The following is a 144,179-nucleotide window of genomic DNA, read 5'->3' as shown; positions in this document are numbered from 1 at the left end:
TGCTTAGATAATAAACAATGAATTCAGGCTCCATTTGAACTATTAAATTTATGAATGGCATCATTGTTATTGAGTAGGTGGGCGTTTAGTGAAAGAGCCGGCCATCAATTGACTCTGAGCGTATTGTTGCCCTATTTCCGCTACGTTTGTCCGCTATTTTGTACTGTGTTGGATCGTTGCAGTCCAACTCTGATGTGTAGTAATTTGTGAAATGACTGTGTAATTTTAATCATATTCGGTAATTTACTTTATGACTGTTTCGTTATAATTAGGGTTATACCCTATTTACAAATTGAAAAAAAAAGCTTTGAGTCCTTTACCTTTCCACATTTATTTGAGATCAATATGAAGAAAATACTTTTAAAAACACTTCGCATAAATTATGTTTAAAGATTACTAATTGAAAAAATAAATTAAAACACGTTGAATTTATTTAACCATTAAACTTGGAATCGAAATAAATTACAAATGTTTTAAATATACAATCATTCTTCAAGGGTTATTATCAGATAAATTATTCTTTACACTACTAGCTTCTTCTACAAATGTGATAGCAAAAACAACAGATTTTTTTTTATTACAACCATTATAAAACACAAATTATCAACTAGTCTTTACAAAAAATGTGTGACTCAACACGCGGTCTGTGACATGGCAAAAAATAGGAAATAGTATTTTTTTTTCCTGCGAATATTGTAAAAGATCCTCCATTGTAGTGGAGTTATTGACTTTTATTGGGTGCTTTGGCACAGGCTCCTTCAATATACGGTATTGTGTGTATTATAGGATTAATTATTGACTTGCAGCTTGCTTTAGGCTGTTTGATTTTTAATTCCTTCGGTTTGACTGTAGAATAAAGTACATGAGCCATAAAGTAATATTTTTTTAGCTGATTAGGTGAGTTGGACTATTTCACGGTTCGCTCGTTGGCAATGTACCAATAGATTACCGACCACATTGAGATATGTTTTAAGAAAAATATTTCCTCTTAATTGTCTCTGTTATAAAATACTACATGGAATTTAAAATGGGTGCCTACAGTAGACTTTTTATATGCAGAATTCATGTACTATTTTGTGAACTCAGCTGCCCATCTTGAGAAGTCATGAGATCAAGACTAAAATTGTATCTCAACTGGTGTCTTTAAAAATCCTTTACAATTAAATTACCTTACAGAAATTAACTAAAAAGTAACAAAAACAAATTTATATTTATTATTTTTTATTTTTCTGAACTAGATCATTAGGGAAGCGAAAATCGTTTAAGTAATTAAACTGATGACATCCATCTCGCAGTCGTTGGAATAAAAAAAAAACGAAAAAGCATTCCCGTCAGACTGCATGGCACCAAACCCAAGGCTCATAGAAAAAAATAAATTCCGAACAAAGTTACATTTTACTAAACGAATACCAACCTTAATATATGTGAATAAAGATCTTCACATTTTAAAAACGTGTTTAAATAATTTTGTCAACAAATAAATCTTTCGATTTAATTTGCTGCTGAAATTATTTCTGTTAAGCAAATTCCAACCTCTTCGTTCCGTCATAAGGTCTATGAATTACAGATAAAGGGAAATAAAAGTTGTATACATTGATTTTTGAAATTCGAAATATATCCGATATCTAAAAATCATTCTTAGATGAAAGACTACAAAGTATTTATCGGCATAAAATGTTCTGTTTTTGAAATAGCATTTGAAGAAAATGTTTATAGAAAATTCGACCTTGTCGCTTAGAATATTAAGATCCTTGTAGTTTTGTAATAATGTTTCCATTTAAATGTCAACTGTCAGGTTCGGAATGTCACTGTAATAGATCGTTGTAGGAAGGAAGTTGCAGGTAATTTTAGAAAAAAAAAGCATTTGAAAGGGCGCTCTTTTATTGAGGTCGGCTCTGTGGTCAATAGTTTTTTTTACGAACTGGCTATCTTATTAACTGACTTATTACTTTATGATGTGCCGTCTCAAGAAAATTGTACAATTTGCGTTATAATAATATTTTTTTTAATAGGAATATATCTGCTTGTGTAATCATATAATCAAATATAATGAGTAGACATTTTAAATAACTTTTCAAATTCTTGTCTTATTTTTTTTAAGTTAAGAATCTTCGGCCATTTTATAGTTTAAGATTATTAATTTTTATACAAACAAAACACGAGTAAAGAGCATGCACGTCATTTCGGATCCTCTCGATCCACTAACGTTGCTTTTAAGTACCACAAGCACCGGTCACCGTTCTCGTCGAACCCGTCGTTTGCGACGAAGGGCTCGGCGAGTAAATTAACCCACAGGCACAGCCCACTGAGTTTCTCGCCGGATCTTCTCAGTGGGTCCCGTTTCCGATCCGGTGGTAGATTCTAGGGTTAGGGTTAGAGTAACGTTGTTAGGTTTGAGTTCCGTGAGCTCACCTACTTGTTAGGTTACGCTGATATAGGCTATATCAAGGCTATCGGCTAAGGTAGAAAAAAAAAGAAGATCTCCGATCGAGATTGAAATTTAAAATAATAATTCAAACAGAACACAAATTTAATTCCATTTTTTGTTACGGATTACCAAATATAGCTCGTATTTTGTTTGAGCAATATTCATTTGCAGTTTTTCATAAGTTATACCTACCAATAAGTAAGATTTTACTAAATTGAATAGGATGAAACTAGCAGAGTCCTGCTGTGTACCATCTTTAAGCCTTATAGAAGCTTAGCTGTTTAGTGCATTATTAATACAGTCTTTAGTTATTACTAATCTCAAACGATGATTCTGCGAAGCACTGCTCTTGCTAGGGCCAGCGTTTGGAACACCCCCGGTTTGAGCCCCGTGAGCTCAGCTACACGTCAAGGAGAAGCTAAAATAGCTTCTCAAGGCTATCAGCATAGGTAGGAAAAAAAGTGCTAAGAATTTATGTGCTTATTAAGCAGGGTAGAAGGCAGTCCTGTTTGTACTCTTCTCTGCTCTACACTTACGGATGCCGTGGCAGCCAGCTTGTATTAAATCACAAAAACATTGCGCCCATACATTTCTCACGTTACAATAACACGTCGATGACAAGTGATGTGGAAGAGCGAGATGGGCATATATCTATAACGTTTTTGCTTAAAGTGTGAGTGAGATAAAAATGCATTGCTGTGATGCCCACTCTTTGACTCACTAATGACGTCTGAGTCATTTATAATTAATGTAATAACGCTAGTGATGGGATGCTATCGATTTTTAATATTATCGATATATTTTTCTGCATTTTAATGATTATCATATGGTTGTGAAAACAGACACAGCCTACTTGGAAATAGGGAAAATGCAGTTTGTCGAAATTGAAAAAGCTAGATGCCTTATTATTGCTATAAAATTATGTCTTCCTTTCTTCTCTTTTGCTTCCGAATCCAAGTCATCAAGTGAGTCCGCACGGGTGAGTACCACCCTGCCTATTTCTGCCGTGAAGCAGTAATGTGTTTCGGTTTGAAAGGTGGAGCAGCCGTTGTAGCTATAGTGAGACTTTAGAACTCTTGTCTCAGGCCGGCATTTACGTTGTAGATGTCTATGGGCTCCGGTAACCACTTAACACCATTTGGGCCGCGAGCACGTCCACTCATCTATGCAATAAAAAAAATCGTAGCCATAACATTTTTAATAATATCATTGCTTCCCCTAGTACTTTTGTTAATTTCAGGTGGTGTTCAACCTCATTGCCGTTTTGAGGAGAGCTACGGATACTGATTTCATCCGGAATGTATCGACAGTAAGCAGAAGCGTCCTCCAAGATGAGCCAGGACCACAAAGCATCCACGGACTCCTCAACTGAACACCGATACAAAATAGTTATTAAAATGAAATATATTAATTTTCTCAAATTTTTGCAATTCGCAGACACGATTCCAAAGTTCATGTTTCGTTTTTATAATTGATATTTTATAATTTCTGACGTTTTCAATACTTTATTGAATTGTTGAAGTGTACAACACGAGATAAAGCAGTAAAATGTAATTAATTTATCGATACAGCAATAGATCAACACATCCCTAACACAAACCGTCAGCATCTCTTTGATACAAAACCCCGTAGGTAATCCTTTTCGGCTACCGTTTTATCACTCTTTTCATTTCATTGATAATATTATACGAAAATATACTTTAAAGTTTACCCATTAGATATATTTTAGTATGATATAATAATTGGCCACATCATTTGTACGGATGGAGTCATTTAATTCAGGATTTATTAGGCTTTTCAATTCGGCTGAGTTATTATGGATTTGAGTTTTTGTTTAATTCGTCTCGTCACACCGTATTTGTTACGACAAAATTACGATTAAATAAAGCAGTTGCAAACTTTTATGTAATTTACGTACTCACAAAGTCCTAGCGCTTAGGAGACACTGAAATTTTTAAAGTTTTACTGTAAAACTGTTTACTGTGATCTTTGAATATGTCTTATTTACGTTGTAGATGTATATGGGCTTCGGTAACCACTTAACACCATGTGGGTGGGTGGGTAGTAAGATCGTCCAATGATTAAAAGCAATTAAAAAAAAATCGAGGGGATGTTCATTCCAGGAGTTCATTCATTCCATTGACAGCACATGAGGAGTTCGTTCCAGAAGTTCAATCACTCCAATATCGAAACGTGACATAAATGATATCTAGAAATAGACTGTAGGTACCTTTAAAAAGGTGATTCTGCTAAGGCTCTACACCGGTGGCGGATGATGCGACATCTAATGGAGATTAAGGAGGATTGTCTCAAACATTTCCTCAGAGTCTTCCCATAAAGTATTACTTATTTGTCGGAGAAACCACATTTATTAACACCATCGTCAGACATCATAGGGTGATCGAGCCTAGCAAACGAAAACGAATGATAGTTCTTAGCACGGAGACATCCAGTCACCGTCCTCGTCGAACCCGTCGCTTGCGACGAAGGGCTCGACGAGCGAACTAACCCATAGACACAGCCCACTGAGTTTCTCGCCGGATCTTCTCAGTGGGTCGCGTTTCCGATCCGGTGGTAGATTCTGCGAAGCACTGCTCTTGCTAGGGTCAGTGTTAGCAACTCTCCGGTTGAGCCCCGCAAGCTCACCTACTAACGTTAGGGCGAAGCTGAAATAGCCTCTCAAGGCTATCAGCATAGGTAGGAAAAAAAAAAAACACGGAGACACCGCTCTTCGAGAAGGCTGGTTGGTAAGTGTGATGGCGTCTACGCGCCTCCGTCGCCGCGTCGGCTAGGCTCTGTCGTAGCACGAAGTTAGCCGAGTTCCAACGATGCCGCAATCGTGCTGCCATCTCTCGGGAATCGTGCTGCGTTCGTTTAGCCACGATACAAATAACCGTCTCCGACATATTTATATTATTACTAACTGACCCGGCCGACTTCGTAGTGCCTCAATCGATAAATAAAATACCTAAACTTTTGTATAAAGTAAACTTAAAACAAAAAGAATCCGTCCGACGGGGGACATATCAAAGGAAAAACAAAATTGGTATTTTTATTTAATTCCAAGCATTTTCTTAATTATTTACCTTTTAAACCCTCTCTGAACTTCCAAAAATAATTCAAGACCAAAATTAGCCAAATCGGTCCAGCCGTTCTCGAGTTTTAGCGAGACTAACGAACAGTAATTAATTTTTATTTATATAGATAAATTATATAGATTTTTTTCTTTTTTTTTATTGCCCTTGTAGGCCGTCGAGCATACGGCCCACCTGATGGTGAGTGGTTACCGTCGCTCATGGACTTCAGTAATGCCAGGGGCAGAGCCAAGCCGCTGCCTAAAGATTAAGATTGATGATTAAGATAAATGATTATGATTATTATTTAATTTGTATTTACATATTATGTGTTATGTGTTGGTACGGTGTGAGCGAGTGAGTCCGGGTCGAGTGTGACCGGATGCGAAAGAATATCTTTAGTTAATGAGCCTTCCCCGGCTTTACCTCGTATTAATAGTTTATTATGGGTCAGGAACGGATTTTTAACGTCGATTTTTACAGCGCCCATTTTTATTGTAGGTGTAATATAAAAATTATGGAGACTCGCTCTCCTAATACCTTCGTGCATACGGTTTAATATGACGATACTAAATATTTACTGATTAAATTTTTATTATGGGTTTTTAGTTTTTTTTTTTTTTTGTTATTTAAGCTGGCAATACTGCTTTAGGTTTGACGAGTGTAATTTCATTTTGATGTTAGTATTTTCGGTTAGATATATTGAAGCTTAAGAGCATTGCGACATGTCCATGGTCGCGCCGCGGTCGCAGTCCAGAGCGAGCATCTTTTTTTTTTCAATAAATCAATCAAAATCAAGGCGAAGGCGAAAGGCGATTGCATGCAGCAGAGATGCGAATGTTGCGATGGATGTGTGGAGTAACGAGAATGGATAGAATACAGAATGAATATGTTAGAGGAAGTCTGAAAGTGGCACCTGTGACAGAGAAGCTGAGGAGTGCGCGTTTGGGATGGTATGGACATGTGATGAGACGAAATGAAAATAAGGTTGGTAAGAGAGTGTTAACTATGAATGTGGAAGGATATAGAGGAAGAGGTAGACCAAAGAAGAAATGGATAGATTGTGTGAGAGACGATATGGGTAAGAGGGGAGTGAGCGAAGAAATGGTATATGATAGAAGAGTATGGAAGGAGAAAAGATGTAGCGCCGACCCCAGGTGACTGGGAGAAGGGCAGGATAATGATGAAATGATTAGAGGCAAAAGCTTCAAGCCTCTATGTTATTGGAAAACAACTCTCTTACCTTTCAAACCAGTATGCACGATTGCTTCGCGCTGAATAAACTTCTCCTAAACAATGTGGAAGGTTGATGTTAACGTCTCTCAGATATTTGAAGCGTCTGTAGCTTAATGGGTAAGACTCGTATTTAATGTAATGCTTTCGTATAGAGTCATCCGATACTATAAGTTTTTTTTTATTGCTTAGATGGGTGGACGAGCTCACAGCCCACCTGGTATTAAGTGGTTACTAGAGCCCATAGACATCTGCAACGTAAATGCGCCACCCACCATGAGATACAAGATATAAGGACTCAGTATAGTTACAACGGCTGTCCCACCCTTCAAACCGAAACGCATAACTGCTTCACGGCAGGAATAGGCAGGGTGGTGGTACCTACCCGTGTGGACTCAAAAGGACCTACCACCAGTAAATAGTACGTAATAATTGGTTACCAGCGCCCATACATATCACCAAGCGAATGTCGATTGACACTGACATTAACACGTTACATACAAAATATATTTAGAAGAGATTCTAATTCGGATCAGGAATCGAATCTAGCTGGAACTTTACAGTAGTTGGATCACTCGCGATTAAAACAACAGGGCGATAGAAAAAGAAGTACTTCGTTACTAAATGTATCTCTGTCTACCGAAATTCAAATGTATAAAGCTTGAACATAGCCCACAGGTGGTTTCAATTCGGTAACCAAATCTTTTGTTTTGAAAACAAACACGCGCCCACAGAGATACTTCCGATACAATAGTGACACCGTACAACTGTCAACAGAATCGGTATTTGGATTAGTATTTTTAGGATGCTACACGTCAATGAATAAGTTTAGAAACTCTATAAGAAAACTCGTAAATCAGGTCGCAGTTAAGACGGTGCAACATTTTGTCTGTTTTCTGCGTCATTTTTTTTACGTATTGGGGATAAAACCTCTTACCACAGGGAAAGACAGGGAGGGGTCTCTTACCGCTTGTCTCGTGACGCTCCGGGATGCTGTGTTCGATATTTAAGTTAAAACAGTTGTGGTGACACTCATATAATGATGATGAACGGTCTATCTGCTGTCGCAAAGAAATTGAGAGCTTATCGTAGACATTAACAATGCTATCCACATTGGGACATGAGTTCAAAGTCACAGTTCCATAGTACATCGCCTGCTCTACTCTTCAAAGTGGAACGCATTACTGGTTTGCGTCAAACATAGCCTGGGTGCTGTTATTGTTACCTATGCGGGCTCGCGAGTAGCCTACCCTCAGTTCTAGTCCTTACAAGTTCTGATAACCATTTCAGACTGGCATCGTGACCTCAACTGCCCATCTCAGCGAATCAACATAAGTGTGTCACAAGTGTCTACTCTCCAGCATCAGTGGAAGTACGCACGGTGAGTATGCGAACCCACGACCTATTGACTTCCCACTTGTTCCCTGATCTTGTTTTTTCTTGACCCATACCCGTGGAATCATCTGTATTTTCACTATATGAAAGACGTGAAAAACTAATGAAGCTACACCATGGCTCTATGCCAATAATTTTTTTTTTATTGCCCTTGTAGACAGACGAGCATACGGCCCACCTGATGGTGAGTGGTTACCGTCGCCCATGGACTTCAGCAATACCAGGGGCAGAGCCAAGCCGCTGCCTACCTAATTGTGTTGTTATTAGTGCCTAAGGCCCAAAAACCACTGAGTTTCTCGTCGGATCTTCTCAGAGAATCGCGTTTCCGATGTAAATGCAATATTTTATATTAATTCCGTTCGAAATACTGCTACTTGGATACACATTCGAAATCACAAACCTCCTTTGCCTTTTCCACAGTTGAGTAAAAACACTGTTGACATAAAATGAGTTTGAAACCGTATGTCTGTCACGATCAAACCTTTGAACCACTGTTAAGGGTAAGCTCTTGATTTATAGTATCCGACGCTCGTGACTTTCACAATTTAATATACAGCTTTCAGCGTAATACGGCATAGTAAAGGGCTTGCATAATTTTACATTGAACATTTTTAATTTCGTTCCAGAAGTTGTACCTTCGAATAGGGGTTACTTTTTCTTAACTGTTTGTCAGTCTCTTCAATATCAAATCCTACTAATCTATACATATAAATAAAATTGGAGTGTCTGTTTGTAATATTGTAATATTGATGAGACTTTCACTAATAGATAGCTGATAATATAAGGAGTAACTTAGGCTACTTTTTTAAGACTAGCTTCGCCCCGCGGCATCACCTGCAGTTATTGTCGTACCGCGCGCAAAATGGCGGGCTTCGCCTATCAATAATAAAATTTAATGTTTCCAAAGCGAAGCGAGGGCGGGTCGCTAGTATTAAGTAAAACTGTATGAAGTGTCCCATGTTACTCACAGCAGAAAACGTATTGTTAATGTAGAGAACCTATTTATCTAAGGAAGCAAAGCAGTACTTTTCAGAGTCTGACGTAGCGATATTTTGACAGACTTGTCCGTCACGAGAACGACTTTGTATGTTTGTTTAGTTTACAAAGCAAGAGAATCTCCAATGGCTTGAAATAACTATGACAACTGTCAAAAATGCACAACAGGAATGCAAACTTTAAAATAATATGTATCTTACTCAACACTGACAGAAATTGCTAAAGCTATTGGAAAATAATGATCATCAAAGGAGGTTATCAAATGATATGATTCTCCTAAAAACCCAATAATAATTTATTTTTTTATTTTTTTATTGCCCTTGTAGGCAGACGAGCATACGGCCTACCTGATGGTGAGTGGTTACCGTCACCCATGGACTTCAGCAATGCCAGGGGCAGAGCCAAGCCGCTGCCTACCGCTTAATACTCTCCACAAGCCTCGTTTGAAGAAGGACATGTCATAGCGCTCACTTTACTTGATAGAAATATCTGGAAATATGGTTAAATGTAATATCTTAATACCATAAATGTAATACCTTCGCTGCCCACGTCCTTACGGATCCATCAGGTCCAATAACCTTTGCATTAGACGCCTTCAGCTCTAACACTAGGAGCAGGCTTAAGGAATCTGGTAGCCGTGCAACCTAACCCATGCATCAGCTCGCTGAGTTTCTCGCCGGATCTTTTCAGCGGTTCGCGATTCCGGTCCGGTAGTAGTTTCATTCGCGAAGCAACTGCTCTTGAGTTGTTAGGTCTCCTTCGGAGGCGCTCGGGCAGCTGTTAGCTAAATCCCACCCCTCCTGGCTGAGCCCTTGCTCGCCCACCTGTCCTGGTGAAACTGGAAAGGCATCAGGGCCACCAATAATTCTTCAATCATAAAAAAAACTTCGCTGCAAACTCTATCAGCCAACTATTTTTGTTTGTCGTCAACCTTTTGTTCTTCTCGCATTACGATATCGTATCGTTTTCTGTAAATCCCTGTGTCCAGAGAAATCAGTACGTACCTCCGTCATTTACATGTAATAAAAAGTCGTATTAAATCGTCAGTGATTAATGTACGATCGTATGAAGATCGTTAAACGTGTTATTTATTGCATTTTAAAATGTTTTAATGTCTGTACGTTATCGTGCCTGTGTTTTATATTGTCTCGAGATTTTTGAAGTTCTGTGATCGATATCGTCTAGATTGAGACGTGAAAAACAAAAAAGCGATTCTCCAGGACTAATTCTTACTTAAATGTCATCTTTGCGTATCAATGTATTGTGAGTCTGATACACCCTCCCCCCCCCCCCCCACAGAAGTGTTTGTATGCTCTGCTTTGAAAGTTGGATGTTCCAAAGCAATTGAAGCAAGTCTTGTTAAGTCACCACGTCTTGACTTGAGACGAAAGGTATTTTTTTTTCCTACCTAAGCTGAGAGCCTTGAGAGGCTATATCAGCGTAGCCTTAACTCACGGGGCTCAAACCTGATGACGTTACTAACACGAACCCTAGCAAGAGCCGTGCTTCGCAGAATCTACCACCGGATCGGAAACGCGACCCGCTGAGAACATACGTCGAGAAACTCAATGGGCTGTGTCTGAGGGTAAAGGTAATGAATGAAATTTCTACTCCTCAAATCAAACACGTCATAGGGTCCTAGGAGTCGAAGAGTGGTTCCGCCATCCACGTCCTAACTAGTAAGTTGTTTCTTGATCGCTAACTGCGAAAAGTTACGTTTAGTTAGTTTCTAGTTTTTGGTTCAGTTAATTGTTATTTTACTGGTGGTAGGACCTCTTGTGAGGCCGCGCGGATGGATACCACCACCCTGCCTATTTTTGCCGTGAAGCAGTAATGCGTTTCGGTTTGAAGGTTGGGACGGCCGTTGTAACTATACTGAGACCTTAGAACTTATATCTCAAGGTGGGTGGCGCATTCACGTTGTGGATGTCTATGGGCTCCAGTAACCACTTAGCTATAATAATAAAAAATCCTTTACTCCTTGCCAAAAAGCTTAGGCAAGTATGTAATTAACAAAAAATTGCAGTACTTCGCAGTATTCAAATTTCACTACTACTCTGTTGAACTTTTCAGCTTCTTTGTTCCCAAATGTAAACAAGAATGTCCATATAGAGAGAGTATGGAGAATATATCAGTTTGTGTGTTCGGATAGCCATCACTGATAAGATAAACACACTTAATTAATTTGGGTATAAAATTAATCGTTTTTTTTTACTATTAATCCATTTTTATTTTCACCATTTATGTGCGTTGATGGAAAAACACTATTTAATGAGGTTAAGTAATCTCCGTCTTTACTTTATTAATTTTACAATCACCGACGTTTCTTAGACTTACAATTGTCGTGGCGTGACGGCAAGTCGCAGGTCGTAATTGTCGAGCTTTTAGAAATGAAAACATTTAGCTCAAAGCTTTTGGAATTTTCTGAATATCATAAACTAGCGGCCCGCCCCGGCTTCGCTTGGGTAGTAGCGCACGCGATGTAAAGAATTTTAGGCAATATCTTAACATTGAAGTTTTAGTAATCATGCTTAATTTTTTAATATAATAAATATAGTCTATGTCGCCCGGAGATAGTGTAGCTTGCCAAAGGTGAAATTTTTTTGAAATCGGTGCAGTAGTTTCGGAGCCAATTGAATATAAACAAACAATCAAATCTTTCTGCTTTATAATATTAGTATAAATGAACGTTTCCTTTTTTTTTGTTTGTGTGTTGTTTCATTACATGATTATCTGTGATTATGATGATATATAGTGATTACAGCACTAAGATATTACATCCGACCTTATGCGTGTGTCGTTCGCGGCGGGTATTTTATTGTATTTTCATATCTCGTAGGAATGAAAAAATATAATTATAAAATTTAAATTAAGTGCTTTGTTTATTTATTTCGTAACTCGATAAAAAAATTGCCATTTAGGCGGTGACTTTTCGGGTATTATATTCCTTTTCATCGAGTTACAAATCGTCCCGAGGCTGAGATATTTTAGGGATTAGGAAAGCGAACAGATTTAGAGATTGACTGAGCAACTTTTTACTTCAGAAAAGCGAAGTGTTTCACTCTTTCTGACTTGAAAATGTAACGCAGGTGAAGCCGAGGGGCACGGTGACAACAAAGATAGTTGACATGATCTTAAAAGAAAATCAAACACAGAAGAGGATCCTTTGTCTTTCAATTTTCAAGAACTAGCACCTTTACTTATCTCGCACGAGATCATTATACTTACGAGCTTCATATAAATCCTTCTGTGTAATATAATCAAAAATAAATTCTAACCTCATATTAATCAAGGATGAGATATAAAAATACAAGAAGAATATGATTGCCAATTCGATGCTTAACAACCGCCCGATGGCGCTGTAAATGTAATCAACTGAAATCGCTACATAAAAATGGGAAGGTTCATTTGTTTGTTGTTTTTAAATACAAACTGACATCACGAGCATGACTTTTTATTTATTTATTGCTTAGATGTCCACGCTCACAGCCCACTTGGTGTTCAGTGCTTACTAGAGCCAACAGATATCTACAACGTAAATGCGACACCCACCTTGAGATATAAGTTCTAAGGTCTTATAGTATAGTTACAACGGCTGCCCCATCCTTCAAACCCAAACGCATTACTGTTTCACGGTAGAAATAGGCAGGGTGGTGGTACCTACCCGTGCTGACTCACAAGAAGTCCTACCACTGGAGACAGAACTACTTACAGAGACAGAATGTTTTCTAAGAGTCAAACTGCTAAGCATGGTTAGTGCCGTGGTGTCGTCTCGTGGTCTCACGGCATGAGACACCAGTACAACTGCGGGTTCTAAATAATTAATTTGAAATTACAACGAGAGAAGCAAGTTTTACAGCTTGTGCAGACCGCGTCATAAAGTGAGGCGTCAGTATTGAATGATCGCAATAAGGGTATAATAATAATAATTCGCGATAGGTAGCGAACATTATTTTGTGCCCCTCGTAATTACAAGCCCTTCAGAAAACGTGTTTAAGTTATTTTAATTGGACGCGAGGGCTTTGTTGTTATTCTTTAGGACTACCTGTTAAATTCTCGAAATCTTAACTCAGACGTTAGATGAATTTTAAGCCTTTTTAGGAATTGAAATCTGTAACTACATAAACAATTATCATCCCTCTCCCCCCGATATTCGTTCGACTATTCGGCGATAGATGGCGTTACTCTTAACGGCGTAACAATAGTTTCCATCATGAGGAAATAACATCATGTACATAGATCGGAATTACCTGTGTTGTAGCTCCTAGTGGTGGGGCGACACCATATTACCCACATATATCGGCCTTGAAGCAGTCACGCGTTCGTATTTGAAGGAGGAGACAGTCGTAAAATTGCATCACAATAAGTAATGACATAATTATCGCACCGAAATTTAATTAGAGTTTAGTTAACGCCATACACACAAAGCAACTAAAATGGAGAATTTAAAAGTCTGTATCGTCACCCCGTTTGACAGCTGTCACATTGACGTTACTTGTCACCGCTATTTTTCATATTTTCACAGTGAATGGCAGCGTACCCGTTATGGTGGCTATTGGTTTTGCTGTTTAACTCTAGCGGGATCGTGGGCTCTTAAACATCTCTCTAACCAATGTGGCCACTATTATTATAATTAAATGAAAATTTATTACAATTGTATTATAATTAAATGCTCTAGACTCTTTGAGCAGCCCTGTACAGATTTTTCCTTTTTCTGATTTTAAAGAAATCGTTTCTAATCTCAATAACTTGTTAGAGCTATGGCTCGTCAGGGGTTTTATTATCCTCTCCCAATTAGCTTGCGTTAGCGAACTACTTAATTTTAAAGTCTATCCTCATTTAATAACAACGGCGATTGCTCTACTAAATTTGATTTGAACCCACTTCGACTATTAATACATATATACCTAAAGGTATGTTTACATTACTGTCCGGTCACTGAAAGAAGGCGTTCCTGGCAGGCCTGGCAGGACACATGGCGTCCATGGCTAGGCTTTTACTGGTGGTAGGGCCTCTTGTGAGTCCGCACGGGTAGGTACCACCACCCTGCCTAACCACTCCAGTAACCACTTAACACCAGGTGAGCTGTGAGCTCGTCCACCCATCTAAGCAATAAAAAAAAAAGTTCGAACAAAAGAAGCGGCCTCGAGGTGGTGCAAGTTTGCGGTTTCAAAGATGTTAATTGTTTGCCCTGCTAACAAATGACTTTTGGCAGCGGCTTGGCTCAGCCCTTGGCATTGCTGATGTCCATGAGCGATGGTAAGCATCAGACGGGCCCTATGCTCGTCTGCTTACGAGGGCAATGAAAAAAAAGATTGTAATTATGAAATAAATCACTATATCAACTGAGTTGAATGCTACATTTGCTAAATTTGGTGTTAGATCGATTGCGTTCCCTCGGCACCCGGACAGTACCTAATCCATAAGTAGTATATTATATTATTAGTATAAACTGGTGGTAGGACCTCTTGGGAGTCCGCACGGGTAGGTACCACCGCCCTGCCTATTTCTGCCGTGAAGCAGTAAGTAATGCGTTTCGGTCTGAAGGGTAGGGCAGCCGTTGTAACTATACTGAGATCTTAGAACTTATATCTCAAGGTGGGTGTCGCATTTACGTTGTAGATGTCTATGGGCTCCAGTAACCACTTGACACCAGGTGGGCTGTGAGCTCGTCCATCCATCTAAGCAATAAAAATAAAAAATAAACTCAAGAACGATATTACCAAATAATGGTCTATCTGGCTTCACTTGGTATTGCAGCTGCTAATTCTTTATATCCTCTTATCTCAGCTACTTTTCCCACTAATTCGTGGCTTGAGTAAGTAATGGTAGCAGGGCGGCGCTCTTGCTATGGTTAGTGTTAGCGACGTCCTTAGGTTTGAGCCCCGTGACCTTTACTTGTTAAGTTACGCCGACATAGCATCTCAAGGCTATCAGCCAAGGTAGGAAGAAAAGGATAACGCGCTTACACGACTAGGGCATCCTCCTCTGTATTTCTGCCAAGATTCAATTTTGAGGTGCGGTTTATGGCGTGGAGAACCGCTTCGATAATACAGGCTTTGACCTCATTGTCTCAAAATAGGTGGAAGCGTTCACTCATGTTCATAAATAAAAGAAGATGATCTGTTTACAAATATTTTGTGATATTTAAAATTTGTATGCTACATATGTAAATTTGATAACATTTTGTTTTGTCTATAATCTACATCATTAAATCGATCTATCAAACGCCCACCTTCGAAACCTTAAAACAATATAACCACAACAACAATAAGGCATGTTTGTTACGAAAGAATATAAAACAAAAAACATTTGATTGGATATAAAAGCGTAACAATAAAGACATCAAATAAAACGCGATTGATTAGGGACTGGCGTTTGAAACAAAGGGCGATAAACGTTAATCAACCGGTGACAGGTTACGTCAATCTGACAGCTGTCAAACGAGGTGGACAATACCGAACCTTGGATTCTACGTTTTAGTTGGGTTTTTGTGTGGCATTACGATATAAACTATTCATTAAAAATATCGATATTTATATAATTAGGGTCTATTATATTGTGATACTGTTAAGAGTTCAGATTGGTACTCTTATTAATAAATACGGTGCTACCTAGGAAAACCTAAGATTGAAATCAATCTTTTTAAAAGATTTATAGATAGGCAGATAGGTTTTCAGTCCACCTGCTGTAAGTGGCTGACTCCATAGGCTCCACAAGGGTACCACTCACCACGAAGCATAAGTAGGAGGGCTTGATTTGATATACAAAGCTTTCCCACATTAAAACCTTTTTTCCTTTTTTTCTGGCTTTTGTTACTTAGATTAAAGTACAATTTTGCCAACTTCGGGTAGTGGAGGTATCAACATAATTATGCTAGGACATTTACATAACATTTACAGGCATGAACTGAAAATAGAGTTACCTATTTAGTCATTAAAACCTTAAACGCTAAGCAACTTCACGAATATCCAGATTTCATTTTTATTATACAACTAGCGACCCGCCCTCGCTTCGCTTCGGAAACATTAAAACACACATGAAACAAAAAAAATAAAATTTTTTTTTTTTTTAAAAAGTAGCCTATGTTCATCAGGGACAATGTCGGCTTCTAATGGAAAAAGAATTTGTCAAATCGGTCCAGTAGTTTCGGAGCCTATTCGAAACAAACAAACAAACAAATCTTTCCTCTTTATAATATTAGTATAGATGTTGTTTATTCGTTATACAAGTCATGGGTAGTAAAAACGTATTAGATATCTTTTTAAATCTTAGGTGACTGAACTAGCTTTCAGACCATCTGGTGCTAAGTGGTTAACGAGGTTCATAAATTTTAATGTCACAACGTGAATGTTTGCACCTTAAGACATTAGGTCGGTTCACGTCATTTCGGATCCTCCCGATCCACTAACGGTGCTTTCAGGTACCCCAAGCACCGGTCATTGTTTTCGTCGAACCCGTCGCTTGTGATGAAAGGCTCGGCGAGTAAATTAACCCATAGACACAGCCCACTGAGTTTCTCGCCGGATCTTCTCAGTGGATCGCGTTTCCGATCCGGTGGTAGAATCTGGGAAGCACGGCTTTTGCTAGGGCTCGTGTTAGCAACATCGTCAGGTTTGAGCCCCGTGAGCTCACCTACTGGTTAAGGTTACGCTGATACGGTCTCTCTAGAGTCTAGACCATCAGCTTAGGTAGGAAAAAAGGTGGTAGTCTCAATGGTATTGCATAGCAGTTACTTCACCCTTACAAACCAAAATCGCGGTAAGGTGGACAATCGTACCTACTCGTGCGAATCTATATTTTTTCTCTCTCTCTCTTTCTCTCTTTGAGTGAATAATCCTCAATGTTAAGGGTCGTGGCCTCCTTTATTAACTTTCTCCTGGATTAACCTACTATTTATACACACACGATGCTATTCTTTATGTTTTGTTTGAAGTTGACTGCTATTGCCATTGACAGGATTATCAAATCAAATCAAATCAAATCAAAAAAGTTTTATTCAACATAAATGAAAGTACATACTTGTTGAACGTCAAAAGAACTACCGCCAATTATTATTTCTTGACGTAGTTTAACAAATTTTCTCATCATCTTCATGTCCTTCGATGGTTTCGCAGCAGCCTGTCAATGATGTCTCGATCTTCGACGGTGTGCATTGAGGACATCGTCTAAAGCCAGTGGATTATTTTTTCACAGTGGCGATAAAATATTTTTTATTAATTATTGGTCAGCGCCGATGTGGGTGAATGTGTAAATCAAACGCTCGGACGGACGGACACGCGGTAAATCAAGCCGGACGTGAATCACTCAGGCATCGGTGTAAATGCTGTTGAATTATTTCGTGTCGTTCACGGCCGTATTCTGTATAAAGGTTTTATTTCTTGAATCGATTCATAAGATTACGAAACAACAGATGAATCGATTTTTTTTAATGTCCGCCGCGTAAGTCCGCGAAATTACCGTTTTGTAAGTGTATTTAAAATCTATACTAATCTATAATTTTACAGTGGTTTTTACGGATGCTCCGTTATAACTACTGAATCATGCATCCGATTGACTTGAAACTTGGTATCCATGTAGAAAATACATGGAGTTTATGGATAGGTAATCTTGGTATGAGTGTTGGACTCTGCCTACGCCAGTTGCGGGGGCGTTAATGATGAGAATGATTGTGGGGGTGAAAAATAATAATGTTAATTTTAAATGCCCAGCGAAGCGGACGGGTATAGCTAGTATACGTATAAACTTAGTCATTTTTTATAAATATTTTTGATTCTATCAATCAACATATTCTCCATCTTGGAGACGTCAGGTGTACGGGAGCCAATAAGCTCTTCAAAATGATCACTTCATTGGTAAATAAATGCCTATTATTTCGTGAACACTTTTTCGGCTTGGTAGAGAGGTCACAGCTCTATCATCAGTGCAGTTACCTCGATGCTTTTGTCTTTCTTTTTTTTTTTCAATATGGCAATTGGCTTCTTGCGATGCCATTGTTGCCAGTGTTGAATAAATAAAAATCTGAAATTTTTATATCTATAAATGCGTTCTATGAAAACGGAGTGGAATGAAATGAAGTGAATTAAATAGAGAGATGAGATGAGACGAAATGAAATAACATCCCAGTAAAATGATGGGAGTTTCATTAGACTTCAGTGGGTTTTTTGGAAGAATCTTTTGGAGAAACACATGCTAACAGGTTAATAAGACATCATAAATATATGTTTACACTTGAACAAACACTAAATGCCTATGGCATTAAGTCCGCCTTTATACTTTCTAGTATAAGAAGTTATAAATAAAATAAAATAAATAAAATAAAATAACAAAATAAAACAATTCACACAACTTCGATAAATATATTATCGCCAAAAATCTACTTTTTTCTTTCTTTTCTTTTCATTCTTTAAAATACAATATATTACTATAGAGCTTATTATTGAAAAACAAAATCGGAAAAATCGAATTATTTACTATCGATTTTAAAATCGATTCATATAGGATATGGCGCTGTCACAGTGTGTGGCCACAGCATTGCCGTGGTAAATAAAGCGAGCCTATTTCTTATATCGTAAATCGGCGTAGGCTAGTTTTATTCTTTATTTTTTATATTCGTATTTATTGACATCGCCCGCGCACACGGCTCCAATTAGTTCGACGCATTTCATAATTATTCATAAGTATCGATGATTTCATTTTATTATATTTTTCGCTGAATTATTTGAAAGAAATACAAAACGTGTTTTTGTTATTAGTTGAGGTTGCTTTTCAGATCTAGTTTACATAATGGCTAGTTATATGCTTTGAGATATAACTAAACACATGAATAAGGTTACGTCTCGAGTCAAACGGCTGATGCAGGAGCCACTCGATGAGTGTAGTGTGGCGGTAGCCATCACAGAACACAAGATATTTGACAGATGCCTGAATCTCGCTTACGACATTTTCAAGATGAGCTCGCATATATGTATACAAGTTCCGAACAACAACATTTGGACCGTCGGTCTACCGAGCAAATATCACTCGCTCGGTGGAAGATCTTCCCTAGATGTAGAGTTCTCTTACCGGTCAAATATGTGGCGGAACAGAGGAAGATGGGGAAACGTCATCCAGAGAAGGATAATGGGAGGAGATGGTCACGACCCTTAGACACGAGGAATGCGACTCAGGGGCGAAGATGTGGCGAAATAGATTGACGATTTCACGAGCTGTTACCCGATGGTACTCATATCTAGGGTTAATTATAAATTATAATCCCAACATTATTTAAACAAAAACTCATATGCTCGAGGTATACAATGATTGAGCATATAAGTTTCTGAGCAGTAAGGTCCTACTTTAGTTATTGGTGGGGATTGTGGGGCGATTTTTTGTCTCGTTCCTGCAACGCAAGTACAGTAGAGTTATAGAGTCTCTTTAAGAAACAATTCTAATGATGTTCCCTGCATGGTGTTAAGTTATATTGTTATTTCTATATTTTTTAATTAAATTAAGTATTGTACTCGACGGCAATCGTCTGCAGTTAGAGCAGTTTTTTAAAAAAAAACAAGTTTATGTATTTTTTGAATATTGCACTAGTATTTGGCTTCCACATAATCTTCATGCTTCACCGCTTCACTATCTAAGCAGGATCCAAGCATGGCACTGTCAGGAGACACTGGAACTCTCTTTAATATTAAAACGGCTTACACTACTAGTGCGAATTACGAAGTACATCCACGTGTTGAACTGAATCACGAAACGCGATATGAGGTATGAACGGATTAGAGCATACCATAAAAGCAAACCACAGAGCTACAGTAACCAAGACTAGCATCAACCCATCTCTTCTTGTGGGTGACGTCTATGTTACTAAAAAAATCACTAGAGCTTAGACAACAGCGTTCTTTAATTAAATTAGTGGTGGTAGGACGTCTTGTGAGTCCGCATGGATAGGTACCACCACCCTACGTATTTGTGCCGTAAAGCAGTAATGCGTTTTGGTTTTGAGGGCGGGGCAGCCGTTGTAATGTTAAAAGTGATTCCCTAGCAGCGGGCGGCGGTATTTACGTTGTAGATATCTGTAACCACTTAACACTAGATGGGCCGTGAGCTAGTCCAACCATCTAAGCAATAAAATTCTACAAGCGCATTGCGATCAACTTGAGCAGTGGGATAGTCGGTGCAAAATAAAGTTGTTTATTTTTATTTTTTATCGCTTAGATGGATGGACTAGCTCACAGCCCACCTGGTGTTAAGTGGTTACTGGAGTCTATTGACATCTACAACGTAAATGCGCCACCCACCTCGAGATATAAGTTCTAAGGTCTCAGTATAATTACAACAGCTACCCCATCCTTCGAACCGAAACGCATTACTGCTTCACGGCGGAAAATAGGCAGGGCGGTGGTACCTACCCGCGCGGACTCACAAGAGGTCCTACCACCAGTGATTACGCAAATTACAATTTTGCGGGTTTGATTTTCATTACACGACGTTATTCCTTCACCGTGGAAGTCAATCGTGAACATTTATTGAGTACGTATTTCATTAGAAAAATTGGTACCCGTCTGCGGGATTCGAACACCGGTGCATCGCTACATACGAATGCACCGGACGTCTTATCTTTTAGGCCACGACGACTTTATTACTATTATGGCCTTATATCACAAGGTAGGTATGTCATTTGAGTTGTCACATCTATAGGCTCCGATCACCACTTAATAACAGGCGAACCGTGAGCTCGTTGACCCATCTATAGAATAAATAAATATAAAACGAAATATAAATTTATGAATGCCACAAGCAATTAGTTCGAACCTCATCAGTAATTGAATGTAGGTTTCCGTTTATTCTAAGCTAGTAGTTAATTCTGCACATTTATTATGATATATATTATTATTGTATATTATGTAACTAGACTCCAAAATCACTGAAAAAATGACCCGTAACTAAACCGACAAGTCAACAGATGAATTGAACACGAAAAATCCGACCAAATTGTGTACGAAGTTATAAATCAGGTAGTCTTTCTTCGTTCCCTCTAAATCCACGGGAGCGCGTCCGCATCACACCCTCAGCGGACGGCGTTACACACTCAGCCTCGTTTTAAAACGGAGACATAAATAAAAGGTAGACACCGGCACCTTATCGCCGCTGCAAATGAAAGAACCCCCCCCTAGACAACCCGCCAAACCGATGCTTTACACTCATACCGTATATAAATACAACTTCCACTCTCATTAAACTGAAAAGTGCACCTTATGTGCTCACTTTAGAGTTTCGTTTTGTTCGCCGTTGATATCGGTTACCATGGTGACGGGAGTCGCGATTCTTGCACGCCTCCTCCGGTGCCCTCTTGTTTTTGTGATAGTTTTCAATGTATGTAGTTACGGGTCGCCAGTTACATTCGCAATGGGCGCAGTTATAATGTTTTTAGTGCATCGATTGTTTTGATGAAGTTTATCGATTTCGATGCTACAGCTTGGTTGGGACACTATTTTGCGTTCATTCGTTGCTTAACATGTTGTTTATGAGATTTACAGTAATCATGAGTAGGCGAAATGAAAATTTCCCGACCGCAACACGGGACATCTCCGTCGCAGCTTCATATAAATAGTTTATGGTCTTTTTCAGTGACTGTGCACGCGTCATAAAGTAAACAATTAGTTTTACTTAGACCACTTCTATTAATAACTTAGAGTTCATTGGTAAAATATTTAACTGAAAAACACAGATTACTTTCAGGGCATATCCCTTACCCACGCAGGATAACGTGAATGACTCCATTTTCTTTGAGACTTAATTGCGTGAGTCGTTAGAGCACCGTGGTATATAAGGAACGCATATCTTCACTACGACTTAAATATAGCAGCGATACGTAAGTATCTAAAGGAAGCGTCAGAACGTTACTATGAAAAAGCGGCGCGACACGATACCCTCTTATCGTGGCCGCCGCTATTTATATATCCGACACAGAAAGACATATGTCTTGTCGGATCCGCCAGATACACTCTCGGTGCTTTTAAGCACCGGTCACCGTCCTCATTGAACTTGTCGAACACGACGAAGACTCCGACGAGCGAATTAGCCCATAGACACTACCGACTGTGGTTCTCGTCGGATCTTCTCAGTGGGTCGCAATTCCGATCCGGTGATAGATTCTGTGAAGCATTTCTCTTGCTAGGGCCAGTGTTAGGAAATTCTCTCAGGTTGAGCCCGTAAGCTCATCTATCACCCTAGACCACCAGCGAATAGGTAGGGAAAAAACTCAATATTCAGCTGTTTTGTATAAGTTTTTTTAAGTATAAGTATTTAAATATTTTTAAACAATTAATTCCCTATAATAATAAAATCTTAAGGGATACAATTCTCAATCTAGGAGACATGGAGTCACTATTCCTGTTTCTAATGCACTGCGTAGAATAGATTTCTAAGCTTAAAATCAATACAATTTCCGGTCTACGAAAAGTTCTAGTCTTTGTGTTTTGTATCTGATTTTCAATAATTTTCTTTATTTACTTACTTTCTTTACTTAGAGTTTATCTCTACTACCCGGGATTGTTCCATTTATCTACATGGAATTTCCCGAGATTATTTTTGCCACGTTACTTTCGGATTTCCTCACCCTTATGTATTAAGCGCTTTTGTATGTCCTTCTTCTAACGGCGTATTCCGCTAGGCTTTGCTAGCGTCTTTAGGGGAAGGTTACTACTTACCATCAGGCGAACCGTAGGATGGTTTGCCTTTAATCTCATTAACAAAAGCCATTATTATGTTGCCAATCTATATATTAATACGTGAAGCAAAAACTTTGTATCCCTTTTTACGAAAATTGCGCGCACGGAGGAGTATGAAATTTTCCACACTTATAGAGAATATAGAGAAGAAGTGCACAATGCTAATTTTTTTTTTAAATAATGCATAAAAGGTACATTAAATCAATAAAGAAAACATTACACGCACTACATACCATGTATTTGACGCACACACGCATGCATACTATTTATTGTCAAACTTTTGTTCTTGACGTCTGTTGTCAAATTGAGATTAAGTATTGTTTGTCTTTGTTAATATTTTTTATAGTGTAGTCTTGGCGAAATTTGTGATTATAGAAGTATAAAATACAATCATAGTAGTGTACAAACTTACAGTTCCAATTAATTATAGTCGAATTTCGACTACTGCGGGACCTCTAGTTGGTTATTGATTTGCCAATTAAAAATAACGTTAGGCTGGTCTTAGCTGTGAGCCTAGTGGAAAATAGAACGGGGATCCATTTCGATAATGTCTCGAACAAAATTAAAGGCAGTTTGTTTTTTTTAAATATTTATTTACATTATCTCATTATCATTACACAATGTACATATTGCGCGGCAACGACTATCGACTAACAATAAAATGCGGTTTTGCTTATAAATATATTTACAATGCCAAAAACGTTATATGTATAATATATACAAAGCTATGATTTAATATTTTTCTGATGCATATTACATAATTACAAAACATAAGTGCGGGGGTCCGGCGCCACGTAGCAGCCCGTAACTACGTCGGCCAAATACTAGTACATCATACAGATATTATCTACTATCAGTTGTTCATAGATTTACGGTACATTTTTTTTTATTTTTTTTTATTGATTAGATGGGTGGACGAGCTCACAGCCCACCTGATGTTAAGTGGTTACTGGAGCTCATAGACATCACGCAAATGCGCCATCCACCTTGAGATATAAGTTCTAGGGTCTCAAGTATAGTTACAACGGCTGCCCCACCCTTCAAACCGAAACGCATTACTGCTTCACGGCAGAAATAGGCAGGGTGGAGGTACCCCCCCGCGCGGACTCACAAGAGGTCCTACCACCAGTTTGTCTTGTCCAGTCCGTGCCAGTTCTACGTGTCGAAAAACCTTTGTTCAGCAAAGATAATTATAAACTAAAAGATTGTCTGTGTTCTAACCGTTCGCTTAGATATTGGATTTATTAAAGCTTACACTTTTATTACTCTGTTTCTGACATGTGATTATAGCAAGGACATATTGAAGTAAAGCATGTTGGTTATTAAAACCAAAAAAACTTCTAATGTAATTTTACTTTTTCTGCATTGTTACTCCGTCTGAGTTCAGTGTGATTAGTGCGAATTTTCAATACCCCAATATGAATGCCACCTTTGGTCATGAAGTCGGAGCTCCAAAAGTGTTGTGCAAGGGCTGACCCACACATTATTAAAACCCTTGACTGCTTCGTAAAACCAGTCAGAGTGGTGGTAACTGCGCCTGCAGGCTTATAACGCGCCCTGTGGTGAGTAAATGACGTTTGGTAAACTGGTCAAATATATGATGACTCTCTCTCTTTTTAGCTCTTACATTTCCTGTTCATTTCTATTTGATAATTAGATACCACTGGTATACATAAACTTGAATGGAGTAAAAGAGGACAGTTCCTGAACTACGTCAGTTAATTTATTTATTTTTTATTTCATAAATTGTTACCGGAGCCCATAGACATCTTCAACGTAAATGCCGCCACCCACCTTGAGATATGAGTTCTAAGGTCTCAGTATAGCTAGAACGGCTGCCCCACTCTTCCAACCGAAACGCATTACTGCTTCACGGCAGAAATAAGCAGGGCGGTGGTACTTACCCGTGCGGACAAGAGGTCCTGTAACCAGTAAAAGTCTAACTTAAAACAATAATTAGGAAGTTCAATTCAATATCCAGTATAAAAAGTGCAGTCAATAAGGTGGCCACCACGGAGGGGCGTGGTTGTGGGTTATATTGCGTGTAGTGTTTATTTGTGTCAGTTTCAGGGGTTACCAACACAGTCTATATTTGTTACCAGGATCGGTTTCAATACAGGGCGCATAAACACGGTTGCGACTATCTGTACCCGCGCCCTCATGTTTCTAAATCTAACCTCTTATCGCTTAATAAAATACTGTTTGTTTGTTTGTTTGTTACTTTTGTTTCGTATTGCAAACTTCATCTATGTGCCTCAATTAACAGCTTGGAATTCCTCTATTGTGCTTCGATAGCAAAATTTAAATCAAAGATCTTTTTTTTTTTTTTTTTTATTGCTTAGCTGGGTGGACGATTTCACAGCCCACCTGGTGTTAAGTGGTTACTTAAGCCCATAGACATCTACGACATAAATGCGCCACCCACCTTGAGATATAAGTTCTAAGATCTCAGTATAGTTACAACGGCTGCCCCACCCTTCAAACCGAAACGCATTATTGCTTCACGACAGAAACAGACAGGGTGGTGGTGCCTACCCGCGCGGACTCACAAGAGGTCCTACCACCAGTAGTATCTTTAGTCAAAAACGTCGACACGTTATAACTAATATGTGTAAAAATCTAAATACAAATAATTTACTTAACTATCACATGACTATTTAATTATATTTACATTTACGAACTAATTTAGGTTCATGTCTCATCGATACATTATTTCGTTCTTTTAAATATATATTACACTTAGACGAAATGTTTTGTAAAAATTACACTTATATTGTTAAATTTTCTAGATACTATAGGTAATGTCATTGCGTAGTATTTTCTAGATACTATGTCATATTAGTAGGCCATAAATAATTTGAAATACAATGTCATGTATTGTAAAGTATAAACATATTACTATTAAAATTTGCATAGGTATTCGTTGTGTCTTTTGAATCTTTTTTTTACCAAAAGCATTAAGGTTGTAGTTTTGCAGCCAAACCTTAAAGTTAATAATGAAAGCGGAGTACCTTTAGAAAAATAAGTAATTTCAGATGTCAATGCATTTTTGTGTTCAATTCCATAAGCTAGCTTGCTTCATTCAGAGAATAATGAGAACCAGCCTGATGATATTTCACATGCGATCTTATGGCTCTGAATGTTTATATCGTACACTAAAAGTGATAATATGCGAAGTTGATAGGCTGCTGGCTATTGTCATCAACTGTAGAGTTGTCGCTGTTCCTACGGTCGCTGTCACCCTCACTGGCCGGCCTGACTCCATCACTGCTCCTCACCGCCCAGTTGGACAGGTCACACGGAGCCTCATCAGTTTCGGCACAGAATTGTCGCGGCACTAAGTACTCAGGATACGCGGTATTAAAGTAACAACTGTTATCGGCTTGTTCACTTGTGTTAAATTTCATTTGTCGATAATTACGCTCACTTTCGGCCTCGATATCGATAAGACCATTGTCTTTCACTTCACTATTGTCACAGGCGTCGTGCTTGGCGCCCGCAGCGAGTGATCACTGCCGGTGGTGAGGCAGTGGGTGGTGGCTGATGTGCTGGTGATGGAGATCGAGCCTCGGCCTCTTGGGTTCCTCCTCGTCGCTGCAGGGGTCGTTGTCGTGCGGCTCCTGGTCCTCGCACTCCTCGCCGAGTTCTTCTTGTTTGCGTTTAGCTGTCGCCATTTCGGCTGCGTGCTTTTTCCTCCATTTCGTCCTTCTGTTTTGGAACCAGACCTGCAGAAGAGGGTTTGAGGGTTAAATTGTGTGTTTCAACATTAACCTAATCTTACGTTACAGTACTTTACTTTACTTTTTTTACTGGTGGTAGGACCTCTTGTGAGTCCGCGCGGGTGGGTACTACCACCTTGCCTATTTCTGCCGTGAAGCAGTAATGCGTTTCGGTTTGAAGGGTGGGGCAGCCGTTGTAACTATACTTGAGACCTTAGAACTTGTATCTCAAGGTGGATGGCGCATTTACGTTGTGGATGTCTATGGGCTCCAGTAACCACTTAACACCAGGTGGGCTGTGAGCTCGTCCACACAACTGAACAATAAAAAAAAAAAAAAAACTTGTCGAAATTTCCGGAAGATGAACATCTTAAAAATACATATTTATTATTTGAATTTTTTTGTACATTGAATATTAAATTTTAAAAAATTGTGTAGGTATTTAGATGATAGATAATAGCAATTTTGTTAAAGTAACTCGTATTGATTTAAACAAGAATTAAAGTTACGTTCTATTGAGACTAGGCCATTTATTAAACATAATTTTTATACAGAAATCAACTATTTCTAACCGAATTCGGAAAAGGTGGTTATCAATTCGACTGTCTGTAGGTATATTTAAGAATTTTCTTTCTACGTGTAGCAATTTTGACGATTTTCATTTGACAGCTTCTCAAATGATCCCGTTTAAATCTTATGGAATACTGTTTTTGAGTTATCCTTAATATTCATGTTTAACTGACTGACTACATTGATGATATTTCTCTTCTTTTTTTAAGACGGTTTATTTTAGTAAAATTTTTCTAATATAATGAGATAAATATGACGCATTAAAAACCCTCACCGCATTATACATATAAGGCGTTTTGTTGTGAAAGTTCGGGTAAGTTCATTCGACGAGGCGCTTACAAACAAGAAGCTTTATAAAAGTGTATGATTAGAAGCAAAGCGCTGGTGTTTGTCCGGAGCGTGCCAAATATAAAGAGCAAGACAAACACGACGCCGCGCCGTACCGACCTAATCTGTTCGGGCGACATAATAATGCCTCATTAAATAGCACCTTTAAAGTCGCAACGAAATCATCGTGCCGCTCCTTTCTAACGCACAAGAACTTCAAAGGAGGGTAAGGGACGGGAACAGTAGCCGTAATTAAGCCCCGTTTTGCAAATTACACGGTACTTAACCAGCCATATAACGCTCGTTAATCACTCGGTCAGAGTTTCTTTCGTCTCTCTCGTTCTCAGGGTGCCCGTGTATGCGCGTCCCGCTCTGGTTGCAGGACGGGAAGCAGACAAGAGTTTAATTAGGTCATAAATACATTCCCACGATTAGGCCAGCAGTTTCGCTTGAATTTCGGTTATTTTGCGAGCAGCTGCTGTTGTGAGGACCCGGGATTAGCCTCCAATCATTGATTGTTGAGATAGCATTTAGATTTTATAGAGCACTTCGGTATTATGTAAATGATGGAATCATTTTAGATTTCATTTTTTTAGTGAATTTACTGTTTTATTGATTAAGTTATGCTTGTCTTGGTGAAACTGGAAAGGCCTCTGGGCCATCAGTAATCCTTCAATCCTAAAAAAAAATGATTAAGTTCTGTCTATTCCCATCTGTTTTATTCCGTCATATTGAAAAAATGCGGTTTCTGTGGTAAATGATTTTGCGCTCTGACTTTCAATGAACCGAATCGAATACAGTTATTGACCTTTCGGTAGGCGCTCTATAGTAATATTCATAGCTTCTTAGTCTAGTTGAGTTTTAGGACATAATCTTGAATTATATCTTCCAATTATGTTAAATATTTAATCTATTTGCGATATAACGTTTTATTGGTGTAACGAAACAGTCGGATCCGCAATACATCTGACACTAAACAGGTACTCAACACTAATTTACAAGGAAGATATTTACACGTACCAGCGAGTGCTTGGTTTGGTTTCGTAACGCCCGTCCAAGTCTCGCCATTGCCTCCTAACGAGCTGTTGTAAACACTGCTTTATTATGTCTAAGACGGTTTCGTGTCACGAGAGGTAGCGATAAATAATATTCCTAACTAAATCGATAGAATCGATATTTATGATGTCTTCTTTACTGCAGCGGCGTGACGATAACTTATTTACTCAAACGGTCCAAATGATGCTCATTTTCTTAATCACTTTCTCTCACTCAAATCTTCTCTGTCCCCGCCATTAAGTTCACTCGAACATACCTGTTTCTGATGCAGAGCGTTTGTGTTTCCAGTCTGAATGGTGACATAATCATATCAAATTTATAATGAGACTTCCGACTCGTGTCCCAGGGATAGGGATAGGATTGACGTTCACAGCACTATCTGTAGTCTAGGCATAATTTGAACCTGAAGCTTATGGAGATGAGCTAGGATCATAGTTCTGCACTTAAAAATGAATTAAACAGGTAGCCTTTCTATAGCGCGGTTGATATGTTCCTAAAAGATTCCGTGCTGTGCAAAACCGTGTTAGGTATATGAGGCTAGAAGCCAGCACAAAAAGCAGAGTACTTTCTCTAAATGAAACGTCTCAACTATGCCTTATAAATTTTTGCGTCCCAGTATACATAAAAAATAAGCAGTAAAATCTCGGCAGCAAAATATAATTTTCTAAATAATTTTAAACAAAAATCTCGTTATTGTGTGCCGCCACCCACCTTGAGATATGAGTTCTAAGGTCTGAATATGCTATGCGGCTGCCCCACCTTTCAAACCGAAACGCATTACTGTTTCACGGCAGAAATAAGCAAGGTGGTGGTACCTATCCGTGCGGACTCACAAGAGATCCTACCACTAGTAATCACGCAAATTATAATTTTGCGGGTTTGGTTTTTATTGAACGTGGAAGTCAATCGTGACTATTTGTTAAGTACGTATTTCATCCCATGGTACCCGCCTGCGGGATTCGAACACCGGTGCATCGCTACATACGAATGCACCGCACGTCTTATTCTTTAGGCCACGACGAATATTTTTTTCACATGTATAGTGCTTAATGTAATGTAATGTGTGTGTAATCGCTACCCGCTTCTCCCGTGCACCACGCGACAGCCGCTGCTAGGGATTAGTGCTGTAGCAAGCGTTGTAACGATATTTTGATGGTTTCAAACTTGGCGTGTTTATTAATTAGAGGCTGCACGACCGCCGCGGGCTCCGTTACTTGTAAATATTACAGTAGCCGATATATTTTGACGTGAATACTCGTTTATTGCGCGATAAACATGATTTGTGATGTATTTAATGATATTAATGACTTCCGCGGTAATTACGTATTGTAATTAGTTTCGAATGTGTACTAAAATTTATGGATGTGGATCATGTAGGTAGTCGATGTTAGGTTAAGATTAAGCTAGAGTCTTCATGTTTCCTAAGCGGTTACAAAAATGAACAACTAGGGGTTATATCTCGCTTGCATCCCCCTCCCTTCCAAGACATAACGTGAAGATCATTAATAAAAAAAAAAGAATGAACTGGCCCCAAAAAACAATCAGCATTAAACTTTCGCAATTCGCGATCGTTACGAAACAGAAAGTACAATAACAGAATTAATTACCTATAAAAATAAAAATGGCCGCTGTATTCATACGTCTTTATTCTCCGCCACTGAAACTCTATTATCTATTACGACGTTCTCTTGGAAAAATAATAGTTATATACATAATTATGCCGTCCCCGCTCTAGCGCGAGACGGAGCTCGTTTTATACGTGTGCAGAAATGAGATGGTTATATCTGTGTCGCTGCGTTTTGAAGCACTTAAGTAATTGGATGTAGGGAGTCGGGGTGCCTAAGAAAGAATTGAAAATAATATTATAAGTGTGTACTCGTAAAGGGGTCGCTTCTTGTTCTTCCAGTAAATGTAATGATGAGCATACGTCAATCTGTTTGTATTTTGGTCTTCGGTGTGAGGGTCGCGCGGGGTGCAGGGGGCGACTTCAGATAATGGCGGAGCGCGTTTAAGTCAACAACCTTTTATTACAAGTTCCTCACTACACTCGACCAGTTAGTTATACGATGAGGGATAAATCGATAAACATTTCAATTGACCTCAAATCATAAATAGTATGGTTATTAAGAAATTAGTTTTTTTTATCCCTAAATTTTCCGTTGAAACTGAGGGGATAATGTTTTGGAGTCTCAGACGACTTGTAAGTCAGCGCGACTACGCATGTAATACACGAAGTCTACGCAATAAAAACAAATGTACCATACTTAATACGTACGTATTATTGTTTTTGTTTTGAGCGTTTGAAATTGTTCTATTTGGTCGTGTTGTTTGATTTCCGCCTCATTCATTTTTATTTTGTTTGATTGGTTCAGTTTTTATTACAAAGCAACAATGTTGTATTTTTGTAGCGGAGATTAGAGGATTTTTATAAAGTACTAGCTGACCCGGCAGACTTCGTAGTGCCTCAATCGATAAATATAAGACCTAAGCTTTTCATCACATGGACACATCAAAGGAAAAACAAAATTGATATTTTTATTTAATTCCGAGCATTTTCATATTTATCTACATTTCAAATATTCTCTGGATTTCCACAAATAATTCAAGACCAATATTAGCCAAATCGGTCCGGCCGTTCCCGAGTTTTAGCGAGACTAACGAACAGCAATTCATTTATATATATACAGATAGATAGATTATTTAGATGGCCATACCGGCTCACGGTTCATCTGGTATTAAGCGGTTATCGGACCTTGAAACATTCGTGAATTGCGCCAATTGTACACAAGAGTTTATCTTGTTTCAATTTTTAAGTCCTATTAAGCATGAGTAACAACACGCACTTACAGGGTATGTATTTACAGAGTAAGTATGGGGAAACGCGTCTGAAACAAAAGATATAAATAAATTACCAGTCGGAGCAAAGTTAGGAGTCACGTACAAAACTTCAGATCGGAGTGATGCGGGAACTTGATTTATTTGTATTATTGGCAGGTAATAAACTTTATGGTGTTGGGATCTGTTATACCATGTGGCTACGGGTTGTGTAGTAGACAGATACTTTCTTGGACTACAATATATATTTTTATTTCATATGTACTATTTATTTTATTATATGTGGATGGAAGAGCTCAAAGGCCCCTTGGCGTTAAGTGGTTACAGGCGCCGATAGACGTCTACAAAGTAAATGCCGCCACCCACCTTGAGATATGAGCTCTTAGGTCTCAGTATAGGTATGCTAGAAGAATTTCCGAATTCATTACCGTTTCTCACGAGAAAACATTGAGAAGATTGATACGGGTAGCTGTCATACAAAACTACATATTTGACAGGTGCCTGAATCCTGCTTACGACATTTTCATGATAATCTTGCATATATACAAGTTCCGAACAACAGTATTCGGACTAGAGTTTAGCCATGTAGTCTAGCAATTGTTTTGTCATATAAAAAAAAAATCGTCAGACATGATTTTCGCACGCAAGATAGGGGCAATATTATATTAGTAAGAATTGACTTAGTTGTCCTTCGAGGCAGCTTCAAGCTCTATTAGTTTTATTCTCGTTCTAAATAAATTAAGGCTATCTTCAATCCCTGTAATCGTTAATGGTTCGGTAGAGACGTTATCTAGAGCTGACGACAAACGACTGCGCATTATCCCGCGGAAGGGTTTAGATCGAGCTGACAAATGATCAAGGATCACGGCGGACACTCTGATGATGTGGCCCCTATTCATCTGTTCGGGGACCGTGTTTTTAGATGACTGTCGACTGGCCAGGTTTTCAGTGTAACGCTTCTTAAGATCTAAGTAATCATGTCAGAGACTGTACTGAGACCTTAGAACTTATCTCAAAGTTACAGGCGCATTTACGTTGTAGATATCCATGGACTCTAGTAACCACTTAACACCAGTTGGGCTGTGAGCTCGTCCACTCATCTAAGCAATAAATAAATAAAAAATAAATAAAAAATTTCACGGTCTATTGACAGTAGGGCATGTTGCTGAGGAGTGTCACAGTGGCCTAAAAGATAAGACGCGTGGTGCTCGTATCGAGTGACAAGACGGTGCCGGGGTTCGAATCCCGCAAGCGAGTACAAAATTCTCTAATGAAAAACATGCTTTACATAGGTTCACTAATTATTTCTACGATGAAGAAACCCCGTACAGTCCAACAAGCAGGATTTATAATTATAGATGAGATAAGCAGGGCGTATCGTAAGCCTGCAATTTCTAAGCTCCGAATATTCTTACTATTTGGTTGAAACAATATTAAGTCAGTTGGTGTGAGTGGCTACAGAACAGAAACCAACACGGCCACCGAAAACTATTCATTTATATGAAGACCACAGCTTAGTGCCTTTATCTTCTCTGTTGTCAATTGTTTTTATTTGATTTGCAGCTACGACATTTAGAGCTATGTATTAAAAAACTATCATTACAAAAATTATTTAATAACTAGCTGACCCGGCAGACTCGGTAAATTGATAAATAAAAGACCTAAACTTTTGTATAAAATAAACTTAAAACAAATAAAAGGAATCCGTTCGACACATCAAAGGAAAAACAAAATTCTTATTTTTATTTATTTCCGAGCATTTTCATATTTATCTACCTTTTGAACCTTCTATGGACTTCCACAAATAATTCAAGACCAAAATTAGCCAAATTGGTCCAGTCGTTCTCGAGTTTCAGCGAGACTAACGAACAGCAATTCATTTTTATATATATGTCGTGGATAACGACTTTTAGTAATATTAAGACGGTGGTTTTGATTATTATTTTAAATGATGAAATGTTATTTTGATAAATATCACAAAATGAAGGGTAGACTCCGTAACGCCACAGTATAAAATGGCGGTACGTGGACAGAGTCGTGGCATTTCCGTGTCAGACAGTAATTCCGTCCGTCTCAGCAGTGAGTCTCTGACGGTCAGTCAGTCAGTCAGTCAGTCGGTCTGTGGGTATGTGCAACGAAACTGTCGGTTTATCCTGTCATTGTGAAAGTTGTGTGTGTTGAGTTTCAATAATTGTTATTCAAAAAGTTTTATTAACTAAACTGAGTTCAATCGAATACGAGTGATGACGGAACCTACCGCTCAACCATCCCTGACGTGAGCCTACATATATATATATAGATAGATAGAATGAATATGAATCTTGAGGTATCAGTGATAACGGTCTAATTTCTACAACCGGGCGAATACTTGTTTATATACAGAGATAAATAGAGTGCAGCCATTATAAGTTCATGATTCATATCACTGTTCTCTTCTCTCAATATCATATTTTCTCGGTCCAACGAACTACGAATACTTACGATGAACTCGGCAGTAATTCCTTTATGTTCAATAGACTTTCATCAACCATCATTCCTCAATCCGGGTCAGTCTGTGTCCAACGAATATTTAATAATAGACGAATAATAAGAATCAAATAACGATAGTGTTGTCATTATTAATAATGCTACAATTCGGCGTCGGATCGTTTGTCGGTATTGAGGACTTCGTGATAAGCGGCAGCGTTGAGCGGGTAACGTAATCACTTTTATGTAAAATGATGTCTCGTGCACCTTTTGTAGTAACAGTCTAATCTCAATCAGAGAGTTTTCTTGTAGCACTCAAAGTCCCGACTACTTTGTGTGTTTTCTTTTCTGTGTTGTCATAAATGTAATTTTTGTTATAAAAAAATATGTTTTAGTCCTCCTTTTGTACTCTTCATTTTCAATGATTTTATTAGCACATTTAATCGACATTTAAAAAAATGCAATCCAATGGCTAATTATAATTTAAAAAAAACTTGCTACGGGACTGCGAATTTGATATGAGATGAGATACGATTGATTGCTCACCGCCGTTGAAGATATTCGCAATGGGCATGTTTATTTTTGTTTCGTATGTGTCGTATAGAGGTTCACGCTAATCTAAAATATAAATCTATTCTATTTTAACTAATTTAATCTAAAAAAAAATAAAAAAAATTAAGTGTGTTTCCGGTATCCCGGACGCAGGATATGCAAGCTTGGTGGCGTTCTATATGAGCATTCTTTTATCACTGACAGGAATTCCACTCAGAAATAGTCGGCGCTGCCCTTGCAAAAACACTTCTTTATTCTTCGACCTATTAACAGCATTACGTTCATCTGGTTTTAGTGTGACACCTGAAGGACCTTCAGTAAAAGCATGCTACTTCCAAATTGAGGTATAATCGTTATCAGATAATCTTTAAGAAATGCTTTAGCATGATGCGTATTCACATGGGCATATCCACCGTTTGGACCAACTCGAGGATAAGGGTATATTGAGAGTCGATAGGGGTCTTTATAGGACTTTGTAATCACTTAATATCAGATAGGCCGCGAGTATGTCTGCTGATTAAAGCTCGGTCTCTTAGTGCAAGATGCACAGAGCGGTGACCATTTCAACTCAGATGGTGAACGCAGCGTATGACCAAAAAAAATCAAATCAATATCAATATCAATACCTATGTATTTTGGATGATATAGTTCAATTTCCGTGACCATTGGCAAATTTCCGAAAATAAATCAAACAGTCACGAGACAGTCACATACAAAATAATGTTGACTATTACTAAAACTCGCGATATACATTTGTTTTCAATTCAAAATATTTTAGTGAAATATGGAGTACTCTAAATAACAAACGGACGAAATATACGAAATTGGTCAACACGATAACATGGACCTGTGTCCAGAGCAAACAATAAATAGACACGTCACGAATGTAACATAGAGCTGATACAAAACAGGGACTAAAGCGCCATCTACACACAACTGCATTTTTTTATCTTCCCAAACAATCGGGCAGTTTTGAAGAATTGTGGCGGATGCACAAATTGGTATTGTGTCTTTTTTGATCGATGACCCGCTCACTAATGGATAACGGAAAATAAAATGCTTTTGATTTGGAAGAATTGTGGTTTCGGAACAGCACGTAGTTAAATATGTGTTCGTTACTTTGATTGAGCACGAATAAGTCACCCGATGCCGAATAATAGAATAGAAATGAATATTTTTTATTAATATTTAATTATGTTAATCTAGGACATTAGCTAACGTTCTAATTCGTAAATAATATTTTAAGTCAAGATGTATGGTCGTTATAAAAATTAAGTAACATTTAATATCTATTGTAATACAAATCTCAATCCCGATTTTGCAGGATAGCCGTCGGAGCACCACGGTTCCTCAGGAATGTGGATCTCCATGATGACCTGGAACTTGACTCGGTCAGTAAGTATCATTGCGCCACTTTGAGAAGGCGGCACGACATAAGAACCCTCTTGTCGTGGCCACTGGAAATTACATACCCGATCCTGTAGACCGAATGGTAAACAGTCGACGTCGCCCAAAACACGTTATTACGGATCCTCCCGATCCATTAACGGTGCTTTTAGGTACCACAAGCACCGGTCACCGTCCTCATCGAACCCGTCGCTTGCGACGAAGGGCTCGACGAGCGAATTAACCCATTGACATAGCCCATTGAGTTCCTCGCCGGTTCTCTCAGTGGGTCGTGTTTCCGATGGTACATTCTGCGAAGCACTGCTCTTGCTAGGGCGTGTTAGCAACACCTCCGGTTTGAGCCCCGTGAGCTCACCTACACGATAGAGCAGGGTAACGCTGATATAGCCTCTCAAGGCTATCAACACAGGTAGGGAAAAAGTAGTCCTTACACTAATTAACAAAAATTGTACCAACAAAATGACTACGAAACTTTCAAACGATAAAAGCTTGAATCTAATAAACAAGGTTAACGTAAAAAAAGTAACAAAACTTCATTACGGGGGCATCTTTTCGCGTGACGGCCGTAAATCACACGAGGATTACGTTCGGGAGGATCATTATAACAAAAAAAAAATTCATTTGCAAATTCGAAAGACAAAGGGATAAAGCGAATCATCCACAGTTACGGCCCCCGGTGGATCGTAAACTAAACAACCCTTCTTGAGTTATAATTTAAAACGTAAAAATTACGTATCTTTTTAAGTTTTAGGTCTTGTATTTTTATATAGGGGACCGGTAGTGGCAGACGAAATGACAATAATAAAAACCTATTCATAAAACGAAAGCAAATTATAATTAGTCGTACTAAGCGTGTCATTTATGATTTTATTGCTTAGATGGGTGGACGAGCTCACAGCCCACCTGTTGTTAAGTGGTTACTGGAGCCCATAGACATCTACAACGTAAATGCGCCACCCACCTTGAGATATAAGTTCTAAGGTCTCAAGTATAGTTACAACGGCTGCCCCACCCTTCAAATCGAAACGCATTACTGCTTCACCTACCTGCGCGGACTCACAAGAGGTCCTACCACCAGTTTGATTGTGGTTGCGAACCAGTAATGTAAAATCTACGTTCGTTTGGTTTTTGAATAGGTGATACATTGATCCTCCAACCAGGTGGACTGACGACTTAGTGCGCACGGCGGGAAGTCGTTGGATGCGGAAGGCGGAGGACCGCATTATGTGGAAGGCATTGGGGAAGGCCTATGTCCAGCAGTGGGCAGATAAAGGCTGATGATGATGATGATGATGATGATACATTGCGTGCACGATATTATATTTTGGTGATAAGTAAGGATTTTTTAGTTTTACCGTCGCAGATTCGACGAATGGTGATTGCCAGGACTTCAATCACAATTTTAAAAAGCTAGAATTCTTTTTAAAATTGTGATTGGAGTGTGTTGTGTGTATTGGATTGTAGCCAATCTAGATTTTAATATTAAAATGTAGCATTTTAAATGATAAAATAATCATAACGAAACCTTAATTCAGTCACAGACTTAGAAATTAACGCGGCGAAAAAACTCTAAGAACTTTGCAAATTAAGAAAACGTAATTAGTGCCTCCCTCCAGCACGCGGACATAATTAAGGCGAATCTTGTTGTAATTTCGACATTTAATTTTTTCAGAACGTCGCGTCGTCCTTAATTAATTTTAGGAGAAGTGCTCTTAAAATTTAATCAGCGCCCTGGGCTCGGCGACAACACGCGGAGGTGATTCCGTGACCCTCGGAAATCTTAGTGGTTTGTTTTTTAATTATTTCCTTTTTTTTGTGCGGCTCGTAATGAGTTTAGGACTTTTTGTTGTCTCGGGCTCAGAGAGATTTCTCCGCGATTATTTTTGACATTTAATTTTGTACATTATTTTACGTACATACTCTGCGGGGGTAAAAATTATTAGTATTGTTTTTTGGAACTGAAAAAGTTTAATCTGTTAACTTTTAACGGTTTCATGATTTAGCTCAGTGCACGACCAGACCCGACCGAGGATTTTTTTTTATTGTTTAGATGGGTGGACGAGCTCACAGCCCACCTGGTGTCAAGTGGTTCCTAGAGCCCATAGACAACCACAACGTAAATGCGCCATCCACCTTGAGATATGAGGTCTAAGTTCTCAGTATAGATACAACGGTTGCCCCACCCTTCAAACCGGAACGCATTACTGCTTCACGGCAGAAATAGGCAGGGTAGTGGTACCTACCCGCACGGACTCACAAAAGGTCCTACAACCAGTAATTACGCAAATTATAATTTTGCGGGTTTGATTTTTATTACACGATGTTATTCCTTCACCGTGGAAGTCAATCGTGAATATTTGTTAAGTATGTATTTCATTAGAAAAATTGGTACCCGGCTGCGGGATTCGAACATCGTTGCATCGCTAGATACGAATGCACCGGACGTCTTATCCTTTAGGCCACGACGACTTCAAAAGGATGGAACCAACACGACAAAAAGCTGTTAAGTAGAACTAGATGATGAAAAGAAAACCCGGCTAGAAATCCGAGCCTGACCTGTCCTCAAAGCAAATCGTGTTGAAAGTCTTCAAGTAAAATGAGTGTCACACAGCATACACAGTGAAAGTAATATTAGAACGAGATTAAATTGTAAATTATCCACGTCATAAAAGCTTTAACAGCAATTTTCCATACATCTGCCTACCCCGATTCTTAAAAACGTCCCCTTTACGCATTACGTTATCGCGGCTATCGGTGACATCAGATTTTAAAATAAGGCTTCGCGCACACTGTCGGTAATATCGCTGTTATCGGCGTGTAAGCCTCTCATCAAGGCCGCATTAGCCGGCCGCGGCGTTCTGCTCCATTTTGAGATTAACATCTTATATTTTGATAGAACACTGTAGGATCACTCTGTTGGTCTTTATTAGGTGCCTGATCGAGGATTTTCTTAAGAATTTAGTATTATGTATTTTAAAGTAAGGATACCCAAGTTTTGAAGCAGCAATGCGTTTCGGTTTGAAGGGTGGGGCAGCGGTTGTACTATACTGAGACCTTAGAACTCATATCTCAAGGTGGGTGGCGGCATTTGCTTTGTAGATGTTTATGGGCTTCAGTAACCACTTAACACCAGGTGGACCGTGACTTCTTCCCCACACCTAAGCTATAAAAAAATATTTAAATACATGTAGCATTCGATAAAAGAACAATGTTTGAGTTCTAATAAATGCTCATATGGTGTCGCTTTGTGCACTTATTGTGGTATTCCTAGATTGTGGACTGAATTTTAACTCTGGGTGGGTAAGGCTAGGTTAAATACGAGAAAAGAAATATACTCGAAGTATTAGCGAGCAGATCGTCATAAAATTAAAGTACTATAGAGTTTGAAATTAGTTTAATATAAAAAAAGACTACGCTACTAACGATTAGTTCTACAGTAATATTATAAATTAGTTACAAATTAAATAATAAGAACAACCGTTAAAACACAAATCCCACAGCGCATTAGACGAGCAAACCGCCGCGTAATGATGTGTGCGATTTTATCGTCGTCGCCGCCCCGCCGAGCTTAGATGTTATTTAAATTTAAATTAAGGTATTAGAGCGTCACGCCGCGCCACGCCGCGCCGGCCGCGCGTCCCGCCAGCCGACTCCTTATCGGCACAGTTTAGGGTGCATTTTTAAGTGTGTAACTACCCTTAAAATTGTGATTCGATTTGGATAAGTCACAGTTGTGTGTCGTGAGCATTTAACAGCATTGACGGTTCTGTTTAAAATACATTTTGATTATTTTGTAATTAGTTTTATTTACTTATTTATTTATTTATTTATTTAGTTGACATAAAAAACATTGACAAATTGTAAAGAAATACATGACGGATGTCACCTCAATTGCAAAAATGCAATCGACAGTGCAATAGTAATTAGATCTTGAAATGCGTCTTGAAATTAGAAAATTCAGATTAATTGAATGAAAATACAATGAATAATCTTAAGAAATATGAAATCCATGATATTTTTTTAACAATCTCGAGCGAACTCGATTGGCTTTTATAATAAATAGGTCACTAGGCAGTGAATTGACAATAAATAATGTAACGTAATAAGTGTTAACGCTTTTATTCTAATAGCCTCAATGACAGTTTGAATGCTGTCGTCCACTTTGAGAAACAACATCAGTAGGAATAAAGGAGCACTCCTGGTTGGTACTCATGGTAGAAACTTGCGAGATAAAGAGTTAGTGGAAACAAGGCTTTATTTACCGGGTGGGAAATAGGGAAGTAATGGTCATCGATCGAGATGGCCGAAAATTACTGGATTAACCGATCATAACGAAGTATTTTTTGCGTGTCTTTAGAACAAAAAACCTAAAAAAAATACAAAACCCTTACATTTTTCATCCCTTTCAAAACACACCATAACACTTTCATCTCTAAAGCCCTAAATCGTGAATAGCGTGGGGCATTGTCTGATCCTCAATATAACGAAATCCCCGATAAGACGTCGTCGTGATACAAATTGAATATAAAAATCGTAAGGACCGCACTATCTCTAGTTTTAGGGTTGCCGCGTACGAAATTTTTAGTATTGCCAAAGTTGATCGTGAATATTAGTAATATTTTTTATTGGATTTCGATAGTGATAAACACTTATAGCAGTTGCGCCCATGCGTTATATTTATATTTACAGCATAAGACTAAGCCTACGTAAGCTCTTGAACTTTTTAAAATTGTACAACATATGTATGTACTAGTTAGAGACGCACCCAGCATTTCGCATTAATTGCCGAACGTAATCTAAGGATTTGGTTAATTTTGGTCTTGAATTATTTGTGGAAGTCCAGAGAAGGTTTAAAAGATAGATAAATATGAAAATGCTCGGAATTAAATAAAAATAACAATTTTGTTTTTCCTTTAATGTGTCCCCCAAAAGTTTAGGTCTTTTATTTATCGATTGAGGCACTACAAAGTCTGCCGGGTCAGCTAGTAGATAATAAAAATAAATTTGCCAATAGTTCACGAATCAAGTAATAAAAGGACAACCACAGACGCATCACGAAATTCAACGTTTTATTATTTATCAAACGCATTAATCCAACACATAAATCAGTGTGGACAGCTCACAAAAAACACGGCGGATATAGGCGGATTTTCGTTTTTTTTTTCGCGCGGAAAGAATCGGTCGCGGAAAGCGGGAATGAGCGCCAGATTAGACCGTGTAAATCCCGGTTTATTAATATACCCCGATTGCGGATAACGAATGGATCTGCCCTGTGTGCACCACACCAATATTTTTAATAGAAATTCAAGGATTTTTTACTCAATTTAGATGGTTGTTGACAAAGGACATGGGCCATTTTCGGCCCAGCTACTCGTGTTCTCGAGGACATTAATGAAATATCTATAGAAGAAAACATTTCATTTTTACATACTTATTGTAAAATTTAAGGGTATTTTAATGGTGGGATAATTAAAATCATAAATAAAAAGAAATTAGCTTGAATAAGCTACATTGATAACATTGAAGGAGTTGCCGTAGGTAAAATACACCCCTCCACGGTGTTTCCTGAGCGCTATGACATATCCTTCTTTAAAAGAGGCTTGTGGAGAGTATTAAACGGTAAGCAGCGGCTTGGCTCTGCCCCTGGCATAGCTGAAGTCCATTGGCGACGGTAACCACTCACCATCAGGTGGGCCCTATGCTCGTCTTCCTACAAAGGCAATAAAAAAAAATATATAACCTAAAATTCTTATCTTATTTATTAAATATCTCTGTATCCCCATGAACAATATTGATTTTAATTTGTTTATAACAAAAGGATAGATAGTCTGGTATTTAAACTTAATTTCATTACTGTCCTTGAACTTCGTTTAGTGGGCCGGGCAATGTATGGAGAGTAGCCCATGTCCTTTTGTCAACTTTCCGAGCAAGATTTTCGTTTGAAATAACAAATGAAGCAATATTCATCGTTTGTGTTACTCATTTATGAGCGAGTGCCAAATTAAGCGAAACCTTATGGTCTACTAACTTCGTGCGCAGGGATTTGCATGGACTCCATTTTAAATCGCGTGGACAAAGACCCGGTATATATAGTGGGTTGAAAAATAAACCTTTTTCCCAAATTTCTACTATTCCCGTACCGAATTTCAAAATTAGTATAAAAAGTAACAATCGTGTGGCTGTTACACAAGGCTACTATTATATTAAAATTATTTAATATTAATAATAATAAAACTAATAATTCAAAAGTAAATGCGACAACACTGTAGGCACTGTACGGTGTGTCGCGCAAACATTTAATTTGGTTTCATAATTAAATAAAGACTGTAGGCAGCTAAATAAGTATATTGATGTATAAAAAAAACTTTGCAAATAAGTACTAAAATAATAAATAAGTGCTAAATAAGTAAAAAAAAGTGCGTGCGTACAAAGTACACATGTCAGAAGTGAAACTTTTTTGGCGAACTAATTTATAAGTCTTGCTTATATTTATACAAATCTAACACTTTAGATTTCCGAGACTTAGAGGAAGGGAAAAAGGAAGATATGTTCCCGCCAAAAGTCTGTCAAATGTCAATCTCAAACCTCAGTGTTGACAGTCACATTATGTTTAGATTTCTAAATTGTAAATGACTAATATTTTGCCAGTTGAATTGACTAATTTAATTTCATGCTATTTGATTAATGTTCCAAATTCTTTTCATTTCATTTCAATTCCTATTAACATTTTTCACAAAAAATTTATAAAATATTAGGCTGTATGGTATGATACATTTGCCTTTCCAGTTGGAAAAATACAACAACTACTACTACTGACATTTGACAAGTACTTAATTTCAATAGTAGTTTGATGTCACTTCCGTTGTATACCTGCGTGAAGTTCTGTAAAAATTTTACCCTCAAGCGCCTAAAGAAGTTTCACTTCAAAAACTTAATGTACTTTCAACAAAACACCTGTTTACTGGTGGTAGGACCTCGTGTGAGTCCGCGCGGGTAGGCACCACCACCTTGCCTATTTCTGCCGTGAAGCAGTGATGCGTTCGGTTTGAAGGATGGGGCAGCTGTTGTAACTATACTGAGACCTTAGAACCTATATCTCAAGGTTGGTGGCGCATTTACGTTGTAGATGTCTATGGGCTCCAGTAACCACTTAACGCCAGGTGGTCTGTGAGCTCGTCTACCCATCTAAACAATAAAAAAGAAAAAAAATAGCTATACGAAGCTCTAATTCTTGAACCAGCATGGCTAAGCCAACAACTAGCAGATGCAAAGTCCAGCTACAAGTAAATTCAATCATCAGTCTCTTCTTCTACGTCATCCAGAATGAAAGGCACGTACCGGATCGGCGTAACTCGTGCGCTTCCGGAAAAACAGACCTCATAAAGATATTATTGTTCCATAAATAATTTACTTTTCACATAACAGACAGAAATAGTTTCATAAAATACAATAAAACCGGAAATATGTGTAGTAAGCAAGTCGGATAGTGTCCGGAACTGCCGATAGTCCGTGATATAGGGAGGCGAGGGTGATATCCGACGGTGTCCGAACATGTCCGAACCCAGGCTTCGTTATTATACTCGCGTGGTGGACTATTGTTTATCTTTCTCGCAATAGATTCTGTTGGCAACGAAAATCAGTAATATATTACACAATAGATATAGTTATTAGTCATTTGACCACCAAATAATTTGAAGATCTCTTTCGATACTTTTAATATCATAGACTTAATAAATATCCTTATGAAGGCAATAAAAAAAACTAAACGCATTATGACTTTTCCATCGTTTTCATTGTCTCAATAGACATGCATGCATATGTTCCTCTTGACACAAAATAAGAGTCATGGCTTGAGATCAGAGAATCTCGGGGATGATCGGGTTAGTCATCATTCCTACCTATTACCCTCTGCTGGGGTGTAGGGCTCGAAACAGGTATTATTTGGTTAGTACCAGCATGCGACTCTGGCTCCTTCCGACATACAAATATTTCGCTACCATGACTACTTGATATTTTTTTCTAGGTACTTACCATAGATACAGTACTTAAAGTAGGTAGCAAAGCAGTTAAGTGTTTCTTCGGTGACACTGGCGCGATACCTCACTGCAACCGCGAGGTAGTCATTATTGACTAAAGGTGGTTGGGGGTTCTCAGGTTGTGCCGATATCTATCGACCGAGAGCCGTTTAGTATCCGATGTACCATTAGCTTGTTTGTACAAAATATATCTATCTATATAAAAAATTAGCTGGCCCGGCAGACTTCGTAGTGCCTCAATCGATAAAGAAAAGACCTAAGCTTTTGTATAAAATAAACTTAAAACAAACAAAAAGAAAAAGGAAAAACAAAATTGTTATTTTTATTTAATTCCTAGAATTTTCATATTTATCTACCTTTTAAACCTTCTCTGGACTACCACAAATAATTTAAGACCAAAATTAACCAAATCGGTCCAGCCGTTCTCGAGTTTTAGCGAGACTAACGAACAGCAATTCATTTTTATATATATAGATAATATAAATTAAATACACCTATTAAGTTACTACCTAAAATTGAGTAAAATTCATAAGCAAAACATAAATTCAATCAAGTTTAATCTAGAAGAATTTCGCATGTAGTATATCCGTTGTTTCGCCCCCCCCTCCCAATTTCGTCTCCCTAACACATAACAAACCGTTTGGATCATAAACAAGACGCTGAGTCGGCGGAACATGCACTACACTGTGCCGCGTGTGCCGCGTCTTCACGCTGATTTTGGAAGGCGGACTAAGGCAAGTGGGCGGGTGTCCTCATTTTTTAATAGTTCATTGAGGAAGGTCTTCCAACGTCCGTCCGTCGGTCGATAGGATAGGGAAAGGTTTTAAAGACGAAATAAAAATAAATAGATCTTAAAAAGAAAACTATCTTTGGCAGTACTGATTGCGTAGGAGAGTATAAAACTAAAATGACATAAGTATTGAAACAATTTTGAACATTTAGCCGGTCACAGTTTGTCCGCCGAAAGCGCTTCGAAGCGATCCAGCGGCTGCATTGTAATGCACTATATTTGTAAGTTTTCCAATAACTGCTTTAGTTTTGCTATCTCTAACATTTACACTTGAAGACAAAAAATTGAGGTATATCGTAAAATATTTTCGTACAGATAATTATGCGATCAGTGCGTCCTACCCGTGCTTACCTACGGAGCCGAAACGTGGACACTGACTGTGCGACTAGTCCACCAACTAAAAGTTACTCAGCGAGCTATGGAGCGAGCTATGCTTGGTTTGTCATTGCGAGACCGAATACGCAATGAGGTCATTCGGGCAAAAACCAAAGTGATCGATATAGCTCGCAGAGTTAGTAAGCTGAAGTGGCAGTGGGCTGGTCACATATGTCGCAGAACCGATAGCCGTTGGGGTAGACGTGTTCTGGAGTGGAGACCGCGACCCGGCAAACGTAGTGTGGGACGCCCTCCTGCTAAATGGAGCGACGACCTGCGCAAGGCAGCTGGCAGTAACTGGATGCGTAGAACCGAAGATCGGGTTCAGTGGTAAGCTTTGGGGGAGGCCTAGGTCCAGCAGTGGACTGCCGCAGGCTGATGATGATGATGATGATGAATTATGCGATTTTTTTTGCGAGTTTATAACTAGGTGATGCCTAACTCCTGCGCCACCGAGCGACGCCAAGTTGTCCTAGGACGGCCTCTCTTCCTTTTTCCAGACACTTTCCAGGTCATTGCTCTCTTGGACGTGATTAGTGATGTCAATTACGGTCCACTTGCGCAATTACCGGTTGAAGTTTCTATAGGTTGCCATTCTTAAAGAAAGCTGCATTAGTTCTTGTCACTGATGTATGTTCCCGGTATCCATAACAGAAAGAAATTCAGTTTTAGAATTGAGACTTGAACGTATATTGCGTGATAGATGTAGGTACTTTTTGCCTCAGAAAAATATACATCACGTGTAAAATATATACCTATGTAATACGTTAAAACTTGCTGGTTTTGTTAATGCGTACAAGAATAAGAATTAATGAAATAGTTATAAGCTTTTTATATTCCTGTCGTTAAAGATATAAAAAAATTAAAATTTTAATGATAATATATTAGTTAATAAATGATAATATAAAATTTTAAATAACAGCTTTCAACATTAGAATAGCAGTTAATTAGTCAGTAGAAGCAAAAAGTTATTACATAATAATTACTCTCAACAAGCTTTATTATTTGAGTAACATATTCTAATTTACAAAACAAAAAAAAAACGATAAAGCATTTTTTAAAATAAATACACGCTATTTCAATGTTCTCAACTGTAAGCAAGAATACACTTGCGCGAACATATTTACAAGTTATTGGAGGGTGGTTCCTCGCATCGACCACCCACCCCTCGTTAGACGATTCCTACTACGACTTTACATGGAAACACCCTCTTTTTAAATTTCGGTGGAGGATTGTTTTGCTATATCCTTATATTTTATCTTCACTTAAAATTTGGAACGCTACGCCAGATTTATCTTTAGGTGGTAGTCGAGGTAACCTAATTATTTATGGGCTCGTATCTCCTAACACTGTTGCGAAGCGACCACTAGCAGAAGGACAAAGATTAAAGACCAAAGATCCTCGAAGGTCGAAGTGTCTGTGCAGACAGACCCCTAGAAAGATACGGCTAGGGTTGTAGAAGTAGCTATCACTGATTGGCACAGTTCATTGCCTGAAACTTGTTTATTGTTCCTGCTCTTTGGACGATCTGTCTTTTGTTATCATTTTGCAAGCATCTATAATGGCAATGGTGTGTGTTTATTTAATTACATTTAGTTTTATTGAACTTAGAATCAAAACAGAGTTGGTAAATTTTAGTAAAGAAGAAGTGTTCAAAGATGACGCCGTGGACAGGGCGAAGTGAAAGGAGAAATGCTGTTAGAACGATCCTAGAGCGCTATGACATATCCTTCTTCAAACGAGGCTTGCGGGAATACTTAATGGTAAGCAGCGGCTTGGCTCTGCCCTTGGCATTGCTAACGTCACTGAGCGACGGTACCCACTTACCATCAGGTGGGCCGCACGCTCGTCTGCCTACAAAGGCAATAAAAATATATAAAAAAAAACACAAAAATTTCTTATAGTACAGGGAAGAGGTTTTATAATATACGGGGCTTGTGGAGAGCACTTAACGGTAGGCAGCAGGTTGGCTCTGTCCCTGTCATTGGTGGTGTCCATGGGCGATGGTAACCATTTACCATCAGGTGGGCCGTATGCTCATCTGCCTACAAGGCCAATATATATACATAATAAGTAGCGATGAGTTCAGCCACGTGGCTCAAGTTGGATTGCATTTATGTTGTTAACGTAATGCTAAGCGTCAAACCAAAGAACAGTCTTCTCTACCAGAGCTCTTGGCAGACTCAAAAGTAAATTATTAAAATAATTCGATTAACATTTAAAATTATAGGTCAATCAAAATACGCGAGTGAACTAAAGTAAGGTTGATATGAATTCAGTATATCGAAAATCGATTACTGATCGTACAATATCGATTAAGCTGCTAAGTTTGATTTTGGAAATTAGTTAAATATACTGTACAAGTACATTGTTGTTACGGAGGAATGATGGTGAAGCGTAAAGAGGTCAGGCTCTGATGCCCGTATCTTAATTTAAGTCTTTTAGGATGGAAGAATCACTGTTGGCCTGGAGATTTTTGGAAGGACTGAAGAACCTTGCAAGCTTGGGATCAGCTGGGGCTTGGTAATAACCTCCCGAGCGTCTCCAAACCTGAGCTCTCGTGGGTAGCTCCATTGCGAATCCAGCTACTATCGGACCCGAAATCGCGACCTGCTGAGAAGACCCAGTGAGAAACCCAGTTAGCTGATGTATGGGTTAGGTTTCAGATTGAACTCTTTGACGAGTTCGACGAGTACTGTTAATAGGGACCCTACGCCTGCTCCTTGTTGTGTTATGAGATTGGGTAGAGGATACCCGTAACTATTTATTATCATGTCAATAACTCTAGCCTTGAATGGTATTCTTATAAAAATAGTGACATAATAAATAAAATTCTTATAACGTTTAACCGGAGGAGAACAGTGAGATTACCATGAACGAACCATGTGTATTCATACAGAACGATGATAAAAACGATATTACAACGATATCTCTAACAAAGTCGATCCTATTTTATCGACTCTCACATTTTCATGTTCTCGTGAGAGGATTTTTATAAGCGTTCCTGAATATTTGATTTCCGTTTGCTACGAGATTTGTAGTTGGAAAACTGTTTGAAACAGAACAAAGTAATTTACGACATACAAGTATAATATGCACAAAAATATTTCACTACAGCAACATAAAATAATGTAATTTAAAATATGTTAAATAAATAAGTAGAAGTCGTCTTGGCCTAAGGAATAAAAAGACAAAGAATAAGAAGACTTCCATCGAGCAATGCGACTTTGCTAGTGTTCTAATTCCGCAGACTGATACTAATTGTATTTCCTCCTCCTCCTCGCGTCGTTTTCCACATTACTGAGGATCGTGCCTCCCCCGCTGCATCAGTTCCTCCCGTACGATTTCCCTATATCTGCTGCGATTCTTAGCTTCATGAAGGGCATTGTGGAAGTTGTTGTTCAGAGAAGATTGTATTTGGTCCGACCATCTCGTGGGACTGCGTCCTCTGGAACGTTTGCCATCTACCTTTCCTGTCACCATCAACTGTTCTAGATTGTGACCCTCTTTACGAGCAATATGTCCGAAGAATTCCAGCACCCTACGAAGGCATATAGTGGAAAGTCTAGTTTTGATATGAAGCTCTCTCAGAATAGACACGTTGGTGCGAAAGGCGTTAATTGTGAATTGTATTTAAACATGTACTTAATGTTGCTTGTTAACGATTGACTTCCACGGTGAAGGAACAGCGTAGTGCAATAAAAATCAAACCCGCATAAAATATAATTTCCGTAATTAGTGGTGGAACGAGGTCAGGTGAGCCCGCACGGGTGGGTCTCACCATGCTGCCTATTTTCACCACGAAGCAGTGACGTTATCCATTTTTAATTGCACGACCCGTAAATTCAATAAATAAATCCATTTAGCCAGTAATGATTTTTGTAAGAAGTTTTGTTAGAACTGTGGTTATATCATTCGTATCTTGGAATTCGTATTTGTTAGGGAACCAAATTATACGTAGTTCCCATAAATATGGTGATATGGTGATATCTATCATGTACCTGAAGAATAGATCCGCTTGAGACAGGAAATAATAGGAAGTTGGTAGGTCGCTTGCAATATGATCTATCAGTATTATTAAAATATACATTTCTTATTTAAATATAGTCGTATTTCCGCGCGTTGTAAACAGACCAAAACTTGTGTCTGAAGTGGAGAACTGAAAGAGAAACAGAGAGACGATCAAAACTTGTGTCTGAAGTGGAGAATTCTCTGGGGCGAGTCTCCGAATGGGGTGAATTGAACTTGGTTCAATTCACCCCATTTTTTGCCACGTACCATCCGGCTATGGAATGAGCTCTCCTCCACAGTGTTTCCCGAGCGCTATGACATGTCCTTCTTCAAACGAGGCTTGTGGAGAGTATTAAGCGGTAGGCAGCGGCTTGGCTCTGCCCTTGGCATTGCTGAAGTCCATGGGCGACGGTAACCACTCACCATCAGGTGGGCCGTATGCTCGTCTGCCTAAAAAGGCAATAAAAAAATAATAAAAAAAGACCTTCCACATGTCCACGGCTCGAATGAAATATGCTTCTAACTCTTCTGTCCGTAGACCTTGTAGGTTGTATGATGCTAAGTTCTCTAATGCTGACATCTTTTGCTTGTCACTTGTAGCATATAGAAATGCTATTTTGGAATATTTTTAAGGTTATATAGTCCGATGAGTATTATTTAGTTTTATAGTGTAAGTTGATGTACTTATTAATATGTGCGTATTGTGTTGCTTTTGTTTTTTTGTGTAAACTTAAATTTCTAAAGTTCTCTTTTTTTCCTTTGTTGGGTGGCGGCATTTACGTTGTAGATATCAATGGGCTGCGGTAACCACTCAACACTTTACGAAAATTGCGCGGACGAAGGAGTATAAAAATTTCCACACTTATAGAGAATATAGAGAAGAAGTACACAATGCTAATATTTTTTTTAAATTATGCATAAAATATACATTAAATCAATAAAGAAAACATTACACACAGTACCATGTATTTGACGCACACACGCATGCACACTATTTACTGTCAAACTTTTGTTCTTGACGTCTGTGGTCAAATTGAGAATAGGTTTAATATTGTTTGTCTTTATTAATATTTTTTTATAGAGTAGCCTTGGCGAAATTTGTGATTATAGAAGTATAAAATACAATCATAATAGTGTACAAACTTACAATTCCAATTAATTATAGTCGAATTTCGACTACTGCGGGACCTCTAGTACCTATGTAGTAAAAAGTTACGAACATCAATAGATTTTGATTGTTTGAATAAAAAAGTGCGTGCGTACAAAGTAGACATGTCAGAAGTGAAACTTTTTTGGCGAACTAATTTATAAGTCTTGCTTATTTTTATACAATTCTAAAACTTTAGATTTCCGAGACTTAGAGGAAGGGAAAAAGGAAGATATGTTCCCGCCAAAAGTCTGCCAAATGTCAATCTCAAACCTCAGTGTTGACAGTCACATTATGTTTAGATTTCTAAATTGTAAATGCTTAATATTTTGCCAATTGAATTGACTAATTTAATTTCATGCTATTTGATTAATGTTCCAAATTCTTTTCATTTTATTTCAATTCCTATTAACATTTTTCACAAAAAAATTATAAAATATTAGGCTGTATGGTATGATACATTTGCCTTTCCAGTTGGAAAAATACAACAACTACTACTGCTGACATTTGACAAGTATTTAATTTCAATAGTAGTTTGATGTCACTTCCGCTGCATACCTGCGTGACGTTCTGTAAAAATTTTACCCTCATGCGCCTAAAGAAGTTTCACTTCAAAAATAGATCCATTCGACTTGTAGGAACATCATAGTCCCTGTAGAGAGAGCCAGCGCGCACTGACTAAGTAAGTTCTGCTTAGAAACAAAACATAAACTAGATTCCGCAAACAGAGCGATAGTGTCGCAGTGTGTTAAACTATCGTATCGGACATCGATGTAGCGACGATAATATAACGATAATAACCCGATATGTATGCGCGGAGCGGTCTTCCTTTATTATTATTTCCACATACGGAGTTTGTGAAGGAGGGAGGCTGTGGGCGGGCAGTCCACTAGACGCTTGTACGACTTGAATCAATACGGCTAATGCGTTTTGGATTGGCTGTGTAAAGCAGTTTTGCTATGTTATAATATTCTATAACTAGCTTTTGCCCGCGACTTCGTCCGCGTGGAATAGTTTACAAATAATTCTTTATTTTAGGACAAATCTGGTTAGCATAAAAAACGTTATAGTGAGTTGAGCCAACCTTAACATATAGATATATGCTGTCGCGGACTTTTTTTTAGATCTTTTAAAGGGGAACAATTCTGTCATACATTATTTTAGCGAAACTTTAACCGTTTCTGCAGTGCACGCAGCGGAAGCTCTCAAAAGGTAAAAATAACCCCGATTTTGAAACATTCTTTATTTGTGCTCCATTTGTATTGGCTTTACCGTGATGTTATATAGCCTATATGAGCTATCTAACACTGAAATAATTTTTCAAATCGGACTAGTAGTTCCTGAGATTAGCGCGTTCAAACAAACAAACAAACTCTTCAGCTTTATAATATTAAGTATAAAATAAGTATAGATACTAGAGTGTTCCGGGTTTTACTCGCGTTAAATGTGTCATATGTGACATTGTCTAACTTGGAGCTTAGCAGATGAATAAAATATTATTTACTAGCCGTACTCGCCCGCTTCGCTGGTCATTTAAAATTAACATTATTATTTATTGTCATTATTATTAGGGAGTCATTATTAGTAGCCTATCCATTAAGTACATGTATTTTCTACATGGATACCAAGTTTTAAGTCAATCGGATGCATGGTTCAGTAGTTATAACGGAACATCCGTAAAAACCACTGTAGCTTTATGTATTAGTGTAGATTGAGACTGTAATTCGTGTGCGAAGGCATTATAATAATATTATTATATTGTATTGATGATGATTGTTATTTTGCCCTTACAGGGTTATACGGGGGCCATTGGCAGTAGGAACGAAACTTGTTAGATATATAAGTGGGTATTTATTACGCGATGTTATTAATTCATCGTGCATAGGTATATACTAGAGATAGGGATGTTTTTTTCTTAACCATTAACTTGGGGTCGATGACATGTTTTTATTTTTCTTAGGTGGGTGGACTAGCTCACAGCCCACCTGATGTTAAGTGGTTACTCGAGCCCATAGACATCTACAACGTAAATGCGCCACTCACCTTGCGATATCAGTTCTAAGATCTCAGTATAGTTACAAAGGCTGCCCCACCTTTCAAACAGAAACGCATTACTGCTTCACGGCGAAATAGGCAGGGTGGTACCTACCCGTGCAGACTCAAAAGGTCCTACCATCAGTAAATTATAGATTTCACAAGTAAAGCGTAGATTTCAGATACAATTTTGTAATAGATATAGATAGATGAATATAGTATATATATCTACACATATACATATAAATAGTCTTACCACTTTTTGTGTGTAATTTAGATCAAAGACAAACCGCGGTCGGTTGCCTAAAGCTTAAAGTCTGTGAGGTTGTTTTTTGTGTTTGTTTTTTTATATTTAGTCGAACATCGTAGTCATTGAGTGGATGGAATATTGAACACAAAAGAAAAGACCGGGTGTTATTGCCCCTGTCAAGCCAATGACTGTTGCACTCGCTGACGGCGTGGTTACAGTACGAGATATCGTAAGTTCTGCGCTTATTAAGTTCAAAGTTTTTTTTATAAATTCGCGTTTACATATTTCAATAATTTTACCATTTCCGTATTATTGGTTGTTATGGTATTGGAAGGCTTAACGACAAAAGAAGATCTTCCACCGAGCGGTCGATATTGCTCGGTAGACCGACGGTCCGAATGTTGTATATATGCGCTTTATCTTGAAAATGTCGTAAGCGAGATTCAGGCATCTGTCAAATATCTTGTGTTCTATCATGGGTACCACCACATAGCTATATTCATTCGATGACATTAACTACACTATACTTTTTTTACAGCTCTATACTGGCTTGCAGCCCAGATATACTAATAATTATTATGTGGGTTGTTAGCCCCGATAAGTCGCATAGCGTCTCACCATGACGATAAAACTAATTAAAATTTCAATAGTATCTCCAATGTAGTATGTTATTAAATTATATTAAAAGCCGTCAGAAATATTGCACAAAATACTCGGGAAACATTTAGAAAATCCAAAAATATAGTTATAATAGACGAAAATGGTTTGTGCATATTCATAATTGTGATCATTTATATAGTTACAGCCGCAAGCGTTGTTGCGAGCACCAGTCAATCCGCTGGTAGCTGAACAAAACAGTGCTCAAATTACCCAGTAATTTAATCTCAAATATACATTTAATAGTTGACCTAAGATTTTCTTCTCCATCAAGTTTTATGTATTTCCCGGCTCGCACGATGATGTGGGGATAAGTCGCGCGTTGCCGCCCACATGAATAATGTTATATCGATTCCGGTCGCGGAGAGTTCGTTTTGTCGCGGCCTCCCGTGCTTCTTCCGACCGTTAAAAGTGTATTTTGTAATAAAACGCATGGAGGATCTTACAAGGTAATCGTTTGGGCAAATACGCAATGAGACAGTCTCGACATTGCCTCATCTTAGACTTTATCTTCATTGTTATGTTGAAAAGGAACTTTTTGGAACGAAGTTCCTTATGAGACGATGCGGAGGGATACCCTAACCGGGAAAAAACGTCCATAACGTAAGATTTTTATTAGTAATGCACATTGTGTACGACTTAACTTTGTAATAACGTACAAATTTAACATATTTTTTTATCATTCATTGACCACGATTTCAGAACGTTCGTTTGCGCAATACACTAACTCTTATGCAAACAACCGTGAATGAAGTGTACCACAATAAGTTCGCACGTTACCGAATGACCGTGGGTTGTTGCGAAACCTTCAGTTTTATTTTCTTTATACCTCGAATAGAACTTAAAATTAATATTTTTATAATAAGGAACTTCGCTCCTATCTGGTGTCCCACGACGCCACACATATTTTTTTTTTATTGCCCTTGTAGGCGGACGAGCGTACGGCCCACCTGATGGTGAATGGCTACCGTCGCTCATGGACGTCAGTCATGCCAGGGATAGAGCCAAACCGCTGCCTACCGCTTAGTACTCTGCACAAGCCTCATTTGAAGAAGGACGTGTCATAGCGCTCGGGTAATACCGTAGAGGGGAGCTCATTCCAAAGGCGTGGAATGAGCTCCCCTCTACGGCTAGATGGTACGTGCCAAAAAAGTCTCTGGAAACGCACTGTGGATGACCGCAGTGGCTCCAGGTAGTATGAATGAACTCTACTAATGAACTCTACTCTGGTGGCGAGCGGTGCGATGGTACACTCCTCCCATTCGCGTCTTGACTTATTAATCTCAAGTACTGTTTTGCCATTTAGGATTCGCGTGAAACAGTCGGAGCCTCATAAAACTATAAACAAGTTTACTACAACAGCAAAAGCATTACACCTACAGAGAATGCTGTATTCACATGCAAAATAAAAACGGTATACTTTAAATATTTCTCTTGATCTTTGATTATTCAAATCAGATACAGTGTAAGTAACTCCGAAACTGATCAATTAAACACCGTGTCCGAAATGAAAATTAACTGATCACCAATAATAGATATTTCTATCTTAATACCATCTTGATTTAATATATCACTCAGATATAGGCATAACACGGCCAATCTGTCCGTCTGTCCAACGCGACTTGACAAATGAAAGCAGGCGTAGCTACCGATAATTATCTACAAGGGAACCGCCCACGATAAAATGCTTTAACGCCAACCATAAAAGGATTATAACCGTGTATCGATAGATTAATTTACTACCTTTTATGATTGAATATAAAATTGATACAGAATTCAATTCGAAACGTCCCACTACAAACATATAGTTGAATCTAAAATGGACTGTAATAGTTACGTGTAGCGTCGGTTTTTTTGTGGCGCGGCGATGGAGTTAAGGCTTCGCGGGTCGGTCGGCGGTTGTCGTGTCATGCCGGTAATTAAAGTGCGCGACAGGGCGGAATGCCGTTCAGTAGCCGCCGACGATTTCATTAACGACATAAGACACACTAATGAGTTTTTAAATCGGCTCCAGACGTAGCTAAGCGCGCGTGAGATAGATAAAAAGATTACAGATTTTAATAACCTCGTGTCGCATCCGTACTCGTTGTATTGTATACGAACGAGATGCAACCTACATTTGGTTACTTGATTATTCGAATCAAAAGACATATTAGTAAAGGAAATGTTTTTGTGGACATTATCGAAATCAGTTTTTTTTTCTTTTCTTTTTTTCTTACCTATGCTGATAGCCTTGAGAGGCTCTTTCAGCTTCACCCTAACGTGTAGCTGAGCTCAAACCGGAGTGTTGCTAACATTGGCCCTAGCAAGAGCAGTGCTTCGCAGAATCTACCACCGGATTGGAAACACGACCCACTGAGAAGATCCGGCGAGAAACTCAGTGGGCTGTGTCTATGGGTTAATTCGCTTGTCGAGCCCTTCGTCGCAGGCGACGGATTCGACGAGGACGGTGACCGGTGCTTGTGGTGAAATCAGTTGTAAAGATACGTATAAGTTGGAGCGGGTGTAAAGGTGATAGATTGCATATCGCTAGCTCTCTCGCTCGCCTGCACCGTAATGGAAATGACGTCAGGAACCATTACATGAGGACATCAGCGCAAAACTGGCCTAAGCTTACCATAGTTATTATGGAGGAATTAGGTTTAAGTTCTCATGAATTTGAATTAGAGTAGGCAAAAAAACAATACGCGCAAAAATAATGTTTACAAAGCCATCTGTTATCTATGGGTGAAACTATGCATAGACCGGTTTTGCATCAAAATTTATTATATTTTAAATACATTGCAATATACAAAGCATGATTATTAGAAATTGTGGGTTAGGCCACTTTTTCCTTATTTTAATTAGGTGCTTCTCCATGGTTGTCAACTGATTGATTTATCAGACGATTGATAGTATTTCTGCTGATTTATATTGTAGATTATAAGTGTCATGTATAATTCAGTAAGCTTTGAAGCTTAATTTCTGTAGTCTTGATTGAGATTAGACTCAAAATATAACAATAATAGATCGCTCCATACCGAGTCATATTGCTGCCGTGGTATTTTTGTTTGAATGACGTATTATAATGGTAAAGGAAGTTGTCCTGGCCTACGGGATAAAACGCCCGGTAAATTCGTATCGTGCTGATGTTCGAATCCTAAAGGGAGGTAAGAAATTTTTCTAATGAAATACGTACTTAACAAATGTTCACGATTGACTTCCACGGTCAAGGAATAACATCGTGTCATAAAAATGAAATTCGAAAAGCATTTGAACCTGTTTATTTCTGCTGTGAAGCAGTAATGCGTTTCGGTTTGAAGGGGGGGCAGCCGTTGTACTGTAAAAACTGAGACCTTAGAACTCTTGTGTCAAGATGGGTAGATGGCATTTAATACATATGGGTTCCGGTGACTACTTAACACAAGATAGGCCGTGAGCTCGGTGGTTTCAAAATATAGCTTACATTCAAAATAGCTAGTTTTAGACACAGGACAGGTACAATGTTTTCAGACCTCATATTTCAAGAGCTTCAAGCTTTCAGGGCTGGCACACGGAACCTAAGCAGTGGATTTGCATTTTAAATTAATACACATGTACAATATGTTAATACAGTAATCACAATATTATAATTTAGGTGCAAATGCACTTTGAATTGTTAATTACGTTATTAATGACACGTTATCGGATTCATATAAGTTTCTCGTTCTTCTGTGTTATTAGTGTAAGATAATGTCGAACCAATCATTGCATATTATGTAATCATGTTTGAGAGTGAACTAATAAATAAAATTAGAATAAATTAAATAAAAAAACTTACGGTATGTCGACTCTCTATTCTGAATTCTAATGATAAAATAAATTTCAATCTTAATCCGAGTACAAGATCTTAATAGATAATGAAGATAATCGATAATATATTATTAGAGTTTGATATTAGTTCGCATTCCGATAGGTAGGTACACAGGCATGCGGCTGTGGGAAATTAAATTTAAATAAACATAGACTGTAGAAATGTGGACCGTTCAAAATTGTAAAGTCACATATATTTTTGAACTCCTGAGTGTATGGAGGATAATTCGGTGAAAGGTTTTTATTAATTTATTTTTTATGGCATAGGTAGGTGGACGAGTTCACAGCCCACCTGGTGTTAAGTGGTTACCGGAGCCCATAGACATCTTCAACGTAAATGCCGCCACCCACCTTGAGATATAAGTTCTAAGGTCTCAGTATAGTTACAACGGCTGCCCCACCCTTCGAACCGAAACACATTACTGCTTCACGACAGAAGTCTACCCGCGCGGACTCTCAAGAGGTCCTACCATCAGTAATTACGCAAATTATAATTTAGCGGGTTTGATTTTTATTACACGATGTTATTCCTTCACCGTGGAAGTCAATCGTGAACGTTTGTTGAGTACGTATTTCATTAGAAAAATTTGTACCCGCTTGAGATTCGAACACCGGTGCATCGCTCAACACGAATGCACCGGACGTCTTATCCTTTAGGCCACGACGACTTCTAAATGGTATTAGATATGTGTAGGTATATCTATGTATCACGTAACAAAGTTAATTACATTAAGCACCTATTTATAGTAACTTAATTATGATTCCGTCAAGCCGGCCGCAGCTTCCGCATTAGGCGGCTCAAGCGATCGACCGAGATGAAGTAATAATCGATGTAATGAGTTCCTATCGACTTTGCATACATTTGACGAACTTTAGTTTTTAATACACTGAGATCTGTGACTTCGAGCCGATCCGGTCTAAGAAGAGAGAAGTTCGTCTTTTGATTAGCTGACGCCGGTACAGACGATAACGAAATCTGTGATGTTACTTATTGGTATAGCGAAGCAGTCGCGCCTTCCAGTTTGTAGGAGGCTGGCCACTTCTGCCGTGAAGCAGTAATGCGTCTCAGTTTGAAGGGGGGGGGCAGCCGTTGTAACTATACTTGGGACCTTAGAACTTATATCTCAAGGTGAGTGGCGCATTTACGTTGTGCACGTCTATGGGCTCCAGTAACCACTTAACACCAGATGGGCTGTGAGCTCGTCCACCCATCTAAGCAATAAAAAAAGGCAGCCGTGGTGCAATACGAAACATAACTTGGCACGTGTTGCTGGTGAAATAACATTAAAATATTGCTAATAGGCTACCAGAGATGAGCCCTGGTGATCACGTTTATCAGGACGGCATTCAGAGACTTCAATTATTAATATTAATATTATTAATGTTAATATTAATATTAAAATATTGTTTTTGATAATTATGATAGACAATCAATCTCACTGTCCACTTAGCCCATAGACAGAACCCACTGAGTATCTCGACGGATCTTTTCAATGGGTCGCGATTCGGTGATAGATTCTGCAAAGCACTGCTCTTGCTAGGGCTAGTGTTAGCAAATTCTCTTAGTATGAGCCCGTAAGCTCACCTACCTGTCCACGTGTAATTGGAATAGTCTCTTAGACTACCAACGATTAGATAAGATCAAAAAAACATCCGCTTAGTGTTAATCGGTGATCGTATCAGCATGGAAGCAAATGTCAGAGAACAACCTTGAAATGTGAAGTCGGAGTCTTAGCTGTATTGTTGTGGCGGCTGCCCTACTTCACATAGCGCAGCTGCGCCGGCTTTGCGGCAGAAATAGGCTGGTTCACAATACAGCCCATAGCAGTAGTAAAAACTAGTAAAAAAAATTTGAATACAATATTTCCAATCGTCCCTCTGTTAATAAACAGTTTCCCTACTGTACCGTAATCCTTTATTTTACGATACGATAACTTTATCAATCCCTTAATACTAATTAGATATATTATTTTAGCACTAGATTTAGATTTAATGACGTCAATAAACCTTGCGCACCTGCCCTCCATTTTGTAGAGGTCGTATTTGTCAATCGCGAGTAGAACTCGGCGGATCTCCCTCGTTATCCAAGATTACCACTCTGCAAATAAAACACTTGTCGCCTCCTCGCGACACCCGAACAAATGACATCACTACACTTTTACGTTGGCAAACAATTATTTATTGCAACATCGAACAAATCAGACGAAAATACACCTTAACTCGCCAGAAATAAGGTGAAAAGTCACTTAAGTTACAAAACACAGTCAACCAAGATTAATAGGGCATAAAAGCGTAAGATAATACAATATACAAGAAGACACGTTGTTAAACGTTTCACTCGAGGACAGGGTTGAGTGATGTTCAGCTTTCTCTTTTCGTCGAGGGTGTTTCGGGTGATCGCGTCTCTTTCGCGCCGTTTCAATTATCCCGGTAATCCCTCAATTACGTCGACAGATGTCGCGTTCGTCTGCGAAGCTTAGTTGCGGGTTTAAAGTAAGGCCCGCAGCGGAACAACCATCGAATATTTTCCGAAATCAGAGCTGACCGTTATTTTGAATGTGATTAATTAAAGCGTTTTCGTTCTGATTCAAATTTGTTATTACAATTGTTTTGTGATAGTCAATCCGCGGTTGTTTTTGGGGAGTTTTCTGTCGAAATTATTTTCGGTTAAAAGTATTGTCGTTCTAGTCAAACAAATACAGTATTAGTATTTTTTAGGAAATTTTAGGAAAAGTAGTACAAATTCAGTATTACTTTTCCTAAAATTACCTGCTAAATAAACAAGTCGTAACACAGAATTATTGACACAGCACTGCTTCTTTTTAATTAACAGCTTCAAATACGAACGAAAGAGACAAAACATACTAAAATAAAATAAGTAATGAAATCCAGCCTTCATTTAATTTCCCTTACTTTTCACATAGAATAATTTTATGAGTAGTATGTCATCGAGATGGCATGGTCCGATTTGTCTTTAACATGTGGCATATCTTCAGGAGTAGTGAACATAAAGAGCAGAGTAGGCCTAATAGCGGGTTACTGTTTGCCAGAGCCTTAATATAAGTACGGCGGTATTATTTATAAGATTTATGTGAAAAAATTATATAAGACAAGAAATATATAAGATACAATAAGACCTTAAATATTACCACGCTACCTATGTTGCTGATATATTTGACGCAACGCAGCACTGCCATTTGAAAAGTCACAGAGTAAGAGTAACAATAGTTTTACAATTCACTGTATCATGAGACTCATGACTCCAAGTGAGGAGTAGAACTCACGTAGCGATAGTTCCGGTAACAATTTAACAATAATTGTGCCCGCAACCTAACCCAAACCCAGTACTCAGACTTACAAGCCTCTAGCCGACGCAAAACTCTCACAGTACCTACCTACTTCGAAATAAAAATATATTATCAAAGTATTTGAATATTTAGAATTACAAATTATTTCCAATATTGTTTCTGCAATCTGTACTTTTAAGATCACGTCCTTAAGGGCGCGGTACACAAGTTAGCTAATAATTAATATTAAAATTAATGTTCGTATAACGGTAACCACGGAGTCGAAACACTGCTTTGGTGTTAACAAAATGGTTTGCAGACGGTTGTAACTAACTAACTATATATTACATTTGTAAATTGACTGTCAACAAACATGCTAATTAGTGGATTCATAAAAAAATGCCGCGATTTGTTATCGTAGGCAGCGACTTGGCTCTGCCCCTGTGATTGCTGACCTAACTAACTCCTCCTGATCACTTACCATCAAGTGGGCCGTATGCTCATCTGCTTAAAATGGCAATAAATAAATATACATAAACAATATGTTTACTTTTTTTTTTTTTATTGCCCTTGTAGGCAGACGAGCATACGGCCCACCTGATGGTGAGTGGTTACCGTCGCCCATGGACTTCAGCAATGCCAGGGGCAGAGCCAAGCCGCTGCCTACCGCTATACTTTCATCATTGATTTACACTGGTGCGAATAAATACGTCGGTTGGAAATTCGTGACCTACTCGTGGTCTTAACGGGTGATAATTCTGATGCGGTGGTAGATTTTGCGTAGTACTGCTCTTTCCAGGACTAGTGTCTTCAAGTCCTTTCCAGGTTGAGCACCGGGAGCCCCCTTAAGCCGCGCGTTAGAATAGCTCATTAGATTACCAACAATTAGGGTGGGGAAAAGTGTTTTCTCTCTATTTATACTGTATATATACCATGACGAATGCTCTTAGAATTTTAGTTTGTCCCTAACATCGTAATGAGTGATAATATGATACCTCAAATCTGAAATTGACTGATGGCATTCACGTTAAGCATTTGCCATTAGATTCGTCGTGGCACGATCAAAAATCACTTTAAAATACAGCGGGACACGATCTCAGGATTCACTTGGCGTTGATCCACCATTGATGTACCTATCACAAAAGCCTTTAAGCACGTAAAACGGGTAAAAAGACGTGAGCTCTCAACTGTTTCACGGCATAAAGTGCGGGGAAGTTGTCTCAAAGCATTATGCCGAAGAAATACTTTAGAGTTTTAATCAAATAATGTAATTAGGTAACAGAATACTTGAAATATACACTTTATTGGTGGCCTCTTATGAGTTCGCACGGGTAGGTGCCACCGCCCCGCCTATTTTCTACCGTGAAGCAGCAATGCTTTTCGGTTTGAAGGGTGGGGCAGCCGTTGTAACTATACTGAGACCTTAGAACTTATATCTCAAGGTGGGTGGCGCATTTATGTTGTAGATGTCTATGGGCTCCAGTGACCACTTAACACCAGGTGGGCTGTGAACTCGTCCACCCATTTAAGCAATAAAAAAAATCTGTAAAGTTAGATCTTGAAAATAAATAAATAAACCTTTTATTCGCACCACCGAGAACATGTCGATCCAATCCAAAGCACGGTTTGCGAAACAATAAACGTGGTGGATTTAGTCGGGATCTGGCAATAATACGGGCGGCGTGATTGATACAACGGATTCCCTTGTCGGCGAGGAGTATTTGCATTTTTATGGGACCTCCCACCGCCCTGAGGCGCCCAGGGACACCCTCACACGCCCTCCTTATGTATTGTTAGACGAAGTCTTTCAACTGTACATTCGAGTTCAATTTCATTTCTTAATGTTTCAAAATGATCATCTGCAGGTAGAATAAGACGTGATTAAGACTAAGATTAAGATTTTTTTATTGCTATTGTCAATAAATCATCACCATCATGGCTTCTTCGCACGTGCTTACGACCAAATTTTCCTATAGAGGAGTAGCGTCTTTTAATAATAATAAAACAAAGCGGTAAATTATAACTGAGTCTCTCGTGGTGGTAGTTGTAGTACCTACATCAACATTTACATAGTGGATATGTACTTTTTTTATTACTTAGATGGACGGACGAGCTCACAGCCTACCTGCTACTGGAGCCCATGGACATCTATAACGTAAATGCGCCACCCACCTTAAGATATAAGTTCTAAGATCTCAGTATAGTTACAACGGCTGCCTCGTCCTTCAAACCGAAACGCATTACTGCTTCACGACAGAAATAGGCAGGGTGGTGGTACCTATCCGTGCGGACTCACAAGAGGTCCTACCACTATTAAACACTATACAATATAAATGAGACTTTAATCTCATTTGAGGTAAGTGGCGTCCATGATGTTACTACACAGGCCACGGCGGCGAGTTAATATTGAGAGGACGCTCTATTGATGTACCGAAAGAAAGCAAAACAGATTAGATTAAAGCTTACTCGTAGTCGATCGCGCAATATGTTACATCACAAATAAAACACGCATTAACCTAGGGACGCATTGTCATGTTAATGTACAGCGAGGCATCGGCTCGTGTCTGTACGTGTGCACTCAGAGTCACGCCTCCTCCTATCAATAACACATTAGGCTGCGGTCTGTCTGTGCGTTGTTTAGTGTTGATGAAAACTACTAAATAGGGAAACGAACGGCTGCCATTTTGGAAAGTTGCAACGTGCACTTAATTTAATTCGGTTGAACGCAATTTCATTATGTGTGACGTCATTTGTGGCCAAAATTCGATCAGTATTTTTTTTAAATTGTAACATGATTTAATTATTTGTAACTAGCTGACCCGGCAGACTTCATAGTGCATCTATCGATAAATAAAAAACCTAAGCTTTTGTGTAAAATAAACTTAAAACAAAATTTTTATTTTTTTATTTAATTCCGAGAATTTTCATATTTATCTACATTTTAAACCTTTTCTGGACTTCCACAAATAATTCAAGACCAAAATTGGCCAAATCGGTCCAGCCGTTCTTGATTTTTAGCGAGACTAACGAACAGCAATTTACTTTTATATATATAAATAGATATAAATAAAATATTTCATAAAAATAACGATTGAATGTTCGTTTTGATTTGATTCAGATCTTCTAAAACTAGTTCTAGATTGTTTTTCTTATTTCTAGCTGAATGCCCTATGCAAACGGCTTGTTTTAGGACTTAGTAGTCAGATTGTGTAAAATGAAACCTTTCAAGTCTGTCTGTTTGTATTATAATTTTCAAGGAGGCTATTAATACAACACAGAAAAAAGCAATATGTTCTGACAATTGCAATACAATAATAAATATTATTGTAAGGTGGGAGGACGGGCTCACGGCCCGCTTGGTGCTAAGTAGTCACTGAAGACATCACATCAATTACGTCAATGCCGCCGCCCATCTTAAAACATGAGTTCTAGATCTCAGTTTTTACTGTATAATAGCTGCCCCGCCCTTCAAACCGAAACGCATTACTGTTTTACGGCAGAAATAGGCGGGGCGATTGATGGTAGCTACATGCGTAAGCCACACAACACACCCTACTACCATTAAAATGTTTACAAACTTAGTTGTTTTAGTTAAATTTAAGTCTTTAATAAAAATTAGTTGTGTAATAAAAATCAAAACCGCAAAATTATAATCTGCGCAATTACTGGCGGTAGGACCTCTTGTGAGTCCGCGCGGGTAGGTACCACCACCCCGCCTATTTTTTGACCACATAAAACAATCCAAAGGCACTTTTCATTTTCCCGCCAAAATCCAACGATATTTAATAATATATCTATCTAAATTTGCTAAAGTTGAGTTACAGTTCAGAATCATTATTTGTCAAAAGAGTCAAACATATATTGTTTGGCAACAACCGAATAGATATTGACAAGAGTCAATGGACATGTATCTGCCTAAAATCCCAAGCTAAATCTATCCGACAGACGTGCGACATGGCAACAGTTAAGCAAACACTACAATGAAAAATAGCGTGTGCCGTTATTGTTGTAGAGCTTACATTCATTTGACAGGAAATATGGCGGCAATAACACCGTTTTATGTAGTTAGAAATAAGGTTGTAAATCGTGTGAGCTTTCCGTTGCGTGATCAATATTCCCGATGACAGTCAGAAGCGAGCGATAATCGATAGTCATTAGTCTCTGTGACGGAATCGATTCGGTCGGAATAACCATATGTGTGTCGCCGGCTTAATTTGTTTTAATTAAAAACATGAGCGTATGTGGGACGATTGTGACAGTTCCTTACGAATGTCAATGAAATTGAAAGGAGATTGCGTTTTATTTTTGAATTTATAATACGGAGTACATAATATGTCCATAACCTAATGGATAAGTAAGGTAGTATTGGTGCATACACGTAATTACCGGTTCTATTCAGAAATCCATCTCTGCACATGATCTCTGCATATGATGACATTGATAAAACCACCCTACGTATTGTGTTTTAGTTTGAAATTCCTACAATCCAATGCAGTTAAAATTTGGACCTAACATCTCGAATCGGAAGACAGCATTTACGATGTGCCTTTATGACCCCTTACCGGTGGGTGAGCTGTACTTAGTATTTCAAAGTTCGTTATCCCAAACTTCCGTTCTGCCTACTTTCTGCCGTAAAGCAGTAATGCGTTTCGGTTCGAAGGGTGGGGAAACCGGTGTACTGTAGCAACGGAGATTTAGAAATCATGTCTCAAGGTGGGTAGTGACAATTTAAGGGTTGTTGTCCATGGGCCCCGGTGACCCATTAGGTAACATTTGAGCTCCTCCATCGTCATCTTAGCAATAAGAAAAAAAGCTGGAATAAAATGCAGGTATATACATTCAAAGTCAAATTAATTTAATTAATGGATACGGTTAAAGTCGAACCGATGACAAATAACGGAACTTGAAAGTCTTGCCGATCACAAACTGGTCTATTAAATAAATACTATTGAGATTATACTAACCAAACATTGTGTGATTCGTACACTTTCTAAAAATAAACAAAAGCAAAGCTCAAAGTAACTTTCTTTTTAAATTACAAAAAACAAACCTCGTTAATCTTCATGCAAGCTAAGTCTGCGCAATTTAAGCAGATTAAAAAAAAAACTTTAAATATTAATCAAAGCAAACGCATCATTACTTTCACTGAAAAGCAAAAAAATGGCTTTTCACGCGTCACTCTCAAATTTAACCTTCGATTATTTGAAATGCATTCGCTGCTTTTGTTACATTAAAAAAATAGCAACGTTTTATCAAAACACATTAAAATTAAATTATGAAGCTATCCATCATGATAATTTAATATGCTCCCATTGTTGTGTGCCGCGCGCGCTGTCCCTTCTGTAACCAGAGTGTTGCCACTGTCTGCACATATCTACAGTTATGGTAGAAATTTTATCATTTTTTAAATCCAAATTTCTAATATTCATTTTCTTTCCTTTAACAAATTGAGATATCAGTTAATGGTCACTTATAGCGCTTAAAAATATTTGAGTCTAAATCGAGTTTAGTTTTAATTGATAATTTATGTTTTTTAGAACTAAATTCAATAAATTTATTTAGAACGTATACAATAATAAATACACTAATATATTTGTTATTAACTTAGTGATCAGTCTAAATGCGTTTTTCAACATTAGAGTACCCAATGCGATCAGGATCTTTCAATCAAAGCAAGCACTACTACAAGCCTTTGTTTATCTACTACAAATTCATACACACGTAACCTAAAATGTTCTCAAGAACGATTAAACTATTGACGTATTCATACTCCAACCTGTTATGACAGTAAAATGAAAAAAATCTCCCAAAACACTATTATTTTTTCAACTTGAGATCCCTCATCCCTACGCTATCAAATGATCTACACGACTTTAAACTATCGTTTATCTAATCTGTGACGTCATTAGGGGTGGAATGCCATTCATTTAGGGCTACAGTAACACAATTTATAGAGTGCTATATTACTCATTTTATCTGCATATTTATTGTTTTGCGAGATACGCATCTTTTGTGACGCTGCAATTTTATGGTAATGTGTTATTGTTATCGGCTAATTGAAGATCTCCACTGCCATGTCCACGTATCATCATACCTACTTGAAATATGAGGTAAAAATATTGTTTTTTTTTTTTTTTTTTTATTGCCCTTGTGGGCAGACGAGCATACGGCCCACCTGATGGTGAGTGGTTACCGTTGCCCATGGACTTCAGCAATGCCAGGGGCAGAGCCAAGCCGCTGCCTACCGCTTAATACTCTCCACAAGCCTCGTTTGAAGAAGGACATGTTATAGCGCTCGGGAAACACCGTGGAGGGGAGCTCATTCCATAGCCGGATGGTACGTGGCAAAAAAGATCTCTGGAAACGCACTGTGGATGACCGCAGTGGCTCCAGGTAGTACGGATGAACTCTACTCCGATGGCGGGCGGTGCGATGGTAAAAACGAGATGCCGGTATCATCTCGAACAATTCCTCAGAGCACTCCCCATGGAACATACGGTATAAAATACAGAGGGAACCAAAGTCCCTCCGCAGACCCAGAGGCTCCAAACGATCCGAGAGAATGGGATTATCGACAATCCGAACGGCCCTCCTCTGTATGGAGTCAAATGGAATTGTATGAACGAAATTATTGTAACGTCAGTGCCTATCAAGTCTTACACTAAAAACATACAGTGCAGATATCTATTACCAATGAAGAAAAAAGCAGAAATAATTGAACGAGAAATAAACATCGAGGGGTTATTGTATATTCACCGAATTTGTAGGTGAGCTTGCGGGTCTCAAACCTGACGTTGTTGCTAACACTAGCCCTAGCAAGAGCCGTGTTTCGCAGAATCTACCACCGGTTAAACATAAAAAAAAAAACTTTTATTTAAATATAAATTTCGAATGAAAGCATTCACATACTTTTTTAATGTTTTTATGGGCAGACAAGCGTATTACGTTACCTGATGGTAAATAGCGGATTTCAGCAATGACAACACACAAATGCTCTGTACACAATTGCTGACTAGATTTGCCTTTTGTTGACCCGAAGTAGAAATAAACTACTATCATAACATAATCGGTGAGGCAGTAATGTGATGGAAGGTGAGCCTCTAGACTCATAGACAAAGCCCACTGAATTTCTCGCCGGATTTACTCAGTGGGTCGCAATTCCGACGGTAGATTCAGCGAAGCAGAGCAGATGTTAGCCAAGTCTGTTAGGTTGAGCGCCGTGAGCGGCCCGCATTCCTGGTGACGTCAGAATAGTCCCGCGAGCTGGCTGTAGATGGAATAAGAGAAAAGCCACCAGATTCTCCCCGCGATTCGGGTTATGAACAGAGGAATGTGCGCGTCGTTTAGTTTTTTTTCCTTAATTCCTACCTATGCTGATAGCCTGAACAGGCTATTTCAGCTTCACCCTAACATGTAAGTGTGCTCACGGCGCTCAAACCGGAAGTGTTGCCAACACTAGCCCTGGTAAGAGCCGTGCTTCGCAGAATCTACCACCGGATCAGAAACGTGATACACTGAGAAGATCCGACGAGAAACTCAGTGGACTGTGTCTATGTTTAGTCTTAGTTATCGCAGCTTTCTGTATGATGCCACAAACATCAAGTAAAATATTGTTATCCAACGTCATTTGTAATGTTATATTTTCAGGGCGATGCTACAACATGTCTTTTTTTTACAAAACTGCACCCTATCTTCGTTTTTGAGAGCATTGTTACCGTGGACTGTTTATCTCTATTGAAATAATAAATGTGTAGTTTTTGGGACAGAGTTGCTTAACGCGGTTTGCAGTTGGGGTTGATTGTATTAGAAATTGTCACGCAACAAAAACGCGTTATACTTATACCCCGCCTATGCAACTTTGTCTCTAAAGCGCAATGTACGGCCGGGCTCACAGATCACCTGGTGTTAAGTGGTTACCGAAGCCCATAGACGTCTACAACGTAAATGCCGCCACCCACCTTAATATATGAGTTCGAAGGTCTCAGTACAGTTACAACGGCTGCCTAACCCTTCAAGCTGAAACGCATTACTGCTTCACGGCAGAAATAGGCGGACTCACATGAAGTCCTACCATCAGTAAAATTTTGATTCTGATATCTTATTTGAAATCAACAAAGACGTAACTAAATATATATAGTTACAAAGGTTACAAAACGTCGCAAGTATAAATTATAGTGATTGAATAAACAGTCGACACACAATTAATTGCATTATGTGATATGCACCGGTGCTGCGCACATGGACAAACACGGGCCTAATGGCGCACTCGCGTAGGGCTGCCCCGCGCTTTCATTCTTAATAATAATTTTATTGATGATCTTTTACATTTTTAACATTTTTGGTGTGTGGTTTTTTAATTCTCACACAATTTCTTTAAGGTACGTTGGTTATTTTATCTCTCAATACCAAAAGTAATTTTAAGAACAGATCTGATCGAATTAGCTTAAATTCTTCCTTTCCAACACGATAAATATAAATTATAGTCTACTGCCCGAAGTTACATAGAATCACCGTTACTGGGCACATTACCGGTGGACCGGATAAAGAATATCTTGGTTCACTTAAATTGAAAGTGAATTAAATTTTACAAAACTTTCCGGACAATTTATTTAAATTAGTACAAAATAATTCAATTAAGGAATATAGAAAATGCACATTGTATTGCGTCCCTAACGACGTGTGTAAATACTGTACCCTCCCAATGTTAATCTTCCCTTTGGATTAATTTTATCGAATGCCAAATGAGCTATGACACCCATGTAGGGGAATTGAAAGAACCCCGCCGAATTGCATTGTTCACTTAATCTGGCACTTAATTCAAAGAATTAAAGTTGGTAATCCTTTTGCGGGGTGCGTATTTAAGTTTGCCGGGTAATTGAGCCTCGGCGTGTTGGCTTTTGAGCCCAATTTGTGAATGAAAGCATTCGTTTATGGGTAGCCTGTTTCGCTTTGTAAAGGATCGTAGAGTACGACCGATAGTAGAATGTTCGGGTTCACTAAGGACGTTTAGAGCGAAAGTACTTTGTTTCTATTGTTGCCAACGTAAGCATTATGAAGTAAGTAAGTTAGTCTAATTGTTAGTCTATTGTAAATTAGTACAACAGGTTTGTGTGCGAGTATATGTTGCGCCTTGGTTCCGCTCGTGATTATCTTCGAGTCGATCTAGTATCTTTGTTAAAGATTTCTTGATGGTTAAATATTTTTTTTTACCTATGCTGATAGCCTTGAAAGGCTATTTCAGCTTCGCCCCAACATGTAGGTGAGGTCACGGGGCTCAAACCGGAGTAATGGCTGGCCCTAGCAAGAGCAGTGTTTCGCAGAATCTACCACCGGATCGGAAACACGACCCACTGAGAAGATCCGGCGAGAAACTCAGTGGGCTGTGTCTGTGGGTTAATTCGCTCGTCTTGCCCCTCGTTGGCGGTTGTTTGCATGAGTGTACCAGGCTCACCACAAACCGGTAGAAGCGGTGATTGCTCGTAAGGCGCATAACATCGTCCCAGAGCAATGATACTGAGTGACAACCACGACCGCTCTGACAGGAGTGATATGACAAGGAAGGATATGTTCAGCCCACAATATTGGAGAAAATTCCAGATAGGTAGCGTAAAATGGAGTTTAACATTAAAATCATCAAAACAATTGTAAATTGCCAAGTCAACGTGAAAGGTCTCACAATCTGTTAGACACGAAGGGATGAGTCGAAATCTCAATTATGTAAAGCCAAAAAATAAGATTCTCAGGTGAATAAATGTTAAAACAAACATAACACTTTTCCTTGTGCTTAAAGGTGATAATGAAAACATGATTTTTTCTACGATAAAAAAAAACCAAAAAAAAAACATAAATTTCAGTAAAAATCTCAGATTGAATCCTGTACTTAAAATACGTGAGCGCTCACAATACAAATACGACTCTATGAAAGGAGTTTGCAGTTGAGTGATTCTGAAGATGTAACCTATTTATTCAATAACAGCCACCCCTAGAGAACGTTTATACGTCACAAGAGATCTGTTTAATGTTGGGGTCGAAATTGTATTACACTAAAATGTTCCGTTAACGGGAATTAGTTAGGCCGCGCATAGAGGTAGCGATTGCTGAGCGATTTTATTGTTGCTTTCCGTCGTGATTAAATATATATATATATATATTTTTTATTGTCCTTGTAGGTAGACGAGCATACGGCCCACCTAATGGTGAATAGTTACCGTCGCCCATGGACTACAGCAATGCCAGGGACAGAGCCAAGCCGCTGCCTACCGCTTAATACTCTCTACAAGCCTCGTTTGAAGAAGGACATGTCATAGCGCTCGGGAAACACCGTGGAGGGGAGCTCATTCCATAGCCGGATGGTACGTGGCAAAAAAGACCTCTGGAAACGCACTGTGGATGACCGCAGTGGCTCCAGGTAGTATGGGTTAACTCTACTCCGGTGGCGGGCGGTGCGATGGTAAAAACGAGATGCCGGTATCATCTCGAACAATTCCTCAGAGCACTCCCCATGGAACATACACTACAAAATACAGAGGGAACCGTAGTCCCTCCGCAGACCCAGAGGTTCCAAACGATACGTGAGAATGGGATTATCAACAATCCGAACGGCTCTCCTCTGTATGAAGTCAAATGGAAAAAATTAGCAAATAAGTCAGGTTTAAAAAAATTACGTGTTTAGTATTCATCGACAACTTCGTTTTTTGGAACGAAGTTCCTTATGGGACGATGCGGAGGGGTACCCTAACCGGGAAAAAACGACCGTAACGTAAGATTTTTATTATTTATGTATAATCTCCGTATGATGGCTATACAGTGTCTAATGTATAGTTTACGTGATGACGGTTATTATTATTATTCATATAAATAGCTGTTTCTTTGTATATTATTATTACATATTTTTTATAAATCATTGTGAATAAAATAAAGTTGATAACTTTGTAAAGTTGTTTTTTTATCAATAAAAAAATCATAATAAAAATGTATACCCGAATAATTATTTTCTTCATACCTCGAATAAAACTTAAAATTAATATTTTTATAGGAACTTCGTTCCTATCTGGTGTCCCACGACATTACACATCTTTTTGTGACTGTCAATGAACTTAACATTAAAATTACTGACTGTGATAAATTGTTCCCGTACTGATTGAGAGGATTACATGTTTTAATACAAAAAATGTGAGCTGTCACGGGACGCCTGGCCGATGTGAAACACCGACATTATTTTGTAAAAGTAATATGCAGAAAAGAACAGATTGTGATAGGAACTAAGTCATAATGATAAAATAAAATATTACGAAAAAAAAGTGTGTGTGTCCGCTCCGACGCACGACTGGAGTTTACTGGTTATAAATATAAATTTGTGTCAGTTGAATACAGTAAAATATGGAAGTTACGTATTCTAGTGAGAATGATCCGGGAGTTGCGGAACACGTGGATGCGGTAATTAAGTAAGTCTATATAATTCACTTTTACAATTAATATATAAGTTGTCCATTCACTGATAGAAGGAATTGTTTATATTTAATAAGCTTTATTAATAAATGATTTGTAGCGGGTTATATTCGGGTATCAACCCACTAACAGTTGATACGTTCAGGAATCGAACCCGAACGGCGTCCGGCCACAAGCAAAACGATGTCGGTAAATTAAACGAAACAATACGAGAAATAGTTCTATATTACGACAACACGATACACTACAGATTATTAACAAATTAACGAGACACAAAACAAACGACTAACAAATATATGAAAATACAATAATGAGAGAAACGCGCGATCAGTACGAGGCTTTGTGGCGGACTGCCGGCGCAGCAGCCCGGCGTCACCTGCGATAACGCGGCCGCGCGTTGGCTCCTGATTGGCGCGCGCACGCATCACCTGGCCAATCAGGCGCATAACGCATTTCGTGTGACATGCTATACTCTCTAGTACGATTTTGGTCCCCATAATTTTCATACCCCGGGCCTATATATGTAAATCGATTCTTAAGGAGTAAACTCCAAAAATAATTTGTTTTCAAGTAAAACACAGGTTATGTGTACTGTAGTAAACAACACTGTATACACTACAGAGTATACACTATAGGTATCCGAGCTCAGTGTAGCGAGAGAGATGGCTTAACGCCGGATCGAGTGGGAGAGAATCGCACAGTCGATTGCGCATGGCGACGCGTCGCCACGGCATGCGTCGCCACGCCAGAAATCGGTTTTACGTGCGGCTATATTTACGTGCGGATATTTCACATCAAAAGCGAGCAATTTCGTTGTGTCCCACTGTACAGCGAGCCAAAAATCACACACGACAGAATGTCGAGCGATACGCGCAAATGAAGCGTACGAAATGTTATTAATGGACGCAAAATATCGGCTGACAGTTGAACGACTTGTATTTGTGACTTCGTAAATATGAAGCGTCAGCAGTTCGGGATAACCGTAAAATTGTTACGAAAGAAATGCACACGCTTATATTTCTATACTTAACTAGCGACCCGCCCTCGCTTCGCTTCGGAAACTGTAATTTATTATTGATTTCTCCACTATTTAATGGATGTTATTATACCTTTCTCTTCAATCACTCTATCTATTAAAAAACCCGCAACAAAATCCGTTGCGTAGTTTTAAAGATTTAAGCATACATGGGACAGACAGATATAGGGACAGAGAAAGCGACTTTGCTTTATACTATGTAGTTATGATGTATGCAGACGGGGTAGTTAAGGATAAACAGGACGTATTTGATAAGAATATAATGAAACTAGCTTTTGCCCACGACGCCGTCCACGTGGAATAGTTACTTTGGCATAACGCTAAATTTTACCCCCCACTTCATTTACGTAGAAAATGAAAATATTTTTGAATCAGAGAATGTTAATGAGCTATTTAAAACCCTATTTTGAAACATTCTTTATTGGTGCTCCACTTGTATTGGCCTTACCGTGATGTTATATAGCCTATAGACTTCCTCGATAAATGGGTTATCTAACACTGAGGTTGGTAGGTTATCTATCTAACTAAGATTTTTTTAAATCGGACCTGTAGTTCCTGAGATTAGCGCGTTCAAACAAACAAACTCTTCAGCTTTATAATATTATAGTATAGATAAACAAAAGAAAAAATATCCTAATGGGAGCACGAATGGCACGTATATGCCGAGTATGCACCACAAAATTTTCTTCCTATTTCTGCCGCGAAAGGATATTGAATTCCGGTTTAAAGGGCGCCACAGCAGCAGGATAGTACCTCGATTACTTGATAAAGGTACTCATAAGCTATTATTTCGAAAAATTTCATCACAAATCAGGCTTTATCTAAACTTCTTATCATCGCAAATAAAGCATACACTTTCACTGGTGGTAGGCTCTTATGAGTCCGCACGGGTAGGTACCACCACCCCGCCTATTTCTGCCGTGAAGCAGTAATGCGTTTCGGCTTGAAGGGTGGGGCAGCCGTTGTAACTATACTGAGACCTTAGAACTTATATCTCAAGGTGGTTGACGCATTTACGTTGTAGATGTCTATGGGCTTCAGTGACCACTTAATATGGTCTGTGAGCTCGTCCACCCATCTAAGCAATAAAAAAAATACAACTATTGATGTACTAAATTCGCAAAAAATTCAATCTTTAAATCCATCTAACGGCGTGACCGCAGTCAGGGCGGCGTCGCGGGCGTCCCCCACGGACCCTCGCCCGCGCCCTCCGTCGACTTATCCCTCTAATTAGTACGCTATGACAGTGGGCCCTTTTCGCTTATTTTATGTGTTTAGTTTAATTGAAAAATCGTATAACGTGTTTAGCTGTATCAGTAGTCGTTTTAATAGGGAGCGCCGGATTGATTGCTGCGCTTTCAGAAGCATAAAGTCGTATATTATGTGTGACATTCGTAATATCGTGCCCTGTTTTCTTGCCTCTTTAGAATTTTCTATTAATAAATTTTGTATGTAATTATTTGTAATTGTAGATCTTGTGGTTAGTAAATTGAAATTAAAATTCGTCGTTGTCTAAAGGATAAGACGTCTGGTGAATTTGTATCTAGCGATGCATCGGTGTTCGAATCCCGCAGGCGAGTACCAATTTTCCTAATGAAATACGTACCTAACAATTGCTTACGGTTGACTTCCACGGTGAAGGAATGGCATCGTGTAATAAAAATCAAAACCCGCAAAAATAAAACTCTCCAACTCTTTAGACTTTTCTAAATACACTTTGTATGCATTATTCAGTAATGGTAGATCTTATGGTTAGTAAATTGACATTAAAATTCTCATTTGAAATTCTTATTTTAATGTTTATATTAATATTATCAATATTGTCGTCCATAATTATTATAAAATATTTTTCGTGTATCTCAGGAATGTGGACAAGATAGGACTATTATAACAAATTACATTATTATTTTAGCTTATAGCTTTAGTTTATATTAATTTTATTGTTAAGGCTCCATTGTTTTGTATTTTAGACGTTGAATACACTTAATTTTATTATAGGTACCTAAAAGTCCGGATATAGTGTGGAGGTTCCATTGTAATAATACTTTATTTAGTTAGTTAGTTAGTTAGTACTAAAACTAGTAGTGATCAAGACTAGTCAACTTAACGTAACTGATGAATTATTCTCATTTAGTTTTATATTTTTTTATATTTGAAAGTTAAATATAATTTTTCAGATTCTTATTTCATATTCATATTCATATTCATATTTCTTTCTGTCTTTCTTTCATAAACTGATTTACCACAATAGATTTTTATTCAGACAAAAAAACTCTTTAATCATCAACCAAACTTAAGTTTGAAAACCGATGCTCAAATGGAAATCTAAACTCATATTAAAGGCTTAAAATAATAACGGTTAATGCACAAGTTTAAAAGAGTTTTTTTATATAAATTTCGTAAATTAGTTTACCGCGTAACGCCACAAGAACCGAAACCTTATCGAAGCAATCAACGGAATGAATGCCTCACACAATGTACTAGAAAACGTTATAATGAAACAGGAGTGAGTCGATGCGTCCACATGTCGCTTTTAATCCTTCGTAATAGACAGCGTTTGATTCGACCGACTAAGTGATTGACTTTTCAATTTATATAATCGGATTACGCAGTACTATTGTAATGTATTGGCTCTTTTAGCTCACGCGGACGGCGGGGTCATACGCGACTCCAATTTAAGAAGTTCACGAGCGCAGAACGGTGCTAGGCTTCCAGAACGTGACCGGTGAGGATGTATAGGTCCACGGACACCTGCTTCTGGCGACTATCGGAACCAACAGGCATCGACAACCTAAATGTCGACCTGATACATGAGTTATAAGTTTTTTTTTATGATTGGAGGATTACTGGTGGCCCGGTGGCATTTCCAGCTTCACCAGGACAGGTGGGCAAGCAAAAGCTCATCCAGAAGGGGTGGGATTTGCTAACAACTGCCCGAGCGCCTTTGAAAGGGACCTAACAACTCAAGAGCAATTGCTTCGCGAATTAATTTACTACCGGATCGGAATCGCGTGCCGCTGAGAAGATCCGGCGAGAAACTCAGCGGGCTGATGCATGGGTTAGGTTGCATGTCGACCTCTTTGTCGCGTTCGACGAGTACGGTTTCCGGGGTTCCTAAACCTGCTCCTAGTGTTACCTGCTGAAGGCGCCCAATGCAAAGGTGAAGTTTTACAACTTCTATAGCACATCGCTCCCCACCCATCAAACCGAAACGCATTACTGCTTCACGGCAGAAATAGGCAGGGTGGTGGTACCCACCCGTGCGGATTCAAAAGATTTCCCAGTAAAACTTGAAACATTAAATATAATTATAACAACAAAGGCAGATTAAGCGATTCTTCCTGTTACATCAATGCCTCGCGAGAACCGACCGATACACCACCTGTAAGTATGTATGTACATATGAGAGCCTTACCTTAACCTGTGACTCCGTCATGCCCAGCGCGTACGCCAGCTTCGCTCGCTCGGGGCCCGCGAGGTACTTGGTCTGTTCGAAGGTCTTCTCCAGCGCGAATATCTGCTGTCCGCTGAAGGTGGGTCTGGTGTGTTTTTTTTTGCCGTCCTTATCCATCCCGCCGGACTGCACCGCGCATGCGCTGAGCGCGCCGTTGCTCACTGCGAACGAGAATCCTATTGTACTTTTAAAGACTTGTAGCTTTTTACACAATTTAGTGACATTATTCGCGTTTTTTAATCGTCAAGAGTTTTTTTTTGCTATTAAGGGGAGGTTTCATAGCTATTTGATGTCTAAAATACAAATAATTTAAAACCATCTAAGATTAGAATGTAAAGACAAATGCTGATATATGGTTACTAATGGTAGGACCTGTTGTAAGTACGCGCGGGTAGGTACCACCGCACTGCCTATTTCTGCCGTGAAGCAGTAATGCGTTTCGGTTTGAAGGGTGGGGCAGCCGTTGTAACTATACTGAGATCTTAGAACTTATATCCCAAGGTGGGCGGCGCATTTACGTTGTGGATGTCTATGGGCTCCAGTAACCCCTTAACACCAGAAGGGCTGTGGGCTCGTCCACCCATCTAAGCAATAAATATGCTATTCAGAATCACCAAAGAGTATTTATTTGGCATACTACGTACATACCCTAATACGCTCACACGCTTAAATACATATATAGTATGTAATGATACTGGGACGAATTTTAGGAACCTTAAAAACGAAATTAACTTCCCAAAATGAATATGAATATTTAAATTTAAATCATGTCATTACAGTGAAATACAGAAAAAATCGTTTAATATATCTAAGTCTGATCCGCTAATTCAGAGATGGGAAGTCATATACCAAATCTTCAGTTCCTCATCAGTATAGATAGATTATTGTAACGTGACTTCGTGAGACATCAAGCTTTGTCAAAACATGAATCGGCTCGTCAGTCAGCTTTGGTTCGTTCTGAAGACTTTTTTAAAATTTTCCTCGACTTATTTTCTTTTACAAAATAAAACCTTTCTACTATGCACAGTAATAAACTTAAGAGATCATTTATTTTACAAAGGTTTTTGAGGCAGTCCTTTTGATGCCAAGAGAGCGAACCTCATTGACGCTTCAACGTGGAATATTCATCTGGACACATAAGGATATAGTCAAATCTATAATAGGGTTAGCTTATTTATTTATCTATTTATTTGGGAAACAAACAGTACAATACAAACATATAATATTTAAATCCATAATCAAAATCACATATAAGTAGAGAGTGAACAAGAACAGAAATTTAGAAATTTAAATTACAAAAAAACAAAAGCAACACAATACGCACATATTATTTTATACATCAACTATACTACATATCGGGCTAAATCACCTTATAAAAGTTTTAAAATAGCTTTTCTATATGTTACAAGTGACAAGCAAAAGATGTCAGCATTAGAGAACTTATGTTTATAGATTGTCTGGTTGTAGTGTTGACCGGGGAACCCCCCTACTCTGACCGGGTTCTTACTCCGGACGGAGATCGGACGTCGGGTGTAAGTGTGCAGGGGAGTCGCTTAGTGCGGTAGGTCACTAAAATTCCTTGGGCCCGCGATCTGCTCCCAACACCTGCAGATCGTCAAGTCCCACATACCCCGCGCGCCCCCTAGATGCGGAGACCTCGTAGGAGGTTAATCCACGGCCCGAAAAAGCAAACGAAAGCATTTACACCTGCTTACAAACAGGCTGTCACACTTACACGCTCTCGTGACCAGACGTACACGCCGCGTACAGGAGACTTTACTTTTTAAAACTTGCACGGAAATAGAATGTTTGCCAACCCTGTCTTAGATGATCGCGGAAACATTATTACACACCCCTCCCGCCGGTCCCCCGAGACGGCTTATGGATAGCGCTCTGTCATTGAAACATTCAGAATGAAATTCGTATCATGTTTTACTGTTGTAAATTTACAACTCACCTACGTGGTAAGTGGTTACCATAGCACCGAAAATTCTATGAGGCACAACCCGATTTCTACCTTCCATAAAACAAGTACCCTAAGTTTGAAGTTACTATTTAGTTATTTTAATAATGTTGCGTATAATCGAAGTGATCGTGGTCTAAAAAATAAGACATCCAGTGCATTCGTGTTTAGCGATTCGCCGGTGTTTGAATCTCAGACGGGTCCAAATTTTTCTACTGAAATACGTACTCAATAATTGTTCGCGATTGACTTCCACGGTGAAGGAATAACATCGTGTAATAAAAATGAAACCCGCAGAATTATAATTTGCGTAGTTACTGGTGGTAGGATCTCTTGTCAGTCCGCACGGGTAGGTACCACCACCCTGCCTATTTCTGCCGTGAAGCAGTAATGCGTTTCGGTTTGAAGGGTGGGGCAGCCGTTGTAACTATACTGAGACCTTAGAACTTATATCTCAAGGTGGGTGGCGCATTTACGTTGTAAATGTCTATGGGCTCCAGTAACCACTTAACACCAGATGGGCTGTGAGCTCGTCCACCAATCTAAGCAATAAAAAAAAACCTGAATTGCAATTTCGATAGTGCAGAACCTTATGTCGTTTAAATATGTAGTGTAGCTTACTATCGTGCCTACGGAAAAAAAAAAAAAAAAAAAAAAAAAAAAAAACTTTTAAGGGGTTTGAGGCCTCGGTGAGTATAAAATAAAGCAAACAAAAACGATCTTAAACACCTTTGACGTATTTTTGTGATAATCTCGAGTTGAAAGAAGGATTAGATTGGATACATTGAGATGGGTTTGTGTGAGACTGTGAAAGTGGCGATGTTAATGCAAAGGAGTTTAAGGGAAAAATATTCAATGCGAATGCAGAATTAGATGGTGGAGAAATTTTTATCTTGTGTACCTCTATGGTGCAATGTTTTCGTTTGAAGAACAATCGTTATCCTAAAGCAATTGAGATCTTGGCCTTTTTATCCCAAGGTTCAGTTTGTGGTTTCGGATAAAGGATTAAGAGTGCTTAAGGTCAGTAAACCTATATTTTATTTACACAAAAAAAAAAACTAGATAAAATAGTTGAAAATTGTAATATGTGTTCATATTTATTAACAAAAAAGGTCAAAGGTCATTTATTTACGTACATAAATATTAATGTTATCCATTACGAAAGGTGGCTTATTTACGAGCCGTTTATACATAAACATATTGTCTTGTGAGAATATATGTGCACTGAATGTATTAGCATTGAAGATTTGTAGGTTTATTTTTCGTAACAAATATAAATTGAATGTGATTATGCAAAGAAAACCTAGTTTTTTTTTATTGAATATATTTAAAGTTAAAAAGTTTAAAGTTTGTGCCTGGATTATTATTGCATTATACTACGGTTTTCAGTACATGTTTACAAAATAGTTTTGTTGGATGACATCTTAGAAGACGCTCAGAAAAAAAAACATGATTAAAAATGTGATGGTCCTAGTAGAACCTTGAATGCCTTTTCAATCTTTTGTAGGCAGCGGCTTGGCTCTGCCCCTGGCATTGCTGAAGTCCATGGGCGACGGTAACCACTCACCATCAGGTGGGCCGTCTGCCTACAAAAGCAATAAAAAAAAAAAAAAACTCTGCCGTCATGGGTACCTTGACTGTTCTATGTTATTATGAAACTTAGCGATAGTCTCTTGGCTGCATCCCTGGCATACCTACTGTCTATGAGCCACGGCAATCGCTCAACACCAGGTGGGCGATACGCCAGTCTGGCATCGAAAGCGATAAAAAATACTAATATAAAACGGATGGATTTTGTAGTGCGGAGCCTAAAAGCATTCTTTTTAGATATCTAGTGTTGAACCGAGGAAAATCCAATAACGAGATATTCCCATATAAAGACACCTCTAGCGGTAGGCAGCGGCTTGGCTCTGCCCCTGGCATTGCTGAAGTCCATGGGCGACGGTAACCACTCACCATCAGGTGAGCCGTATACCCGTCTGCCTACAAAGGCAATAAAAAAAAACCTCTATCTCATGGCTACTCTTAGTGGTACACAATCATACTCTCCCGTATATTATTATCGCATGATATACGATATTCGATATTAATCTAAAGTTCCAACCCTAACAGCGTAATGTAGCAATGCACCACCCCGCGTTCGGGCACTACAAAACAATAACGGTTGATTGCATAATGCATGACGCGGTCCACAGCGCCGAGACGCAAAAACTGAAATTCGTAGTCGCAGACGGACGGTTTTTAGGCGCACATTGGGCGTGGCTCCGTATATACATACATACCAGTATAAGGTTCATATGCTCTCAGTAAGTTTGAGAAATTTCTAGTATCTGTTTTGAACTAGCCGATCGAACCTGACTTTAACATTAATAGGCAAATGATCTTACAGTTCACTTGATATGAAGTGCTTTCTATTATAGTGTCATCAAACTCTGAAAGAACCGAAATATATGAATGAAGTTTCGAAATTCAGAAGTACCACTTCAAGGATCATTAAACATACATAATATATCTTAGAAAATAAGATGAGTCTCTTGCTGGGCTGACTAATGTTGTTTATCGAAGCTGAGCGAAAAGATTGATGAATTGCATAAGCGATTACCAAAATAAGCTGATGCTTGCTATGTATGCTATCAAATGTCGTGAGTCTGTTCATACACTACCAGAAGGTATTGCTATACGGTGTGTGCTATACTAGACTAGATCTTGGCTGCAGAAGAAGTTTTTTTTTTTTTTTTTATTGCTTAGATGGTTGGACGAGGTCACAGCCCACCTGGTGTTAAGTGGTTACTGGAGCCCATAGACATCTATAACGTAAATGCGCCACCCATATAGTTACAACGGCTGCCCCGCCCTTCAAACCGAAACGCATTACTGCTTCACGGCAGAAATAGGCAGGGGGCGGTGGTACCTACCCGCGCGGACTCACAAGAGGTCCTACCACCAGTACAGTACTACTTTTAAAGTATTCGTCGAAAAAGCATTGTTATAAGCGTAATGCAATAAACTGAAGTTAACGAATTTACTATAATAAAGATCTGCAAAGTATTGTATAAAGGAATATTACTCTATAATTTTTACATTCAATGTGCTAATATGTTTTTTCTGAGCGCTGTACTAAACATTGATGTATTTTCTATAGCATTTTATTTTCTTACTGGCGGTAGGGCCTCTTGTGAGCCCGCACGAGTAGATAACACCACCCTGCCTATTTCTGCCGTGAAGCAGTAATGTGCTTCGGTTTGAAGGGTGGAGCAGCCGTTGTAACTATACTGAGACCTTAGAACTTATATCTCAAAGTGGGTGGCGCATTTACGTTGTGTATGGGTTCCAGTAACCACTTAAAACAAGGTGGGCTGTGAGCTCGTCCACCCATCTAAGTAATAAAAAAAACATCTTTAATTTTACCAAAACTAATGATGATCATTTGAAAAAGCCCTTTAAAAATCAAACTTTGAATAAAACATCAACAAAATTTCAACACAAGAAAATTAGAACGAAGCCCACCCCATTACGCACACACTCGAAAACAATAACCCGTGCAAAATCTCGCGGAATCTGTGCACTTTTAGCGCGGTGGTCGCCCGCCCGACCGCATCGCGCCATCCCACCCCACACCGTCCCGCCCCATCCCATCCCATCTGTATCTCAATTTGTAGGGAACTAACGAGGAGAGAACTGCCGGCTGCGTTAACGTGAGGCCTTCTTGGGACGCATTTATGTTTGGGTTAAAACGTGGATTATGTGTTTAGGGTTGATAAAATTTTAAAGCATTTTATAGGAGTTTGACTCTTATCTAATTACATCAGAGAATATTTTGGTATAGCGACGTTTTTGAGATTAATACATTATTGCATTATTCAATGGACTTACTTAATCGATTTAATTGGGCAGCTGATAGAGATTTCTTGTAGGCGGCGGTGGATTTTACAGAATAAAATACATAATAAAATTAGAGAATGATAATCTGATTTTATGAAAAGTATTTGACAAGTAAATTAATGCTCATTTTGTTTTTTTGAAAACGTAGCGTTACGTGCTATAAGAATACAACTATAATCTGACGATCCAAGAAGAAACCCGATATCACCATGAATCGCATTACGACAATGTTAAGATAATCTTGTATTATTAATATTATAGTAAGCTAATTTTGTATTGTTTAATATATGTACAACACAAGCTCTGAACGACAATCGTCCGTCTGTCCGGTACAACCGGTTGAACATCTCTCTTTTTCTTTTATTATACATATAATAGGTAAGTACCTAATATAATACACTCGCACGTATGTGTATACGTATGTAATACATATGTAGGTTATTTCTTGTTTTTTTTCGCAAAAAAACCTCATTAATAGTTATTTTTCTTATGGTAAATATGTGATATTAATTTAAAAATGTATAATAATTACAAAAACATTTGTTTTAATAAATATCGATCTACAAAATTACATAAAATGTAGTTTGGTGAAATCAAGATGGAAACGTATAAATTCAATATGAAATTGTAAGATAACAATTAACAATTTCCAGGGGATTTCAATGTATAAAGGACTCATTGAACAGAATGACTAGTGCGGTTTGCAATTAAAGTTTTTATGTTTCAGAGCTCGAGATTATATTTAAGGTTGAATTGAACTATCATATCTCTTCCCTTGTGTGATATAAATGGCGATTAGGAGACTCAAAGAAAAACGAGCAGCAGCCTTCTTTGAATATTGCTGGTGGTAGAGCACATTGTGACCTGCACGAATAGCATTAGTAGTTAGTTACCACTTAACACTAGTAAGGCTGTAACCTCGTCGACTCAACTATCCTTATTTTGTCTATCTGCTGGTAGCGTAAGAGACTATTTCAACAACGCCCGGACAGCTAGATAGCTGACGGGCTCAACCTGAGAGAATTTGCTAACACTAGCCCTAGCAAGAGCAATGCTTCGCAGAATCTACCACCGGCAACTAGGTAGAGCAAAAATAAACAATGTTTCAGAAATCGTTTCAAAAAATTAAGTAGTCGTCGTGGCCTAACGGATAAGACGTCCGGTGTATTCGTGTTGAAGCGATGCACCGGTGTTCGAATCCCGCAGGCAGGTACCAATTTTTCTAATGAAATACGTACTCAACAAATGTTCACGATTGACTTCCACGGTGAAGGAATAACATCGTGTAATAAAAATGAAACCCGCAAAATTATAATTTGCGTAATTACTGATGGTAGGACCTCTTGTGAGTCCGCGCGGGTGGGTACCACCACCTTGCCTATTTCTGCCGTCAATCAGTAATACGGTTTGAAGGGTGGAGCAGCCGTAGTAACTATACTTGAGACCTTAGAACTTGTATCTCAAGGTGGGTGGCGCATTTACGTTGTGGATGTCTATGGGCTCCAGTAACCACTCAGAACTAGGTAGGCTGTGAGCTCATCTACCCATCTAAGCAATAAAAAAAATTACAACAAAGCCTGGGATTCAACAATAGATTAAACTTAGTATGATGTCACATTTTGTACTGCCTTGTTTAATTCATGTACGTTAGTCAAACCAACAAACAAACAACTACACAAATTAAATCATAGAAATGCTTTACAATGTACCTAAGAGACTGAGTTCTCAGGAATTGTTCGAGATGATACCGGCATCTATTTTTTACCATCGCACCGCCCGCCACCGGAGTAGAGTTCATCCATACTACCTGGAGCCACTGCGGTCATCCACAGTGCGTTTCCAGAGATCTTTTTTGCCACGTACCATCCAACTATGGAAGGAGCTCCCCTCCACGGTGTTTCCCGAGCGCTATGACATGTCCTTCTTCAAACGAGGCTTGTGGAGAGTATTAAGCGGTAGGCAGCGGCTTGGCTCTGCCCCTGGCATAGCTGAAGTCCATGGGCGACGGTAACCACTCACCATCAGGTGGGCCGTATGCTCATCTGCCTACAAGGGAAATAAAAAAAAAAAGACTGACAAAGTGTTATAGTGTTCAAAACACACAAAAAACAATTGAAACAGCCAACATAACGTCACTTACTAGAGAACCCTCAAACCCCTGCGTTCTTACGACCACTGTCACGTCCTGCTAATTCGTACAACGCCGAGCACGTGAAACAAGAGAAATCTGTACACTATCATCTCTAAATAAATCGCTCTCTCATTTCGCCCCCTACGCCCCCACGCGGGGGGACGGTGGGGGGACCGATGCGGCAAAACACAAAGTCAGCGTGTACATTTTAATTGTTACGGGATTCTTAAGTGTACTTATGAGTTGGAGGAGTGTGTGACAAAGTTTCTTTATGTGTCTAGCGATAGAGAAGTTTGCTTTTATGTTGTTGTGTATTGTTTAGTGGCTTACGTATTTTTAGAAGAGGGGTTAAAATTAGAAGGGTTTATTTTATATTTAATATATATGCTTTCTAAGAACTGTTTATGTAGTGCTTAAAACTTACAGTTTAAGTTAAGTTATCTTATAGTTCTAAATTGAAATGAATTACTTATATAACATTAAGTGGAACCTAAAAAAATCCTAAATCTATATATATATAAATGAATTGCTGTTCGTTGGTCTCGCTAAAACTCGAGAGCGGCTGAACCGATTTGGCTAATTTTGGTCTTGAATTATTTGTGGAAGTCCAGAGAAGGTTCAAAAGGTAGATAAATGCTCGGAATTAAATAAAAATAACAATTTTTTTCTTTGATGTGTCCCCTATCGGACGGATTCCTTTTATTTGTTTTAAGTTTATTTTATACAAAAGTTTAGGTTTTTTATTTATCGATTGAGGCACTACGAAGTCTGCCGGATCAGCTAGTTAACATTAAAACACGTTGAATATGCCTCAGAATAATAATACGATCCATAGTATTAATAAAGATACTATAAGTATATCATGAGCGTTAATGAAATCAATGATGAAATATGTAAGTAGATATCGCGTTTATTGTTTATTTTATTCACAGAAGGTCCTCTCAGAGGGAATGAAACGTTTATGCCACTTGTTCTATGCTACTTATTAACGAAGCTGTAATATTTTAGAGATGGTTTTATATTTTCATATTATTTATTGTTTTGATGGGGAAATTTTATTGAGCTCGTGACCCACCTGTTATTTAGTAGCTACCGAAGTCCATGGGCATCATAATGTGATTGCTGTCAAATATCTATTATTCAAATTAGAACGCATGACGGTTCCAAAAAATAGAGTTTCTCAAAGAAGGTTGAATGTTTATGACTAAATTTCCAAATTATTAGAATATTTGATATGTTGCATACTGAAAAATAATGATCAGTTTGATAATTGATATAAAATAATTATAGTGCAAACTAAGAACGAATTGACGGACCCACATAGATTTGTGTAAAAAATAAACTAAAAATTGTATCGCGGATAGACTTGTAGGAACAAAATAAATCGATTATTTCAATTTAAATACAGACAGGACATAACTTGATCATTTTTTTATACAAAACTTGCCAATAGGAAAGAGCTTCATATGCGAAACGCGTACTAACCTATCTTAAACAAACTTCAGAGATTCAATATTCAAAAGATAGATACGGTATCGTTGTTGTCGCAACATGTCGCCGTGTGTGCCTAACACGCTCCACACCTGATCTGTGATAACATCACACACTAAGGTACGACTGTATGCTGGGTGTACACGTTTTTATATCTCTTGATGAGTGAACGTGCTCAATACCCATCTAGTGTTAATGGTGGCCAAAAGTAATGTAGCCTTACACCTTGACAATTTTTATTGCGTAGATGGAAGAGCGAGCCCACAGCCAACCCGATGTTAAGTTGTTACTAGAGCCCATAGACATCTACAACGTAAATGCCGTCACCCACCTTGAGATATAAGTTCTAAGGTCTCAGTATAGTTACAATGGCTGCCCCACCCCTCAAACCGAAACGCATTACTGCTTCACGGTAGAAATAGGCAGGGTAGTGCTACATACTCGTGCGGACACACAAGACGCTGTACCGCCAGTGATTACGCAAATTATAATTTTGCGGGTTTGATTTTAATTACACGATGCTATTCCTTAATCGTGGAGGTAAATCGTGAATATTTGATAAGTACGTATTTAGAAAAATTGGTACCCGCCACCGGGATTTAACACCGGTGCACCGCTACATACAAATGCACTGTCTTATCCTTTAGGCTGTAACGACTACTCCTGTAGATGCAGTAATTTTTTTTCAAAACACCCGTACAAGAGAGTGAACTAATAAAAACGTATAGAAAATAAGAATGTAGTGAATGTAGCCCAGCCCTTAATATATGCGTTATCTAGGAACAGGTGTTTCGCGTGTCGACTCCGCATCGCGACGCCTCATTACGCGCGCCGCGCCGCTCCAACACCGATATGTTTTATTGAATATTATTACGCGAGTACATATATCGCGTTGTGACCGAGCGGTGACTTGCGCGCTTTTCTACTACATGATCTTGGTTTTGAAATAGCAAAAAAAAAACACGTGTGGCACTCGGGGACTGCCGCGGTAAAGCATTTTTTATCAACTTATGCAGTTATAATTAGACAAAAATAATTTAATATAAAAAAAAAATAGTACCACGCTATATTTATAAACATTAACAAAAGCAAAACTGTGCCCTTCACACTCATAAGCTAGACCGTGCGAGAGAGAGATGGGCAGACTTTTCATGATGCGCATGCAGTGCGACGTCACGCCACGCGCTTATTCACAAACACTACACAAGCGCAACGTGTGAATGTGTCGAACGCGAGCTACGTGGTAGGCGGAGTGTGGGTGTTAGGTTTTATTTTCGTTATGGAAATTTTTGATTCGGTTATCGCGCTCAAAGTCCGCGATAAAAGCTATGCAATAGCTTAAAAATATTTCAATTTTGGTGAAAATGAAATGTACATACATACGATGTACCTATCCGTTATATTATGTAAAGTGGATAGCGGACAACGGGTTCAAAGAACGACTAAAAACAAATCTTTAACACGTTTTATCATTTTGTGTTCTCTAGAGGCAGACGAGTTCATGGCTCACCTGGTATTAAGTGGGTACTAGAGCCCATAGATATTACTAAGTGAATTCCGCTACCCAAAATTAACACATGAGGTCTTAATTTAATAACCTTACATACATGACATATTGTTTTCTACCGTTCAAAAAAGGCCCTGTATCTAACGTGTCGTATTAGTGGTGGGTGCTGTCCATGCACCGTGCTCTCCTGATCTGCAGTGGAGTTTTTTTTTTATATTGTCAAGAAGAAGATTTTGAAACTTATCAGCTGCAAGACAGCCACTGCTCAAAACAAGCCTCAACTCTACTATTATTTATTTATAGTAACAGAGTTGAAGCTATTATTATTTGTTTATCTCTATTAGCGTATATCAGATAGACCATAATAAATAAATGTATTTTTTTAGATCATACCGTAACATTATATTTAATTACAGTTTCATAGTACTTACAAGTATAAACAGTAACAGTATTACAAAGAAGTGTACAACACTAGACCCGGATTGTACAACACTAAACTCTCAAAACTGTTCGACAAGACCACGGAATAAGATTGCTTGATGTTCTTAGCCGACTTCAAAAAGAAATAAGTTTTTCAATTCGACCTTTCTTATGTATTCTTAGAACTTAATTAGGAGCTATTCTTAATAATGAATATTTAATTATTTTGTTGAAGACAGATTTTCTCTTAAAATTATTTCATTAACTCAATCAGAATTATTTCTTTATCTACATTTTTATTCGAAATTAAACATTACGTAGCATCTCTGTAGCGTGGCTACGCGCCTCGTAGAGGTGCCGTAGACGGTAGTCCGTAGCCTTTTAATCGGATGTACCTAACTGTAGCAATTAAAATTAACATGATCTGAATTGTATCTTCATAAAATTTAAGTGAGACAAACTGCATATTCTCGCAGGGTTAATAATATACATACTAAATAACTGCGTTTTAGTAAAACTTGGGTTTTACATATCAATTTACACATGCATAAATCTGTCCTCGAGCAACTTCGCATAGAAACGAGACTATCTACGATTTGCTACCAGAAGGTTCTTGGTTACTTTGGTCACATTGCTCGGCGGCCACCAGACAACCTTGAAAAATTGACTGTGGTGGGTAAGGAAGGTAGAAGGGAAAAGACCCGCCGGCCGGCCACCAAACCGTTGGTCAGATCAGATAACTGCGCTCACTGGACTCTCTGTTGCGAACGCCCTGAGAGAAGCCGAAAACCGAAGGAAATGGAAGCTGATGGTACAAAGAGCCACGAAGGGCTTTCAGGGATACGACCTTCAGCAATCAAGTATGCGCGACTAAGAAGAAGACTGGCATTTAGATCGATAAAATTTATTGCAGTAGTTTACTGGTTCTAATCGACAAGCCGCATGTTAAGTGCACACGTGCCTAAGTTTGAAAGTATATAAAATATATACCTACCATATATGTATAGTCAAATCATACAAACAAATAAAACGAAAATAGAACAACAAAAGACAGTTATCAAAACGGCAAATTTCGAGTGAACAAAATTTCAAAAGCCCGCTCCTCCCTCCGCTCCGGTCCCGGAAACATGAACAATTAAAACATTCTCATTTCGCTACTCCTATTATATTTTGGTCGTCATAAACTGGGCTACAATCTCGAGCCTAATGAAATTAAATTAAGAATAACATAATTCCGACGCGAACCGCACGCGCCCCCACAACGCCCCCCAACCCACCCCGACGCCCCCCAACACCCCGCCTTTGTTTTTCGCGATGAGGTGTCGGTCGGGTTGTCAATGTGTTTTATTTTTGTCTCTGTATCACAAAATGGAGATGTCTGTGCATTATTTTTGATTCTTTCACTTTTATATTTAAACTTATCCTGTTGATACTCGGAATATTTGGTTGAAATGTTCAGCTTAATTCAATATTATACGAAAATGACTTTAAAAAAATATATATTTCTAATGACTAAAGAGGTGCTTTGTGTTTAAAAAAAATCACAATCTGGGGAAATGGGATATTACATAATGCTATATCAAATTATTTTAAAATCAGCATGTATTCAGCTATAAGCACAGATCGGCTTCATTAGATTTGAACTATTTCCACTGACTATAATAAATACTCGTAAGTTTATTAGACAGATTTATATGAATCAGCTTGCACTGTTATTAAATGATCTTATTTCTTCGCCGTGGGAGTGGTTAGAGTACTTGTTTAGAGTACGTATTTGCTTATAAAATTGGTACCTGCATGTGGGATTTACATCCAGGCATAGTCTTATGCGACTGTCAATCCTCTTACCTGTTTTAATGGTAGGACTTTTAGCTTTTGGCAAGGCGATAATGTATGAAGTGGTCGTGGCCTAAAGGATAAGACTATACTATACACAAGGATAAGATACTATTTTTTCTAAAGAAAAACCTACGTATTTAACAAATGTTCACGATTGGCTTCCACGGTGAAGCAATAACATCGTGTAATAAAAATCAAACCCACAAAATTATAATTTACTGGTTGGAGAATGTCTTTTTGTTGCCGATTTCTGCCGTGAGGTAGTAATGCGTTCCAGTTTGAAGGGTGGGTCAGCCGTTATACTGTAAAAACTGAGACCTTAGAACTAGACTTACAAACTAACTAACTTAGATTCAAGGTGGGTGGTGGCATTTAGGTTGTAGATGGCTCCGGTAACCACTTCACATCAGTTGGGCTGTGAGTTCATCCACCCATCTAAGCAATTAATAATAATAAAAACGTATTAGCTACATCTATGCAACTAAAATTTCAATCTCACATTTTGTTAAATTTCTTCGCGGGGAGACAACCCCGCTGCCCACTTTGTAGAAAGTAGTTATCTTCAGTAATGTACTTATATTAATAACGCGCAGCCAAACTGCATTGGACTCTTTGTAATATTCCTTAAGCAGTATATGTCATAGCATGCGCATTGTAGAGATGATTAAAAGCCTCATTATCATAAAAATGACGACGCGCTGTGGCAAAATGCATTTAAAACATTCGGTAACCATTTAGCACCCGATACGATCTCCTTAAGTTAATAAAAAAGAACATATTTCCAGCTAAATCTTCAAAGAATATCTTCTTTGTTTTCTTATTTCACTAGGTGGTGTCACCATAACCATTTTTTTTATTCAACCAGCCTATTCTATCAGCTGTCGCCTCAACACTCACTCCACTCTCTTTCATATCGTCATTCACACACTCCATCCATGCCTTCTTCGATCGACCTCTTCCCCTACTACTAAATCTCCAAAGAATATAAGTTCAGCTATCTGGTGTAGTGGTAAGTGACATGGTCACTACACAAGGTAGTCGCGGATTCGAATCCCGCCAATGGAAGATATTTATATCATAAATATAAATGTCTTTTCCAGGGTTATGGATGTATATTAAATATATGTATGTGTATAATAAAAATCTCACATTTATTTCCGTTATCTGGTACCTGTAACACAAGTTCTTTACGTTCGTATCACGGGACCAGCTAACGTGGCGTGATTGTTAGTAAATATTTATATTTATTATTATTTATTTATAAGGTCACTTATTTTGAACGAATATAACTTTCATAAACAGAACGATAGTGTAGTTCAAAGTCGGACAATGATGGTCGTCTTCATTTCGGAACACTATCTCTCGCAACTGTAACTCTATAAAAGCATTTTGAAGCCGAGTAAATTTTCATAACTCTCCACCGCCTAGTGGCATATGGGAACAATCGGAAACTGCATACCTACCGGGTGCGGGAAATTTTAATTCCGGTAACATATGCCGCGACCTCCCCTCTGTGGGGACACGGGAGGTAATTATAAAAAGGTTCCACACGGTCGGACGGTATATTACGTTTGCTATCTTTATTGTGCGGACGGCTTCGCAGTTCATTATAGCACAGCATGAGTATCATCTGATGTGAGTTCGAAGTCTCATTTGCATTGTTGACTAGTGCTCACGTCGCGTGTCGCTGTTGAAGACATGCTCCTCAAAGCACTTGTGGATACATTGGGTTTTTGTACAACTTATTCAGAGTAATATTTAACAACCGATTTACACAAAAATCTCAGAGAGAGACAGAGAGAGAGAGAGAGAGAGAGAGTAAATAAATACTCTTTATTGCACAAAACACAATTTACATTCAAAAACAGTCAACAAGCAGTTACATTTGTACAATAGGCCGTCATTTTTTTTTATCCCCCAGATGGGTGGACGAGCTCACAGGCCACCTGGTGTTAAGTGGAGGCCATAGACATCTACAACGTAAATACGCCACCCTTTTTTTTTTTTTTTTTTCTCGGGCCGGGGGCCGAACCTCCTACGAGGTCCCCGCGCCTAGGGGGCGCGCGGGGTATGTGAGACTCAACGATCTGCAGGTGTTGAGAGCAGATCGCGGGCCCAAGGATTTTAGGGCCCACCCACTAAACGACTCCCCTGCACTCTTACACCCGACGTCCGATCTCCGTCCGGGGTCAGAACCCGTTCAGAGTAGGGGGGTTCCCGCGGTCAACACTACAACCAGACACGCGGCGCCACCCCGAGGACGCCCGACCGACGGGTCGTCGAGGCGATAGTCGACGACCAACGACGTCAGTCTCCGCGGTACGGCGGCCCTACCAGGCCGCCCGGGCGGTGCCGCTGGTGTTCCGGGATACCCCGCTGGGCCAGAACCAGCCTGCCGGGTCGGAACGCGATACACCGCCGACCGGGTAAATACGCCACCCACCTTGAGGTATAAGTTCTAAGGTCTCAGTATAGTTACAACGGCTGCCCCACCCTTCGAACCGAAACACATTACTGCTTCACGGCAGAAATAGGCAAGGTGGTAGTACCTACCCGCGCGGACACACCGTCCTATCGCTAAAAGTGATCTCTTCCAGACGACCGTTTAATTTACAGAAATTCAGGAATAGTTAAAGATACAGCATCATCTTAGATGAAAGCTTTGATCGCATTATGTACTGAACGATACAGCTTTGTAATGAGCTTACAAAAGTGTCAGTGGCGTTTACATAAGTACGCCATAAGTAATGAGTACGTAATAAAAACCGGAATGAACGTACATCGAATTGTAATTCTATATTCGTTTGCAATTTCACATTGAGTCGCGGCGCGCGGTCGCACGCGGGGACAATGAACCGAAGCGAACATATTTTTTTAATTACATCCAGAATTTCGTACGTTCTACTCGCTACCAATTTTTTTTTTATTACCCTTGTAGGCAGACGAGCATACGGCCCACCTGATGGTGAGTGGTTACCGTCGCCCATGGACTTCAGCAATGCCAGGGGCAGAGCCAAGGAGCTGCCTACCGCTTAATACTCTCCACAAGCCTCGTTTGAAGAAGGACATGTCATAGCGCTCGGAACACCGTGGAGGGGAGCTCATTCCATAACCGGATGGTACGGGGCAATATAATATATAAGCTCTGGAATTGTTTTCGTATACTCTCGGAATTATATTAGATAACTAGCTTTTGCCCGCGACTTCGTCCGCGTGGAATAGTTACTTTGGCATAACGCTAAATTTTACCTACACTTCATTTACGTAGAAAGTGAAGATATTTTTGAATTATATAATGTTAAGGAGCTATTTAAGCCCTTATTTTGAAACAGTCTTTATTGTGCTCCACTTGTATTGGCCTTATCGTTATGTTATACAGCCTATAGCCTTCCGATGTTATATACTTTCTCAAAAAATGAGCTATCTAATACTGAAATAAGTTTTCAAATCGAACCAGTAGTTCCTGAGATTAGCGCGTTCAAACAAACAAACTCAAACAACTTTATAATATATAACAGGCTCCGCAGTGTAACCTGGGTCCGTGAATAGATTGAACAATGAGGTTTAAGCTACCCAAAGGAAAGCTAAAATAGTCAGTGCCAATGTTTTTTGGAAAACTGTACGGTGTGTACGAATTAAGATTTCGACCCTTTTTTTTTTTTTTTTGGTCTGGCGGAAATCGCCGGACTTCCGCCCTTTTCTGGGGATACTGGGCGGGGTATGTCAGAGTCGAACTGACTAAAACCTCCTGTCGCTCAACAACCAACGTCCAAACCTCGCATGAGACAGAACTCATGACAAGGCAAAGGGGGAAAGTGAAGCGTTTAGTGCGGAGCACATCTCTCCCATCACCCTCCCCCTCGGGACGCTGGACTGGCGGTCGTCGGCGCCACGACCACCAGCCCTCTCGGTCGGCAGAAAGATTTCGACCCTAGGAATTAAAATTTCATCCCCACGAGACGACAGACAGTGAGCTCTCACACGACGCTTGAACATTATTAGTTTATGAGAGATGAACATTACATCTGGTCTTTGTACACAAAGGCATCGTAAAGTGAATTCAAACGTGAAATAAAATAAAACATTGAAGCGACACAAATTCCAAAAAAAAAAGTGTGTGTGTCCGCTCCGACGCACGACTGGAGTTTACTGGATATAAAAAATTAAACGAAACAATACGAGAAATAGTTCTATATTACGACAACACGATACACTACAGATTATTAACAAATTAACGAGACACAAAACAAACGACTAACAAATATATGAAAATACAATAATGAGAGAAACGCGCGATCAGTACGAGGCTTTGTGGCGGACTGCCGGCGCAGCAGCCCGGCGTCACCTGCGATAACGCATTTCGTGTGACATGCGCAATCAGGCGCATAACGCATTTCGTGTGACATGCTAGTACGATTTTGGTCCCCATAATTTTCATACCCCGGGCCTATATATGTAAATCGATTCTAAAGGAGTAAACTCCAATAAATAGGTGAGTTAAATTTAAACGGCAAAAGTAAATTATCTGTGTAATCTGACCAAACGACTACTATAAAATTATTCCGTTTTTTCACTAAAAAATATTTAATTTCCGTTGAAAAAAAACACGCAATTAAATAAAAATGTCTACAGACAATCCACAAAAACATTGACATTCTAAAGCCTGTTAATTCGTACTCTATTCTCATTAACCGCATTAGATATGTAATGAAAAAAAAAACAGATTAAACTTTCTGTCCTAAGCGAAATCGTTACGGGCTGTTAGTGATTTTAATAAAGGCGCATTATCCGGCTAATATATGAAAAAAGATATGATAACATAATACTTTCCTATCTAAACATAATAATATGCATTAACAGAGAGTGTAATTAAGAGAGACTCAACACACGCACGCGCATGGAACGCGCCCAAAAAAAAAATTAATTCGTCCACAAATATTTGTTATAAATACTAATAAAATTGTAACGAGGTTATCTGACATGTAATATAGATAAAAACTTATTAAATTATACTGGAAAAAAAATGTATTTCACATTTATCACATTTATTATCTGTGCTTTATTTAGTGATGTCATTTTACGCGCGCTTAGAAAACATGATCGCCTTTATTTTGATCATGTAATGCTTTTTAGCTATCCTTAACAAAACATGTTTTTTTCGTGAACGTAAAATTTAAAACTATATATGTTTGTAATGAATCCTTTGGAGGGTCTTCGATCACTCAATTAAGAAAAAAAAAATATCCTCACCTAAATAATCTGTAGGTTAGAGTGTGGTATTCGTACGATGGTAAAGCGTAATAGTCAATAAGATTGTATTTTTATTTAATAAAAAAAATATAATAATGAATGTAATAAGGCCTTTAATATAGTAAGTAAGCTTTTACATTAAAATTCCACTGTACGTATCAATCAATGTCTTTATATAGTTCTTTTGCGCCTGAGTCTAGACATTTAGAAGTTCGATGACATTGGTATTTCAATTAAAAATATAATCAAGTTTGCATTCTTATTATTTCAGTGCCTCATTTAAATATATAAATTAAATAATTATATTGCTTTTTGCTATAATAGACAAATAATTATTGATTCGTCAAAGCCTGAATTTTCATGCGAATGCTATTCAAATGTTTACTGGACTATAAACAGATAGTTATTGGTTTTTTCATGTTACGAACAGCGACCAGTCCGTGACCCGTTTGCTCTGAGCAATTGTTTGAGATGATCCCATCATATCGTTTTTACCATCGCACCGCCCGCCACCGTAGTAGAGTTCATCTATACTACTTGAAGCCACTCCGTTCATCCACAGTGCGTTTCCAGAGATCTTTTTTGCCACGTACCATCCGGCTATGGAATGAGCTCCCCTCCACGGTGTTTCCCGAGCGCTATGACATGTCCTTCTTCAAACGAGGCTTGTGGAGAGCACTTGACGGTAGGTAGTGGCTTGGCTCTGCCCCTGGCATTGCTGCAGTACATGGGCGACAATAACCACTCATAATCAGGTGCCGTATGCTCGTCTGCCTACAAGAGCAAAAAATAATAATAAGTACGAAGTTCGCACCCTGGTCCGTATACCTTGAGGGATTGTTCTTCCCTATGGATCTCTACTGTAGGGATTTAAAAAAATAGCTGAATATCAGCGATTTCCTTGATGAGCATACAAAAACATTGCGACTAGTGGAGACGGTGTTTTCATAAATCACAAAATGACAGTCATTCTCAACCTTACTCGGTTGACTTTCGGTCAGTTTCTTCAAAGCGTACTTAGACGTATTTACGGTTCGATTCTTTATTTTTCAATCCGAATGACGTTGGTTAAACATCGCACTGTTTATACACCTCGATTATCGATATTCGCCAAACCTTACGTGTCTAGAGCCACACTGATTTGATATAAGATAAAATATATGTAAATGTACATGGATTTTACATAACAAGTCTAGTAGACAAGGTATCCACAAATCGTTTTGGTCTTGAAATAGCTGTGCTGGAATCTACTGAACTGGACGACGACAGTATGCAGTATTGCCAATGTGGTGAACTTACATTTTATGACATTAGCATGGCCCGCCATCGAACGTAAGTAAGGATCACCTGAAGAGTGGTATTAGTATTATATTTCAGTTGCACGAAATTAATATTAACACAACGATGCGTATCCCTTTGCTTAGCAATTGAACACGATTGCGTTTCTCCGTAAGATACCAGTGCACACATCCTGCTGATGGTGTGACATCATGAGCAATGATGTAATCTACCCAAAGCCTCCACGAAGTATACTATGTTGTATCAGAGGTGCTATACAACCTCTGATTATTTTTGAACTGAATGAAGGAGCATTTACTGGTGGTAGGATGTCTTGCGAGTCCGCAAGGGTAGGTACCACCACCCTGCCTATTTTTGCCGGGAAGCAGTAATGCGTTTCGGTATGAAGGGTGAGGCAGCCGTTGTAAGTATACTGACACCTTAGAAGGTAGATGGTGCATTTTCGTTGTAGATGTGTGTGGGCTCCGGTAACCACTTAACACCAGGTGGAATGTGAGCTCGTTCACCCATCTAAGCAATAAAAAAAAAAATTCCACTTTCAAGATAAAAATGATTCTTAAGAGCTACTTGTCGGCATATGTCGGTTCACACAAAATCTAATTAACTATATTGAGCAACGCGACCGCGACTATCTCAAGCACCGCGGCTAACCTGCCACACGTAATCGGTTTCATTACCAACCATACATTATTAGCGCTCTCGATAACATTATCACTGTAATATAGAGATATATCCCATACAGTGCGATCAACGTTTGAAGTACATATGCTAAGTATTTTTTGACTGACATAATTTTAGGATAGCGCCCGTTCAAGACATATTTAATGAGGAACTGAGCGCGTTATGCTCTTCTTATAAACTTATTATTGGTACAATTAATTTAAACTATATGTTTAATATCATCTTCTTTTTTCTATAATAAAAATGAATTGCTGTTCGTTAGTCTCGCTAAAACTCGAGAACGGCTTGACCGATTTGGCTAATTTTGGTCTTGAATTATTTGTGGAAATCCAGAGAAGGTTTAAAAGGTAGATAAATTTGAAAATGCCCGGAATTAATTAAAAATAACAATTTTGTTTTCCTTTGATGTCCCCCCCATCGGACGGATTCCTTTTGTTTGTTTTAAGTTTATTTTACACAAAAGTTTTAGACTTTAGGTCTTTTGTTTATCGATGAAGGCACTACGAAGTCTGCTGGGTCGGCTAGCATATAATTATAGTGCCCTGACTAATTCTGGTTTTAATGAATGTTAGAGTAACTTAATAGCAACCAAAGATTTGGTTATATGATTGGTTGATTGGTTTGGCATAGTGTGGAAATCAGAGAAGTATTTCACGATCTTTGACGCTAGTTACAGACACTACTATTGTACGAGCTGTTCCCACAATTTTCACTTTTAATGGGTTCCCGATATTTCGGTGCGTTGCAAGCCAATGATCCCGGGCATGGGTGAACTGACGATCACGGGCAGTATGTTAGGAACAAACTAATCAGTCTACCTTAAATTACGGCTACTTTATATTTTTTTAGTCTTTTTTTAAATAATAAATAATAGTAGGTATTCATGATGTAGATAACTGCGAAAGTTCAAACTATTTTTAATAGTGAATTTGTAGGAAATACCTTAAATTGAGAATTTGATCTCATGCTTCGAGGCGATTCGAGTTATCTCTACGATATTTATCTAATTTTCCTAAGTTTGCAGTGAAATCTATATATTAATACGTGAAGTAAAAACTTTGTACCCGTTTTTACGAAAATTGCGCGGACGGATGATTATGAAATTTCTGACACTTATAAAGAATATAGAGAAGGAGTGCAGAATGCTAATATTTTTTTAAATTATGCATAAGAAATTCATTAAATCAATAATAAAAAAAACATTACAGACACCACCATGTATTTGACACATCACATACACATAAATAAACTCTTTGTTTATTGTCAATAGTCAAACCTTTGTTGTTGTATAAAGTCTGTGGTCAAATTGAAAATAGACTAATATTGTTTGTCTTTAATATTATTTATCAACAGTGTAGTTTTGGCGAAATCAGGTATAAATTAGATTTTATTATAGAAGTATAATAGTGTTTGACAATAGAACTTTAATAATATTTACACTTATAATTTCAATTAATTATAGTCGAATTTCGACTACTGTGGGACTACTAGTAGTAATAGTTATTACGAGACACAAAAAAAAACCGCAGACCGTACCACATCGATTCGCTTGTAAATAAAAAGCAAGCATCTAAGCAAAACTGTAGGAATTTACCGCAAATGTATCCCTCGGTGCGCAATCTGAGGCCTCAAGTGTCAATAAATACATGTATCGTGCCGTTACGGGCGATATCTCGCACGCGGCGCGCCGGAACGCGCGTATTATCGCCACGGAACTGCCGCATCGACAAATTTCTTCATTCCGCCTACACTCTTGAACGAGCCTCCGTTTGAATAACAAACATTCATTGTAGACTGCGTCTGTGTCGCGCGTTTTGCTCATTATCGTATTGTTTTCCTCAAATATGTTTAAAGTCAGAGTTGTTTCTCTATTCCTTGTTCACGTAAAATTCGTTCATGCATGGTTTTAAGAAGAATTGAAGAAAGTATGATGGCGTACGCGTCGATTACAATTGGGAGAATGGTTACTAACTTCGATTACTACCTCATCCGATACGGTTACAATTTCAAATCGAAAGGAAACAATATTTGTTAGGTATATGATAAAACGGAAAATCCAGACACGGTTTTTTTTTGTGAGATTGGCTACAGCAAAACTTGATTTGGATCCACAAGATAAAACAATAGATAATTGCTTTTATAAAATTTAATGACTTTTGTGTGTTTGTTTGTGCATGTGTCATGCGTTTGCAGTGCCATTTAGTGGGATATATTGTCCAGTAGCTAGTGGTAATTTAAGGAAGGCTACTAGTAAATATACTACGGTGAAGTAACCATCACGGAAAAGTGTGGTGCGCAGTTTTCCTGGTGTAATAAAGTTGAACACGTAAAATTGACCATTTCGTTGATAAATGATATAAACATTGATACGTCATCAACTAATGTCAGTTGATATATAATTTATAAACGGCTTAGATGTAATTATAACACATTATTGAATGTCAAATCTTCTCCACAAATTTCAAAAAGAGTCTTGAGAAGTCCTGTCTGCACAAACGCGGCACTTTTGTCTGCTTATATACCTATAGTTCTTTTTATACCCCTTTTTAAAATAATAATAAAATAATAATAATAATAAATATTTACTAACAATCACGCCACGTTAACTGGTCCCGTGGTAAGTTCGTAAAGAACTTGTGTTACAGGTACCAGATAACGGAAATAAATGTAAGATTTTTATTATACACATACACATATTTAATATACATCCATAACCCTGGAAAAGACATTTTATATTTATCATACAAATATCTTCGCTTGGCGGGATTCGAACCCGCGACCCCCTTTTGTAGTGACCATGTCACTTACCACTACACCAGACGGCCGTTGCCGTCTGGTGTAGTGGTAAAGCCTATTCAATTAGAAAATGTTATGTATTTTAAGCTCGAGAATCACTTGAAGATAGTGTATACTTAGCGTGAGGAATCGGGAGGGTCGTGAAGCAACAACTGAGGACTGGAATTTGTTATTGAGGCGAGAAGATTCTTAAAAGAGCTACTTATATCATGTAAGCGAGTTGTTCTTGTAACTCTTTTGTTGTTAAGTAGAAATGAGTTTGAAAGAAAAGCGACCTAAACTTATCAAATTGGAAGTTATGACTATGCAGGACCGGCTTGAAGGCAGGGTAGGAAAGGAAGCTACTGGGCTGGACACCTCAGATTACCGACGCCACTTCTCCGAGCAGCTAGCTAACTGGAAAAGCTGAGACAGTTCTAAAACTCCTTTTATACCTTATTTACGAAGAGAACATAATTTATCATTGCCAATTTGGTGCTCTGTGCTGTTTCTGCTTAGGTACTGGTGGTAGGATCTCTTGTTAGTCCACACGGGTAGATACCACCACACTGCCTATTTCTGCCGTGAAGCAGTAATGCGTTTCGGTTTGAAGGGTGGGGCAGCCGTTGTAACTATACTGAGACCTTAGGACTCATATGTCAGGTGGGTGGCGACATTTATGTTTTAGATGTCTATAGGCTCCGGTAACACCAGATGAGCTATAAGCTCGTTCACTAGCTTAAACAATAAAAAAAAGTATTTATTTCTCCTAAGTAGTTTTACTAATTGTAGCCTTATAATTGTATTGTGTTGTTGTAATAATTGTTGCATCATCAACAACGACTGGTATTGTTTATAACGTGAAATCTCCACCACTTAACACCAGGAGGGCCGTGAGCTCGTCCACCGATCTATGCAATAAAAATAAAAAGTTTTCTGCATAAACAAATATTAAATAATGTTTGTCGTTAACCGCATCTTTCGGCGGCTGGACTTTAGTTCCAAAGAATGATAAATTTATAAATCCACTAGCTTTTGCCCGCTACTTCATCCGCGTGGAATAGTTTACAAATAATGCTTTATTTTAGAACAAATTTGGTTAGCATAAAAACGTTATAGTGAGCCAACCTTAACATATAGACATATGTTGTCGCGGACTTTTTTTTTAGATCTTTTAAAGGGGAACAATTCTGTCATACATTATTTTAGCGAAACTTTAACCGTTTCCGCAGCGCATGCAGCGGAAGCTCTGAAAAGGTAAAAATAAACCCGATTTTGAAACATTCTTTATTGGTTCTCCGCTTGCATTAGTCTTAGCGTGATGTTATATAGCCTATAGCCTTCCTCGATAAATGAACTATCTAACACTGAAATAATTATTCAAATCGAACCAGTAGTTCCTAAGTTTAGCGCGTTCAAACAAACAAACAAACTCTTCAGCTTTATAATATTAGTATAGAATATAGATAATCAACTATCCGAAAAGAGAACGCTGATATATTAATACGCTTTTTACTGGTGGTAGAACCTCTTGTGAGTCCGCACGGCTAGGTACCACCACCCTGCCTATTTCTGCCGTGAAGCAGTAATGCGTTTCGGTTTGAAGGGCGGAGCAGCCGCTGTAACTATACTTGAGACCTTAGAACTTATATTTCAAGGGGGGTGGCGCATTTACGCTGTGGATGTCTATGGGCCAGTAACCACTTAACACCAGGTGGGCTGTGAGCTCATCCACCCATCTAAGCAATAAAAAAATAAAAAGTAAAAACGCTTTTTTTTAACATTATTATATTCGTCGGGTAAACTAGATAAGTAAGTGTACCCCGGTACGCCGGGTACTTCGCATCAAGAAGGTACGCCGGCGGGAGCGCGCCCGACGGACAGATATCCAACGACCAACGCCAACGACACTATTGTTTATATACCTATATTATTATGTAACAAGTGTAATAAGTACACAAATACGAACTAGAAGAAAGCTACTAACTAGATATTGCCTTGTAATTAACTATACTTTGATATAAATGCTATAAATAGATGTGATGGTTTCAAGTTTATGTCCTAGCTTAATAACGGTATTTTTTTTTAAACTTAATCCTTAGTTTATCAAAAGATCAATTTATTTTTAAATAATTTCAATAGATAACAGAATGTAATATTAATTATTATTATTAATAAAACATATTAATTTTTATATTATTAATTAAAATTTTAAAAAATTTAACTCAATTTGACTGTATTGTATATTTAGCACGGCGACCGAGTTCACTTTATGGATTCATTGGATGTTTAAAATTCAATTGTAGAATCATTTATTTCATAAAACCTTTCACAAAAACATGTAAACAATCATATACTATGTACATATATTTGAATACATTACATTCGTTTAGATTTGTAATAGGAGGAGATAAACAGATTTTTAATGGCCCTAAGCCTAGTCACACCGCACATCTGACGTTAAGCGAATACCGGAGTCTATAGAGATAACAATGTTAATGCCACCACTGACACTGAGACATAGTAAAAGCTTTAATTGTATTGTAATACTGCAACCTACCTTTTTAACTGCCACAAGGCTTGACTACTTCGCGGCAGAAATAGGTAGGGTGATGAGATCTACCCTTAAGGGTTCGAAATACGCTCTATTTTTTATTTTTATTTATTACATTATTAGGTTCGAATATAACATTAGAAAGAAAAACGATGTATGGTTTATTCGTGTCAACTTTGACGCTTTATGTAGTAAGCTATGTCCGCTGCTCTTAAACAAGCTTCTGACATTCATTTACAAATCTATAAGACAAACAAACACACAATATTTGTAATGCGTTGATGTCTTTTATAAAGAATCAATTGACGAGCGTTTGTCGTCTCGCAAGTGTCGTGTTAACAAACAGACAACAACAACGATAGCGGACAGTGAAGTGGAAGTTACATGGCGCCGATTTATGAAGAATACTAAAATATAAAAAAACATTTGATGGCGGTACGTTTTCAGACGGTTTGAGAGTGACGTGCCGAACGATCTCTATCAGTACTCACTCGACTGCAGCCTGTCTCTCCACGCGATGGGGTTGGACACCAGCCCTTGGAAGCCGGGCCAGTACAGAGGCTTGTGTTGCAGGTAATGCGCCATCCCCGCCGCCGCAGCCGCCAGCGACAGCCGCGGCGTCAGCAACCCCGCGCCCACGCTCGCGCCCACCGCCGGCCGCGACAGGATGTGGTCGATGCCGTGAGGGTTCGGAGCCGGCGGGGCGGCCTCCGCCAACGAGCTCAGCGCCGCCAGAGGAGCCCCGAAGCCGTTCTCCAGCGAGTTCCGCGACATGGGCGGCGAGCCACGTAGTTCCGACATGTCCACAAGCACAACTCGACCGCGTTACATGCAGTACATCGCGGCACGTCTACCCGCGCCCGCGTCCCGACACCAAATGAAAAGAAACCCTCGAACAAACAAAAAGACCGCTTCAATTGAGAACGCCCAGTCAATCTAAACCTTATATCTGCGACGCCCCTTAGCGGCGTGGCGCGTTTTAAATATATCCGTCCCGCTTCTAACGGAGCAGGTGCGATAGAGACGGCGCGCTCCTGGTGTTAACACGACAGCGTAGATTTAACGAATAGGTATTTAATAGCGTTTCTTGTCTCTTTATAATTAAGTCGGGTGCAGTTTTTGCGGTGTTCCCCCCCTCCGGCCGTGAGCTGCCCCGCCCCCTCTCTCGTCTGCGCTAAAAACTATTGTTCGAGTAATAATATGAATGACGTTATAAGTGAAAATAATTGATGTACTCTTTTTGAAAACTGTTTTGTTGGTTAAAAATTCTATTGTTAAGCATTTTTAGGGTGGAAGTAAAAGAGATTGAAAAGCGTTCAATTTGTTTATTCTTAATATAATTGCTAGCCGACTTAACCTAATAGGTGTATGGCTCTAATAAAGATTAAAAATATATATATAATTGCTAGATGTATAGTGCATTTTTTTCGATTTTAATAGAATTTGAGATTAACATAATATATAGAATTCCATGATTATTTTTTTCGAATCCATGACAAATATAACTAAAATCAATTCGCATAGAGCTTAAATTACAGAAGTAATTTCAAAAATATAAAATAGACCATTTGTTTTTTTTTAACAAGTAAAACTTCGTTGAAATAGAAATCGATTTTACTATCGAACAGAATACGCGAGTCCCCAACACTATTAACAAATCACAATAGCTCTACTTCCGGTACATTATTGTATGAGAACATAATTTATTACCATATTATTACTGCAAATATTGATTGTGAATATACTTCAGCTATTTTTCATATAGAAAATTGTGATAGAATAGGTAGAGACATTAGTAGAGTTCTATATATTAAAATATCATATATAATTAGAAATGGTAAAACATGCGTTTTGATTTAGTATATCAGTAGGCCTTATGATGGAGTACTTAGAGTGATTATTGTTTGTAAATTGCGTTTCAATTAGGACTTACGCTCTACATCTCTACAATGTATCGGTTTTTTTTATTATTACTAAATTATGTTTAAGATTTCTTGAGATGGGCCGACAAGAACTGGCTTACGATTGATTAGTTTAGAGACTATTTTTTTGGAGAGGGGCCGGCCGGTCTTACCAAGCAGACCGCAGTATTGTTTTGCAGCAAAAATACCAGATGGTCGAGTGTGCTTCACAGAGACTAGTACGTATCTTATTTAATCATATTTTTGTAAACCTTAGTTGATATGTTTATTAATAATCGCCCACTTATTGTGTTGTTCTGCAGAAACTGTTTTTTAATATGAAAATATTTGTATTTTTTAGGAGCAGCTTTAATGTCAGAGAAAAGATTTTTCGGAAAATTTAAGTGGAAAATTACTCACTTAGCATATATTATATAGAGAGCTTGGTTGGTAAGCGTTAATAAGCATTCTCCTTGTAGCCCTGACTTTGAGCCCTCTGACTTTCGTCTCTTTCAGCTTCAGAATTATTCATTGGGATGCGATAGGCAGCGCTTGGCTCTGCCCCTGGCATTGCTGAAGTCCATGGGCGACCGTAACCACTCACCATCAGGTGGGCCGTACGATCGTCTGCCTACAAGAGAAAAAAAAGCGTTAATAAGCATTTTCCATGTAGCCTTGACTTTGAGCCCTCTGACTTTCGTCTCGTTCAGATTCAAAACTCTTCAGGTAGAGTTGGATTGATATCAAGAGAGGATTGTCAAACTACTTGTCACAGTCTTTCGATCCGAAGTCTCAAAATTTGTACAGTGATAGAGTTATGTCACTGCCCAAAAAAATGGATATATGAATACCAAATGGCACATTCTCTGACCAAATGTAAAAAACATAAATAATGAGATAACAGCGCGAAATTATTGTGACCTGCGGGATAAGACTTCTGGTGCATTCGTATCTAGCGATGCACTGGTGTTCGAATCCCACAGGCGGTACCGTTTTTTCTAATGAAATATGTACTGAACAAATGTTCACGATTGCCTTCCACGGTGAAGGAATAACATCGTGTAATAAAAATCAAACGTCGGCATTAACATTGTTGATATCTATGGTATCCGGTGAATATTTAAGACGAAGCGAGCCGTGAGCTAGTCCAATCTTAGTAGTAATAAAAACATTTAAAAAAATGAACCTGTGCGTATAGATATCACTCTACTGCGTGCTTCTTCCGCGAAGCAACCTCGCATCAAAGCCTGAACGATGTCTCAGCCGTTGTATAGTCTGGTTTCAATATGCATTCCGGTCACCGTCCACGTCGAACCCGTCGTTTGCGACGAAGGGCTCGATGAGCGAATTAACCCACAGACACAGCCCACTGAGTTTCTCGCCGCATCTTCTCAGTGGGTCGCGTTTCCGTAACGGTGGTAGATTCTGCGACGCACTGCTATTGCTAGGGTTAGTGTTTGCATCACTCCGGTTTACGCCCCGTGAGCTCACCAGCTAGTTAAGGTTACGCTGAAATAGCTTAGGTAGGAAAAAAATGCATACTTTTTAATGCAGCATCGATTTCTGCTCTAAAAATCGATTAACTATCGGGACTAATCGATTGCAAGCCTTCCCATCTGCACAGCGCGGTCTGAACATCATTCGTAACTCAATAATTTATGTGACAAATACAATAATAATTGACAGAGCCGCACAAAGCGCGAAGGGAAGACGTATTTGCCAATGCAATAACATCAATAACGATTGTGGAATTAATTGAAAGTTTTGCCATGCCATTAACAGCGCTAGTGTAGTGTGAACATGATTTAACCGTTGTCACGTGTTAGTTGAGATTTAAAGTCTCTTGTTGGACAGGCGCGATCACAGTTCCAAATCGACCTCACGTCTCAAGGTGGTTGCATTCAATGGGCTCCGGTAGCTGCCAACATTGAGGGCTCGTCTGAACAACTAGGTACATCAGTACAAAACATTGGATTAAAGGTAGGTAGGACCTTAGGTCTCAATAAATCAATTAATGTATGTTCAAATTATGTTTCTTTATTGCATTTTAAATTATAATTATGTTGTCAATTAAGCTATATCTCTATTTATTTGTATAGGAGAATATTGTAATTAATTTTTAATTATTTTTGTATGGAATAAAGAAAGTTTTATTATTATTATTATGTTTTTTACTTCTTTTTTTCTCAGCAGACGCTTGTAAGTATTCATTATTTACGGGCCTTAGCCAAGTAAATAATAAGGAAAAAATATTTTTAATGTCCGTTGGTTGAGTTTTCTTCTATTTCTAAAAACTTACGAACTTTTCTTTTTTTTCCCTTCCTATGCTGATAGCCTTGAGAGGTTCAGCTTCACCCTAACGTTTGTAGGTGAGCTCACGGGGCTCAACCGGAGAGTTGCTAACACTGACCCTAGCAAGAGCAGTGCTTCGCAGAATCTACCACCGGATCGGAAACGGGACCCACTGAGAAGATCCGGCGAGAAACTCAGTGGGCTGTGTCTATGGGTTAATTCGCTCGTCGAGCCCTTCGTCGCAAGCGACGGGTTCGACGAGGATGGTGACCGGTGCTTGTGGTGCCTAAAAGCACCGTTAATGGATCAAGAGAATCCGTAATGACGTGCTTTGGGCGACGTCGACGGTTTACCATTCGGTCTACTGGGTGGGGTATGTAGTTTCCAGCGGCCACGATGAGAGGGTTCTCATGTCGTGGGTTACAAACAGTTCTACATGTGTTTAATATAGCAACTTTTTGTAGTTGCATGAAAGTGTTGGGTTTCAGATTTATTAACTTCAGGCTGTGGCGGAGGTGCTTAGGGACAACGCCTGTGGTGGAAATGTCACTGACATGTCCTTCTTTAAACGAGGCTTGTGGAGTATATTAAACGGTAGGCAGCGGCTTGGCATTGCTGACGTCCATGAGCGACGGTATCCACCATCAGGTGGGCCGTATGCTCGTCTGCCTATACGGCAAAAAAAAAAGACTATTGAGACTATGTAAAGTTTATTATTATTATTAATATTTTATTATTAAGGTCCTTATTCCTACCTATTCTAGTAACCTCGAGGAGTTATTCTAGATTCACCGAGCTAGTAGGTGAGCTCACGGGGCTCAAGCCGGGAGCGTTGCTAGCACTGGCCCTAGCAAAAGCAGTGCTTCGCAGAATCCACCACCGGATCGGAAACGCGACCCACTGAGAAGATCCGGCGAGAAACTCAGTGGGCTGTGTCTATGGGTTCATTTACTCGTTGAGCCCTTCGTCGCAAGCGACGGGTTCAGCGAGGACGGTGACTGGTGCTTGAGGTACCTAAAACCACCATTAATGGATCGGGAGAATCCGTAATGACGTGTTAAGGGCGCCGTCTTCATTAACCCTTCAATGAGTACTGTACTAATTATTCATGTACTGACTATTATAAAAAATAATTAAGAATTTATAAATATAGAAAACAATAAAAGAAAATTAAAATAAATATAAAATACTATTACAGTGAAATGATAATAACAATTTTGTGAGATAAAAACGCTCAATTTTCAAATCGTTAAAAAACTTCCGTAACTAACAGTGCCCGTCGCATCGACCGCAACTTGAAAGCACCCCTTTGAAAAGCTCCCTAATTTGTACCCATTAACTTTACATTAAACCACACCCCTATAAATATGGCGGTACTTTAAAAAGAATGGTTTTAAAAATAAATACTTTTATTATCGTGGAGCTTAAATGTTTAGTCACAGAGTTAATTCGTTTTAGAAGGTTTTATAAACAAAATGTCACTTAAATTCACACAAAATAAAAGAAATAGATCAGGAATGTCAAATATTCACAAATATGTTGATTCGAAGAGGGAACCTGGATCCTGTGAATCGCCACACACTGACCACTAGACCAACGAGTCGATCAAAGAATTTTTAATTACATTTGGCCAGCTTTTATTATTAACTGACCTCGTTAACTTGAAAAATTTTTTTTTTTTTTGCTTAGGTGAGTGGACGAGCTCACAGCCCACCTCATGTTAAGTGGTTACTGGAGCCCATAGACATCTACAAATGTACAACGTAAATCAAGAGGTCCTACCACCAGTGATTACGCAAATTATAATTTTGCGGGTTTGATTTTTATTACACTATGTTATTCCTTCACCGTGGAAGTCAATCGTGAACGTTTGTTGAGTACGTATTTCATTAGAAAAATTGGTACCCGCCTGCGGGATTCGAACACCGGTGCATCGCTACACACGAATGCACCGGACATTTCAAACTACTTTTGTTGTTATAAGTACAAATATTATCATAATGTGTGCTCAAAGTTCACTTGATTGATGTTAGTGGATACAGGAGTAATTAGACAATATCCACGATACCGAAAGTTGTTTCGGTCAATGGAAAGGTTTTCTAACTAACAGGAGAACCGAGACGATTGTTTTGACCACAGCTAATGTCTGCGTGAAATATGTTCTCTATTCCGGGCACCAGAAACCCGAAAAAAATCCTTTGAATGTCGCAGGTTTACATTACGATATGTTAGCCATAGCCGTTTTGTGACTCCAAGCCCGTATAAAATATATATGCATGTATCTTCTGAAAAATAGCCCAACAGAATATGGTTAGTAAAGACAGATAGATACTGGAACTCATGTTACGGAATTGTTATGCAAACTTCGAATGAAACGACTAACCGCAAGATCCTCATCATCACTCCGTGTGACGTCTTTGAAGGCCAAATGCCCTAAACACGTCATTACGGATCCTTCCGATCTATTAACGGTGCTTTTAGGTACCTCAAGCACCGGCCACCGTCCACGCCAAATGCGTCGCTTGTGACGAAGGGCTCGACGAGTAAATTAATCCATAGACACAGCCCACTGAGTTTCTCGCCGGATCTTCTCAGTGGGTCGCGTTTCCGATCCGGTGGTAGATTCTGCGAAGCACTGCTCTTGCTAGGGCCAGTGTTGGCAACACTTCCGGCTTGAGTCCCGTGAGCTCGCCTACACGTCAAGGAGAAGCTGAAATAACCTCTCAAGTCTATCAGCATAGGTAGGAAAAAAAATAGAAGGCCATATAGTCGAGGAACCAACTATTAATCACACAATAATATGTGTGTCATATGCCATCTTAAGTATGGTATTTAGTTTGACAGAAAAAAATGTAAGAATTCTTGGATTGCATTTATAGGTTTGAGACTTAATTAATTAAAATGCAACAATAACAATAGTGGGAGATCGTTTTAATTGATTTAAAGTACCGCATAACTCTTTTTATTAGTGTCAGTTGCCTATTATATCATTGCCAGTGCTCTTACTGTCACAGCTCACAAAAAAAAAAATATAAATCTAAAATTGAACAACAACAAATCGAGAAAATTATCGCAAAATTAAATCTAACTTTTATTGTTGCGAACACGTACTGGCATCAAACGCGTTTAACAATAAGTCAAATCTGTAAATAACGTTAAAATAAGTCCTTTGTTGGAGAGACCGGATGCATCATAATACCCGCTCGGAACCGGTGAGGTGCTGCGTGAGTGATAGCGGGGATCCAAGTGGTTTCATGAGCGATTTACGTTTACCCGTACCACTTTTTACCTTAATACTAGCTGACCCGGCTGACATCGTAGTGCCTCAATCGATAAATAAAATACCTAAGCTTTTGTATAAAATAAACTTTAAACAAACATAAGGAATCCGTCCGACGGGGGACACATCAAAGGAAAAACAATATTGTTACTTTTGTTTCATTCCGAGCATTTTCATATTTATCTACCTTTTAAACCTTCTCTGGACTTCCACAAATAAATCAAGACCAAAATTTGCCAAATCGAACCAGCCGTTCTCGAGTTTTAGCGAGACTAACGAACAGCAATTCATTTTTATATATATAGATGGAAAATAGATTATTTAACTCATTTCTACAAAACCGCAGGACACGATAAACCTCTTATAGTGGCCGCTGCTAATTACTTATCCGACCCAGGCGACGGGGCAAAGCAAAGCCGCCGTCGCCCGAAATATGTCTCGTCAGATTCCCCTAATTCACTATCGGGGCTTTTAGGTCTCTCAAGCACCGATTAATTTTTTCGTCCAACTCGCCGATTTCAACGAGCGAACTAACCCATAGACACAGTCCACAGAGTTTCTCGCCGGACCTAGGTACGCACTAGATAGAATGCCGTTGGTATTCTGCGAAGCATTGCTCTTGTTAGCAAATTCTTTCAGGTTTAGCCTGTGAGCTCACCTACCCTACCGGCCGTGTCTGGAATACCCTCTTACTTTACCAGCGATTAAATGGGGGAAAAATTTAATCAACTTAAAAACTACTTTAATATACTCATAAGGTAACATGTATTTAAAATAGCTACTGCCGAGATCAGAGCATCTGTTCAGCTATTCCTGAGAGGTTACGAAACAGTAGAGAATGTAGCCATCTTTAGCTACGGTTGCATCAATTCAAAAAGTCATCTGACCCTCATCCCTAGTTTCACTGATAGAATGATATGTCCGAACAGATAAGCTTTTTTTTATTGCTTAAATGGGTGGACGAGCTCATAGCCCACCTGGTGTTGAGCGGTTACTGGAGCCCATAGAGTTCTACAATGTAAATTTCACCTGCTTTACGATATGAGTGCTAAGGTCTCAGTGTTTATAGTACAACGACTGCCCCACCCTTAAAACCGAAACGCATTTCTGCTTCACGGCAGACTTTTGCGGACTCACAAGAGGTCCTTCCACCAGTAAAGCTGCTTGCTTATTTCCACTATGAAATATGAAGTGATGTCAATGGAATAAGGTAAGTATTTAATACGGATAATTACATTTAATAATCTCTTAAACTAGTAAGCGTCAGTACGGCCACACCCTTTTCCGGCACAAAGCCGCTTCCCTCGTCCGTCGCCATTCATCCCCGCTTCAATTAGCCCCACACCTTTTCTTTGTACGTATTTTATGATCCGTTTATTGTACACCTTATTCAATTATCTAAAACGGCGGTTACTATGAGAATCTCAATAATTTACGGACCCGACATTTTTGAATTTTAATTTATAGTTTGGATGTCTAAAATTGACGTGACATTGATAACATTGGGTTAAAAGGTGACTTAGTCACAACCAAACCAATCCAAAACAAACTTGCTGCTTCTCCTCCTGAAGTCTTCCGTTGTTTGCTGAGGATAGCGGTATATCGCTATGATTTATCGTCACTCTTAAGGGTTGGAATACCACAGTGCAGCGCGTCCAACCCAGTTAGGGTGGTTATTTGATCACACCAACGGTTGGGTGTTAAGACTATTATGAATAAAATAATTAATATAATTAAAATAACTAGAGGTCCCGTAGTAGTCGAAATTCGACTATAATCAATTGGAATTGTAAGTTTCTACACTATTATGATTGTATTTTATACTTCTATAATCACAAATTTCGCCAAGACTACACTATAAAAAATATTAACAAAGACAAACAACATTTAATCTATTCTCAATTTGACCACAGACGTCAAGAACAAAAGCTTGACAATAAATAGTATGCATGCGTGTGTGCGTCAAATACATGATACGTAGTGTGTGTAATGTTTTCTTTATCGATTTAATGTATCTTTTATGCATTATTTTAAAAAAATATTAGCGTTGTGCATTTCTTCTCTATATTCTCTATAAGTGTGGAAAATTTCATACTCCTCCGTCCGCGCAATTTTCGTAAAAAGGGATACAAAGTTTTTGCTTCACGTATTAATATTATTAAAATAATTAATAAAAAGTAATTTTGTTCAAAGCTTAAATCTGGTATACGGTATTTATATTTTGTTTATTGTATTTATATATTTTCTATAATAATGTATTATCTATATTACACCGCAACATACCTGTTATATATACGGTATATATACTGTAAATTAAACGGTTGTCTGGAAGAGATTGCTTTTAGCCATAAGACCGCCTATTGTACAAATTTATCTGCTTTTTCTGATTGTTTTTTGAATGTAAATTGTGTTTTGGTGTGCAATAAAGTGTATTCTCTCTCTCTTTCTAAATCTGTCAACTTAAATCTGTTACATATTTTTTTAAATCAGCATTTTTAAATTGATTCTGTTTGTGCTAATATTGCGTATTTAACAGCCTGCGTTTTGCGGCACGGGCTCTTCCCACGCAGACGATACGCCTTTGTCGCTTTTAAGTTGACTCCTAAATTGTAACGTAAATGATCGTGGAAGATTTCGACGTGCCACTTCAAGTGTGAGTGGCATAGCGTCAGTCTGCTGAGTTCCTTGCCAGATTTACTAGAAAGGTTGAGATTCCTGTCTATGGCTAGAAAAACTCAAGCATTTTTTAGAAAAAGGGAGAAATGCTTGAGTTTTTCTCGTCTAAGCGTTGCAACTCATCCAACCGCGCCAATAAAGGGATAACATACTTCCGGGTCCATTAGGTAGGTACTTTCTAAGTCAAAAAGTCAATATTGAGATGAAACTATTTAAGTACTGCATTTCTATAATTGGAACTTCAATAAAATAGAAATTTCATTCGAAAAATGACACTAAAAAGACAAAAACAAACATACACAAGGTTTCAGCCTGTTTAAGAATGAGATAAAATATTTCTGAAGGTGTCGCATCTACCGAGGGTCAACTGCACTAATGAATTCTTTTTATGACAGTGAAAAATCAAAATAAATGAATAGAAAAGCAATTTAAAATTAATCCAAGCGCAAAACATAATTAAATAACATAGAAGCATTCTCACTAATGTTTTGAAACATCCTGTTAAATCGACCGTCATAATTACATTACAACAATAATAGATGGCGTTACTGTGCTATAAATGAAACTACTTTCACAACAAAATCGTCCTTAAAGACAAGTTCAACTTCAAACATTTTACGTGTTTAACGTATGATATCGAAAATTTATATTAAGGGTTAAAATGGTCTGAAGTTCTTCAATTTAATTATCCTAAAGTCATGTTAGGGTGTGTGATCCAATTGTAGTTTGTTTGAAAATAATATTAAGGGCATTCCAATTGATTAAGTACATTTGGTGAGATTAAAAATTAACTATAAATCATTTAGTTGAATGGGGTAGGCATTTTATGTGAAATGTCATTACAGACTTGCATAATAACCATTACTGATTCTGTCCTTACAAAAATAAACAACTATTTTATTGGCATAATTTGACAGTGACAATATTAAGCGAAATTACGTCCAGGCTCATAACAGTATAATCCGTACTGGCCGTGAGCACTCATGAGCACTCATAATGAAGTAAAACAGTGTGCTAATCGAATATTTAAACCACACAATGATTCGGATTCTTCAAAGATGGACATGCCACATTACTCCGGAAACAACGTAGGTGGGAGTTAATTTCTGAGCTGGTGGTGTAAGATAGAAAGGGTCCCTGGAAAGGTATTCTGAATGAGCGCAATGGTTCCAGATACTGACATGACATGATGACCCTTCTTATGAACTATACGAATTATATACGAATATACAAATAGAGATAGGACCAAAGTTTCTGCGTAGACCCTTTTTTTTTTTTTCCTACCTAAGCTGATAGCCCTAGCGGCTATGTCAGCGTAACCCTAACTTTAGTAGGTGAGCTCACGGGGCTCAAACCTGACGATGTTGCTAACACGAACCCTAGCAAGAGCCGTGCTTCGCAGAATCTACCACCGGATCGGAAACGCGACCAACTGAGAAGATCCGGCGAGAAACTCAGTGGGCTGTGTCTGAGAGTTAATTTACTCGTCGAGCCCTTCGTCGCAAGCGACGGGTTCGACGAGAACGGTGACCGGTGCTTGAAGTACCTAAAAGCACCGTTAGTGGATCGGGAGGATCCGAGATGACGTGTTTTGGGCGACGTCGACTGCTTTCCATTCTGTCCGCAGGATCGGGAATGTAGTTACCGGCGGCCACGATGAGAGGGTTTTCGTGTCGTGCCGCTTTATCGATACCCAAGTTGCAACCCACCGATGACATGGAAATATCCTTATTATAAAATACTAGCGGCCCGCTCCGGCTCCGCTCGCGTCTTTAACAAAAATTTCAACGATATTTGACGTTGTTTTATTTTTAAAAATAAAAGAACACTTATTGCGGCATAACTATAATAGTTAGACATATGTTGTCGCGACGCTTTTTGTGAATAATTGTTGTGTTGTGTGTTCCACAAAGCCGTAGTACATTATTTTATTCTATTATCAATAGTTTTCGCAGGGCACGCATGTAAAGGATATTTAAGGTAATTTTTTTACACCTCGGGTTACATTATTGGAGTTTTAGTAAGGATCCCTAATTTGTTTCAAAAAATATTATAGCCTATGTCACTCGGGAGTAGTGTAGCTTCCAAACAGTGAAATAATTTTTCAAATCGGTTCAGTAGTTTCGGAGCCTATTCAATACAAACAAACAAACAAATCTTTCCTCTTTATAATATTATATACTAGCGACCCGCCCTCGCTTCGCTTCGGAAACATTAAAACACACATGAAACCAAAAAAATAAAATAAAAAAAAAAAAAAAAAAGTAGCCTATGTTCATCAGGGACAATGTCGGCTTCTAATGGAAAAAGAATTTTTCAAATCGGTCCAGTAGCTTCGGAGCCTATTCGAAACAAACAAACAAACAAATCTTTCCTCTTTATAATATTAGTATAGATATAGATATAGATTAAGTATAGACATACTGGTTAAATACATCCTGTTTCGAAGTTCAAAAGACTGCGACTAAGACTGCAACTGCTAGGTTGAGACACCGCACCGCTAAACCGTTCCGTAATGATAATTACAAGTAATTACACAATACAATTAAACAATGAAACAAATGAAGCGGAGAGGCAGCGCTTGGCGGAGCAGTGGCACAATAAACACGGCTCACAGGTGCGGACCGGTATTGGAAAACTTGTGCACTTAACGAATACAGCTTAGTGATGTTACAATGTCGATGCTGACGTTGAAAATTGCTATGGAACTATAATATATACATAGTTGATTAAACACCTTAAATAGGATATTAACAGTATTATGTGACAGGTTTTAACCATGGTTTTTATTTTTAATGGATTTCCGATACTTTGAAATTATTACAACCGCCATCTTTTTTATTGCTTTGTTGGGTGGACGAGCTCACAGCCCACCTGGTGCTAAGTGATTACTGGAGCCCATAGACATCTACAACGTAAATGCGCCACCCACCTTGAGATATAAGTTCTAAGGTCTCAGTATAGTTACAACGGCTGCCCCACCCTTGAAACCGAAATAGGCAGGGTGTGGTACCTACCCGTGCGGACTCACAAGAGATCCTACCACCAGTAAACAATGCCATCATCACGAGTAGGTAGGATGTTAGGAGCTAACAAAACTGTCTAGCCTCTTTCTGATCCTTTTTTGGGTATTACCACTGGAACTCGATGACTCGCCCCGTAAAATTTACTCTTACGGTATCGATGGTTTTTTCAGAACGCATTTTTTTACTAAACCTAATAGAAATTTTTTTTAAGCTAGTTAGTTATCGACACTATTTTCAGTTGTCGATAAGCAGTGCGTTGGTTGTCCGTGATCACGACAACTGTAAGATATGCGAAAGGTCGATAGTAATAAATGTAAGATGAAGTCGTTAAAGTCGTTGTAATTATGCGTACGACTCGTGACGGACGAAGGAAATATTAGTTGCACTCCGCGCACCTTAACTAAGTCTGTTTCGTGAGAATCAATGCTATTTTTAACCGGCTTCAAAAAAGGAGGAGGTACTCAATTCGACTGTAAGATTTTTTATGTTTGTTACCTCATAGCTTTTGACTGGGTGCATCGATTTTGATGATTCTTTTTTATTAGAAAGCTGACGCTTCCCGTGTGGTCCAGTTCTGATAATGGTATCCATGATAAACTATATAAGTCTTAAATTTGCATTAATTACGTGCGCGACAAATTGATGAATAGCTCAATAACTCAATATCACGCCAACCGATTTCGATGATTATTGTTTTTAGTGTATATTAATTTGTTTTTATTTTAAATAGGCCTTAATAATTATTTAAGTAAAGCTACTTATAAATAGAAAATCTGCGTTAGCTCACCGCCGGTTGGCAGAGTTCCCAGAAGGCTGGCAGCATTTCCACGCTGGATAGCAATGCTAATTCTTTGTGCAAAATACGTACCGGCCTTCTGGTCTCCCGAGGCCTCAAATAGTTTTTTTAAGGTCCTTAAAAAAATCTTTTAGCAGATGGGCCCCAGGGGCCCAAAGTTTCTACCCCAAACAGAACAAAAATGAAATCTTTAGAGAGATTTTCATATTTCCGCCGTTTGAGGCCTTCAGCCGTTGAAGCAGCGCTGCCAGCATTAGAATTAGTCCCAGGAAGATGTGTCGGTGCCATGGTATCTACACAAGTCGCATCCCAAACGAACGACCGACCCATTTTCCAGGGAATAAACGACATACCGTCTAGTCTCTTACCATCGCCTCGCACCAAACCATTCGGTTCTAGAATGGCTGGCATGCCGGCGCTGACAAGGGCCCGACGGATGATGTAATTTTTGCTGGTGTGGCGTGATATTCTGCCAGCGTTTTTCGCGCATGAGAGCCCGTGGTAACCAAAGCGGTCGACAATGTTGCCACACTGGCAGTGATGCTGAACACAGCAAGGTGCCCCCAGGCGAAGACAGGTTGCTAAATAATTATTAAGGCCTATTTAAAATAAAAATATCTATTTGTTTTGGAACATCTTTTTTTCTGTTTGTCGGTTTTTGTGAAAGCGTGTTTATTTACATGCGTGTATGCATGCGTGTGTGTGTCAAATACAGAGTAGTGTGTGTAATATTTTTTTTATTGATTTAATGTATTTTTTGCGCATAATTTAAAAAAAAAATTAACATTTTACACTCCTGCTCTATATTCTCTATAAGTGTGGGAAATTTCATGCTCCTCCGTTCGCGCAATTTTCGTAAAAAGGGTACAAAGTTTTTGCTTCACGTATTAGTTTAAAGATAAACAGTGAAAATAAATTTATCGATAAGTGACATTCTCTCACTACACTACACCCGGGTGCCGTGCAATAGCTACACATTTATTTGACGTCGTATCGAATGATCGGCTAACACCTTCGTCTTTCGGTACAGTACAACCGAAGCTGAATTAAAAACGATAAATTCGGTTTACTTCTTACCCCCCAACCTCACACCCCCACCAATGAAATTCGGTTCTCCGATTAAAAAAGTTCTCAGCATTTATTATTTATCGTTTATAATTTTTTATTTTTTATTTCTACACTAAGAATTTGGTGTGGTTGTAGAATTCTATTCGATTTTAAGACAAATATTATTTAAATAACAGAATACACACAAGACAGACGCACAAGACAACGTAGTATGGACATGTAATGCGTAGAGAGAAGATGCATCTGACTAGGAGATGTATGGAAATGGTAGTGCAAGGTAGAAGGGGAAGAGGTCGACCGAAGAAGACATGGATGAACTGTGTGAATGAGAAAGGAGTGAGTGTTGAGATGACGGCTGATAGAAGAGAATGAAATAGAAAAATTCGCTGTGCCGACCCCACCTAGTGGGATAAGGTGCAGAAGAAAAAGAAGAAGAATGCACACAAGACAACAAATATTAATTTTCAATAGTAAAAGGCTCAATAAGGTCCTTAGCGAGCTGCAAAAGCTGTCTTCTATGTCTTGAGCCGGTCCTAGCAGCTCTGTGGTCCTTCCATATAGGGGTCCTGGTCATCTTGTATTGACTTGACAAAATATAATAAGATTCATGGACTGAGGACTATTTGAACAAATGTACTTTTCAACCATCGAGTAATACATACCAGGTCAACCCAGCAGAGACCGATAAGTCGATCAGGCTTATTATGGGTCCTGGTTTGAAGGAAAAGGTAAACCTCCGACCCAGCTTATATCCCAAGATCAGTAACTACATTCACAAAAACCAGAATCCTTGAACACCACGTGTTCAAGGATTCTGGTTTTTCCATCAGCTTTAACCTTTTTTGCTTGGTGGTTGGTCTAAATGAGTACATACACTTGTAAAGTATAGTCGGTAACCTGACGAAAAAAGGAGGGTCATTTACAGTCTCAAAATTGTAATTTTTATAAATTAATTTATCGTAACTACAGAGGTATATTTTCAACTGCATTAAGACGTATTCTACGCTACAAAAATGTAGGTATGATGGTGGATGGAAAGGGTAGGATTTTGGTTTTAGCTTTGTTACAAAACGCCTTATCCTCAGTGATGAAAGGGTACCTAACAATCTGTGCGGTTTAATAATCAGAATATGATATCATACAATTTGTTTGACGGATAATCTCACACAACACGATATGGAAGGCTCAGTTGCGTTGGTTCAGTTTTGCTATACAGGAACATGCTGTGCGCTTAGTGCGAGTTTTTAACGCTCTCGATAACGTAAAAGTTAACTTTGTATAGAGTTGGAACCTTTACCTACGTTTGGTGCTAGGGACGCTGTTCCAATTGCATACAAATTCGAGTTAACTTTTACGCTATCGAAAACGTTAAAAAACTCGCACTAAGCACATTTAATTGTGGTTGATGCGAATTACCGTTACATAAAAATTAAAGGCGACACAATTATTTAACATTTAATTATGTACACAAAATTTGTCTACACTTGTACAGAGTCGGTACGTTCGTCCATTTTGTTTTCTGTAAACACATTAAAACATCAGTAAACAATCGTAGTAATTAGCAAGTTCTATACGTCGGCGGGAGCTGTTGGAGTTCACGACGTGGTGCGCGGCTGAGTGTTGTTAAGCGCATCGAATTAGCGTTAAGTTAGTTTTGATTGTGATCAAGTCGTTTGCGGGGATCGAGTTATGTTACAACGTTTATTCTTTACACGCAGCCCGCTCCGGCTCCGCTCGGGTTTTAACAAAAATTTCAACGATATTTGACGTTGTTTTATTTTTTTTAAATTAAATAACACTTATTGCGGCATAACTATAATAGTTAGACATATGCTGTCGCGACACTTTTTGTAAATAATAATGTGTTCTACAAAGTCGTAGTACATTATTTTATTCTATCATCAATAGTTTTCGCAGGGCACGCCATGTAAAGAATATTTTAGGTATTTTTTTTTAAACCTTGGGTTACATTATTGGAGTTTTAGTAAGGATCCCTAATTTTTTTCAAAAAAGATTTTAGCCTATGTCACTCGGGAATAGTGTAGCTTCCAAACAGTCTTGCAAAAAGAATTTTTCAAATCGGTTCAGTAGTTTCAGAGCCTATTCAATACAAACAAACAAACAAATCTTTCCTATTTATAATATTAGTATAGATTAGTATAGATTTGAATTATTTAATTGATTTTTAATATTACCCGGGGGTTGGCGTGCTGCTGTTGTTTACTGCGGTTCGACTCTTAAATGCCGCATCATAGACTCGACACGTGATGGCGATTCAACCGAAACGCTAAAAGTATGGGTGCCTATTCGAAAGATTAGGATTTAAATTCTATGTAAAACTACATGATATTCAAGAGACCTAAGCGGTTATCACGTGGTTTCAGTTCGTCTGTGCTCTCAGCTTTCAAAGGCAATAAAATAATAATGGTACTGTTATTCGGGATAAATAAAATTCTACCGAATTACAAGTTAACACTGTATTCAACACTTAGAACACTTCACAAACACTTTAAAATTCTCAATTCGCTTCTTCCGCTTCGCTTCAGGTGATCTGTTCGCTGTTTCGCTTCGAGTAGTTCCGATAACTAACAGACTGCGTGCCGTTCCTGCAAGGCTTTTATAGCCGATAACACATCCCTAGAATTGTCGAGAATATTCCACATATTTCAAGTATTGTGTTTTCGCTATTTGACAATAGATAGCGTTGTCCTTCTCGAGCGTTCTAAGTGCCACTAAATCCTTCGATATTCGTTCGACTATTCGGCGATAGATGGCGTTACTCTTACCGGCGTAACAGTTAAAAGAAGAAGGCTTTTAACTATTATACAGTTGGCTGTGCATCTCTTAATACCCTTTTATGAAACTGGCATGTTTACCTTCCTAACAGAATTAAAGGCCACTTAAGAATGGAACGGTTCCAAGCCGCGCGCGGCGGCCGCGCCGACCGCATGTTCATAAATCGCGGCAGCCGCGCGGCGCCGACAAGACGCGCGGTCCCACGTCTACTCGTAAATCGCATTTTGTCGCAAATTCCACAAGATTGACCAAAACGCATAGATCTAAAAATATATAGACATGTATCCCGGCCGTAAAGCAAAGAGGCGATCCGGTTAGCTCGGGTTTTTATATGCGTTTGGTCAATAGAGACATCGCGTATATGGATCCAATGACAATACCAAATCTTTGACTTACTTTTAGTTTCAGTCAACACTGACCGCTGTTAATTTATGAAATTAAATATTCATCCTTTGACACTTTTAGACAACTGCGTAAATTAGTAAGAGTTATTATTATAAGAGTTGTTATTATCTAGATTAGATCTATTTGTCCTCTTGGCCGGCCACAGAATTTAGAGCATTCGTCTCTGTCTCCATTCAGGCATAGAACATTAAAGTAATCACTAATGCATATATCACGTGTTCTTGTCTACGAGTTATTAGGTCTTCATTATCAGCTTTTACACACATAAGGAATTGTCACAGCTAGTTACAATACTCTGTTATTCAACACGCGCCGCACCACGCCTAGCTGTAAGTGCACCATATTTCACTTAAAACAACATAAAAGCATTTTACTGTGAATGTGCCGTCACCGGAAAATTGCTCACGCAAATTGAATTAGTGTCTTATTTTAACAGCTCGGATCGATTGCGGAGAACTTTAGTTAAAGCTGAGCTTACGGTTTTCATTATCTTCGAGGAGGGGGCAGCCTGTAAGTGTGTACCTTCAGGCCTCAGTGCTGCGTACCGGCGATGGCAAGGATGCTCTCAAACCACTGCATAAATATTTGTTATTCTACACAAGCTTATAGAATGGGTGGTCATATCAGTAATAGCGGTATCTTCCAAACAACCAACATGCGGACATTAATCATCTAAGGAAACATATTACGTACGGTGTAATTAATAATTAACAATATAATAAATATAATACTATTTTACTCAATAGAATTAAATTACATCATTTTTTTATTGCTTAGATGGGTGGATAAGCTCACAGCCCACCTGGTGTCAAGTGGCCACTGGAGCCCATTGACATCTACAACGTAAATGCGCCACCCACCTTGAGATATAAGTTCTAAGGTCTCAAGTATAGTTACAACGGCTGCCCCACTCTTCAAGCCGAAGCATTATTGCTTCATGGCAGAAATAGGCAGGGTGGTGGTACCTACCCGTGCAGACACACAAGAAGTCCTACCACTAGTAACATCTACATCACTAAACACCCAATCTCCCTTTCTACATGCTTTGGCTCTTTTTTCTTAGGGCTCTTCTTTCTTTTCTTTTTTCTAAGAATGTTGGTGCTTTTAGGTACCACAAGCATCGGTCATCGTCCTTATCGAACCCGTCGCTTGCAACGAAGGGCTTGACGAGTGAATTAACCCATAGACACAGCCCTCTGAGTTTCTCGCCGTGTTTTCTCAGTGGGTCGTGTTTCCGATCCGGTAGTAGATTCTACGAAGTTGTTGAAGAATGTTAGCAACACTTCCGGTTTGAGTCCCGTGAGCTCACCTACATGTTAGGGTGAAGCTGAAATAGCCTCTCAAGGCTATCAGCATAGGTAGGTGTTGAATATGTCGAGTGAGCGTGGTTACTGAGTTTCATGGGCCACCAGACGGGCTCGGCTGTATCGGATGCAGCGTACTGATACTACTCATAGTCTGAGTAATAAAAGCGCTGATTTCTTATGAACAGTTATATTTAGTCTGAATTAGAACATTTAATTATATTGAAGTGTACTGAAGACGCGTCCGTTCGCGTGAGAGGCGCTTGAACAGAGAGCGTACAGAGTAATGAATGACAAATCTGAACATTAACATAGATTATTACGGCTTCGTACTGATTTTATATAGATAAACAATTTCGTTTTTACAGAGTAATAATTACATGTGAATTTGCGTGAACAGTAGGAAAAAAGAAAAAAGAAAAAAAAAAGAATATTTTATATGTTTATTTGAAATGGGTACTCAGAGATGTATTCAGCAGATATATTGTCAATGTCGACAGTGTTTTCGAAGTCTTAACTAATTACATCGAACCTTTAAACGTAAATCAAAAGATGAACGGCATTTCTTTGGAGCAGAGCGAATGCAATTAACGAAATTGTTCAAAAAAAGCTTTGAAATTGTGATGGTTCTGCATGGTGCTGAGTCACGCATCGCCCGTTGTCAACGGCTGGTCACATACCACAAAATATCCTAGCCTGAAAGTTTTTATCGTTGAAATATTGCGAAACTCTATATCGAATTAGATAGGATAATAAAAAATGTGCTTATTTCCGCCTTCAAACGTGTGGATGTAAAAAAGCAATTTGGACTATGAATTTGTTTGTCCATTTGTCCATTCACTATCATGTAATCGGAGTCGCCCCACTTGAGATGTATGTAGAAGGGCAATTTTCGAACCTCGATTTAAAAAATAAATAAAGAGTTTGTATCAGCAGACAGAATTTAATCTCAGGAAATCCTCATAAGATAATAAGGTCCTCAGGAATGTAACAAGGAACCACAAAACGTAACAGCTAAAATCAAAAATTACTCCAAAAACGAATGAAATGGACACCTTTCTATAAAAAACATCTCATTTACAAATGGAAGCTAGTTAGTTAGTTTTCTCGTTCTGTTCCAATTTCATTTCTGTTCCGATACGATATTTATTGGACGTCCGGAATTAATCTTTAATCCTCCTTTAAAACGAACTAACTAGAAAATCGATTTAGGGCTCTGAATCTTAACGCGTTAGATTCAAAGATGATTTTTGATTGGAAATGCCAATGGAGAACAGTAAACCTGGGTTTTATTTATGAGCTTTCCGGGGAAATTCTTTCTGAGTGTTTGCATTTATGAAAATATGCTCGAATCAAAAGAGGGACGGAAATCGATTTACAGGATGTTTTGATTGTTAAGGAGTCCTATTGTTGTACCGGTCATAAGTGATAGAATTGTGACGTGCCCTAGAACATTTGCTATTTTTTGGAATGCTTGTTATTCTTGCGATGCTCTGTAATTAAGACAATAGAAGTGCATTCATCAAAGAATCTAATTTGGTGTATCATTGTACATTATTGTTTTAAACGGGAAATTTTTAAAACAAACAGAGATTTCGCATCACTACTTACTGGTGGTAGGACCTCTTGTGAGTCCGCACGGGTAGGTACCACCGCCCCGCCTATTTCTGCCGTGAAGCAGTAATGCGTTTCGGTTTGAAGGGTGGAGCAGCCGTTGTAACTATACTGAGACCTTAGAACTTTATCTCAAGGTGTGTGGCGCATTTACGTTGTAGATGTCTATGGGTTCCAGTAACCGCTTAACACCAGGTGGGCTGTGAGCTCGTCCACACATCTAGGCAATAAAAAAAATAAAAAAAGAAATATCAAATAGAAAAGCTATACATTTTTTTAAGTACAGTCATAAAAAAACAAATGCTACTTAGATAAATCAGTAATTGGAAATAGCTCCGATAATATATTATCTACAACACAGGTTAGAATCAAAACTACACTGATAAAAATGGTTAATTTAAAATTGAACAACTACACTAGAAAAAATCACACTCCGTATAAAGTAACAATCGTTTCCGATCACAGGGTGTAATTTATACAGGATCAAACGAAGGCTAATAATGTACCACCCTGCCACCATGCTTTAAAATAAAATTTGCCAAACGCAACCTTATTAACAGCACTTTAGAGGTAGTTTTAGCTTGGATCGTTTTTCGATCCATGATTTCTTGATTCGCCTGGTTTTGTTTGAAACGAATGTAATTGTAGCACCCTTTATGTTGATTACTTTAAGAGTCAGATTGTGACCGCGCTCGCCAAAATTTTAGACAGAATAAGGTAGAATTGAATCAATTCATAATGTTGTAGTACTTGTTCTCTGTTTAGTAGGGTCTTCATTAAAATTATTCCTAGCCGCAGTAGGAGTCCACGGGCAGCACACGAATACCACAGTCTGTTTGAGCACGTTATTAGATCAAATAGAACTGGTATGTAGACAACATTATCAAAGATCTGTCCAGTACTGATGGTATTGCTACGCCGGTAAAAGTAACGCCATCTATCACCGAATAGTCGAACGAATATCGAAGGATCTAGTAGCACCTAGAACGCTCGAGAAGTACAACGCCATCTATTGTCAGATAACGGAAACACAATATTCGAATTGTGGAACATTCTCGATAATCCTAGGGATGTGGTGTCGGCTGTAAAAGCGTTGCAGAGATGGCACGCTGTCAGTTAGTAATCGGAACTACTCGAAGCGAAACAGCGTACGAACCACCGGAAGCGAAGCAAAGCGGAAGAAGCGAATTGAGAATTTTAAGGTGTTTGTGAAGTGTTTTAAGTGTTCTAAGTTTTAAGACAGCGTTAATTTATACTTCGGTAGATTTTTTATTTATCCCGAACCCCAGCGCGTAACTGTATGAAGATTACTACTAAATTTTCGTATTACTTTGTAATCACATGATTATCCGGAGCTAACAGATATTAACCAACGTACTTCACACAGCAAAGTAGTGCTTTAGATTGGGTTAAGTACGGTAGACTACTGCTCGCCATTGGCCAAACGAAATAGATCAACTGATGAACATATGTGTTGATAGGACGTATCTCAAAAAAACATACATTTAATCCACATTCACATTCAGACATTGTATTTTATTTTATTTAAATTAAGTGAACTTTGATTTGTCTGTTCCCTCACAGATATTCTGATGTATGATGGATTTTGAGGAACATATTAAATAACTCAAAAACTAAAAAGCTCAAATCACACTTTTTAAATACTCAAGTTTTTTTTTTACTATAGTTTTTTTGGTTTGATGGACCATAAGCTGTTGAACATTTCTGTTTTTTACCAGTTCAGGGAACATACATAGCCTGTTAGTAGTAGCATTTGATACGCAAGCTTGCTTTGCTAGTCTTGAAAGCTAAAGAAAATGTCTCTATAAATGGAAAGCAAATGGTATCGCAAGATACTCTAAGTACCAAATTAATTCCAATACATGCACTGCAAAAAAATAATGATACAATAAATTTATGTATTTATTTTGTAAATTTTCCACTTACCAACGTTTTAAGCGCTATGGTCTACGTAGCTACGAGCGATCAAGATATTATCTATACTAATATTATAAAGAAGAAAGATTTGTTTGTTTGTTTGTATTGAATAGGCTCCGAAACTACTGAACCGATTTTAAAAATTCTTTCACTGTTTGGAAGCTACACTATTCCCGAGTGACATAGGCTATAATCTTTTTTGAAAAAAATTGGGATCTTTACTAAAACTCCAATAATGTAATCCTAGGTGTAAAAAAATTACCTAAAATATTCTTTACACCGCGGGCCCGGCGAAAACTATTGATGATAGAATAAAATAATGTACTACGACTTTGTAGAACACACTATTATTTACAAAAAGTGACGCGACAGCATATGTCTAACTATTATAGCTATGCCGCAATAAGTGTTCTTTTGTTTAAAAAAATAAAACAACGTCAAGTATCGTTGAAATTTTTGTTAAAGACCCGAGCGGGGCCGGAGCGGGCCGCTAGTTAAAAATGAAGTTAGAACATTACTTATAACTATAATGTAATTATTTTTCAGAACGATTCTTTGCTCCAGACACACCCCCGTCTATCAAATACCATTATAAACATTAAAATCCAATCAGGCTAATTACTATTTCGCTGTGCCGCCGTGACAATTGTCTTCAAAAAAGGTGTGGAAATCAAGAATTTTTTTCTTGTATAATTAAGACGGGGGAAAAGGCGCCGTCTGCCGCTGGCATAACGTAAATCATCTGCACTTATTAAAAGAATTCTCTACGAATCGAACCACCTCAAGATTACCGTCTCAAGCGAGCTGCAGCCGAAACTAAGCTTTAACTCAACAAATTGAAGCATCAATATCCTGTGAGTGGGTTAGGAAAAAAATTACACTGTGTACGAAAAACGTGTGCGAATTTGAACAGAGAATTTTGTATTTTATCTTTGATGTCAGAAGGTGGTTTTTCCTGCGAGTGCATGTTTCAGATAGAGTATAGGCAAAGTAATGTTTTTAATATGAAAAATCTCAAATGTTTGATTGCAAATGATTTCTCAGTCGTTTTATTGGCTATCGAGGAATGTAATTTATGACATTTTGTGTTATTTCAATTTTGCAAATAAACTTTTATTTTATTTTCTTTTGCTTGAGAAATTATGGGAGCTTTCGCTGGAATAAATTATTTTAGGGTATGAAGTTTTGGCAATCGTCTTCGATACTTTTAGCGTTTGTTTATTAAAATAGTGTTATTTATTGTTTTATTAAAATTTTGCCTTCGCGTTTTGTGATAATAATAATTATCCAATAACTTCAATTGTAAGTAACGTATCTCTAAAAAATAAGTTGTACTTAAATAAGTCGTAAAATAAGTCTTACTGGTGGTAGGATCTCTTGTGAGTCCGCACGGGTAGGTACCACCACCCTGCCTATTTCTGCCGTGAAGCAGTAATGCGTTTCGGTTTGAATGGTGGGGCACAGTAACTATAGGCTCCAGTAACCACTTAACACCAGGTGGGCTGTGAGCTCGTCCACCTATCTAAGCAATAAAAAAAAAATTGTAATGTAATGAATTAGTACGTTCTGTATACATGTTCGTTAGATTTGCTAACAAACAAAACCACAAGCCTGAATGTCAGTGGACTTAAAGAAAAGCTAATAAACTTCATAGAAAACACAAAAGACCTACACATACAAGACACATACAACAAACTGCAAGAAATTATAAATGAAAAGGCCCCAGGAAAAGCTTCGGATACTAGAAAGAATAAAATATCATGGTTATCAGACAAAACAAAGCAGCTACTAGAAGATCGAGCTAACCTTTTCTCAACATCTAATAAAACAAAAGATATAAGAAAGAAAATAACAGTAATTAGCAAACAAATAAACATCAATATGAGGAAAGAAAGACAAAAATTTAGGTTAGAAAAACTAGAAAAATGTATCCAGAAAACAGGCGGAGTAAGGAAAGCATTAAAAGAACTATCAGGAAAGCGAGACTGGATACCCAACATGAAAGACAGAAACGATAGAAACACGACCAGAAGATCAGAAATAATTACAACAGCAACAGACTTCTTTAAAAAATTATACTCAAGCCAAATCACTACACCAAAAATAGATTTATCTGGACAGGAAGAAGTACCACTAATAATGATGGCAGAGGTACAAAAAGCGATATCAACACAAAAGAAAGATAAAGCTTCTGGTTCTGATGGCATCACTAACGAATTCCTTATGGAAAACAAAGACACCATGGCACCGATATTAGTACACATATTCAATGAAATCCTAAAGAGCGAGCATATTCCGCATCAGTGGAGTACGTCGACAATAATATTACTACACAAGAAAGGGAACAAAAATGACATCAACAACTACAGGCCAATCAGCCTGATGTCTAATATTTATAAAGTTTTTGCTAAAGTGATCCTAGGTCGAATAAGTAAAAAGCTCGATGAAAACCAGCCTAGAGAACAAGCGGGATTCCGGAGTGGGTATTCAACATTAGACCACATACACGTAGTCAAGCAACTTTTCGAGAAAGGCAAGGAATTTAATGTGAGCTTTTACTGCTGTTTCGTGGATTATTGCAAAGCTTTTGATTCGCTTGAACATCAAATGATTTGGCAAGCTCTTAAGATCCAGGGAATTGAAAATAAATATATCAGAATCATAAGCAATGTATACAACAGTAGCACAGCTAAAATAAAAACAGAAAGAGAAGGTGAAGAAATAAAAATTCAAAGAGGAGTCCGCCAAGGAGATCCTTTGTCACCGAAGTTGTTTACTGCGGTTCTGGAGAACGTTTTTCGTCAACTAAACTGGGAAACAAGAGGGCTATCAATAGATGGAGACAACTTAACCCAATTAAGATTTGCAGATGATATATTAATCTTTTCACCAACAAAAAATGAACTTCAAGCAATGCTTGGAGAATTAGTCGAGGAAAGTCGGAAGGTAGGACTGATTATGAACACTCAGAAGACTAAAGCTATGACTAACGATATAAAATACCCCATAACTATTAACAGCAACACTATTGAATATGTTGATGAATACGTTTACTTAGGCCAAATAATATCGCCGTCAGACCTCACTTCAAAAGAAATAGAAAGACGAATAGCCAATGCATGGAAAAGGTACTGGAATCTAAAAGAAGTGATGAAAAACAATGAAACAAGCATGACCATTAAAAGGAAACTCTTCAACACCTGCATCCTCCCTGTCCTTACATACGGATGTCAAACATGGGCCCTAACAAAGGCACATGCTCGAAAATTAGAAGTTTGTCAAAACGCTATAGAGAGGAGCATGACGGGGAAAAGATTATCAGACAAAATAAGAACATCAACAATTAAAAAACAAACTCAATTAAAGGATGTCTCAGTTACAATAAGGAAACTTAAATGGAAGTGGACGGGGCATACTATAAGAGGACAGGAGAAATGGTGTAAAACTATAATGTACTGGTATCCGAGAGACAGAAAAAGAAACCGAGGTAGACCATTTAGGAGATGGGTGGACGACATTAAGGCAGTTGCGGGAAGCACATGGACCAGAACAGCTGAAAATAGAAGCTTATGGAGGCAGTTGGAGGAGGCCTATGTCTATAATAGACAAACAGACAATAACTAATAATAACATAAGTAAAAAAAAAAAAAAAGCTTCCAAAATTTTTTTTTTTAACTAATATTAATACCACTACTTACTTAAAACATAGTAAAAAAATAATTATTGTATATGTAAAAAAAAAAAAAAAATGTAATTGTCTGAATAAAGGCTTTATTATTTATTATTATTATTATGTATACATGTTCACGATTTTATTCCACGGTGTAGGAATGGCGTAGTGCAATAAAAATCAAATCCGCATAAATTATAATTTCCATAATTAGTGGTTAAATGTGGTTGGTGAGATTGGATACGCTAGACTTAGAGCTCACGTCCAAAGGAGGGTCGCGGTACCGACCTTGTGTTGTCCGCGGACTCGTTCATTCATATCTTCTATCTATATAGGTATAAAAATGAATTGCTCTTCGTTAGTCTCGCTAAAACTCGGGAGCGGCTGGACCGATTTGACTAATTTTGGTCTTGAATTATATGTGGAAGTCCAGAGAAGGTTTACAAGGTAGATAAATATGAAAATGAACGGAGTTAAATCAAAATAACACCTTTCCCCCGTAGGATGGATTCCTTTTGTTTGTTTTAAGTTTATTTTATACAAAAGTTTAGATCTTTTGCTTATCGATTGAGGCACTACAAAGTCTGCCGGATCAGCTAGTAAGCAATAAAAAAGTACTAAATTTCTAAACAATACTTTTCTATGGTTCTAATTCATAACCAATACATCTGACCCGTCAATACGACGTAAGTACAATCAAAAAATAAACTACAAAGTTCAGTGTAAGATATCACAACATATTAACTGTTTGATACAAAGCTCGCCTAATACATATTAATGAAGGTAAACAAAAAGGAAAAGCTCTTCGACATCAAAGCTCGCGACGCCCGCAGGGTCACCACTTAACAATAATAATAACAATGCAATTGTATCTGTTTCAGGCATAGAATATGTAATGGTAGAGCTGCAAATATACTCGAGTAAAATGTGGTCATTTGCTCATTTGCTCATTCACCTCTTGTCTGGGCCAACCAATACACATATCACGTATACTACAACTGAAAATGAAAGCAGAAAAAAGGTTTATACTAACTAAAAATTAGCCTAATAACCCTGGAACATAATTCGAAACTTTGCTTCCCAATCGATTCAATTGGCATTGCTGAAGTCCATGGGCGACGGTAACCACTCACCATCAGGTGGGCCGTATGCTCGTCTGCCTACAAGAGCAATAAAAAAAAAACGAATTATAAAATTTGTTAATATTTATTGCACTGCATGCATTATAACTTCGTGAAACTGTCTGCGGGACTCGAACACCGTTGCATCGTTAGATACGACTGCACCATGCGTCGTATCTTTTAGGCCACGGTGACTTCAAGAATACGAAAGACTTGCCTACATCGCCTTGCGAAAAATATTTTCCTACATCGTATGTATTATTGTTAAAATTTTCTAGCGTTTGACGTTTCTCTGTTGGCTTCAATCAGTGATTTATAGTCCTTCTGAATTTATAGATTCTATGTCAAGTATGTTGCACGAGTATAGCGACTACAAGGACTCGCGGCGCTCGAATCAAAACATAACAGGTACAAATATCAAATACCCTCCACTAGTAGAGACACCATACTAGATAACTGAATTTCAAGGATATCTATACTATATATATAATATTATAAAGAGGAAAGATTTGTTTGTTTGTTTGTTTCGAATAGGCTCCGAAACTACTGGACCGATTTGAAAAATTCTTTTTCCATTAGAAGCCGACATTGTCCCTGATGAACATAGGCTACTTTTTTTTATTATTTTTTTATTTTGTTTTTTTGGTATCATGTGTGTTATAATGTTTCCGAAGCGAAGCGAGGGCGGGTCGCTAGTATGAAATAAACATAAAACAAACAAAAGGAATCCGTCCGACGGGGGATACATCAAAGGAAAACAAAATTGTTATTTTTATTTAATTCCGTTCATTTTCATATTTATCTACTTTTTAAACCTTCTCTGGACTTCCACAAATAATTCAAGTCGGTTTAGCGAGACTAACGAACAGCAATTAATTTATATATATATATATATATATAAATATATATAGATTGTGGAAGTCATTCGCGAGTACGTATTACCTACGTATAATGTTAACTCAGAAATATTGGTACCTGCTTGCGGGATGTATACTTTTGTTAGTTTAGTTGGATGGACAATTCTTTAGTGGTTACTAGAGCCCATAGACATCAGCAATGTAAATGCCGCGAGCCACCTTGAGACTTGAGTTCTAAATCTCAGTTTTACAGAACAACCACTGCCCCATCCTTCAAGCCAACTATTGTTTCATGGAAGAAATAGGCAGAGTGGTGATAGTTGCAGATCTGACTTGAACATTACTATGAGCATTAGTCCACTTCAATTCAGCTTGTCAGTCTGTCTGTCAAGATGTCAGTTCTAAGATGATTTTATTTTATCACAAGTATTAATATGTATATTCAGATTTTTCTCATATTTCATGGTCACTTCAACATCCACATTCAAACGGCCTCGTTCTAAATAAAAACATTGCTCCCAAATCGTTTCTATTTTCCCAACATCTGTACCTCTAACAAATTTATACTTGCCATACTAATTTACAAAAACATCCCTTATTTTCTGAACGATAAAGTTCAAATACAATTCTTTGTTATCTAATACAACTTTGCAACAACATAGGTATGAGATTGCAAGCACTCGTGTGTGGCAACATTAAGGCGAATAAAATTTAAATATGGCAACACAGGCACCGGCTATAAAAGAAAAGAAAATAATATAAAGATAAATTGAAAGAGCTCCTACATGGCTACCTGCTGAAGCTAAGGGCTATGAAAAGAAAACCTTTTTACAACAGTCATATCTGAAATAGTCATATCTCGTAATCATAATATAACAAGAGTAACGAAATCATAGTTCAAAATTAAACAGGTCGCAGCTACCTTCGGCTTAAATTAGATTGCGGGCTCGTGAGAATTGGCAGTATACATTCTGGCCGGTTGTATTATAAAACTGAGACTTAACACTCATGTCCCAAGGTGGATTGCAGTATTGCTTAAGAACAGGTGGGTCGTGAGCTCGTCCACTTTTTAATACGCTTTTATTAGCTTCAGACGTATGTATGTATGTATGTTTGTAACGGAATCTTTGAACATGATTTTGACCCCCTTCAAAACGTCGGATTAACTCGAAATTTGGTATACTTATTAAGGACCGATGACAATTCAATTTTTAAGAAAAGAATTGAAAAAAATATTTAAAAACTGAAATGCAACTAAAAAAAGAAAAGAAAAACATAGTTTAAAAAAACTAACAAAATACACTTTTATAGAAAATCCAAACTAAATTTTAATAAATTTGAATTAAAAATAGTGTAAGAAAAAATTATTTTATTGTAACCTGAGAGAATTTGCTAACACTTGGCCTAGGACGAGCAGTGCTTTGCAGAATCTAGCACCGGATCGGAATCGCGACCCACTAATAAGAAGATTCGGCGCGAAACTCAGTGGACTGTGTCTATGAGCTAGTACGCTCGTCGACGAGGAAGTTTCTTCCGTGTTGGAAACAGTGACTTGATGCCCCATAACAAGGCGGTAAAGCAAAGGAATTATGTATTCTGGTTACAAAGATATGACAGCCATTTCCTCAACACTGTTCGACCGTTTTATCGCCATCGAATGGAGACGAGCCTACAGCTTTCTGATCATAACTTTTTAAGATTTCTATCACATCAGAAGTGCTAAAATACAGTTTTTTTTTTACTTAACATAAACATAAAGTCTACTAACACGACCATTATACGTGTCCAACAATCCTTTCATTACGATTTAGTTATTTATAATGGCTCTTGATAAGCTATTGTCAAAATTTACTTTAAAATCATGTTTTTTTTATTGCTTAGATGGGTGGACGAGCTCACGGCCCACCTGGTGTTAAGTGGTTACTGGAACCTATAGACATCTACAACGTAAATGCGCCACCCGCCTTGAGATATAAGGTCTCAAGTATAGTTACAACGGCTGCCCCACCCTTCAAGCCGAAACGCATTACTGCTTCACGGCAGAAATAGGCAGGGTGGTGTTACCTACCCGCGCGGACTCACAAGAGGTCCTTCACAAGTAATTACGCAAATTATAATTTAATTTAAACTTGTTGTTTTGTACATATTTTGATTTATTATTGCTATTGGTGCGGCTTGCGATTTTATTTGCTGGTTGAGAGGCTTGGTGAACTTCAGGTTTTCGAGAAATAAAACTGTTTTGTCTGTGGCGTATTTTTTCTAGTTATAATGTTACGTGTTTATTGTTCAAACTTTTTTACATGAATAAAAATGGTGTGTGTTACACGAATCGAGGATTGGGGGGTAAGGGGAACAATATGGACGACCAATCGCATTACTGAAAATTTGCATATCATCGTCCTCTACTCGTCCATCAGTAATACGAGTACGATCTCGAACAGCTATAAATGCAACAGCATGGCTTCTTTGAGTCTTTAACTGTAAGACTGTAACTGCCAAAACAAAAACGTTCGGAGAGTTGGTCACGAAACAAAACAAGATTAAAACGTTTTTTACGATACAACGCAGAGATATGGAAAGGTAAATATTTTTACATGTAACATTCGGTGTGGATCGTATTATTCAAATGTGTACCAATAAGGAGCATTTACGGGCGGCCATAAAACTACGATCCAGCCGTACGAATAAATATCAGACCTCTCTAACTTATAACCTTCCCAAGACTTCATGTGTAGAGACTGGAAACGACCCACACCATACACTAGAATAGAACTTATAGAAATTATAAGAAAGTAGCTGTACCCGTCCGCTTCGCTGGGCATTTAAAATTAATATTGTTATTTCTCACCCCCACAAAGATTCTCATAATTAACGCCCCCGCAACTGGTGTAGGGAGTCCAACAATTATATAAATATTAGCCTATCTATTAAGTAAATGTATTGTCTACGTGGATACCAAGTTTAAAGTCAATCGGATGCATGGTTCAGTAGTTATAATTGAACGTCCGTAAAAACCACTGTAGATTTATATATTAGTATAGATTATATTAAGAATTTATTACTGGTGGTAAGACCTCTTGTGAGTCCACGCGGGTAGGTACCACCAGCCTGCCTACTTCTTCCGTGAAGCAGTAATGCGTTTCGGTTTGAAGGGCGGGGCAGCCGTTGTAACTATACTTGAGACCTTAAAACTTATATCTCAAGATGAGTGGCGCGTTTTACGTTGTAGATGTCTATGGGCTCTAGAAACCACTTAACACCAGGTGGGCTGTGAGCTCGTCCGCCCAACTAAGCAATAAAAAAAAATAAAAATCATACGCGACTTTAATTTATTACAGCATTAATATGGGAAAGAGCTCACGGCTTGCTCTTTTAGAAATACAGGTTGGCACAACGCAACACAAAAAAGTATAATATGCATAATTAGAACATTGAACAAAATTCCATGGGGGAAGCTCCGAGAATTTGTTTGAGATAATTCTATCATCTCGTTTTTACCATCGCACTGCCGCCACTAAAGCAGAGCTCATACCTAAAGCCATTCATCCACAGCGCATTTCTACCACGTACCTACCATACGGCTATGGAATCTTCCTCCCTCCACGCTGTTTCCGGAGCGCTATGACATTTATCAAACGCGGCTTGCGGGGAGTACAGAGCGGTTGGGACTTGTATCCCAGCCTACCTATTAGAGCTATTAAAAAAACCACAACAACAATGGCGACTTCAGCAATGTTTTATTGTTTCATTAAGTATCGGCAGCGCTTTTGCAGTTGAGGTTAATATCTGAGTCGAAGTCACCGACTATTCTGTCACGTAATGCTCCATTCATCCATTCATGCTTCCATTACTATCTGATGTATATACTGAAGCCGACGTATCCACGTAGGAGTTCCATGATCCTCCACGATACTCCATGAAGCAGAAAATACTAAAAAATCCTAAATCTTAAAAAAAATACTAAAAATCTATCAATTGGCCACACTTCAATTATATATTTTAATGTCCGCACAGATAATAAAAACACAACTCTAGAGACACGCCCGGAATAAACCATGAACGGATAGAATACGGAATGAATATGTTAGAGGAAGGCTGAAAGTGGCACCTGTGATAGGGAAGTTGAAAAGTGAAAGTTGATGTAGGAATAATATCGGGTCATAGTTTTTTACCAGCAAGCATCAATTTTAGTGTTTGAACGGTAAGGTAGCTTAAAGATCCTCCGTGACCTTATCTCAAGATGCACGGCGGTACATTCTACACTTAAACAAACAATTACAGTAAACTTCAGTTCCCTTATGAACAGTGGTGGATTTACACTAGGGGCAATCAGGACAAGTGCCCAGGGCGGCAAATTTGTTAGGGCGTAAAATTTTTGAAAGTTAGAAAAACACAAATATTTATTTATGTTTTTAGAATTTAAAACATCTTCTTGTAGGGACCACAGATGTCCCCATAGCATCTATTAATATGTATGTGTGAGCAATAACTACATTGCAGTCATGCTACGTCAGCCTCGGTATTGTCGGGCTGTCGATAACACGTGAGGTTGTAATCCTAATATACTTTAGTCACTTAACTTATTAATCCTTGCCCGATATAGAGACTCAACAGTCTAATAAAGTTTCTGCAATAAATTACATATTTTAGTTTTGAAAAATAAAATATATAAACTGTATATAAATCTGTAAGTTTAAGTAAAATTCCAATAATGGGGCGGATCTTTTTCCGGTTCCCAGAAGCGGCATTCAGTTTAAATCCGGCCCTGCTTATGAAACTGACTTAGAACGTCACTTATGTAATTAATGAACGATGTTAGCAATAAATTAAGTATATGCGTAAGTTCTTAATACAGCCTTATAAGTTGGCAACTTGTAAGAAGTTTGTGAAGCTGTGGTAAGTTTTTGCGATCGGTCGCGCACGCCGCTGTCTTTCGACCGATAGTTATTTGAATATTGTACAGTGAAAGGCGAAATTGTTTCATAATATAACTAGATTTAACTTTGTTTAATTTACATTTTAATTATATGCAAAAAAGTATATCGTGTAAGGCACCGAAAATATATAATAAGCTACCTGATGCTATGAATAAATTTAAATTATTTTTATTTAAAAAGAACTTGAAAAAAATATTTATTTACCTTAAGATGTTATTACACAGTTAACGATTTTTTAAATGATAAATCATTATGTTAATTTTAAATTCGCTTCTTTCTGTTCTTTGTGTTCGTTTTATGACCTAAATAACTAATTCTTATTCAATAAATTTATTTGTTATTGTTTGATATTTTAATTAATTAATATATTTACTGACTGCATTTAATGTAAATAATTTTGAATAATATTTGCACGCCGACCTGGTAGAAACACGCTGTTCTATAAAATAACTATCGACAACTTTGTGAACCGTGTTTTAGCTAGTAAAGTTTGATTTGATTTGATTTATTAAACATTGAGACGAAGTTTTTTTCAAATATGAAAAGAATGAAGACGTACTACACTTAAAGTTTAGCACACTGAATTAAATCTACTAAAATGAGATGTCATTAGAACTAGCCCCGTGTATTAGGGACGTTCAGTGTAGGTGGAGTGTGGCAATAAAATCCATTATCGGCCGGGAAGCGCTGTTGAATCAAAAGCAATATGTTATTTCATTGTCTGTGGCGACTCTGAAAACATAATAATAGGTTTTTTTAATATATTTTTTGCTTAGATAGGTGGACGAGCTCACAGCCCACCTGGTGTTAAGTGGTTACTGGAGCCCATAGACATCCACAACGTAAATGCGCCACCCGCCTTGAGATATAAGTTCAAAGGTCTCAGTATAGTTACAACGGCTGCCCCACCCTTTAAACCGAAACGCAATACTGCTTCACGGCAAAAAATAGGCGGGGCGGTGGTACCTACACGTGCGGACTCACAAGAGGTCCTACCACCAGTAATTACGCAAATTATAATTTTGCGGGTTTCATTTTTATTACGATGTTATTCCTTCACCGTGGAAGTCAATCGTGAACATTTGTTGAGTACGTATCTCATTCGTCATAACCGAGGTTCTTCTCCAACTCCTTCAGTCTGCATCCATCCACAACAACATTACAGGTGGCTACTTCTTTCAAATAATCAGTAATCTGTGGAATAATTATATTGACTTTGAAGTCGTCGTGGCCTAAAAGATAAGTCGTCCGGTGCATTATTCGTGTTGAGCGATGCACCGGTGTTCGAATCTCAGGCGGGTACCAATTTTTCTAATGAAATACGTACTCAACAAATGTTCACGGTTGACTTCCACGATGAGCAGTGCCTTTGTACATAATTTTCCTATTACTCTGTACTATCTCTTCTTTTTTGTGTGTACATAAATAAAAAAATAGTAAATACCTAAATGAAGGAATAACATCGTGTAGTAAAAATCAAACCCGCAAACTTATAATTTGCATAATTACTGGTGGTAGGACCTCTAGTGAGTCCGCGCGGGTAGGTACCACCACCCCGCCTATTTCTGCCGTGAAGCAGTAATGCGTTTTGGTTTGAGGGGTGGAGCAGCCATTGTAACTATACTGAGACCTTAGAACTTATATCTCAAGGTGGGTAGCGCATTTACGTTGTAGATGTCTAATGGGCTCCAGTAACCATTTAATACCAGGTGGGCTGTGAGCTCGTCCACCCATCTCAGCAATAAAAAAAAACTTGCAATCTGTGAGTCTGAACTTTTACTCGTAATTCGGTTATATAAATGCAACGTATTTCTGGCGCAGGCAAGTTCTTTATTGATATGTTTGGAGCGTTCCTGATTCGAAGTACTTCTAGCTTATTAGGACGTTGGGGCAAGTATGTGCTTAGACCAGAAGAATCAGAGACGAGCTCACTACTCACTCACTTAACCACACGGGCTGTATCCTCCACACACGACAACAAGTTAAAACTAGAGGTAGTTGTATTTGTATATGTTCTCTTAAATTAAAATAATAAGCAGTATAACATTTATTTCTGAAAATGAAAACACTTTCCCTAACAGTACCGTACAAAGCCGGATGTCGTTAATAGTGAATTGATGAGCCAAGGATGGACGCCTCTACTAACTTATAATTGAACATACATATTCATATACTGTTCAAATACTCTAAGTATTCGGGAGTCCTTGGTTAACGCATTTTTCATTGTACACTCAACTGCTAATATACTCCAAATAATGAATCGCAATTCAATTAAATATAACCAAAATCCTAAAACAAATTAAAAGTCTAAAACGGCAACACCAAAGACCGAATTACAAGTTATTAATAACACGCAAACAAATATATAGCATGTTTCACACAACATAATTACATTATTTTGATTGTGATGCCGCGGTGTCGCGTGCGTGTCGCGTGTGTGTCGCGTGTGTGCCGCGTGTTCACACGGCCCGCCCACGACAACACATGTAATAATGAAGGGCTCAGTGGATCATGTAAATACACATAGCTTAAGGCGGCGTCTAATCGCAACTCCATATTAATATTGAGTGAAACCACTCAACGCTCATAATGTAAATACGAAAATCGCATATAAATATGTTGTAAAAGACTCGTAATAAATAATGTTCGATAGTGCACTTGAGATGATATTTTTTTCTACCTAATCTGATGGTCTAGGGAGACCATATCAGCGTAACCTTAACTAGTAGATGAGCTCACGAGACTCAAACCTGACGATGTTGCTAACACGAGCCCTAGCAAGAGCCGTGCTTCGCAAAATCTACCACCGGATCGGAAACGCGACCCACTTAAAAGATGCGCCGAGAAACTCAGTGGTCTGTGTCTGTGAGTTAATATACTCGCCTAGCCCTTCGTCGCAAGCGACGGGTTCGACGAGGACGGTGACCGGTGCTAGTGGTACTTAAAAGCACCGTTAGTGGATCGGGAGGATCCGAAATGACATTCTCTGCATTCTCAGCATTCTACTTATATTTCTACCACAAAACAACAATGCGTTCCGTTTTACACGCGGGACCATCATTAGGTATACATCATCATCATCAGCCTATAGCACTCCACTGCTGGACATGGGCCTCTCCAATTGCACGCCACTAAGCACGATCCACGGCTTCTCTCATCCAGCTCTTACAATATATAAAGTATAACTGAAATTTCGACTTGATCCATCGAGGTGATTGGCGTCAGTTACGTCATGATGAACTCCAGTAACCAATTAACCCCGGGACGGGTAATGTGCTCGATCATCCTTCTATATAATAATAAAAAAGACAAACAATTTATTAGTAAATTGGTACCTAACACAGTATCCAATCACGTATTTGTCTAGCTTATTCTAACTTAAACAAACAACAAACGCATAAGACTTGTCTTCTCAACGTCGACGGCAGTGTAGCTTGTTATTCCCATAAAACTTCAGTAGCGAACTTGTCCATTCCATTCCAGATGATGTCCATGGACGACCGCAACTTAAATTAAATTTGAGACGTAAGATTTACAGTACCGTACGAGAAAACAAATCGAACAACATTCGTGAGCGGTCCCGATGTGGAGATGTGTCGCGACGTTACATCAAACTTATTATTTTTGTCGCGATCGATGTATGCTATGCTATACTAAGCTATCTACCTCTATTGCTTAATATATTATAAAGAGGAAAGATTTGTTTGTTTGTTTGTTTCGAATAGGCTCCGAAACTACTGGACCGATTTGAAAAATTCTTTCACTATTGCGAAGCTACACTATTCCTATGATTATAGACTATGTCACTCGCATAGGCTATATATTTTTTGAAAAAATTACGGATCCTTACTAAAACTTAAATAATGTAACCCAAGGTGTAAAAAAAATACCTAAAATATTCTTTATATCGCGTGCCCTGCGAAAACTATTGATAATAGAATAAAATAATGTACTACGACTTGGTAGAACACATTATTATTTACTAAAAGTGTCGCGACAGCATATGTCTAACTATTATAATTTAAATGCCACCATGAGTATTCTTTTATTTTAAAAAATAAAACAATGTCAAACATCGTTGAAATTTTTGTTAAATACCCAGGCGGAGTCGGAGCGAGCCGCTAGAGCTTAATAAAAGACCTACTCTTCCCAAGGAGCGTTGATTACGAAGGAAGCAAAACAACCACGAAGGTGAATGGTAAACCCTAAGTCAAATATCTCGGTTGTTTCGTTTAAGTACCCACATAATAACTGAGTAGTATAATCATCGAGTTGTATAATCATTGCTTGATATTTTAATTAATTAACATATTTACTGACTGGCGTCCTCGGGGTGGCACCGCGTGTCTAGTTGTAGTGTTGACCGCGGGAAACCCCCTACTCTAACCCCGGACGGAGATCGGACGTCGGGTGTAAGAGTACAGGGGAGTCGTTTAGTGCGGTAGGGCCTTAAAACATCCTTGGGCCCGCGGTCTGCTCTCAGCAGCTGCAGATCGTCAAGTCCCACATACCTCGCGCGCCCCGTAGGCGCGGTGACCTCAGAGGAGCTTCGGACCCATCCCGAAAAAAAAATTATTACGATGTGGCTTCTTTATATTTAGATTGTGTGAATATAGTGGAGGTATTTCACCATCTTCGATCAATGTAAGATGGAATATGTTAAAAAAACATACATTCTCGGAAAAGTATCTTGGAGTAGGAGAAAGAAGAATGCTTAACCGCTCTATAATGTGTACCTACGCGTACTCTTACGCATTAGCGTTGTCCAGTAACACAAGATCGACTTCCGTCAAATAGAGCGCATGTTTGAAAATCAAAAGTAAAATAATAATTTTATATTTCTTTGCTCAATATATCTATCATGTAGGACGCAAGATAACATTCCATCGCTACAACACACGTGCAAAGTGCGAACGTTCGGGAAAACTCGGGCCCTTTTACAATTTTTACCGGCGTTACTGCTGCGCTGACCGGAACGAAAACACGTGTCGGATTTATATGGATAACCTTTGTCTGAGTTTTATATGAAAATATAGGAACTAACGGTTCATCTGATTGAGCAGTAACCAGACTCTGGTAACACTATGTACTTATGCTTTTTTTTTCTTAAGACTCGATATGGAAGGTTGAATTGCATTCAAATAATTGTTGTATTTGTTATCACACGATGGTAATAGGACACAGATAGGATGGTGGTTACTACCAGTGCTGGTTCGCATGGCTCGTAAAGAGCTTTAACATAAGCAGTACCTCTCTATTTTTTTTTAAATTAATCATTACTCCCTCATTGCGGGCTTTCAGAATTACGGATTTACCTATTTATAGACAATGGGAATGTTTTTAAAAACACAAATAGGATTATCCACAATAATCTATTATGTTATCATCCGATTGATATTCAATTCGGGCCGGTGAGGAGAAAGATCGCCTCGGGACACCGGCCAATTGAATTTGAAAGCATCGCATCACTCCCGACCCCCTGCTACCACCCTGCTACCACCACATAGGATGACCATGAAATAATAGCAACATCAAAATTTAAACGAAAAAAAACACAAACTGTAGATTTCAGATAAGAATGAAATGGGAAAATTACCAAAATACACACTCGTTAGTTCATAGGTGAACTTTCTTGACTTATTCATTTTGTATCAATTTTCACAGTATTTTCCAACACTACTGTTTTCATGATCCCCTATTTAGTCGAAAATAAATCAAATTAAATAATGCCCAAAGTATTCTTAATCACCTATTAATCGTTTTGGTCGTAAGTTAGATCGACGCATGTTACAAGTAGCATATAATGATACAACAAGACCCTAGACTGACTTCAACCTTTCTTGGCATTCCTAGAAGGTGGATAGGACAGTTAGGCTAGCAATTAGCGAAAACAATTGAGTTGAAAACGCAGTTAATTACGCAGGTTTTAGAGAGATTTTTATATTTTTTTTATTGCTTAGTTGGGTGGACGAGCTCACAACCCACCTGGTGTTAAGTGGTTACCGGAGTTCATACACGTCTACAACGTATGCCCCACCCACATTGAGATATAAGTTCTAAGGTCTTAGTATAGTTACAACGGCTGCCCCACTCTTCAAGCCGAAACGCATTACTGCTTCACGGCAGAAATAGGTAGGGCGATGGTACCTACCCGTGCGTACTCTCAAGAGGTCCTACCACCAGAGATCATGGAATAGCTGTAATCACAACTGCTTTACTGTGACGAGCTTATTGCGGGCCCGCAGCGATATATTCCTCTCCCCTACTTATTGATACCTATAGATATTCACACGTTAATGCATCTTGTAATATCGTATCAAATTGTGCTCACCCTACAATCCTCTGGCGATCGCAACCATTTTCCCCGCCATAGACAAGAGTTTTATTGTTTTTATTTTTATTTATCTGTAGCTGTGTTTTGCGATATTCTGCCATTTGTGTATTTTTTGGCGCTTGCTTTTATGACGTAGAAAATGTATGTTTAGTCGCAATATTGAATTTTAAAGTGCTGGCTATTTCGTTTTAAAATAATCAAATCACCGCCCATGTCTTCATAATATCTGCTTAAAACAATCGGTTATCTTCGGATCAAGAGATATGGCTATTCAAGTTTAAAACCTCACAAGCAAATACAAAGTTTCCGAAACTACCTCACACAAAAATAAAAAAGTTCAGAAACAATATCCACAGTTAGAGTAGGCATTAAATCATAAGGTAATAGTCAAACGCGTAACGACTTTAGTAAGCCTAGTTACTGGCGGTAGGACGCAGTATGATTTTAACGGGTAGGCTCCACGAACCTGCCCAATTCTAATAGGAAGAAATAACATGTAGGTACTATTGACGTGTCTACTTAATACGAAAAAAAAAAAACAATTTTCAACAAAACTTTAACTTCAAATACTGATCAAAAACTTAGACCTTATAACACATGTCTCGAAGTCGGTAGTCGCATTTACGTTGTAGATGTCTATGGGCTCCAACACTTAACACCAAATGGGCCGTGAGCTCGTCCACCAATCTAAGCAGTAAAAAAAATTAAAACTCAAAGTAATTTAATAAAAAGAAGACTAAAACACTAAACTGAACTAGATATTTTTCCTTTACATTGGCTAGATACCGAAAATACATTATAGCATAATAATATGGTACAAGAATAATACACCCAGACTCCGAAAATTTATAATACAAAAATAACGACTGTAACCGGGAATCGAACTCGAACTCCATTGTAAAATGATCAGAAACACTAACTATGTGTTTATCTCTACCTATTCGCTGGTAGACTAAGGGGCTATTCCAGCTATGCGGTAGGTGAGCTCACGGGCTCAACCTGAGAGAATTTGCTAACACTAGTCTTGGCAAGAACAGTGCTTCACAAAATCTAGCGCCGTATCGGAATCGCGACTCACTGAGAAGATTCGGCGAGAAACTCAGTGGGCTGTGTCTATAGCTTAGTCCGCCCGTAAAACTCTTCGTAGCAATGGACGAGTTCACGATGGTGACCAGAGCTTGAAGTGCTTAAAAGCACCGAGAGGGGATCCGGGGGATTCGACAAGACATGCTTCGGGCGATGGCAGCTTCACGTTGGCCGACCGACGACCACTAGGTACTTGGCCTTTGAGACCCACGGTATGGGCAGGCCAAAGATTTTGATAGCGGGAATGGAGTTACCGTGCCTAGTTTGAGTCTAGATACTAGTAGAGGTGTCTGGAGTGAGACTAACTATTAAGTACATTAATGCAACGAGGTCATCTGTCGATTGTCATTGAAGCTTAAAATTGAAATTTCTACTGCTCCAGTTCCAAAAATAGAGAGAAAATATTTTTCCGAGCGTCTTCAGACTTTTAGGGATGGTTTTTTTTTAATAATCAATACTTTACTTCCTTTTCCGCTCTAATATATCGTCTAGAGCCATCTTACGCTACGCTTTGGAACTATACTAACGACATCAAGTAGGTAGGTATGTAGTAAATTTTCCCACGCGCGCTTCGCTACCACACTGTTGATACGACATAATTATTACACGTTAAAGCCCGAAAGAACACTAAATTCCATTCCGCTTCGATCCAGCTCATTTAATTTTTTGCCAAACGGATGACTTTAGTCTCTGCATACAAAGAAATTTAACTTTATGGGCTATCCCTTTTGTCTGTTCAATTAAACTCTCAGCTGTCACTGCTGTAGGATATGTATGTACCTACCTACCTAGTCAATTTAATTATGATATCTTTTCCAATCAAATATAATGTATATTAAAGACGGGTTATTTTTCTGTATCTGTGTGAATCGAGTACATTAAAATCGATTTCTCGATTTATATTTGTCTCATCAAAAAATGCCGGTTCCATCGTGTAATATGTACTATGAAGAGTAGAGGTAAGGAGAACCGTCTCTCTGTGTAAAAAGTGTCCGTTAAAATCTGCTAAGGGTGGCGCTACAGTAGCAAGCGGGTGAATTTTAAAGAAGGCGCTGAAAGTTATTAGAATAAGATAGAGAAATAAAAAAAAAATAAAGAACTGTAAGCACTACAAAATCACAAAAAGTATTTTATTTAAAGCTGATAAGAAAATG

General features: G+C 38.4%; 1 protein-coding gene and 2 long non-coding RNA genes across 4 annotated transcripts in view; 2 read left to right on the top strand and 1 right to left on the bottom strand.

Annotated features, from left to right (window-relative positions):
* LOC134199122 (uncharacterized) overlaps positions 1 to 4,330 on the top strand; it is a 9,287-nt gene extending 4,957 nt beyond the window's left edge. The window contains exon 2 of the long non-coding RNA XR_009973475.1: positions 3,669 to 4,330. This is a non-coding gene — a long non-coding RNA (uncharacterized LOC134199122). The remainder of the gene's footprint in view (positions 1 to 3,668) is intronic.
* Positions 4,331 to 23,416: 19,086 nt separating this feature from the next.
* LOC101746792 (homeobox protein Nkx-6.2) lies at positions 23,417 to 103,166 on the bottom strand. Of its 2 annotated transcripts, none has more exons than XM_012697596.4 (3): positions 102,416 to 103,166; positions 76,094 to 76,308; positions 23,417 to 26,569 (listed from the first exon to the last, which is right to left on the bottom strand). In XM_012697596.4, the coding sequence occupies exons 1-3, from the start codon at positions 102,723 to 102,725 to the stop codon at positions 26,354 to 26,356; spliced, it is 741 nt and encodes a 246-aa protein (XP_012553050.1). In that variant the 5' UTR covers positions 102,726 to 103,166; the 3' UTR covers positions 23,417 to 26,353. The 2 variants fall into 2 exon arrangements, with proteins under 2 accessions (XP_012553050.1, XP_004923317.1); XM_004923260.5 differs by having other exon boundaries at positions 76,094 to 76,293.
* On the top strand, positions 97,872 to 105,985 carry LOC134199121 (uncharacterized). The gene is made up of 5 exons (XR_009973474.1): positions 97,872 to 97,968; positions 99,479 to 99,602; positions 103,914 to 104,064; positions 104,187 to 104,275; positions 105,680 to 105,985. It is a non-coding gene; the product is annotated as an uncharacterized LOC134199121 (long non-coding RNA).
* Positions 105,986 to 144,179: the final 38,194 nt, after the last annotated feature.

The sequence above is a fragment of the Bombyx mori genome, chromosome 7 (assembly GCF_030269925.1).
Source record: "Bombyx mori chromosome 7, ASM3026992v2".
NCBI classification, from domain to species: Eukaryota; Metazoa; Arthropoda; class Insecta; order Lepidoptera; family Bombycidae; genus Bombyx; species Bombyx mori.
The sequence above is the reverse complement of the archived record's forward strand: the minus strand, read 5'-3'. Positions and strand labels throughout refer to the sequence as shown.

Coding starts and splice junctions, on each gene's coding strand:
- LOC101746792 (XM_012697596.4), bottom strand. CDS start 102,725: ATGTCGGAACTACGTGGCTCGCCGCCCATGTCGCGGAACTCGCTGGAG. Junction 76,309..102,415: donor GAGAGACAGGCTGCAGTCGA/GTGAGTACTGAT, acceptor AAAGTACAATAG/GATTCTCGTTCGCAGTGAGC. Junction 26,570..76,093: donor TGACGGAGTCACAGGTTAAG/GTAAGGCTCTCA, acceptor CCTCTTCTGCAG/GTCTGGTTCCAAAACAGAAG.